At 41.9% G+C, this 117,013-nt stretch overlaps 2 protein-coding genes and 1 long non-coding RNA gene across 7 annotated transcripts; 2 read left to right on the forward strand and 1 right to left on the reverse strand.

Moving 5' to 3' along the window:
• Positions 1 to 13,236: 13,236 nt before the first annotated feature.
• LOC139355900 (uncharacterized) lies at positions 13,237 to 32,028 on the forward strand. The gene is made up of 5 exons (XR_011607167.1): positions 13,237 to 13,475; positions 15,022 to 15,095; positions 15,563 to 15,814; positions 16,111 to 16,233; positions 31,176 to 32,028. It is a non-coding gene; the product is annotated as an uncharacterized lncRNA (long non-coding RNA).
• On the reverse strand, positions 16,796 to 106,296 carry LOC105482095 (exportin 7). 4 transcript variants are annotated; one of them, XM_071068529.1, is made up of 28 exons: positions 106,170 to 106,296; positions 57,338 to 57,484; positions 54,754 to 54,847; positions 54,028 to 54,194; positions 52,394 to 52,459; positions 49,546 to 49,650; positions 47,801 to 47,966; positions 46,192 to 46,265; positions 43,825 to 43,944; positions 41,829 to 41,975; positions 40,888 to 41,060; positions 38,852 to 39,045; positions 37,999 to 38,104; positions 36,364 to 36,499; positions 35,787 to 35,860; positions 34,568 to 34,648; positions 33,589 to 33,652; positions 33,074 to 33,182; positions 32,022 to 32,128; positions 29,515 to 29,603; positions 28,368 to 28,475; positions 24,553 to 24,635; positions 24,087 to 24,301; positions 23,718 to 23,856; positions 21,131 to 21,291; positions 20,087 to 20,185; positions 19,363 to 19,490; positions 16,796 to 18,395 (listed from the first exon to the last, which is right to left on the reverse strand). In XM_071068529.1, exons 1-28 carry the CDS (start codon positions 106,185 to 106,187, stop codon positions 18,302 to 18,304), a joined length of 3,264 nt encoding a protein of 1,087 aa, XP_070924630.1. In that variant the 5' UTR covers positions 106,188 to 106,296; the 3' UTR covers positions 16,796 to 18,301. The 4 variants fall into 4 exon arrangements, with proteins under 4 accessions (XP_070924630.1, XP_070924629.1, XP_070924628.1 ...); XM_071068528.1 differs by having other exon boundaries at positions 52,367 to 52,459; XM_071068527.1 differs by lacking the exon at positions 106,170 to 106,296 and adding an exon at positions 58,029 to 60,573 and having other exon boundaries at positions 52,367 to 52,459.
• Positions 106,297 to 111,712: 5,416 nt separating this feature from the next.
• Positions 111,713 to 116,738, forward strand: LOC105482099 (docking protein 2). 2 transcript variants are annotated; one of them, XM_011742049.3, is made up of 5 exons: positions 111,713 to 112,378; positions 113,422 to 113,703; positions 113,938 to 114,025; positions 115,070 to 115,254; positions 115,678 to 116,738. In XM_011742049.3, the coding sequence occupies exons 1-5, from the start codon at positions 112,316 to 112,318 to the stop codon at positions 116,296 to 116,298; spliced, it is 1,239 nt and encodes a 412-aa protein (XP_011740351.1). In that variant the 5' UTR covers positions 111,713 to 112,315; the 3' UTR covers positions 116,299 to 116,738. The 2 variants fall into 2 exon arrangements, with proteins under 2 accessions (XP_011740351.1, XP_024648702.1); XM_024792934.2 differs by lacking the exon at positions 113,938 to 114,025 and having other exon boundaries at positions 111,715 to 112,378.
• The last annotated feature ends 275 nt before the right edge of the window (positions 116,739 to 117,013 follow it).

The raw sequence follows: 117,013 nt of genomic DNA on the forward strand, positions 1-117,013 counted from the left end.
CCGCCAGCCGGGCGGGGTCTGTGCATCCCGCAGTGAATACGAAACAGCCCCTCAAAGGGCTTCCAGCCTCATTGGAGAGTAGGGCTCAAAGCAAACCGGTCTTCAGTGGCCCCAGGCCACCCTCCCCGTGAATAATCACACTGATGTGAGGCTGCAGCTGGGGTTCACAGTGAAGGCTAAATGGAGGCAGGGGAGGGGGATGACCCTGAGGTCATGACCTAGAGCTGGGAGACTGGAACTGGACAGTCTGGGTTCAAGTCTGGACTCTGTGATTTCAGGTGTGTTAATTCATGTCTCAGTGCCTCAGTTTCTTCATCTGCTAAATGAGGCTATAATACTGGTACCATCCTCATTAACTTTTTTTTAACTGATACATAGTAATTGTACATATTTACGGGGTACATATGATATTTTGATACTTGCACACAATGCATAATGAGCAAATCAGTGTAACTGGGGTATCCATCACCTTCAACATTATTTCTTTTTTTTTTTTGGAGACAGAGTTTCACTCTCATCACCAAGGCTGGAGTGCAGTGGTGTGATCTCAGCTCACTGCAACCTCTGCCTCCCGGGTTCAGGCGATTCTCCTGCCTCAGCCTCCCGAGTAGCTGGGTTTACAGGTGCCCACAACCATGCCCAGCTAATTTTCATATTTTTAATAGAGATGGGGTTTCACCATGTTGGCCAGGTTGGTCTTGAACTCCTGACCTCAGTGATCCTCCTGCCTCAGACTCCCAAAGTGCTGGGATTACAGGCGTGAGCCACTGGGCCTGGCTAAATGTTTATCATTTCTTTGTGTTGGAAACATTTCAAGTCTTCTCTTCTAGCTATTTTGAAATATACAGTAAATTATTGTTAACTATAGTCACCATACTGTACTATCAACTTATTTATTATTATTTCTTATTTCAACTTATTTCTATCAAATAGTATGTTTGTACCCATTGATCTCTCTCCATCCCTCCACCCCTTCCCAGCCTCTAGTATTCCATCATTCTACTCTCTAATTTCAATTTTTTTTTTTTTTTAGCTCCCACATGAATGAGAGCATGTGAAATTTGTCTTTTTGTGTCTGGCTTGCTTCACGTAACATAATGACCTCCAGTTCCACCTATATTGCTGCAAATAAGAGGGCTTCCATATTTTTTTATGGCTGGATATATTCCATTGTGTAGAGGTACCACATTTTCTTTTTCCATTCATCTGTTGATGGACACTTAGGTTGATCCCGTATCTTGGCTCTTGGAATAGTGCTGCAATAAACAAGGGGGTGCAGATATCCCTCCTTTCCTTTGGATACTGATTTGCATTATGGAAAGCAGTATGGGGACTTCACAAAAAACTAAAAATAGGACTACCATATGATCCAGCAATCCCACTACTGGGTTATTTATCCAAAGGAAAGGAAATCAGATACTGATTTCCTAGGAATCAGTATTTCTAGGGTTATTTATCCCAGTAATGGAACTGTTGAATCATGTGGTAGTTGTATTTTTAGTTTTTTGAGAAATCTCCGTACTGCTTTCCATAATGGCTGTACTAACTTACATTCCCACCAACAGTGTATAAGAGTTCCCTTTTCTGCATATCCTCGCCAGCATTTGTCTTTTTGATAACAGCCATTCTAACTGAGGTGAGATGATATCTCATTGTGGTTTTAATTTGCATTTCCCTAATGATTAGTGATGTCGAGCTTTTCTTTTCTTTTCTTTTCTTTTTTTGAGACAGAGTCCTGCTCTGTCGCCTGGCTGGAGTGCAGTGGTATGATCTTGGCTCTCTGCAACCTCTGCCTCCTGGGTTCAAGCAATTCTCCTGCCTCAGCCTCCCGAGTAGCTGGGACTACAGGTGCGTGCCACCATGCCCAGCTAATTTTTGTATTTTTAGTAGAGACAGGGTTTCACCATGTTGGCCAGGATGGCCTCATTCTCTTGACCTTGTGATCCTCCTTCCTTGGCCTCCCAAAGTGTTGGGACTACAGGTGTGAGCCACTGCGCCCAGCTGAGCATTTTTTCATATGCCTATTGGCCATTTGTTTGTTTTCTTTTGAGAAATGTCTATTCATGTCCTTTGCCCACTTAATATTATTATTTGTTTTTTGCGGTTGAGTCATTTGTATTCCTTGTATATTCTGGATATTAGTCCCTTGTTAGATGAATAATTTGCAAATATTTTCTCCTATTCTGCAGGTTGTCTCTTCACTCTGTTGACTGTTTCTTTGCAGTGCAGACGTTTTTGGTTTCATATAGTCTTATTTGTCTATTTTTGTTTTTGTTGCCTGTGCTTTTGCAGTCTTAAGCCATAAAATCTTTGCCTAGACCCATGTCCTGAAGCATTTCCCCTAGGTTTTCTCCTAGTAGTAGTATAGTTTCAGGCCTTACGTTTAAGTCTTTAATCCATTTTGAATTGATTTTTGTATGTGATGACAGATGGAGTCTACTTTTCTTCTTATTATCAATATCCAGTTTTCCCAGCACCATTTATTAAAGAAGATGTCCTTTCCCCAATGTAAGTTCTTGGTGCCTTTGTCAAAAAATCAGTTTGTGATAAGTACAGAGATTGATTTCTGGGTTCTCCATTTTTTTCCGTTGGTCTGTGTCTGTTTTTATACCAATACCATGCTGCTTGGTTACTATAGCTTTGTAGTGTATAATATTTATATTTATATTTGAGACAGGGTCTTGCTCTATCTCCCAGGAGTGCAGGAGCAATTTCAGCTCACTGCAGCCTCCACCTCCTAGACGCAAGTGATCCTCCCACCTCAGCCTCTGGAGTAGCTGGGACTATAGGTGTGTGCCACAATGCCTGGCTACTATTTTTTTTTTTTTTTTGGTAGAGATGGGGTTTCTCCATGTTGTCCAGGCTGGTCTCAAACTCCTCTGCTTAAGTGATCCACACACGTTGGCCTCCAAAAGTGTTGGGATTACAGGCATGAGCTTGCCCACCCTGTAGTATGTTTCGAAGTCAGGTAGGGTCATGCCTCTACCTCTATTCTTTTTGCTCAGTATTGCTTTGGCTATTTGGAGTCTTTTGTGGTTCTATACAAATTTTAGGATTGTCTTTTCTGTTTTTGTGAAGAATGTCATGGTATTTTCACAGGGATTGCACTGAATCTGTAGATTGCTTTGGGTAGTATAGCCTTTTAAATTTAATTTTATTTCTTATTTTTAAATTTTATTTATTTTCTATTTTTGAGGCAGAGTCTTGCTCTGTTGCCCAGGCCGGAGTGCAGGGGTACGGTCATAGCTCACTGTAACCTTGAACTCCTGGGCTCAAGCAATCCTCCTGCCTCAGCCTCCTGAGTAGCTTGGACTATAAGGTGTGTACCACCACGCCTGTCTAATTTGTAAAATTTTTTTGTTGTGTCTCACTATGTTGCTCAGGCTTGTCTTGAACTCCTAGGCTCAAGTGATCCTCCCTCCTAGGCCTCCCAAAGCACTGGGATTATAGGCATGAATCATTGTGCCTAGCCCTAGTATGGCCATTTTAACCATATTAATTTTTCCAGTTCATGAGCATGGGATGTCTTTCCATTTTGTTGTGTCCTTTCCAATTTCCTTCATCAGTGTTTTGTAGTTTTTGTTATAGAGGTCCTTCACTTCCTTAGTTAACTTTTATTCCTTGGGACTTTATTTTTTGTAGCTCTTGTAAATGGGATCACTTTCTTGATTTCTTTTCTATTTTATTATTGGTGTATAGAAACACTGCTGATTTTCATATGTTGATTTTGGTGTCTTGCAACTTCACTGAATTTGTCTATCAGTTCTAGGAGTTTTTTAGTGGATTGTTTAGGCTTTTCTATACATAAGATCATGTCTGCAAAGAGAGACAATTTGACTTCTTTTCCAATTTCTTTTTATTGTTTTATTTAATAATTAATTTTATTTTTTGAGACGGAGTCTCACTCTGTTGCCCAGGCTGGAGTGCAGTGACGCGATCAATGCTCACTGCAAGCTCCACCTCTGGGGTTCACGCCATTCTCCTGCCTCAGCCTCTCGAGTAGCTGGGACTACAGGTGTCCCCCACTGCTCCCAGCCAATTTTTTTGTACTTTTAGCAGAGACGGGGTTTCACCGTGTTAGCCAGGATAGTCTTGATCTCCTGACCTCGTGATCCACCTGCCTTGGCCTCCCAAAGTGCTGGGATTACAGGTGTGAGCCACTGTGCCCCGCCTATTGTTTTATTTTATTTTGAGACAGAGTCTTGCTCTGATGGCCAGGCTGGAGTGCAGGGGTGTGATCTTGGCTCGCTGCAATCTTTGCCTTCTGGGCTCAAGTGAATCTCCTTCCTCAGCCTCCTAAATAGCTGGGAATACAGGTGCCCGCCACCATGCCTGGCTAATATTTGTATTTTTAATAGAGATGGGGTTTCACCATGTTGGCCAGGCCGGTCTTTAACTCCTGACTTTAAGTGATTGGCCACCTTGGGCTCCCAAAGTGCTGGGATTACAAGCGTGAGCTATTGCGTCCGGCCCCTTCTTTTCCAATTTAGAAGCCTTTTATTTCTCTCTTACCTGGTTGTTCTGGTTAGTACTTATAGAACTGTGTCGAATACGACTGGTGAAGGCCGGCATCCTTGTCTTGTTCCAGTTCTTAGAGTAAAGGCTTTCAGCTTTCTCCCATTCAGTATGATGTTAGCTGTGGGTTGTCATATATGGCCTTTATTATGTTAAGGTATATTGCTTGTATGCATAACTTGTTGAGAGTTTTTATCATGAAGGGATGTAGACTTTTATCAGATGCTTTTTCTGCATTTATTGAGACGATTATATGGTTTTTGTCTCTCCTGGTATTCTTACCCTGCAATTCCACCTAGGAAACTTCTCATCCATATATAAAGTTCATTGATTTTTTTTTTTAAGAAACCACCTTAATGAGGTATGATTGACATGCAAAAGGCTGTACATATTTAAGGTATACATCTTGTTGAGTTTGGGGATAAATATACACCTATGAAACCTTCAACACCATCATGGCCATGAACATATCCATCACCTCCCGAAGTTTTCTCTTGCCTTCTTTATTATTATTATTATTTTTGTTTGTTTTGTTTTGTTTTGAGATGGAGTCTCACTCTGTTACCCAGGCTGGAGTGCAGTGGCGTGATCTCAGCTCACTGCAACCTCTGCTTCCCAGATTCAAGCCATTCTTCTGTCTCAGCCTCCCGAGTAGCTGGGACTACAGGCACCCGCCACCACACCCAGCTAATTTTTATACTTTTAGTAGAGACAGGGTTTCACCATGTTGGTCAGGCTGGTCTTGAATTCCTGACCTCAGGTAATCCACCTGCCTCAGCCTCCCAAAGTGCTGGGATTACAGGTGTGAACCACCACGGCCGGCCTGTGTTTTTTCATTAAGAACACTTAATGTAAGATCTATTATTTTAGCAGATAGTAAGTATACTACTGTACTTACTGTACTTAGTATTGTTAGTTCTAGACACTGGGTTGCATAGTGGACTCCAGATTTATCTTGAGTAACTGAAACTTTGTACCCTTTGACCATCACCTCCCTGTTTCCCTCTCCTCCCAGGGCATGGCAACCATTCCTATACTCCTTGCTTTTGTTATTTTGACTATTTTAGATCCCACATGAGTGAGATCATGCATATTTGTCTTTCTGTGTCTGGTTTATTTCATTAAACATAATGCCCTCCAGGTCCAGCCATGTTGTCCTAGATGACAGAATTGCCTTCTTTTTCAAGGCTAAATAATATACCATTGTATGTATGTACTATTTTCTATATCCTGCATCCATCAGTGGGCATTTAAGCTGTTTTCATATTTTGGCTATTGTGAATGATGCTGTCATGAACACAAAAGTGCAGATATCCCTTTGAGATTCTGATTTCAGTTCCTTTGAATATATGGTCAGGAGTGGGATTCCTAGAACATAGGTAGTTCGATTTTTTTTTTTTTTTTTTGAGACAGAGTCTTGCTCTGTTGCCCAGGCTGGAGTGCAGTGGCCAGATCTCAGCTCACTGCAAGCTCCGCCTCCTGAGTTTATGCCATTCTCCTGCCTCAGCCTCTCGAGTAGCTGGGACTACAGGCGCCTGCCACCTCGCCCGGCTAGTTTTTTGTATTTTTTTTAGTAGAGACGGGGTTTCACCGTGTTAGCCAGGATGGTCTCGATCTCCTGACCTCGTGGTCCGCCTGTCTTGGCCTCCCAAAGTGCTGGGATTACAGGCTTGAGCCACCACGCCCGGCGGTAGTTCGATTTTTAATTTTCTTGCTGACAGGTTTCACTCTGTCACTCAGGCTGGAGTGCAATGTGATCATAGCTCACTGCTGCCTTGAACTGCTAGGCTGAAGCGATCCTCCCACCTCAGCCTCCCATGTAGCTGGGACTACAGGTGTGCACCACCATGTCTGGTTAATTTTTTTTTTTTTTGGAGAGACAGGGTCTTGCTATGTTGTTCAGGCTGCTCTTGAATTCCTAGCCTCAAGCAATCCTCCCATCTTGGCCTCCCAAAGCACTAGGATTACAGGCATGAGCCACCATGCCTGGCCTCTATTTCTAACTTTTTGAGGAACCTCCATACTCTTTTCCTTAGCAGCTTTTACATTCCCACCAAGCATGTACAAATGTTCCTGTTTCTCCACATCCTCAACAATTGTTTTCTTTTGTTTTTTTGAGACAGGGTCTCCCTCTGGAGTCCAGGCTGGAGTGTAGTGGCATGATCATGACTCTCTGCCACCTTGACCTCCTGGGCTCAAGCGATTCTCCTGCCTCAACTTTCTGAGTAGCTGAGACTATAAGTGTGCACCACTAGGCCAACACATTTCTTGATTTTTTTTTCTTTCTTTTTTTGTAGAGTTGGGGTCTCACTATGTTGCCCAGGTTGGTCTTGAACTCCTGAGCTCAAGTGATCCTCTTGCCTCGGCCTCTCAACATGCTGGGATTACAGGCGTGAGCCACCTTTTTTTTTTTTTTTTTTTTTTTTTGGAGACGGAGTCATGCTGTCGCCCAGGGTGGAGTGCAGTGGCGCGATCTCGGCTCACTGCAAGCTTTGCCTCCCGGGTTCACACCATTCTCCTGCCTCAGCCTCCTGAGTAGGGGGGACTACAGGCGCCCGCCACCACGACTGGCTAATTTTTTTGTATTTTTTAGTAGAGACGGGGTTTCACCATGTTAGCCAGGATGGTCTCGATCTCCTGACCTCGTGATCTGCCCGTCTCAGCCTCCCAAAGTGCTGGGACTGCAGGCATGTGCCACCACACAGGCCTGGGTGGTCTTTTCTAAAATGGTGCCAGAAGAACTGGATCTATCTCTTTGGCATGAGCCAGGCTTCTGCTGTGCAGGAATTAGCTTTCTCTTTTTAAATTAACTTTATTGAAAAATAATTTATATACAAAAACCTGCACTTGAACGGGCACAATGGCTCATGCCTGTATTCCCAGAAATTTGGGAGGCTAAGACAGGACGATGGCTTGAGGTCAGGAGTTCAAGACCAGCCTGGGCGACAGACTGAGACTCCGTTTCAAAAAAAAACAAAAAACAAACAAAAAAAAACACTAGCCAGGTGGTATGACACGCTCCTATAGTCCTAGCTACTTGGGAGCTGAGGTGGGAGGATCACTTGAGCTTGGGAGTTTGAGGCTGCAGTGAGCTGTGGTCACACCACTGTGCTCCAGTGACAGAGTGAGACTCTGTCTAAAAAACCCCACAAAACTGCATTCATTTTAACTGCATAGTTTGAGTTGTGACAAATGTATACATCCATGTAGCATCACCACAGTCAAGATATAATTTCCATTGTCGCTTCCTAATTTGTTTCCCTTTGCAGTCAATGCCCCCACCCCACCCCCTGCCATGCCTAATTGGCATTAGGCAAATGCTGATCTGCTTTCTGACATTACAGATTAGTATTGCCTGTTCTAGAACTTGATATAAGTAGAATCCTACAGGGTCTTTTTGTCGACCTTTTTTTGCTAAGCAAAATGTATTTGAGATTTATTTATCTATACTAGTGCTTGTATCAGTAGTTTGTTTCTGGTTTTGGTTGAGGAGTATCCCACAATTGGTCTATCCAGTCATCTGCCTGTTAGAGTTATGTGTCAACATGACTAGGCTATCAACCCAGTTATTCAAGCAAATATTAATCTATGTGTTGCTATCAAGGTAATCTGTAGATGTAATTAATATCTACAATCCATTGACTTTGAGTTAAGGGAATTACCCTTGATGATGAGAGTATGCCTGACCCAATCAGTTGAAAAACCTCAGGAACAGAAGCAAGGTTTTCCTGAAGTCCTTCCTGGGGGTTGCAGCTTCAGCTCCTTGCTCCTCTCAGCTTCCAAGCTGCTCTTCCCGATGGCCTGCCCTACAGATTTCAGACTCTCCTGGTCGGTCCTCATAATCACATGGGCCAATTCCTTGCAGTAAGTCCCTGTCAGATAGAACTGTTGGTGAACATTTGGGAACTTTCCAGTTTTAAACAATTGTGAATAAAATGGCTATGAATATTTGAGAGCAAGCCTTTGGATATATGTTTTAACTTTTCTTGGGTAAATAAGAGCGGAATTGCTGGATATATGGTAAGCATATGTTAAGCTTTATATGAAACTACAAAACTACTTTGACATGCTGTACCCTTTTATTTATTATTTTTATATTTGAGACAGGTTCTTACTCTGTTGCCCAGGCTGGAATGCAGTGGCATGATCATGGTTCACTGTAGCCTTGACCCCCCTGGGCTCAGGTGATCCTTTCACCTCAGCCTCCCATGTAGCTGGGACGACAGGCATGTGTCACCACGTCTGGCTGTGCTGTACCATTTTACATTTCTACATATAATGTATAAGAATTCTTGCGATTCTCCTGCCTCAGCCTCCCGAGTAGCTGGGACTACAGGTGTGTGCCATCACCACCCCCAGCTAATTTTTGTACTTTTTTTTTTTTTTTTTTCCAAGATAGAGTCTTGCTCTATCGCCCAGGATGGAGTGCAGTGGCACAATCTCACCTCACTGCAACTTCTGCCTTCCAGGTTCAAGCAATTCTCCGCCTTAGCCTCCTGAGTAGCTGGCATTACAGGCACCCACACCATGTCCGGCTAATTTTTATATTTTTAGTAGAGACTGGGTTTCACCATCTTGTCCAGGCTGGTCTTGAACTACTGACCTTGTGATCCACCTGCCTTGGCCTCCCAAAATGCTGGGATTTCAGGTGTAAGCCACTGTGCCTGGCCTAATTTTTGTATTTTTAGTAGACATGCGGTTTCACCATGTTGGCCAGGATGCTCTCGATCTCTTGACCTTGTGATCCAGCCACCTCGGCCTCCCAAAGTGCTGAGATTACAGGCGTGAGCCACTGTGCCCGGCCAGTGTATAAGAATTCTAATTATTCTACATCTTTGCCAACAGTTGGCATTCGGTGTTAATTGTAGCCATTCTAGTGGATGTATAGTGGCATTTCATTGTGGTTTTTATTTGCATTTTCTTGATGACAAGTGATTTTGAGCTTCTTTTCAAGGTGATTATTGGTCATTTGTAGATCTTATTTTACAAAATGCATGTTCAACTATTTTGTCCATTTTAAAGTTGTGTTATTCTTAGTGAGTTTTGTGTGTGTATGTTTCTTTTTTCTTCTTTTATTTTTTTTTTAGACAAGGTCTTGCTCTGTTGCCCAGGCTGCAGTGCTGTGGTAACATCATGGCTCACTGCAGGCTCTGCCTCCCTGGCTCAAGTGATCCTCCCACTTCAGCCTCCCAAACAGTTGGAATTACAGGAATGCACCACCATGCTTGGTTAATTAAATTTTTTTTTGTTGTTGTAGAAATGAGGTCTCACTATATTGCCCAGGCTGGTCTTGAACTCCTGAGCTCAAGGAATCCTCCTACCTTGGCCTCCCAAAGTGCTAGATTACAGGTGTGAGCCACTGCACCTGGCCCTTCTTTTTTTTTAATTTACTGGATACCTGTTTTGTGTCAAATATATATGTTCAAAGATTTTTTTCACTCTAATCTGTGGCTTGCTGTTTCATTTTAAAAATAGGGTCTTTTGGGCCAGGTGTGGTTGCTCACGCCTGTAATCCTAGCACTTTGGGAGGCCGAGGTGGGCGGATCACGAGGTCAGGAGATCAAGACCACGGTGAAACCCTCTACTAAAAATACAAAAACTTAGCGGGTGCGGTGACCGGCGCCTGTAGTCCCAGCTACTTGGGAGGCTGAAGCAGGAGAATGGTGTGAACCCGGGAAGGCGGAGCTTGCAGTGAGCCGAGATCACGCCACGGCACTCCAGCCTGGGTGACAAAGTGAGACTCTGTCTCAAAAAAAAAAAACGTGTCTTTTGAAGGGCAGAAAATTTGAAATTTGAAGTTCTTTTTTTTTTTTTTTTTCTTTTATGGCTCATGCTTTTGGTGTCTTAAGACATCTTGGCTTAACCCAAGGTAATGAAAGTTGTTTGTTTTTGTTTTAAGTTCTCTTCTAGAAATATTTTATCTTTTACATCTGTCGTACATTTTGAGTTTTTGTGTATGGTGTTAGATAAGGATCAGAGTTTATTTTTCCCCTCAACTGCATATCCAGTTCCTCCAGTACTATTTTTGGAAGAGATAATGTTTTCCTAGTGAATTACTTCGGCATCTTTGTTGAAAATCAATTCACCACATATGTTGTTCTGTTTTTGGACTTTATTCTGCTTCACTGATCTGCATGTCTATCCTATCCTAGTGTCAATGCCACACTGTCTTGATTACTGTATCTTTATAGTAAACCTTGAAATTAGGTAGCATGAGTTAGGATTCTTTTTCTATTTCAGAATTGTTTTGGTTATTCCAGATTCTTTGCATTTTTATACAAATGTAAGATTCAACTTGTTGCTACAAAAAAAACCTCTTGGGATTTTTATTGGGACTTGACATCACAAATTTTATTCATCCAATTCACAAACATGTTACACCAATTAAAATCTTTAATTTTCCTCAGCAATGGTTTATAGAATTTAGTGTACAGATACGGCACATATATTGCTAAATTTATTATGTATGTCATGTTTTTGGATGCCACAGAAAATGGTATATATTTTGCTAATTAATTAAAAAAAATATTCTCAGCTAAGATTCAGGTACGTATTTTAAAATTTCACCTTGTAATTGTTTCTCGTTGGTAGATAAAATTTTTTGTATGTTGACATTCTATTCTGTGTTGCTAAATTCCCTTGTTACAATAGCTTTTTTTACACCTCAAATCATGACACCTGTGAATAAACAGTTTTACTTTTTCCTTTCTCATCTGTGTGCCTGTCATTTCTTTTTTGTGCCTTTTTGCTCTGGTTAGAACCTCTGGCACAATGCTGAATAGAAGTGTTGAAAATAGGCAACCTTGCCTTATTCATGATCTTAGGGGAATCAGTCAGTTTTTCACTTTTAAGTATGTTGTTAATGGTTGGTTTTTCATAGATGTCTTTTATTGGATTGTTTTCTTTCTATTCCTAGTTTGCTGAGTTTTTATTTTCTAATCATGGATGGATATTAAGTTTTGTCACATCTTTATCTATTGAGATGAGCCATTACTTATCCTTTATTTTATGTGGTTAATTACATTTATTAAAAAAATTCAAACCAACCTTGCATTCCTAGGATCAATCCCATTGGTCATTTTATATGCCTCCCCTTCCCCCTAGTGTTTTTTGGTTTTGAGATAGGGTCTTGCTCTGTCACCCAGGCTGGAGTGCAGTGTTGGGATCATAGCTCACTGCAGCCTTTGCCTCCTGGGCTTAAGTGACCCTCCCACCTCAGCCTCCAGAGTAGCTGGACCACAGGCAAGTGCCAATATGCTCATGAGTCTTGTTCATTTTTTGTAGGGATGGGGTCTTACTATGTTGTCTAGGCTGGTCTCCACCTCCTGAACTCAACTCATCCTTCCACCTCAGCCTCCCAAAGTGCTGGGGTTACAGGTGTGAGCCACTGTGCCCAGCCACTTTTTAAATGTACTGTTGGATTTGACTTGCTTCTCTTTTGTTAAGGAGTTTTACATTTGTGTTCATGAAGGATAGTGGTCTAAAAAGGTTTTTTCTCTTTAATGTCTGTGGTTTTGGTATTTGGAAACTGCTTATATCAAAGTAAGCTGGGAGGTGTTCCCTCTACCACTATTTTTATTTTTGAAAAATCGAGACAAGGTCTCCCCATGTTGCCCAGGCTGGTCTTGAACTCCTGGGCTCCAGAGATCCTCCTGCCTCGGCCTCCCAAAGTGCTGGGATTACAGGCATGAGCCACCATTCGTGGCCCCCTTTATACTATTTTCTGAGCTTTTGTGGGACTGGCATTTTCTTCTGTAGCAATCTCCCCAGTGCTCTGCCTGCAAGAGCAGGGAATTCTCTGGATGGGAGTCCCATTCAGGCTCACCCAGCGCGGTGCCTTCGCTCCTGCACCCTCATCCCCAAAGTGCTACACTCCCTCTTCCTTACTCAGTTGCCGCTCTGTCCTGGAACCTGGAAATCATACTAGAATCCTCTTTACTCCAAATGCAACTGATCACAAAGCCCTCCTCTCCTAACATCGCCCAACTCTCCCTGCAGTCCTTGTCTTGGTCCAAGTCTGTATTCCCCACTAGCTGGTGGGCTAAACAAAGACTGGTCACCAGGCTGCTTTGCCAAGTGGCCTTTGGAAATGCAGAGCGTTCAGGATCAAATACCAAGCTCCTGTGCCAGCCCTCATCCAGACACACACTAGGCTGCACCTTCCCTCCAGCCACGCCATTTGTGCAGCTTGGAGTGCTCTCCCTTGCCTTCTCCGGCGGGCCAAGCCCTGCAGGGGCTGCTCCTGCATGCCCTCCCACGAACCCTAGGGCATCTCGTGTGCGCCATGGCCGTCCCTTTCAGGGTATCCCCGCGCCACCACATTCTTCGGAGCAGGGACCTTGTCCTTAGCAGCTGCACCCAGCCCGGGAACAGCGCCGCTGATTAGCACTGCGGCTGCCTGCTGTGAACTCGAACTTCTGCCAGGCACACGGCGCCGTGGGTACCCAAGGGCCGCAGGAGCCCAGCTTTGGACTTCCCCAAGAACGCTCCCGCAAAGCACCGCAAAGCAATTAAGACCTCGCTCTTCCAGCGGCAACACTAGAAACCCCGGCCAGGACCGAGTCTGGACTGCGCCTGCGCGCGGCAGCGTAAGCTGGGCGAGAGCAGGACCAGAGGGCGCGGACACCTGAGTGCGCAGGCGCCACCTCCCGGTGGAAAAAACTTCTTCCGAAATTACTTCCGGGGCTGCGGCGCTGGCCGGGGAGGGTCAGGCCGGGTGGGGTAGGAACTCGCCCTTTCTTTCGCAGGGTGCAGGCGGGATGGTGTCAACAGCTTTTGCTCTTTTCATTGTCGTAGTGAGCTATGGCAGCGATGTGAGGCTAACCCGCATAAACCAGACAGTCTGGCATCTCTCTGCTGGGGCTTCACCCAAATTAGTTCCACCGCTCCCCTTACTGTACACGCCCCAGAAACTGTACATCCTTGTCACTAGCCATGACACCATGGTCTGGGCGCATCTCGTAAGGAGCACACTTTGGCTACTGGGACAGGCAGGGGTTGAGGTTAGGAACACTCCAAACAGAAGAGCAGGTGGGCTCTAAGGCTCTTAGGAACGGGCACAGTAAGGGGAGACTTGAGAGAGGGACTGGGTCCAATTTGGGGTTTAGAAAACGGTAGGCGAGCAAAGGGTATGTAAATTTAGACTGAGAAGAGAGAGTTCTGCAGACCTGCAAAGGCCAGGCGTAGGATATGGAGGCAGAGATCGTGGTTGTATCCGCATAGTTGAATTTATGAATTCTGGTGCAGCATTCGTAGCTTGGCTGATAAGTTTTTAACTTGTGACACATGCCCTGGACTGCAAAGTGTTAAAGGGTAGATACCTAGTTTCCTAGTGAAATAATGGCCTGCATTCTTCTAAACTTAAAAGTGGTTTTGTTTCCATCATCTTAGTTGGCACTCTCAACCATTTTCCAGTTGAATTTGGCCTTGAGAGGATGCTTTACTGTCTTTACACAGTATAGTCAACTAGGGAGAAGTTTGCATTTTCTGACTTTGAGACCACGGCTCTTATATTCTCCCACCCTTTCACTAGCTGTAGGGAGTGCCCGTTAGACTCTTTATTGTCCCTTCTGAGCTTTACATAAGGCTTGATCCACTGCCCATTAGTTAGTTTCTATCCTGAGTCTGTCCTCCAGACCTTGAATCCAGACGCTCTGACTTGCTAACTTCGTGATTCAATAGCAAGGGTCAGGAGATTCCCCACTTGCCATTCTTTTAGGCCATATGGGTGCTGCTGTATGCTTAATTGTGCATGGTGCTTTTCTAAGTACTGTTTACTATATTTTACAGTCAGTTTGTATTACTAAGTGATCACAAAACAGAAGAATGGAGATAAATTTGCCTTGCAAATGACTTTTTCTGCTTTTGAGTTTCCTTTTCCATTGCTGACCATCAAAAAGATACTTGGCCCATAATAGATGCTGAATAAGTATTTGATGAACAGATGACAAAGGGTAGCAGTCAGGCTGTCCTGAGAACCAGAAGGCTCTTCTGAGGAAGGGGAATGATTTTCCAAACTTAATTTCATCCTCTACCTTGACAGTCTCACGTCCCGTTGTCTGGCACCTGATTCCCTTAGTTGATCTGCTCTTCCTTAAAAGCACCCAAGTGGCAGCCGACCAATGAGTTCAGGATAAAGACACCCAAGATAAATGTAATGGACCCAGAGGACAAGCTACAGAGGCAAGAATCTTTTTAGACATGACCTAGTATCTAATTATGGCTGATGACCACATTTTCATCCTTTCAAATACTTAAAGAACCACCAGGACTTTTAAGTAGTTAGAATCACTTACAGTTTTCAAGGCCTAATCAACAAGCTTGTAGCTTTTACAGGGTCCCTATAACTATCTTTCCTCTCCTTTTTGGCTTTGGCATTTGATAGTTTTGGCAGCATTATATGTCAATTTAGGCTTGTAGATCTAGCCAAAAATCGTGGGCTAGGGTTGGCCTGGACAGGTTTGGCTGGTGGCAAATATGATATAGGGAGTTTCTCTGGCTTTCTAGATTTAATTCATGTTACCCCACAAGCATGGATATTTTGGAAAGTGGTCTGATGTACTTAGCTGAAATTTCAAAAGGTACTAAAACATTATTTCCAGTGGGGGGTTGTGGGGAGGGGAAAAAGTCCCTTAATAAAGCCAATGTTTTAGAGAATGAAAAACTTATTTCTTAGGTTGTCACTTGTCATTAGAAAATGGGCACTTACGCCCAAAGTCATTACTTCTTCAAATTTAAAAACTTAAAATTGCAATCCTGTGCCAAATCCCTTCTTCCTTTATCTGATTTACACGTTAGTGGGAATAGATAACCCTTGGGCTGGGCCAACAAACACGAATACAATTTAATAATCTGTAGTAAAGAAAGTTTTCAATGTAAGGCATAGTTTGTGTCAGGAAACACTATCTAAAGACACTTTACTTGATGAACATAGTGCCTAGGGAATAAACCTAGAAATTCTCAAATACACTTTTGTTTTGACTGAATAAAATCTCATGATTTCTGGCGAAACCAAAATCTAAAGAAAATCAACTTTTACATTTACTAGGTTGAATCATATGAAATCGCTGACCATTTTTGACCAAAAGGTGATTTGGTGCCCCCTCTTTGAATTGTCAGCAAAGGAAGGAACAGCTTTACTGTTTAAAAAGTCTGATGAAGTTGTGGAAAATTTTAACCATGGCAGAGGAGGGAAAAGCTTCACTGTTTAATAAATCTGATGAAGCTGTGGAAGATTTTAATCATGGCTCCTTATGACTGGACTACACTCAGGGCTGAACTGAGGAGACCACCATCCTTGGTGAGTTTCTTGCCCAGGGAAGGGAGAGGTCTGGGGTTTTGCTGATTAATCAGCATCTCAAAACAGTTGGGGAAAGGGGACTCCTCTTCAAGTATCCATGAGAAAGTTATTTTGTGTCACCTAACTATAGAATCAGAATTCCAGGTCCCTAGGTCATGTGTCAGAAGTATATGCATATTAATGAAAACTCACCATTTAATATGTGTTAGGCTTAGAGATGGAATTTAGCTAAGATGAATCAACTCCATTTGCCTTGTAGCCATCAGAATATTTTTTTCGCCTTTGAAATAACTTAGGACTGAGGCAGCTATAGCAGTTCCCAGAAAGCTGAAACTGCAAAGGCAGTAGTACATCTACACAAGGCAGACAAGAATGGCACCCTAGCGCCTGAGAGTCATGGGATGGAAACCTGCATTAAAGTACACACATGTCTGTGTCTTAATACTTTTCTGTGTTTCTGGCAATCAAATTTCCTCATACTCAGGTACTCTGAATACATAGTGCAGGGGTTAGAAGTAGTCTCTGTTAACAAGCGTTCCTCGTTTGACAAATCTGGCCTGTGAGGTCTGCAAAGTATTCCAGGGGATAATATTTGCCCCTGAACTTGTCATAGGCTAATGAATGAAACCCAGTCCACATCAGAGAAGCTGATATCAGAATATTAACACAGTGGGCTTTCTTCAATTACTACTTGTCTGCTAGTAGCCATGTTATTATTTGAAAGCTAATAGAAAAGTAGAATGGCTTCTGCTTCATAGCTGTGGACAATAGCATGTGACTGGTTTTGTTGACAGAGATATATCAATCATATACTTTTGAAAGAAACTGAGTCAGACTTTGTACAATGAGAAACAAGTGAATTTGATCAGGTGGAGGGGCCCCTGTCATTCACGGGCTTTTAAAGAAGGTTTCACACATATTCACGTGTTTTGAGTGAGACATGTCCTTGGACGCACACTGGACATGATTGCTGAAGCCAGGTCAGTAGAAACCATTGAAGTTTATTGGCGGTCACAATGCTTACACTGTATGCAGCAAACACCCTTACAAGTCTATCCGCAACCTGATCACGCAAGAAAGGATTCATCACACAGTCGCCAGAGGAGAAGGGAAAAAAATTAACAGGCTTGTTTCTGGGGGTAGAGGAGAGAAATAAAAATAAAACCTAATTGATGAGTGTCCCGTGGGCAAGAGCTGAACTAGAGATGTGTACAACTAGCAGCAACAGTTGTGGAAAAAGTACAAGGCAAATAGCTTTCTCCATTAATTTTCCTCTGTAGGTTATTTCTTTTTTTAATATTCAAAACATTTATTATGGTTTTCATTTTATAAAAATGTATATTTTTTAAGGGGTGGGAGAATGTTAAATACTTCATGCTAGGTAGACCTTGTTATTAAGAACCCCTCCACTGTAGTAACTTCCTCCAGTTCATACATTCATGAGTGCAGGGTACATATATAAATATCCACACGCATACATCCACACACACTGCCTCGAGGGCTGGGGAAGACTAAAATTTATTGGCCACACACAGCAGGGCCTCTGGTGGACTCACCCACATTGCTCCACAGGAGAGCAGTGGGCTCACTTCCTTCTCTCTGGTCTCTACCTTCACAGAGACCAAGAACCCTACAACACGTCGTTAAATCCAACTTTTAGAAGCAAGAGGCATCTGTCTGAGGATGAGGGTAAGCAAAGTAGGAAAGAGGATGGAGATAAGAACACCAAACACTTTTAGCTGGAGTTATTTATCACTGCAAGGGGCTAGGGACCCAGGGCAGAATCTATATGGTCCAAGGGGAGGGACGGTGTTCTGGCATGGCTTAGAGTTCCTAATAACAAGGGTTAATACAGTAACAGGAAGTGATATTTCTGGGTGAGGATAGGGCAATACGAAAAAATATACATTTGGAATTTTAGCTTTTTTTTTTTTTTTTTTGCCTCTCTACTGTGTCACTAAATATATCTCTGCACTCTCACACATCCTTGTCCAGTAAAGCTTCAGGCCACCAGAATACACATTTTCTTCACTCGCATACACAACCCCTCACATCAGCATTGGTGCACTAGACTCTGTAAAAATTTTTCAGTCACACTTTTTGTTTTTAAACTTGAGTCAATATAAACCTTGTTCAAAATGTTATGAAAAAATGTACATGTTTATACAAGGCAGGTTGTGGCAGGACACTAGGGGTTCTCCCCCCTTGGGTGGCCCCAGGAAGAGAGGCTGGAGTCTCAGTTTGTGTCTCTTATCTCCTCCCACCACCCTTCCCACCCAGTCCCCCAGGAACCAGCAGCGCCCTGCCCCCTAGTGAGTGCACTCACACCCCTATTCCCTGGGGATGTAGCTAGTTGACCTTTGCCATTTTCCCCACACCCCTGGAGAAAAGAGCCAGGATCAGCCAGGCCCTCTCCCTTGCAATTGTTCGCCCCTCTGGGCCAAACCAAAGGGACGCTGCTCTGTACAGGTAGAGTCCAAGGAGGTGTCAGCTCATCATGTCATTGCTATTCACGCCATAAGTGGAATTCTTCATCGAGTCGTTGACTTCTCGACGGAATGCTGACAGGTTCTGGGTGAACCTGCAGAGAGGATGCATGTGGGTTGGGGGAGGAGAGTGGCGGGGGGGGGGGGAGGTATTTGCCTAACAGGTTTTTTTTTTTTAAACCATGGGAAGTAGAATGTATGAATTGATGGGTTCTGTTTCAAAGATCAGTTAATTTCAGTCTTAAGACTCTAAGAGAAAGTTGGCCTAGAGATCTGGTCAAATCTGGGGCCCTGAGGGCTACCATGGGCTCATGGCAGCACAAAAGAAATCTCACTGACAGAGGTAGGAAGTTGCCCTCACACGTGAGGGCAGTAAGCCAATGAAGCCATCTCATTTCTTAATGCAGCAAGACCAGGTGGTGTAGTGCCGTGCTGTCCAATAGGGCAGCTGATAACCGCATACGGCTACCGAGCCCCTAAATTATGGCCAGTGTGACTGAGAAAATGAATCCAAATTAAATACAATTTAACATTCAGCTCCCCAACTGCATCTTAATTTTAAATTAAAATGCCTTATTTTAAATTAATTAAAATTAAATAAAATTTAAAAATTAATTGCAAAGCCCAGATACACAATGCAGTTATTGGAAAATCCCTAGGTATGTCTGAAACAATCTGGGTATTATGGGAACCTACTTTGTCAACTGTAAATTTATGAAATCTAAATACGGATCAAGTATTTCTGATGAAAATATATGAACTGACATATGCTGTTAAATGTAAAGTACACAGGATTGTGAAAATGTAGTACAAAAAGAATGTGAAAACCCACAATTTAAAAATACTGATTACACATTGATACAGTATTTTAGATACAATGGGTTAAATAAAATATATTATTAAAATGAATTTTGCCTGTTTAACATGGCTCACTTTTCTATTGGATAGCACTGCTTTAGATGGCCTCCAAACACAGATGTACAAACACTTTAAAGGAACTGCCTGTTTCGTTGATTTGAAAAATAGCAATTGAGGTTTCTAGGCAGGACGCTCTATACTCACCTGTCTCTGTTTTTCGTAAGAAGATTTCGCTCAATGCCTTCCATCAGGTTCTCAAAACACAGGTGCATGGCCTGCTGCTTCTCTGGTGGCTGGCTGTTCACGATACTGTTCCTTAGGTCAGAAAAATACTGTGGGGCAAGGAGTGGAACAGAAGGTAAGAGAAGCAGGGGAAGGCAGATTAGCCCTCTGTCATCTGCAGGGTTGAAGAATGTTTTTCTCTAAGGAGGAATGGAGTATCTACTAAAATTGGACACTTAAAAAAAAATTTCAGGCAAGCACTTGCGGGATAATATGTCTTCATCCTACTAAGAAAATAAAGAATTTTTAAATTGTAAAGTACTTTAAAGGGTCATCTGATCCAGACCTTTCTTTTATCGGAATCTCAAGACTTGTTTATAGCAGAGCTAGAACTGGAACTTAGGTTTTAGGTCCTCTGATACCCAGGTACATTATTTCCTTGAAAGGTTTCTTTTACTGCCTAGGGGAAACCCTCCTTTATCCTGTGTCTGTGAGCTACCACACATGCTGACTTCTAACAGTTAAGTGATTATGTGATATTGAAAGCACAAATGTGAATTGAAAGGGACATGCTCGGTAAATGACCCATTTTCCCTGTTTCACCACCGTGGGGTGTTTCTATACACATTTCTCCCAGTGCTTGGTGATAGCAAGTGCGTGGTTTTCACTGCTTCTGGGGTTGGCACCAGGGAGCTGGCTCTCTCACCTTTTCATTAAGCAATATCAAGCCAAGTAGTGGTCGGGACATAGACCACTGGTTCCTACAGTCTTCAAAGATGATGATGTTCAGCACCGTGGACAGCATCTGAAAATAGAGAATTTGATGCAGTGACCTAATGTACTGCTACCCAAGATAAAACGACAGATTCCAAATACAGGAGTATATTAGGCTGAAGGCCTTTTCTGTATAGGGTAAATCAGACAAATAGTTTGTGAAGCTTCATCTGAGTCTTATATTTCAAGGTTACCTTTTCTTCTAAGATACTCATTTCCTTTCTTATTCTTAAAATTGGTTTGATTACTTCACTTACAAAAATGGATCTTTCCAGGTCACCTCGACTTGTGGGGAATGGGATGGGGTCACGTAACAAAATTACAGTAAGCAAAACCACATTGCATGATCCCTTCCAGGTACTCAGAGTTGACAGCTTTATGACATTTTGTGAACGTGATGGAGTTCTGAATTATTTCTCTGCTTCTTTAGAGAACAGTGTGGACAAAGGTAATAGTGGCTAAAATCTCAATAGTTACTGATCCCATTTCCTTATCTATTTTCATCTAGCATGTATTTCTGTAAGTTACTTCAAGACACATACAAATAAAATAAAAGCAAGCATATGGTTTGATCTCTCTGTGGCCAGTTATTTCCTTCTGTCTTACATTCTTGTTCCTGTTTTGTAAACAGGAACGCAGGCCTTTAGAAAGCTGGATGCTGCTAACTCTTGCTCTATTTATAGCAGCGGGTGAGCGAAGTAATTTTCACCGATAGAGGATAGTGCTCATGAGATAGGTCCAGGGCACAGGGGTCGCTGTGACACTCAACAATAATAATCCAGAACCTGAGTTTTTTCTACATCCAGTGATTACCTGGCAAACTCAAAATCCACTGCAACTTTAAGACACGGACTTCATCTCAGCAGCAGGAACCTGATGAGATGTTACGTTAATCATGTGTGGGCTCCCCTGTCTTGCAGAGGTCCTTCCTCTGTGGGACACCCCATCACTGCCTCCTATGCCTCCACTTTCTTACCTGCTGGATCATCTCTGGATGCTGCTGCATGATGTGCAGAAAGCGGTCGCTCTCCTGGTTCAGGGGTGTGGTCCTCTTCTTGGTGCTACGTGATAGCTGCTTGAAGAGGTATGTTACAATATGGTCCAGGCAGGAGCAGCAGCCTGTGCACACCATGGTGTCTGTAAGAAAGAAAGGTAGGGGTAGGGCAGAGCTACTGATGGTGGCCTGAGCAAATATGGACTATCTTTGGGTGAGATCCATTAGGGTACTGTGGCCAATTCAGCCAAGGCGGTTGCTCAAGATGACTCGTGTTAACCTCTCACTCTCATTGTATAGCAGGGCTCAATTTCTATGTTTGAAAGTGAGTATGTGGTAATAAAAAATACCGAAATTATTGGCTCAATGTGTTGTGGATGTACATACGTCTTCTGCCTCACACAAAATAACAAACAGTTCGATTCAGCAAGTGCTTCTTTTGTGCCAGATTTTGTTCTAAGTACCTTATAGGTGTTATCTCTAATTTATCCTCTCAAGAATTCAGGAAGTAGGTTTTTTGTTTTACACATGAGGAAACTAGAATTAGGAGAGGTTATGCATCGGCCTAATGATCAACTGCTAGTAACTGCAGGAGCTGTGATTAGAATCCAAGAAGCCTGGCTTATGAGCCTATGCTCTGAGTTACCAGTGGGATGTAATTAAACCCAGATTGATGTAGCCTCTGAATGTTTATTGTTTGTTAGAATAGGGGGTGTGCTGCATCATCTGTTTATCTCCAAAGCATCTCTGGGGGGAGCTGCAGACTCATCTATACATCTTTACAAAGGCAACAGTACAGCACAACCTGTGGACAGAACTCTGATGAGGTGAGGCCAAAGGACTAAGGGGCTGAACCCTTAAAAGAGTAAACAAGTCTCTGATTCCTACGGGACTGACGGTTTATGCAAAGGTCCCTCTACTTTCTTTTTCTTTTCTTTTTTTTCTTTTTGAGACTGAGTCTTGTTCTGTCACCCAGGCTGGAGTGCAGTGGCACGATCTTGGCTCACTGCAACCTCTACCTCCCGGGTTCAAGCGATTCTTCTGCCTCAGCCTCCAGAGTAGCTGGGACTACAGGCACGTGCCACCACGCCCAGCTAATTTCTGTATTTTTAGTAGAGACAGGGTTTCACCATATTGGCCAGGTTGCTCTTGAACTCCTGACCTTGTGATCTGCCTGCCTCAGCCTCCCAAAGTGCTGGGATTACAGGCGTGAGCCACCATGCCCGGCCAGGTCCCTGTATTTTCAGTAAGATATAAAAAAGTCTTCCAAAACAAGGGCTGATACCTTGATTGGACTGTACTAGGTATGGCTACGCACCCTGATAGAATGATGGAAGTCAATGTGTATCAAAGTGGCACAGAGGCATGGGTAATTCACCACAGTTGATAATCCAAAAGTCAGTCTATGTGTATTTGCAATATATCATCACTATTTGGCAGTTGACTTAATCTTCCTACTTATGTTTTGTTCAGCGTAATATAAAAATGTGTTTTATTCCCTGAATACATAAGATTGTTGGGCCAGGCACAGTACCTCATGCCTGTAATCTCAGTACTATGGGAGGCCGAGCCAGGCGGATCACGAGGTCAGGAGATCGAGACCATCCTGGCTAACATGGTGAAACCCCGTCTCTACTAAAAATACAAAAAAATTAGCCAGGTGTGGTGGTGGGTGCCTATAGTCCCAACTACTCAGGAGGCTGAGGCAGGAGAATGGCGTGAACCCGGGAGGCAGAGGTTGCAGTGAGCCGAGATTTCTGCCTGGGCGACAGAGCGACTGTCTCAAAAAAAAAAAAAAAAAAAGATTGTTGGAAGGTAGCCTAGAAACAAAATGGTTGACAGGAGCCATATGGACTAGGATGAAAAAACTTATGGAGCTAGCTGCATGAAACCTTTCCCCAGCCTCCACGGCCCTCAGGACACAATTCAAACGGCCTAATACAGCTTATGGGCGGATCCCCCTCAAGATCTCCAGATTTGCTCCTGCTTATCTCTAAAGCTTCAATTCATTCCTGACTCCTCTGGACTAGTGTGCCAGCCGTCTGGATTTCCTGGTTCCTTCGTCTACAGGTGCAAGTGCTTGCTGTCTCTGCTGCTAGGAACCCTCCCTGGCTAACCAGGGTAACACCTGTCCAGCTTTTAGGTTTATGCTTTGATGCCAAGTCTTCCAGCCAGTCTTCCTTGATCCTGACCTCCTCATAACCAGGAGTCTAGGTATTCTTGAGGGCTTGTGTAGCACTCTGTACTCACCCCTATTGTAATGTTTAAGTGGTTAAGTATGGTAAACAGGCAGTTTGCTCATGTGTCTGTTCTACCCACCAGATAAGCCCCTTAAGGACGGGACTATATGTTGTTAATTACTGTATCCTCAGTGCTTCCACAGTGCCTTGTACTTAGGAGGCGATCAGTGAGTGTCTGCTGGATGAGCATGTGCTGTGCATTATATACTTTATTGTTATGGCCAAACCCCCAAGGCAGTGATCTTTTTGGACACTGGGGCAAGATTCTCTCTTTGTTTAGTTAAGTGGTAAAAAACAAAGCTACCAACTCACTCCACCCAGGTGCTTACCAAGTGCAGTAAGTCCTTCAGAAATGGAAGAGAGAATATACATGATGACACGAGGTTCCAGGCTTGCAATAAAGTTCATATGGTCCTGGGTCAGGACTTCCAGTAGTGAATAATAAGACTGGCTGAGCTTGGGGTAATCCTGTGGGAGAGGAGGAAGAAGAAAATCAGCTTAGGCACTATGCACTCCAGCATGCAGGGGGACGATCTTAAATAGCTTAGCTCCTTTCAGCTGGGAAAACAGAAGACTTAGTTACAGCAAAAGGAGCTAGCTTATATAGTTTCTCAAGAGCAGTGTTTAATCATGGTCTCAGGTGAAAAAGGCTGAATGTGATGAGGAACAAGATTCTGGCAATGCAGCGTAAGGCTTACCAAGAGATCACTGTGGGGAATAGAGAGGAGCAGCTTGATGAAGGTCTGCAGAGCATTGTCCAGGGCATCATCTCCATAGAGACGAAAGACTCCAAAATTGACGTAACTCCCACTGAGAGCAGCCTTCAGCATGGAGAAGCAGATGGAGATGCCCTTGAGCTTCAGAGCATAGACCTGATCCTTTGGGACCTCTCCTAGTGTCAGGATGCGATTGCCTGAGTAGACATGTCATATATGTTATTCAACCACATTAGAAGTGCTCGTTTAGTTCAGCCTTCCTACTCCAAAGGCATACAAGTTCCAGCAGGTCCCTGGTGACAGGTGGCACTCTAATGCACACGTATTAGCATAAATAGGAATGCTGTCCTGGCTCCTGCCAGGGCTGGCTGGAGACCCACATGCTGGTTACAGTGTGGTGACTGAGCTGGAATTAACTTCTAGAGGCATGATTATCTGAAGCACTTACCATACATTGTTATCATCTTGCTGGTTTCTCGGAAGAGTAAGATGCCATTGGGGGAAGAGACATCAAACTGGAGTCGCTGGGATCTGAGCAGAGAGCACAGAAGGAGAAAAAGTCAGAGGTGTTTTCTTGGAAGACTGGGGTACTTGAGGCTCTCATCTGAGTACTTTGGGTGATCCTGTATTTACATTAAGATAAGCAATTGCCTATCCTAATATGAGAATAACCAAGTTATAGACATTTAACCATGAAGTAGCTTCTACCCTGAAGACCAACATGCTAGATTCAGATTCTGCTGCTCAAATTAAAAACATTTATAAGAAAAAAAATGTAGCAGCAGATAAAATTACTATTTGAAAATTCTTATTTGATTAAAGTATATTTTCTTTTTTTTTGAGATGGAGTCTTGCTCTGTCACCCAGGCTAGAGTGCAGTGGTGCGATCTCAGCTCACTGCAAGCTTCGCCTCTTGGGTTCACAACATTCTTCTGCCTCAGCCTCCAAAGTAGCTGGGACTATAGGCACCAGCCACCATGCCCGGCTAATTTTTTGTATTTTTAGTAGAGACGGGGTTTCACCGTGTTAACCAGGATGGTCTCCATCTCCTGACCTTGTGATCCGCCCACCTCAGCCTCCCGAAGTGCTGGGATTACAGGCGTGAGCCACTGCGCCTGGCCTTGATTAAAGTATACTTTCTACCCATCGCCTCTTGATACTAATGCAGAGCCCTTCACCTTTACGGCTTCACTGGCAACTGAGGGAGGGGCCAAAGCATTGTTACCATTTTATATGAAGAAAAGATGCATAGGGACTTGGAATGGTTCAAAAGAAGTCAGACAGAGAAGGCCAAAATTTGTAACCATCTTGGTTTTAAGTTCCTGACTCTTTTGTCTGCTCTATGTTTTGATGAGCTTTATTAGATTCAAGTTGGTAAGACCTGAAAAGCCCAGGAGTCCTTCCTACTTCCTCTTTCCTACACCCCCACACTGAATCCATCAACATCTAACTCTAAAATAACCCCAAATCCACCTTTCCCTTATATTCTCTCTGCTTCTAATCTGCCTTCAGTCCCATTCTTCACATGGTAGCCTTTCAAAAACTTAAATGAGATAATTTTAATCCCTTGTTGAAAACACTCGAGCGGCTTCCCACTGCGACGAGAATCAATGCCACTCCTCATCACTGCTGTGCAAAGGTGCTAGATCATCTGGCTCCGCTTGCTGGTCTGACCCACTCCCACAGACTCCCCCACCAACCAGGCTCCTGCCACAAGTCCCAACAAGCTTGTCCTATCTCAGGACTCCTGCAGCTGTTTTCTGTTTAGAAGACTCCTTATCTTTGCAGGGCTACTGGAATCTTTCTTGTCATTTAGATCCTAGTTAATACTACCTTCTCTGAGAGGTCTTCCCCGACCCTCCTGTCCTTCAATTCCCCTCTATTTTACTGCCTTGTTTTATTTTGTTTCATGGCCCTTAATCACTGGAAAGATCTTTCATACGTGTTTTTATTGTCTGTCTTCCCCACCATTTGTAAAATCAAAGAGGGTAGAGATTTTGTCTGGCATAGTGGCTAAGAAGTTTTGGCAAAGAGGCCGGCCACGGTGGCTCACGCCTGTAATCCCAGCACTTTGGGAGACTGAGGCGGGCGGATCACGAGGTCAGGAGATCGAGACCATCCTGGCTAACATGGTGAAACCCCGTCTCTACTAAAAATACAAAAAAATTAGCCAGGTGTGGTGGTGGGCACTTGTAGTCCCAGTTACTCAGGAGGCTGAGGCAGGAGAATGGTGTGAACCTGAGAGGTGGAGCTTGCAGTGAGCCGAGATCGCACCACTGCACTCCAGTCTGAGCGACAGAGCCACACTCCATCTCAAAAAAAAAAAAAAAAAAAAAAAAGTTTTGGCAAAGAGTAAGTGCTCTCAAGTATCTATTTTATAAATGAGTAACTCTTGAATATAAGTCTCCTGGGAAGTTACAGCCTCTTTAAGTATTACCCACTCCATAAGGCAGTTTTAAAACTTATTAATTCTGCTGGGCATGGTGGCTCACGCCTGTAATCCCAGCACTTTGGGAGGCCAAGGCGGGCAATCACCTCAGGTCGGGAGATCGAGACCAGCCTGACCAACATGGAGAAACCCCGTTTCTACTAAAAACACAAAATTAGCTGGGCGTGGTAGCGCATGCCTATAACCCCAGCTACTTGGGAGGCTGAGGCAGGAGAATTGCTTGAACCCGAGAGGCGTAAGTTGCAGTGAGCCAAGATAGTGCCATTGCACTTCAGCCTGGGCAACAAGAGTGAAACTCCGTCTCAAAATAAATAAATAAATAAATAAATAAATAAATAAATAAAAATAAAGACCTTATTAATTCTCTCAGGACTGCCATGAGAGACCAATGCCCATTCCTGAAATTCTAGGAAAGCTAAGATGCTAGACTTTTCTTTTTCACTATCCTTAATTTGGTGTTTTGAAAATCTTTCTCACTTTTTTTTTTTGAGATGGAGTCTCGCTCTGTCGCCCAGGCTGGAGTGCAGTGGCGCGATCTCGGCTCACTGCAAGCTCCGTCTCCTGGGTTCCCGCCATTCTTCTGCCTCAGCCTCCCGAGTAGCTGGGACTACAGGCACCTGCCACCGCGCCCGGCTAATTTTTTGTATTTTTAGTAGAGACGGGGTTTCACCGTGGTCTCCATCTCCTGACCTTGTGATCCACCCGCCTCGGCCTCCCAAAGTGCTGGGATTACAGGCATGAGCTACCGCGCCCGGCCTTCTTTCTCACTTTTTAAAAGCAAATTTTTATTGATCCTGCCACAACCTCTCTAATAAATACCTTTCTTAAGGAAGGGTATTCCAATACCTATCCTTCTCAATGTCTGTAACCATGAAATGTGATGGACAAGACACCATTACCAGATGTTAACTTTTGTACCTGTGGGCAGGAAATCAGAATCTTGGTTGCCAAATTTACTTCTCCTAAGAATGGACATCTGGAGATTCTTTTTATTTTACTTATTTTGAGACAGGGTCTTGTTCTGTCACCCAGGCTGGAGTGTAATGGCATAATCTTGGCTCACTGCAACTTCTGCCTCCCAGGCTAAAGTGATCTTCCTATCTCAGCCTCCTGAGTAGCTGGGACTACAGTTGTGTGCTACCATGTCCAGCTAATTTTTTGTAGAGGTGAGTTTCACCACGTTGCCCAGGCTGATCCAGAACTACTGCATTCAAGCAATCTGCCCACCTTGGCCTCCCAAAGAGCTAGGATTACAGGCATGAGCCACCGTGCCCCACTGGAGACTTTTTAAAAGTGACTTACTGGCCGGGCGTGGTGGCTCATGCCTGTAATCCCAGCACTTTGGGAGGCCAAGGCAGGCATATCACGAGGTCAGGATATTGAGACCATCCTGACTAACATGGTGAAACTCCGTCTCTACTAAAAATACAAAAATCGGCCGGGCGTGGTGGTGGGCACCTATAGTCCCAGCTACTCGGGAGGCTGACGCAGGAGAATGGAGTGAACCCAGGGGGCGGAGCTTGCAGTGAGCCAAGATTGTGCCACTGCATTCCAGCCTGGGAGACAAAGCAAGACTCCACCTCAAAAAAAAAAAAAAAGAAAAAAAAAAGTGACTTATTTCCTGCAGTTGACTATGGTTTTGTGTAGTTAGGAATACTATTCTTTCAAACAAACAAAAACAGAAAAACTTTTCGAATTTTAAAATGCAGCAACGAATCTTATTATCTCCCACAATCTGCCCAAAGCACTAGATACAGCAAATTCTCTCAGATAACAGGGCAGATGTGCCCTTGCAAGCTCTGCCTCCTGCTTACCTATTATGAACTAACTCAGCCATCAACTTGAGTACAGGTGTAGTACAGGCTGGATCATGGTACCAGAGCTCAATTGCCCGTTGGAGAATTGGCATATAGGATGGATATCTGTAAATGAGAAGCTAAGGAAAGATTTCTGATTCCAGAAAGGTACAGAATTTACAAGTGTTTTTCAGCACTAGCCAAGCACAAACTTGTCAAATTACAGTTCTTTAAGTTCCTGTCTCTTGCTTGCTAATCTTAGGGTCTTTCTAACCAGAAGATACTGAAGTGATTTTGCGTTCTTTAACCTGTAAAAGGCATATAATAATACATTTTAGTTTACATAGTGCCCTTCTTCTGAAGAGTATGATGTATTTCATATTGTTACTTATCCTTTCATCACTTCTATGGTATTACAGGGGATCCGCTCATTTCCTTTACATAACTATTAAAGAGGCAACTGGATTTGAAATAATCTGCATAAGGGTATGAAGTCAGTAAGTCAGACTTCCTAATTTGTAAAAGTTGTTTTTTATCCTTTTTTTTTTATTTTTATGTTTTCTGAGACGGAGTCTCGCTCTGTCACCCAGGCTGGAGTGCAGTGGTGTGATCTCGGCTCACTGCAAGCTCTGCCTCCCAGGTTCACGCCATTCTCCTGCCTCAGCCTCCTGAGTAGCTAGGACTACAGGCACACGCCACCACGCCCAGCTAATTTTTTGTGTTTTTTAGTAGAGACGGGGTTTCACCATCTTAGCCAGGATGGTCTTGATCTCCTGACGTCGTGATCCGCCCACCTCAGCCTCCCTAAGTGCTGGGATTACAGGTGCGAGCCACCGCGCCCGGCCTTTTAATTTTTTTTAGTAGACTGAAACATCTCTCTAAATATAGCAAAACCAACAGGTCTACAGTGGTATATAGTTCCGCAGGCATTTATATTTGAGATCCAAAAGAAAAACTGGGAGACTACCTCATTCATGTTCTAACCTCAGACAACCTTATGTCTGTCATAAGGTGGCTTCCAGGACATATATAGGCCTTCTGGGTAACTCTTCATCTTCTTTGCCTCACTACCCTCCCTTCCCCCCACACCCTCTCTGGACCCCATCACCCAATCACACTCCAGTTAAGGCATGCTGTAGTGTGCTCCTAGTTTGAGTTAGGATACATCCATTCAAAGAGCATCATGAAGCTGGTCTTGGCATTGAAAGCGAAAGCGATCCCTCTCAGGTCTCTTACTAGGCCAACTAGAGTTCGCTGTAGTAGAAGGCAAAAATGTTAAAATAGAAGACAAAACTGCAACAGTCTAATGAGGATTCCACACATGTGTCAAGTTCTTCCTCTCACTGTTCAACAAACACTCCTTCTCAAATATTCTGATTCAATCTCTTCTATGCTAGAATGGCATATTTTCATTATGTTTTGGAAGTTTGAAGTTTGTTAGCTTTGGAAGTTTGTTTTGCCAAGAAAATAGGTTCCTGGTTCATAGCAAAAATAGAGGCTGATAAGGTTTTAAGACATTGAAGTAATACATCACATGTAAAAAGTGAAAAAGCTTTGAGTCCACCCAGGGAGGAAAGGAGGGGAGGGAGGCAGGGAGGAAAGGCGGGGAGGGAGAGAGGGAGGGAGGAAAGGCGGGGAGGGAGGGAGGGAGGAAATGAGGGGAGGGAGGGAAAGAGGGGAGGGAGGGAGGAAGGAAGGGAGAGAGAGACAAAGAGACAGAGACAGAGAAACACATGGCAAAGAAACCCACTCAAAAAGCCAGAAAAAAGCAAAAAAGAAAAACAGAAGTCCCAAAGAAAAAGAGGTAGAAGAGTCATATATACCCTAATGGTTTATACCCTAAAGGAAGTCAGATGCAGGCCCTGCCAAGAGGAAGACAAAGGGGAGTCTACACAGCACCTCTCCCTTTGGGTGGGCCATCTAGATGAGACTATGTTTAATCTGTACTCTCCATTTGCAGAAAAAGAGACTGATGCTTAAAGAGGCCAAAAAACTTCCCCCAGTCATGCTGCCAGGTAGTAGGAGGGCCCAGATCAGGACTCATACATAACACCAAGACTCCAAATCCAATACTCACTCTCTCAATAAAACTTTTACTTGGGACATGAACAGCAATAAAACTACTTTAAAAATCGTACTTTGGGATTTGTCTCCAAACGTGGAGACAGAACAACAACAATATCTGGTCGTCATCAATATGCTCAAGAAGGTTGCACATTTGGGGATCTTGACACATTTGGCAAAAACATCCCTTCTGTTAACAGTCTGCTTGTAAGCAAACAGTTCTCTCCTAAGGTGATACCACAAGCTCAGTTTTCCAGTCTAAGACTGGGTCAGTATCTTAAAAGACTACATGGGACATGACAAAGAAGTGGGTGATAGCTGTAGTCCACTACCAAGGTTGTTCTTTTGGTTAATTTTACTTGCTTTACATGAAACTAATACCATATAATGGGAACAGGGCTGATATTCACTGATATCCCTAAATCCTTGATACTGGTTGATACTCTAGCCTACAGTTGCTAATATGTTCCAGAATAACCCAGGTTTGAATGGTACCTATCTCAGACCCTAAAACACAAGTATAAAGGGGAGAGAGGTCTGGATTAAGTATTGCTTTCTGTCTACCCTGCTGATTTGTAGATGGAAAAAGAAAAGGCTAAAGATGAAAAAGGAGAGCTTTAGAATGTTAGGTAAAGCCTGGCATTTTTTTCTGGCAATACCCTGGCTATCTGGTAGTTCTACCATTCAGCCTTGGTGCCCTGAGGAATACTGTAAAAAGTCCTACCAATACTAACATCCTGGTGTCTTCTGATTTTGACACAGGTCAAGAGAACAGTATGTATGAAGTAAAAAGATGAGGAAAGCAACAATCAAGAAATGACAATTCTAAGAGTTAGAAAACAAGAACTTGGAATTCCATGTATGTGGAAATTCACTGGGCATCGTGTCTCATGCCTATAATCCCAGCCACATGGGAAGCTGGGGCAGGAGGACTCTGCTTGAGCCGAGAGTTCAAGGCTTGCAGTGAGCTAGGATCATGCCACTGTACTCCAGCCTGGGCAACAGAGTCAGACTCTGTCTCTAAAAAAAAAATTAAAAATAAAAACTCATATATGTGGAAATTCTTAAACCTTCTAAATGACTCAAGTATCAAAGAAGAAATCTCAGTGGATATTAGAAATCACAAAAAACTGAATAATGAAAATGTTCCATATTAAAATCATGGATTCTGAAGATCTATTTCACAACAATGTAGAAATACTTGACATCACTGAACTGTACATGTAAAAATGGTAAAGATGGTAAACTTTGTTTTTTACCACAATTTTAAGAAAACCCAACTTGTCACTAATGAGCAGTATTAAAAATGAGAAGGGGATGTAATTAAAGATAAAACTGAGATTAAAAAGGCAGTAAGAAAACTGTAAACAACTTTATGCTAATATATTTGAAAACTCAGATAAAAAAAATCCTAAGAGCTACTTAAGCAAATACATTGTAATATAAAAATAGAAGTTTACAAATCTGGTTCTGCAATTCCAAAACCCTAGAAGTACAAGATATTAAAAAAAGCTAAGGCAGTGGATAGTTTACGGTCAAGCACAATTTTCAATCAGGGACCGCCCTAAACCAGAAGCTGATTAATTACTGGGTAAAAGACTCACTCACCTTTGCCTCCTGCTCGTTGAAACTATTGGTGCTAAACATCTGGGCCACAGCCTCAAACGCTGCTGTGAGTGGCAGCATGAACTGCTCATACTGATCTTCATCCTCTCCTGTAAAGGAAACATCGCAGGGTATAACCCCAATACCAAGAATTCAAAGCTGTGCATACATGGGAAGATGGGATGAAAGATGAGCAGACCCAGGAGAACTCAAGGGGGTCCCTTTATTATCCCAACAGGTATTGGTAGCAATTTAAGAATAACATGTATATATAGAAACAGAATTTTTAAACTAGAAGATGACAGAAATCACCTAGTCTAGGCTAGGTTTGTTGATGCTGAGCCACAGTACCAGAGATTGGTATGTGTATAAGGTACTATGTTATTTATTTATTTTGCCTTGCTGAGAATTAGCAAGTCATTGGAGAAAAGAATGAAGCTGGTGCGTGAGAACTAGATGAGACTCAAACTTCAAATGGGTACAGAGGTTTCATTCACACTCAATTTTTAAAAAAGTCATCTTTCATAAACCTAGAAGGTTTTATGTCATTTTGGTAGGATTAAATTTAAACAGCTGAAAATTAGAGTAATACCACTGAGCTTTAGTTATTAACTGACCTGAAACTGCTAATATCACCACTACTGCTACAAAAGTGATTAAGCCCTTCTGGCTCATCTGTGCTAGAAAACTGGATAATAAAAAGTCATGTTGATTGTTTCAAGTGGGTGTATACCTCCCTGTGGGGTGAAGTTATCTGGCCAACAAGATATATTTAGGAATCTCAATTCCTTTATTTAACACCCGAAGAATATGAAGAAAATTTTAAAGCCACTGCGTATCAGATGAAAACTTCAGGAGCAGACTGTTACTCTCTTTCAGTTACAAGGACCTCGACAGCATGCTCTGTTCTTGGTGAAATCAGACTGTTATTTCAGATAGTTTTGTTACGTTGAAATAACAGAAAAGCCCTCCCCAACATCTAGTTTTCAGTCCTCAAATAAAAATTTAGAATAGTGCCAGATGACTTCATGAGCCACTACGATTTCTTACGGTACCTAAATCCACCATGAGGAGACGCCCCAGTGCTGTGTAGAAGGTAGTTCGACACCGCATGTCTGTCAGGTTGGACTGATTGTTAATACCCAAAAATGAAAAGTGCTCGCTCTATTGAAAAAAAGAAAACAAGTTAAAGGTAAAAACATGAGTTAGAGGCAGAATGCAAGCCAGCAATCAGAGAAGTATGGAGCCCTTTCAAGCCAACGGCTATGTAGTCATTCCTTGAGGATCTGAAGGTCTTTTTTTTTTTTTGAAGGCAGGCTACCGTTGTTACTATTACTAATTTATCTGCAGTATGAGTAGCAGTAGGTGACTTCACCATAACTCAGATCATCTGGATCTCAAAGAGCCATTCTGATGACAGTAAGTGTAATCTGGCAGTGTGGTGGGAATCAGGACCACGGTTTTTGCTGTAGCAATACCCAGGACCTCAATTTAAATATCTCCTTTGTGTGTCAAGAAAGTGTATGTGTGGGTGGTAGGAGGGGCAGGAAAAAAAGCTAAAATCACTCACCGTGTGATTGTTCAGCATGAACTGTACCGCACTAAGCTTCACTAGCTTCCTTACACTACTGTACGTAAAGACAAAGGAAGAAGGTCAAGGAAAGTGTGAAGCAGACCGAGACTCTAAGGCAGATGGAAACTTTCCAGAATAAAGAACAATTTACCCAAATATCTTTAAAAAAAAAAAAAAACTTGAGTATACCACTGCCAAATATGAAAAAATGTGTTCTCTTCTAAACACTATTTAATCAATAAGAAAACACCTATACCAAACTCCTATTTGTAAGAAAATAGATAACCTAGCAGTTTCCCCAAACAATCATGAATATCCTAAAATGGCTTTTCTCAGTGGGTGTTCCAAGGGAGAATTAGGCCCTAAACCCCTGCCTAAGAGGCATATATTGTGTACAATTAATGAACATCTTTCCTGTTTAGAATGGTACTAGCTATATACAGTATTTGGAGAAGCGAGAAGAAAATCACTTCAATAATTTTACAGGGTTTACCCTTCTTGCGGACCCCTGATTATGAAAAGCTGCCCTACAGCAATTCAAACTTTATAGCAGATCTAGTTCAAGTCAAGAGGAAGTATAGTCATTACTTCAATCATAAAGTTTGGAATCAGGATGTTTCTACCAACCAGCTGATGGGACAACTTAAGAAGGAGTTTGTCTCTACTAAGGATACTAAAACCTTGGTCACACAGAGTGTGTACCTATGAGATGGGGCTACTATGCACTTCTGGAACTTAGGAATAGACAGGGATAAATCTGTACTGAACTATCAGGTCGGGTGTCGGCTCATTTTTGGGGTCTGAAATTATTCCTATATTCTGCATGGGCATTGGCGTTTTCGGACTCCTAGGAAAATGGAAGATATGTGAGTACACACTAAAGTTAAACTGAAGTGGAAAGAGCAGGAGGCCATGATTCTAAGACTGCAGCATGCCACTTTCTGTTGTGCACAGAAACTAGCTTAGAAAAGGATATCCAATGGAGAGGTCATTGAGAAGCTGTAGTGTCTTGGAGGTGATTGGTTCACAACGGCCCCAGTACTTCAAGTTGGTGATGCTGGAGGACAAAAAGAAAAAAAAAGCAGGAGACCCCTTTGATTTGCTGGTTTCCTTGAGGGCTGGGAGAAGAGAAAGTCATTCATCAAAAGTCACCACACATCTGCACCACCAATTCACAGACATCACGACCACAAAAAAAGATGGGTAGGAAATCTCTGTACTTACATTTGGTTGACTAGAAAAATTATCCTTCAGATAATCTTCACTACTTGGTTCCAAAGCTACACTGGCCCATACCCAGGCCCTTGGAATTCTGGGGCACTCCAGGGCTGATTTCTGCAGCAAGGGTAAGAGATTTCTGCGGCAGTGATAACATGCAGACGTATGCAATTCTGCACCTGCACCATCCACTGTCAGCTGCAGAATTCTAGTAGCCCTTGCTTCTGGATTCTTGGCTGGCAGAGTCCTTTAGACCCCCTTTGCTTTTTCCATCTTAAATTATTAACCAGCTCATGGATATGAGTGTTTAGGGTTGGGACAGTTGGTAGGAGGCAAAATGTCACTCTGCACACAGCCCTGGGTAATATATTTGGCTCCTAGTGTGTGCTTTGATAAATTGAGCTCCTAAAAAGGGCAAAATGTAACCGAAGGGGTATAACGTAAAAAAATAAAAAAGGGCCAATTAGGAGCTCCAACTCTGAAGACAGTTCAAACAGCAGCACTAGATTTTGGAGACTCAACACTCTTAAAGGGTGTGATGTTTTCTGGGAGGAATAAGCCCATTTTTAAGTGGGGCTTTCCCCTTCGAGGGGATAACTAGAGGAAATCAGCAACAGAAAGTGAATGCCTACGCTGGGCATCCCTGGAGCACGGCAACTGGGTGAGGGGCTGAGCAGCAATTACTGGGGTGGAGGTCTGTTTTGCTAATGACATGACAGGGTTTCACCTGTGATTCCAGAGGCTAAAGAGGAGATTCTGCAAGAACAAAATTAAATCCTTGCCTGTACAAGCCTGGAATGCTCTGGGGCCGGGCCATATCTCTAAGCACAGCTTGTCACACACTCAAATGCACAATTTTCTGACGCAAACGATCAATGCTGGAATACCAGGCACTGGCAGCACAATGCCAAGATCACATTTTACAGTTGCAACAGGATTGCAAAGGACTCTTGCTGGTGGCAAGCTGAAACACTTACATTTTTCCTATGAAGACGCTTAGGACCATCGTCTCATCATTCAAGCCCAGAACTTCTGAGAGTCGGCGGTACAGCTGGTGTTAAGAAGAGAAAGTAACCAGAACACATGAATTAGAACAATCACATCCCGGTACTATTTTTGCCCATACTCGTGGGTAAGATGTGGAAGAAAATGGACAAGACTCCCAGAGAGGACTTTACTGAAGGGATAAGCTAGTTTCTAAGTATTACTGGACAGATGCTGAGCAATCTTACTGGTCCCTTTCAATCCTGAAATTACAAAAAGACAGTCCAAATCTTCTGCTGTTCTGAATATTAATTCATGCATGGAGACTAAGAATTGCCCATTTGTGGGAGAACAACAGATGTTTTGACTGGCCATTTGTTAAGCACTAGAGAAATGGGCCCAATTCTTTGATGAATCTCCCAGAATTTAAAAGCTAAGAGAAAACATTTGCACTGTCCTATTACCTGAAATCTGGAGGTATGTGAACTATCAGCAACTGTTTCCCTCTATCAGCAATCGCACAAGTGAGAAGAAGTGAGAACTAAGGGGAGCCAATTAACAGGCTGTTACCTTAGAGGATTTCTGCACTTGGTCCCCAATGTAGATCTTACGAAACTGTTCAAAAAAGCTCAGCATGGCCAACTCTAGCTTCTCATTACCCGCCTGGGCCAAACGAGAATCTGTTAGGTTCATCAGCTGGAGCACCCTGGAGGAAGAGGAGCAATGATTCTCTCAACAGCAGGACATCCTTGTTACTCTAGACAACCCAAGCTATCTTGACGTGGTCATATATGCCTGTACTTGGGTAGAGCAATCTCCTGCAACCAAGTTCATCTATATAAATGAGGGAGACAGGACTAGACCACGAGTTTTCCATCTTTTTTTCTCACAGAGCCATGAAAGGAATGGTGACACATGAAGGATGATGTTCACAGGTAGGTAACACTTCCACGGATTACTAGCAGAAATGCTACCTGTGACTTCATCCCTTTTCTCTGTACCCTCTCCCCAAAAGAAAGGATACGGGAATGCAAGTGAGTGAATGCAAATACAGATGTCATAATAAGTGAGTCATTTGACATTTGAGTGTGGGAATAGTTAACTATTTGTGACACACCATGAGTGAATGAGACTCCATCATTGTGTTGCTACACTCAAGCTCAGAACCAGTCTGCAAGACATTGTTTGAACTAAAATTATGACACACACAGTACTGAACTGGGCTGCAGAATCAGAAAGCATTAGATTTCATTCTTACTTAAAGCTTTGCTCAACTCTTCAAAAAACGCCAGTGGGAAAATGCTACGGAGACTTTTGTCAGGATTACGGGACCTCTGGGCAAATGGGCATCTGATAAACAAAATGGGGGTGGAAAGAAACAAATGAGGATTTTCAGAAGATAGATATATATATATAGAAGGCCAGGCGCAGTGGCTCATGCCTGTAATCCTAGCAGTCTGGGAGGCCGAGGCAGGTGGATCACCTGAGGTCAGGAGTTCGAGACCAGCCTGGCCAACATGGTGAAACCCCGTCTCACTAAAAATACAAAAATTAGCCAGATGCGATGGCATGTGCTTGTAATCATAGCTACTTGAGAGGCTGAGGCAGGAGAATCGCTTGAACCTGGGAGAATCGCTCAAACCTGGGAGAACCCACGACACGGAGGCAGAGGCTTCAGTGAGCCGAGATAGCGCCACTGCACTCTGGTCTGGGTGACAGAGCGATATTCCATCTCCAAAAAAATTTTTAAAAAGTTTTGATAAAATGAGAACTGCACAGATGCAAAATAACTTGAAATGCATGGCCAAGAGGTTTGAAAGGCTGTAGGAACTCTGTAACTCCATCGCTGGTGAACTTTAAAGAACTACAGTTTCCTTTTAGACTTATTTTGGGATGGCAAAAGCAATCCATATTTTACTAACTCTGAGATATTGTTCTTAAACAGACCTAACAGAGAATCTCTGCTTTAGTTTTCCTAATTCTGTATCCATTATTTCCTTGCTGAATTACTGGGTTTGTTTTTGTTTTTGTTTTTAAAGTAAAGATCATAGGCAGAGTTATCACGGCACTTATAAAAGGCTTGAAAGCTGTGTCTCATGGGCAGTTAGCATGTTAAGATTATGTTCTGTAAGTGGAGAGGACCCTATCGGGGAGTGGAGAAGTGCCAGCGAGGTGGAGTGGAGAGCTTCTGTAGGGAGCACTTACCGACAGACAAGCTCACCATCCATGGCGTCTTGCTCATCAGTGCTGGCAAAAGAAACCCGGCCACCGATCACTGCTCCAATAATGTAAACCAGCCATGTCAGCCTTCCTACAGCAGGAGACAGACCCAGTGTCACCTCCAGTGATAGTTTCTTGAAGACATTCCTCACTCTGAACTTCCTTAATCTTAAGAACACTATGGTGAAACCATAAAGTCTTACTTTTCTTACAGAGAATGGCTACTTCTCTGCTTTGGTTAAGAGCAATGCTAAGGGGGAAATTCGTTAGGTAACCAACGTTCCTGTATCAGACAAGGCCATTATTTTTAGTGTAGTATTTCCTTAGAGTTAAAACACCCAAGCTGGGCACAGTGCTATGTTACAAACACCAGCCAGGCCTGGTGAAAAGAGGAAGCCCAGGTTACTGTCTGTACTTATCTCCCTGTTTCCCCTAGGCCTTTATTTAGTAGTCATAAACCTCTTGGCCTGGTCCCAGCTGTGCTGTGGGGCATTAAAAAGTAGACAGGAGCCAGGTGTGGTGGCACATGCCTGTAGTCCCAGCTACTTTGGGAGGCTGAGGCAGGAGGATCACTTGAGCCAAGAAGTACAAGGCCCGCGTGGGCAACATAGCAAGACTTCATCTCGTAAAACAAAATCCCACTGCAGATGTGATTTCAGTTCTTCTTCCCTAGTCCCCTGAGGGATTTATTCATTCATAAAGATTTTTGTGCATATGGAGGTAACTGATGATGAAAGAATCCTTTTGCAGGGAGGTAGGAAAGAGGTGGCAATGAGTGAAAGGGTACTGGACAATATCTCCTCACAGGTCTTGAGTTCCCAGCATGCTGCACACTCACCCTCCTGCACTGCAATGTCCATTGGGCTTGCGCTGGCGCTCTGTAGCAGCTCCTGGTACGACTGGGCCGACTGGTCAAACAACTGCACGAGGAGTGCACAGGTCTTCTCATACTCACAACGCCCAATGGTGGACAGCTGGTCCAACTGCTGCTGGACCAGCCCCGTATCCTCCAGAGGATCTTCCAGGCCATCTCTATTCCCAAGGGAAGAAGGAAGGCAGCGCTCTTAAAATATGACTACTGATTTCCCCATTATAGCAGCTCTCTGACTTCTTCACTTAGCCACCATTTCCGACTGTAGAGACCTACATCCCAACATTACTTTTTCCCAAGGAAGAATGTTTAATGAGGCAGAAGGCCAATGTCTTCGCCCTAGCATCAGTCTCCCTTAGGTATATTCTGCTTGTTGGTGTCAAATCTTACAATCTGAATTCTCAACTCTTAATGTTTTTCTGCCTTAAACCTCAAAGTCCTGCCCTTCTCACCTCTCTGACCTCTTGACTCTTAGTCTTTCGCTTGTTCCTGACTATAGTAAACTATAGGATAAGTACACAGTCTTGTGTGGGAGGCCATTGTGGCCAGATGTGTCTTGGAATTCAGAACTGTTCAGATTGGAGGAAGGCAGTATGATGCTTCTACCACATCATATAAAACCCTTGATGGGCTTTGTGGCACATCAAACTCAACGTTCCTATAGCAAAACTTATGAATATTATAAATGGTCATACGAAGTAGGATTTAAAAAAAAAAACTATAAATGGTCTCATACCAACTCCTGTCCAGTTTTGTAACAAGTGAATTCTAATGCCAAACTGATGAGGAAATTTCTTTTGTCACATCTTTGACTTCGGAATTGCAAACAAGGCATTGTGGACCTGTACTAGGTCTTGCTTTATCTGCCAGCTCCTAGATTTTAACATCTTGTCCACTGAGGAGCTTTTCTGTTGTTACACTGCAGTATGATAATGCCAGCAGCAGCAGCAGCAGGAGCAGCAGCAGCAGCACTAAAACTAGCTGTGTGCTTACCACGTGCTACACACTGCGCCAGGTCATACTAATTTAATCCTTGTAAGAATCTTATGAGGTAGGCCTATTATTATTTGAATTTTACAAATACAGAAATGGAGCAGCTTGCCCAAGAGTACACAGCTACTAACTGGCTATCTGGCCCCAGAGCCTACAAACATATAACCACTCCCCAACAATGCCTCACTAAAGCCAGCTGAATCCTCAGGAGTGGAAGCTATGGAAATGACAGGAGAAGGCCTGCTGGTGAACTTCATGAATACTCAGATTTTGAACTGATTCAAGTCATAAACAGTTAAGACTATAACTCACGACTATTCAATGCACTTGGGGCTAAGCAAATTAAGAATCCAACTTAAAAAGGCCCCAGACCCTTAGACTCCAAGTAAATTCTCTTGACAAACAGCCAGTGAAAAGAAGAAAGCTATCTAAACAGGGATAATTTCATTTAATATAGGTCATTTTTGAAAGGGCTTGACACTTTTTTAGCTACGGGTTTTTGGTTCAGTTAAGTCAATGTAGACAGAAACCATGTGTGAATGTAATGCAATCAGTGATCAGGGGCTTAGAATTCTTATGTGTTCTAGCTCTGGCATTAGAATTGACAACTAGATTGTGTAATCTTTATCCACTTATTTCTTTAGGAGTTCACATTAAGCACCTATAAGTTACACATTATAATTCTTATCATCTATATCTTATAAATGTTTCTCACATTGAAAGAAAAACAGCGACAAGGACAAACATATGGATATACTCGGTATTCAAAGATATTGCTATGGACAGTGAAAAGGGGGAATATGAATAGAATATAAAGGTTCAAGCAACAAGACCATTCTATCAGGCTTTATGCTCTCAGGCTACTCTGCTGACAAGGAAAAAGAATCATGAACAGCAGCAGCTCCAATGAGACAACCTTCGAGTACCTTTTTGCCAATGGGGTGTCTGATCTCTAGGAAGTGTGACAATAGACCACTGGTGCGGGGATGAATAAGGCTAAGTTTCCTTACCTCAGTATGATGTGCACAGATTCCAACCGGGATGTGATGTAGGCTTTGGTGACCTCAGGAGTGTAAGTTTCCAGCATGTGGGGCTCTGTGGCTTTGACATACGGCACAGAGGCTGCCAGACGCTGCCACAGGCTCAGAAGATAGTGCACACTATTTGGAGCAAATTCCCAGTGCTAAAGAAAAGTAGAAAAGCAGAAGGCACATTTTTCATTTCTGTACACATTAGTCCCATACTATCAACACAGAAGATAAAGACTTTTTTCTTTTTTTAAAAAAGAGGATAGACTTTTGTGGGCTTTGGTCTGTGTATGACAACTAGTTAAATGTGTTTATTAGTATTTCAGAGAGCAAGCATCTAATGAGAAGGGCTGCTCTATGCTGGCTGTGTAAGCCTTACCACAAGGAAAGCCATGTATAAGTGGGTCTCAACCATTAGTATGCATGAGAATCACCTGAAGAAATTGTTAAGACACACCAAGGCTCTACCATTAGGACCTAGTGAACCAGAAATTATGGGGATAAGATTCAAGAATCTATATTTTTTTCATCAGTCCCCTAGATGACTGTGATACAAGCCATAAAATGTGAGACCCATTGTTCTATATTACACAACTAAGAAAGATAGGGCATCAACTCTCTTTTTACTCTTCTGTCTAGCTCCCTGTTCCAACCTTGGCTTTTTTGGGGTGACTATGAGGGAATTCTCTCTGGGATGAATCTAAATATTATCCTAGTAATTCCCACATTTTCCTCTCCCCACACTACTTGCACTTGTGTAAATATAAATCACAGGCCACAATAGTAACTACTCTGCAAGGCCATACTGTATTTATGGTTACCTTTGCCAAGAAAAAAAATATATTCTTACATGGTTAAAACCAACAAGCAAGAGAAGAGATTACAGTATTTAGGAAGGAAGACACACGTAATCAAGGACAAACCTGTAGGCTGGTCACTGTGAAGTTGGCTATCAATCGGATGACCTCAGGGTAGTTTTCTACCTTTACCAGTTCTCCCAGTTGATAGTTACTCTTCAATCGGGCCAGTAGTCTGCAAAACTCATGGTAATTGTTTGGGTCTGATAAACTCTGTCAATAGCAGAGGAGAAAAATAAAAATGTAAAATGTGACAACATACTTCAAGAATGATGTATACTTGAGATGGCATGGGGGAAGGGGTAAAATCTACTTTTTAACTTCTGGGCTGCAGGTCATGATTCAGAATGATACGTCTATATAATGTTCAGAAACAATTTTTTAAAAAGTCACTTTGAAAAGGGACAGTCACATTTATTATTTCATATGTTCACAATAATAATTCCATGAGATGACATTATTAGCCTCAATGGACAGAGTTTGAAACAGAAGCCCAGGAGGATCACACTGAGGCAGTAAAGCTCATTATGGCAGAAGTGGGCACGACTTAAGACGTGACTAGCTTGTCTGCTTACTGATTGCTACCAATAAAAGGAATCTAATGAAATTTTCATTTCCACATCTGTCAAACTGATCTTTAAGCAAAACTAACCAATAGTTAGCAAAGTTATACAAACGTTTCATATATTTATATCACTTACTGTAATTTATTCATATATTGTTTATATGATATAGTTATAACAAATATTACAGATATTTTAAAATCTATTCTACCAGTATATTTAATTGTATGTTTCCTGATATGTCTTCCTCTGTTGGCATATGTGGAATAAGACTTTGTTTTGGGCCGGGCGCGGTGGCTCAAGCCTGTAGTCCCAGCACTTTGGGAGGCCGAGACGGGCGGATCACGAGGTCAGGAGATCGAGACCATCCTGGCTAACACGGTGAAACCCCGTCTCTACTAAAAAAATACAAAAAACTAGCCGGGCGCGGTGGCAGGCGCCTGTAGTCCCAACTGCTCGGGAGGCTGAGGCAGGAGAATGGCGTAAACCCGGGAGGCGGAGCTTGCAGTGAGCTGAGATCCGGCCACTGCACTCCAGCCTGGGCGGTAGAGCGAGACTCCGTCTCAAAAAAAAAAAAAAAAAAAAAAGACTTTGTTTTGTTTACCAGTGTATCCCTGGTACAGAGTAGGTACTCAATATAATTTGTTGAATGAATGAATGAATTTTAAAAAGAGGGACAAAACTGAGTATATTTTAAAATAAACTGCTTTTTAATTTTCTTCTAGTGTAGAGAAGTGATACTTTCAAAAAAATACTGAATCACTGGGACTTCAAAAGACAAAAAGGGCAATCGAGTTATGAAATGAACATTTGAAAGAAGTATATTCCTTCCCACCTAAAAGCAGTCCTATATACTTAGGTTACCAATAAACATTTTTTAAAAATGGTAAACAAAATCAAAAAGCAAATGTTAGATTTTTTTGTTTTTGAGACAGAGTCTCACTGTCACCCAAGCTGGAGTGCAATGGCACGATCTCAGGTCACTGCAACCTCCGCCTCCCGGGTTCAAGCGATTCTCCTGCCTCGGCCTCCCAAGTAGCTAGGATTACAGGCACGTGCCGCCATGGCCGGCTAATTTCTTTTGTAGTTTTAGTAGAGACAGGGTTTCACTATGTTGGCAAGTCTGGTCTTGAGCTCCTGACCTCAAGTGATATGCCCACCTTGGCCTCCCAAAGTGTTGGGATTACAGGTGTGAGCCACTGTGCCTGGCGATGTTAGATTCTTAATTTCTTGGGGGAAAAATGACTAGCTTCTTCCTTATTTCCTTATAGCAAAGTGATTCTTTCCCGTAACTCCTACATTTCTGAAGCTGGAGGATGTAAGCTCCTCTTTTGGGCAAATGCTCTCAGAACTGGCCTACAAATAGAGATTCACATCAGTCTTCCCTGAAGAACAACAGTCTGAATTATTTACTGGACCTTGGGATGGATTTCCTTCTGACTCATAACAGCTGGGTGCACACTAATCCTATACATATGTAAATTCTCAGATAAACTTACTTGTGGGTTTTCCAGTATTCGTTTAACACCATCAACAAGATGAGAGAGAAACTTGGCCCTCTCTGCATTGTTAAACAGGGATCTTCTGACTGAGGCAATCTGTACCAAGCAGGATAATACCTAAACGCAGGGCAGAACCCAAACACAATGATTAAAAAGACTGTACAGTTATTTTCACCAGAAACGTTCCACCTCCTACAATATCCTTCTTTAGGATATCTGAAACAACATTATTTTAAAAAGAGAAAAGAGCATAGATCCAACCAGACCATAGCAGCCCTTTAAATTCAGTTTGGAAATTCCTTTAGGTACAAATTCCTTTGACCACTCCAATGGCATCTTTGTTCTTGCTAAGATATATTACTTCACCCTTAAAAATATCAAGCAATTTATACTTTAAAGTTTTAGATTTAGTTTTCTTGGCTAATCTGAGCTTGACATGTAGATATTATGTGCTTATATCAATACATGCTATAAAGAAATAAGCATATCGGCTGGGCGCGGTGGCTCACACCTGTAATCCCAGCACTTTGGGAGGCTGAGGCAGGTGGATCACAAGGTCAGGAGTTTGAGACTAGCTTAACATAGTGAAATCCTGTCTCTACTAAAAATACAAAAAATTAGCTGGGCATGGTGGCGGGCACCTATAACCCCAGGTACTTGGGAGGCTGAGGCAGGAGAATTGCTTGAAGCCAGGAGGTGGAGGCTCCAGTGAGCTGAGATTGTGCCACTGCACTCCAGCCCGGGCAACAGTGAGAGACTCCATCTCAAAAAAAAAAAAAAAAAAAAAAAAAAAAAAAAAAAAAAAAAAGAAAGAAATAAACATATCTGGGCCCTAAAAAAAAAAAAAAAAAAAAAAAAATCAGCTTTGGCCAGGCGTGGTGGCTCATTCCCGTAATCCCAGCACTTTGGGAGGCTGAAGCAGGCAGATCACCTGAGGTCGGGAGTTTGAGACCAGCCTGACCAACATGGAGAAACCCCGTCTCTACTGAAAATACAAAATGAGCTGGGTATGGTGGCTCATGCCTGTAATTCCAGCTACTCAGGAGGCTGAGGCAGGAGAATCACTTGAACCCATGGATTGTGCCATTCCACTCCAGCATGGGCAACAAGAACAAAACTCTGCCTCAAAGAAACAAACAAAAAAACACAAGCCAGCTTTATCCCTGAAGACATTTCCCCCTGTTCCTGCTGTTAGATATTTATATTCTGTGTTTGCCCCTCTAGATCTGCTTTTGACCCTTCTCTACCCTGCCCTATTCCCTAGGAGGCTGACCTCTGTTGAGGACAGCAGCCAAGCTCCCTTGCCTCTGGCTTCTAGTTGACTTCAACCAATGGAAAGCACCAGCAGGAGATCAGAGGGCAGAGGGAAGATGGTACCCCTTTTCCGACCATCCACCTGGCTATGTGGTGGCAGAGTTTCTCTAGTGATGGCCATGGTTCTTGTTGTCCAGCCCTCCTCTAAGCCACAGCTTCAACTCTCTCCAGATTTCCTTCACTTGCCCTTTGAGGCTCCCCACTACTGCCAGCCCCAGGGGCATGCACCACCACCCCGTGTTGGTGTCCCTTCATTTTAACCACACCTTTGCAAGAAGTACTTTCTTAATTATCCCTCTTGACTGTGCTACTTTTTCTTGCAGTAACCTTAACGATACATCCAACAACACTGAAATCATGTTTCAGCGACCATAAAGGTCTATATTAATTTGGAGAAGTGCTACAATGACCAGAAAAGTCCTCTACTGCACAAACACTACGCATACCACTCATTACTTCACTCTGTTTTCTTTATATATTTTGTGTACAACACCAACCAGTAATTTACACCAACAATCTGAAATACCAGACCAATAGTATTTTAGAACCTGAATGAATTTTGAGGTTTTAGGTTAATTATGGCTTTAAAGGAGAAATACACCATTCCCAATAGCTTTCAAATGTTATTCAGGGTAAGTATGCAAATTAGCCTTCCCATTACAGTTTCCATTTATGACAATCTAACGTACACCTGAGGTGTTTTCTAAGTCAGGACAATCTTAATAGTTCAACTAGACAGTATTAGGTGAATCCCCAGGTGCTAGCCTGTGGCCATTTCAGGAACAGCATAAAGTCAGATACACGGTGAGACCCAAAAGAGCTTGACCATCTGCAGGAATTGGCCTTTAGACAGGAATAATTTAAAAATAATTAAGACTTTATGGCTAGAACCTTTAGGCTACAAGCTTAATCTCAAAAGACTAGATAACTAGCCTAGTATTTCTATGCTTTACTTGTATAATTTTATAAAACAAAATGAATATAAGGCTCATTCACCATTGCTATCTTCTAGAAATAGGTTTGCTTTAAGAAACAGTAGTCCTGACTCACCAGAGGTGAAAATGAAGGAGGGATGGAATGATACAGGTCAAAAAACAGCTGCAGGGTTGAAGAATCTAAGAATGCTGGGGAAGAAAAAGACAAAAGACATCACTTTATTAGGGATGAACACTGCCGCTGGCATACTTCCAGCACTGTACATCAGGGAGCACATCCTTATGCCTACTTATCTTACAGAGCATTTATTTCGTTTGGAAGTGATAAGCAAATAGGGGCTTTTCGGTTTTCCTTTTTCTTTTCTCTTTTTCTTGAGACGGAGTCTCCCTCTGTAGCCCACTGTAACCTCTGCCTCCTGGGTCCTGGTTCAAACGATTCTCCTGCCTCAGCCTCCCGAGTAGCTGGGATTACAGGCACGTGCCACCATGCCCGGCTAATTTTTGTATTTTTAGTAGAGACAGGGTTTCACCATGTTGGCCAGGCTGGTCTTGAACTCCTGAGATCGTGATCTGCCTGCCTAGGCCTCCCAAAGTGCTGAGGTTACAGGTGTGAACCACCACGCCCAGCCTCTTTTCTTTTTTTGAAAGTACTATTTTAGCTTCTCTAAGAAACAGATTCATTCTTTCAATTCTCTGAGAACTTAATCTGAACACCTCTGTCCACAAAAAGAATTCAAAACTTTTATCCTTCTGGAATACAAAGACAAACTAAGAACAAGCTGTTCTGTTTGATTTTGTTTTTAAAGACAGTTATTATCCTAACTAGATTACAGAAGTCTCTGGGCAATTAATGCAAGGTGAAATACGTAACTATTATTAATCAGCAATTTTAAAAGTTCTTTGACACTGGCAGATCTATAAGATCACTCCAACAACCTCCCCTACATTATAAAATAGATGTTACTGGCCGGGCACAGTGGCTCACACCTGTAGTCCCAGCACTCTGGGAGGCCAAGGTAGGAGAATCACTTGAGCCCAGGAGTTCAAGACGACCTTGGGCAACATAGTGAGACCCCACTTCTACAAAACATAAACAAACAAAATTAGCCGGGTGTGGTGGCATGTGCCTGTAGTTCCAGATACTTGGGAGGCTGAGACGGGAAGACTGCTTGAGTCCCGGAGGTTGAGGCTGCAGTGAGCTGTGATCGTGCCACTGCACTCCAGCCTGGGTGACAGAGTGAGACCCTGTCTTTAAAAAACAAACGAACAAAAAAGACGTTCGAATTTTTTCTCAATTCTCCCTCAGAATACACAGGGGTTGGCCGGGTGCGGTGGCTCAAGCCTGTAATCCCAGCACTTTGGGAGGCCGAGACGGGCGGATCACGAGGTCAGGAGATCGAGACCATCCTGGCTAACATGGTGACACCCCGTCTCTACTAAAAAATACGAAAAACTAGCCGGGTGAGGTGGCAGGTGCCTGTAGTACCTGCTACTCGGGAGGCTGAGGCAGGAGAATGGCGTAAACCCGGGGAGGCGGAGCTCGCAGTGAGCCAAGATCGCGCCGCTGCACTCCAGCCTGGGCGACAGAGTGAGACTCTGTCTCAAAAAAAAAAAAAAAAAAAAAAAAAAAAAGAATACACAGGGGTTGCCAGGAGTTCTTTAGATCATCCTACAGACACTCTGTAGGGGAGTGACAGCCTTTGAGGTGGAGGAAGTTCTGTTACCTGATCTCCAGCTGGTGGGAATCTGCACTGTACACAGGTCGTCTGAAGACTCATCAGTGGAAGTGCCGATGAAGTCAAAGTTGAGGCAGTTATGAGTGAGCTTGAGCAGTTGCATGAGCAAGCCATGCTGACTTTCATCATTCAAGTTTAGATTCTTTCCTGAAGCCTGTAAAAATTACCACATAATGAGCCCCCAAAATCACTCCTCTCTTCCCAGCTTGCTACCAGACTCGACAAGGCTGTTAAGTCAGAAAAGGAGGGCTATGTGGGAGCACAGTAAAATGTCCCCTTCTCTCCAAAGATACCGTACTTCTATCACCTGTTACTATGAAAATACCTGGCTCCTTATATACTATTAAAATATATTTACTATAAAAACATGAAGTTGGTATTTAAAGAAAGCCCCGTTTTAACACTTACACTTACTCCTCACACAATGTAGACATAATGGTCACAGAGAATTCTGAAGCAATATGGCTCCTGTGATTATTTTATTGGCATGTGAGATCCTAGTTATTTCTAGACGGGGCAGGGATTAAACTCTGGAGGGAGCTCTGAGAAAGTAGCACCCTGCCCTACTTTCTTTCCTTGTTTTTACAACCACTATTACCAAAAATCTCTCAAACCAGAATTAAAATCATCACTGAATTTTATTTACTCATCTGCAATGTACCTGCAGACTACAGGTGAGGACTGGCCATAGCTACCGTGCCTGTCCCTTCCAAGGTTACACTAGCTGAGCCTTCGTGACTGGCTGGCTAATTATTTGTTCTGATGGTATCAGTAAGGAGGATTCAATCCTTAGTTTTCTTAAAAGCTTTTCCCCTCCAGGGGGTGCAACAGCTTTTGCTAGGCAGCTTTGCTTAACCTGAGGATTATCTGGGAATTCTAAGGTAAAACTAAGTAATTGAGGAAAAAGATGAATATCGTTAACTGGAATAACAGAAAGAATACAAACTGGCTTCTAAAACTAAAATTGGGAAATGTTGGAAAATGAGAACAAAACTACAAAAATGAACAAAAAGCCAGAGGCCAACTCTATTTAGCTTTCTATAGGGACAAAGCATCTGAGCTGTGTTGCAACTGTGTGGAACTCCCAGCTTAACACTTCTTTCTCAGTTCAGCTCTATCAATAAATGAACTGAAACACCAACTTTCAATTTTAACACAGGTAATTTCCTTATGTGATACTGTCTACCCCTCCAGGTTATTAAATCCAAATGGATGTTAAAAATTCAAAATCTACTTTTCCTTACAGATGTTGCTTGTTTATGTGCTGCTTTTAACTCAGCGGGGGACAGGAGAACCAGCCTGATTTCTGTATGCTAACAATGTAGTCTGAACCTACTTTCAGAGCACTAAGAATCCAAACACCATAAAACTAACATGCTTTCACACCATATAGAAATATTTTATGTGGTTATAAAAACAACAACAACAGAACTTCAAACTTTGAGTTAGGTAAACCAGATCCCTTTAAGATAGGAGTATGGGATAAGTGCTCACTTACTTCTCTTTACCTAGAGGAATTGATCTGAAATAGGGAAGTGATAATCATTTCTCCAACCTCAGTGGTCACTCTGACCAGTTCCTTCAACACCTCTATGAGTCTTATGTAAGAGATGATGATTAAAGAGATGCATAAACTCTCATAGGGTCAGTTACAAGCTGACATTTAACAAATTCCCATCTATTCTCATTCTTTCAAAAGAAACTGGGAAACATGACCCAAACTACATGCTCACCTGTTTTAGTAAATTGCAGGAAAGTGTGAAGATATCAAATAATGATGAATCGCGAAAAGAAGAGGCTATTTTTCTGTGCTTGGTTAAAGGATGGGTGGTGTCTGCCTGTGCAGAAAAAGAAGAAACCAATGCAAAGAATTAATTGCAAAAAAAGAATTTTTCATGTAGACTTCAAATAAGCTAGAAGGATTTCCAGTAAGAGCAACATAAACATAAAATACATTTTTAACATTTAAATTATTGTGAAACCATATCTAGTGAAAGGATGTAGGATAGTAAACTGCTAATAGCCAGGGTATCCTTTCTCTCTAGCTTACAGAAGGAAAACAAAAGGATATATAATCTCTGCTGCAAATTCTCATTTTCCTTTGTATTCAGGGAGGTAAAACTTAAATTGTTGGCAGACATTATTGATAATTACTTTCACGTTGTACTGTGGGTTAATGGGCCAGGCGTGGTGACTCACCTCTGTAATTCTAGAACTTTGGGAGGTTGAGGCAGGAGGATCATTTGAGCCCAGGAGCAGACACAGTGAGACCCCCCCCACCACCTCTAAAAATTAAAAAAAAAAAAAAAAGTCGGTGTGGTGGTTCATGCCTGTAAGTCCCAGCTACTCAGGAGGGCCTTCAGTCCAGGCATTCATGGCTGCACTGTACTCCAGCCTGGGCAGCAGAGTGAGATCCTGTCTCTTAAACACCCACAGACAGAGTAACGAGGCTTTGATTTTGGTAAGCAAAACTCAAAACAAAAACAAAAATAAAAACAAAACCTCAACGTGAAGTTACTGCAGAATTTCCAAATGACAACAGCCCATAATATTTGCCTCCTTTTCTAACCTATTTCAACATATTGTCTATACCGCAGAAGTGAAAATTTAATTTAAGTGGTTGTATTGGTCTCTTATTTCGCTGTTCTTGTGTTTTCAGCTAAATTATAAATGTTTTTGTGGCTAAGAACTAAATCTTTTACTTCTTTAGTATGCTCCTAGTCCTAACACACAGTAGGTACTCAACATGTGGAATAAAATAACTTCAAAGTTGTCAAGAGTATTTTCAGTCTAACCACGTACTGAAAGCTTAAATCTCTTCTGTTTACTGATCAATTCATCCAAGAGGAGACTCATTTTGTTTTTGCCACATTAAAGTGTAACACAGCCAAGATTACTGACAAACCAGTCTTCCTAATTTTATTTCTAGGTTCTAAGTAAGAATAGTGGCAGAAATATACTTTCTTTTTTGAATCTGACAATCACTAAACAATGGAAAATTCAAATGATTTAGAGGCTCAAAATATTCTCCAATTTTTGCTTCTGTCATTGTGTTATCATGTGTCTTACATAATAAAGGTCTTGCTAAATTATATATCATATAATCTGTTATACTGATAATACAGAGAATGACTACACACTAAATGGTACACACAATTTCATCATTTTCTTAGAAAAGTAAAATCTTGAAAAGTTTTTTATTATACATATATCAAAATGTATGTACTCTGTGGGGCCAAGCTTCAAAGGGGAAAACATTAAGTCCACAATCTCTATCCTTAGTTAATGCATCTGCTCTTCTGCTGCAAAGGTAAGTGGTTAAACAGCACATTAGTTGTTAAGAACACAGGCTCTAGGATAAGACTATTTGGGTTTGAATCACATTCGTTGCTTGTGAAACCTTAGGCAAATGATTTCATCTTTATGTGCCTCAGTTTCCTGATCCAGAAAATGGGATAAACACAGTACCTACCTCATATGACTGTTTCGAGAATAAAATTAGTTACTATAAAGTGCTTAGAATGGTGGTAACAGTGATCACTCAAAAGTGTAAGCTGTTATTATTTTGGTAATTACTGATCACAATGGGGACTGCATGTGGCAAGAGAACACAACATGGACTCCCAATTTACACAGGCTCTCAGCTAACACATTTGAAATAGGACCAACTCACAGTTAAGATTGCTCAGGGTTAATAAAAATGTCTGCAGAATTATGAGCAATAGCAAAAGTAATGCTAATATCATTAATATGCTTCCAACTTAAGGGTGAGATGTTATAACTAATATTGATACGGGCCTGTTCTATAATCACAAATTTTTAGCTGGATAAAAAAGTAAATGACTAAAATATAGCCAGGGCAAAAGAAAGCCACTGGTGTTTCCTCTGTAGTATTCTGTGACATCAATGACCATTTAAAACTTTCAAGGTATACAGGAGCAGAAGGGGCACACAAAAGGTCGACCTTTATGGTCCCTTTTTTGAAGTCATTCTCTTTCATGGGCAAAGCAGTAGTATTTCACCCTTTTTTTTTTTTTTTTTTGAGATGGAGTTTCACTCTTGTTGCCCAAGCTGGAGTGCAATAGCACGATCTTGGCTCACTGCAACCTTCGCCTCCCGGGTTCAAGTGATTCTCCTGCCTCAGCCTCCCGAGTGGCTGGGACTACAGGTACATGCCACCACGCCCGACTAATTTTTTGTATTTTTAGTAGAAACGGGGTTTCAACATGTTAGCTAGGCTGGTCTGGATCTCCTGACCTCAGGTGATCCACCTGCCTTGGCCTCCCAAAGTGCTGGGATCGCTTTTATCTCTAAAACGAAAATTAGTACCAATTAAAAAAAAAAAAAAAAAGCTAAAATGGAAAAGGGGAAAATAACCTGGAGACAGAAGGGGAACAGGACAAAAAGTGAGTTGCACTTACAGAGGAAAACCCAATGGAACTATTTTGTTTCAAAAGGGCATTAATCACTTACCGCAAAAGCACACAACTGCCAAAAAAGATCATCCCACACACAGCAGAAAACACCAATACTAAGAAAAAATATGGCACTTACTTCAATGAGGAAGGCTGTAGCACTTACTTGATTAATTTCATTGGTTAGCTGAGATAAAATTGTGACACCAATGATGCAGTATTCAACACTATCCTGGTTAAAAAAAAGCATAAGGTAGAAAGAGCTGTCATGGGTGCTCGGTTTTGGCATTTGGCATGCACTCATACTTTTGAATGATGGCCTCCTGTGTCATTAGTAAAACTGCCTAGACAAGGCAACAAGGAATCATAAAACTGTTTTTTTGCTGGACATAAAACCTAACTGTCACCACAAAGGAACACTGAGAAATCTGACTTCATCAAAATTTAAAACTTTTACATTAAAAAAATTCCCATAAACATTATAGCACATACATTTTAAAAAGGTAAATTGCAAAATACATCACTAAAGTAAATGACAAGTAAGCAACACATTTTACAAAGAGACTGTATACAACAATAAGCAAAAGGTAAAGAATGTGAGGAAATGTGCTTAAGATATAAATAGAAGTTCACAGAAAAACAAACATAAGCAATAAATACAAGCATATGAAAATTTGTCTCACTCATAACCCAAACAATAAGATACCAATTTTTTTAACCTATTAAATGGGAAAAAGTAAAAAGTTTAGCTTCCAGGGCTGAGGTAAGCAGGTCCTCTTATCAACTGTTGGTGGAAGTAGATACAGTCATGAGTCACTTAATGATGGCGACACATTCTACGAAATGTGTTATTAGAGGATTTCACTGTTGTGCTAACATCATAGAGTGTACTTACAAAAACCTACGTGGTACAGTCTACTACACACCTAGGCTATATGGTACAGGCTATTGTTCCTAGGCACAAACTTGTATACCACATGACTACACTGTGGGCAACTATAACAATGGTAAGTGTTTGTGTACCTAAACATAGCAAAGATAAAGTAAAAATACAGCATAAAAGATTTTTTTCAAAAAAGCTACACCTGTCTAGGCGCTTACCATGAATGAAGCTTACAGGATTGAAAGTTGTTCTGGGTGAGTCAGTGAGTGAGTGGTGAGTGGATGTGAAGGCCGAGAACATTGCTGTACACCACTACAGACTTTATAAATATGTACACTTAGGCTACACTAAATTTACTTAAAAAATAAATTGTGCCACGACATTAAGACAGTTCAACATCACTAGGCTCCATTATAATTTTATGGGACTGCTGTTGTGTATGTGGTCTACTGTTGACCAAAACATCATTATGAAGTGCATGCTGTATAACTTTTTTGAAGATAACTTGGAAATATCTTTCCTAGGCTAGGAATTGACCCTACAAACACACTTATTCAAAATAAATCTACCGGGCTACTCACTGAAGTATTAATTTAACACTCAAAAAACAAAAAACAAACAAAAAAAAACCCAGGAAATGCCCATCTATAAAATATTAACTAATTAATTAAATTATCATATTTTCGCTTGGGACCATATATAGGGATTTGAAAGACTGAGACAAGGTTTGTTTTTGCCAACATGCAAACACTACCAAGACACACTAAGGGTAAAAAACATGCAGAAGAGAATATATCAAATAATTCTATTTTGTGTCATGTTTAAAAAGTAGATAAGCGCGTAAGCGTGTGTGTGTGTTTATATATATGTATATGCTGGCTCTGTCATTCCCATTACATCAAATATATACACTGTACCTGTAAAAACCTTGTGACATCTGTGATTGCATTTCTGAAGACATAGTCATCCTTCTGACAGTCAAACCAGCCCAGTTTTGTGATTCTGGCATATAACTGAATAAGTGCTTGTGTCACGAAAGTAGCCAACTTTGGCCGAGTGGCAAGGTAGTTGAGCACATAGTTCCCTATTAAAAAAAAAAACAACAAACAAAACCAATCCACATAATAGAAAGCTCTGCCAGAGAAGGGTGTATATCTTTAGACATGCTAAATGGCCAAGAAATTATAAATTTAGACTATTTAACCCAAACTGTCTTAATTCTTTATGCTACTGTTCCAAATTTAAGATTAGTAGGTGTTCTAATTCAGAATTTTATTTTGTCACGTGAAGAATTTGCAGTATAGCCACTATGACTCTACTCCTAGGTAGCTAAAGAATGTGGTCTACACAGAATTCAAAATCGTTAACAATGTTTTTCTTAGTTATTAGTGACAGTAAAGAAAAGATGAATGAAAGAAATCTTCTGATGACAAAAGGGAGGACTTAGGCTTTATTCAGAAGTAATTGCGTTGGGCCCTTCACTTTCATAAGCCCCAAATTCTGGAAACAAGCTGGATTCTAGACATTTTTGTATGGTTAGCAATCTCAGCACATCACTGAACAAACACATACATTTGACTATTACTAGCGCATCACTAAACAAACTATTTTCTTCAAGACAGAACAGAAAATTTTCCACTTACGAATATCTATTCGCTGTTCCAATGGTAAGGGGTTGTTTGTGCGTGATACAAGCTTGGTAAGGCATGTAGCTGCCAGTAACTGGGAGTAAGAGGACTGTGAAAAGAGAGGGAAAAAGGACTTAAAATTGTTTTGAGCAAGCCAGCCACAAGGTTTTTAACTTGGAGATCTGTGCTCAGACTCAAAAAAAGGCAATCAGTTTTGGCAGATTTGATCCTCTGGATTTTAGAGGGTCTACTGCTCTGAGGAAAAATGAACCACATAGCATAAGTTTATTTAGCTGACTTCAACAATGAACAATGGGAAAGATAAAGTAGCAGTATGATCAAACTGAATCTAATACAGATATCTGCTTCACTCTGAGGGACAGACACTAGAGGGCATCTTTTCAGAAAGAGAGAGATTAGAAAAAAAAAATCTCTCCCCTTATTTAAACCAAGAAATCTCCCCTCAGTATCTGTTACAATGATATTTCAAACAGTTTCACCTCAAAATATTTCTATGGCATGATATTAGAGAAAAAAGAAAAGAATTATTAGAGGAAACCACCATACTATGCTGTATAATTAATCTCCAAATTGTATCTTTCCATCAGTGCAGCTATCAATCAGCTATTGTGCTGGGAAATGTATATGATAGTTTAAAAGTAAACTTAAGGTTATTTGTGAGAAATAAAAATTATGCCTTAAGCAATGGAATAGCTTCATCACATTCTCAAATGTGGCTTTAACAAGTATTAACCTTATGGAGACTCAAAGCATTCCATTTGATCAAAATGCCTAAAAAGGAGCCATGGAAGAATTCCTCCATGTGGCTATATTATATACAATGCCATAAAACAGGAACAGGCTCAGAACCATTAAAGTATTTTAATCAAGGGTCAAGGACAATTTTCTATGACACAGAAAGTCCTTAAGATGGTAGTCCTTCAGACTATCCATTTATGTTAGTATTACATAATACCACCAGGTATAAGATTAGTGGTGAGAGAGACTGTACTGTCGCTCCAGCAGGAGTTAGCTGGCAGAGCTAGCTGGGCATCTCCCACAGGACAAATACAAGCGCATCAATCCAAACACCAAGTGATTTAAGAGAAATATATAAAACACTATGTGCATAAAACTCAGAACAGACCACCACACAATCTCTGACCATGACTTTGTATCATTCAGATACTTGGGGAAAAAGTTATATCCCTCAGCTACTAAGGGATAATTTCAACCAATATAATTTGTTCTATTTATTGTATAAACAATATTATGATACTTATAAAAAGTCAAAAATAAAGTCAACTAGAATTCTATCCTTTCAACCAATTAACTTTCATTTTTTCACATTTCATTCCAGTCTTATGGAAACTTTTGGAAAGCAAATTTCGATTAACTAATTCTTTAGGGATTACTGTTGTTCAGAATACCACATGGCATTATCATTTCTTTTTTCACACACACAAGAATGATGGCTAATATATGTGCCTTTTCTTGGTGTCTTCTCTTTCATCTGTGAAAGAGTGTAATATAGGTAAGCATGACTGGGAAGCTGTTTGAGGATTAGGGAAAATATGAGGACTGCACTGTACGTTGCCACTTTATTTAAAGAAGGCCAGTGCTTGCTGCCGAAGTCTAGCTGGGATCTGCCTCTCATGATGCCCTTTCATGGGACCCTGGGGGGATCCTGCCCTTCCCAACACTTCCATCTTGCCAAAGATAGTGATTTTATCAAATTATATCTCATTAGGAACATTATTTTGATCACTGCAATGACATTTTTAAGGTGGAGGAGGTTCTAATTCCATTTAAAATCCTACAATCTCCTGTAATTTCATTGTCAAGGTCACTGTTCCTGGACTTGCAAGGCAATAAACAGCAGCTGTGGCAGAGAGGACACAAAACACAGAGAAGACTGAGGATCTTGTATTAGGACTTCGGATTAAAAATGTCATTTATTGGCTGGGTGCAGAGGCTCACGTCTGTAATCCCAGCACTTTGGGAGGCCGAGGCTGGTGGATCACCTTAGGAGTTCGAGACCAGCCTGACCAACATGGAGAAAGCCCGTCCCTACTAAAAAAAAAAATACAAAATTAGCTAGGCTTGGTGGTGCATGCCTGTGATACCAGCCACTCGGGAGGCTGAGGCAGGAGAATCGCTTGAACCCAGGAGGTGGAGGTTGCAGTGAGCCGAGATTGCGCCATTGCACTCCAGCCTGGGCAACAAGAGTTTTTTTGAAACTCCGTCTCAAAAAAAAAAAAAAAAAACAAACATAATAAAAAGGTCATTTATCTACAGTCCTATCTTATTCTGGAAAGGATAGGATATGGCACTTAAATGTAAAAGCAGAAAACAAGTTCTGGAAATTTAGGATGAAAAATTACAGAACAGAAATGCATGTTCAAAGAGATTTTCTTGATGAGGCTGTATGGCCGTTTTGCCAACCTGGTAGGTATGGTACTTTTTAAAAGTGAAAATAAGTCAGGGACACCTAGAAAAATCAGGAAACAGAAGCTATCCCAAGCCATCCCTACACAGACAACCAGAATAAAGTTTCCTAAGTGCCCGTTATCCTTTAGGATTTTCAGATCTTACGCACACTTCCTCTTTCGAGGAGTAGCTGGCACTTGCTCAGGCAATCGGGGCTGTTGGTAAATTCAACCAAGGCTTTCTCTGCCTGGAGTCGAGTGGTTGTGTCTGTGGTTTCATACAGCTGTTTGCACAGATTCTCTAGTTGGGCCAGGCTCTGGAAAAGATCAGTCAGGAAAGAAATCAGTTCAGCCTACTACAAATGCAAGCAACTGTGCTTAAAATTAACGAACAAAGATAAATAATAATCAGTAAAGAAAGAATTGCTTCTGAACTCTGAGGAGGACCTGGGTAACATTCACCTAATAACCATTTATAGGTCTCTTTATCTGATGCTATAGAAGACAAAATGATAAAATGCTTAAAATACCTATATACTTTTTCATCATTCCCTTGAAGATCAATCATACATGATACATTTTTCCCCTTACAAATACCCAGCCTCCTAAGCCTTCCTAAAAGGCTTTCAAATAAAAATTCAGAATTTACTTATTCTGCTATTAATGTAAAAAGTGTGAAATACTAGAGGCACGGCTACTAAAATTAAGCACATAAACATGACATAAGTGCCACATACATTTTCATATAGCTTTAAATATTCCTTTGAATAGTAGTTATTAGCTTACAATACTGTATATGTGTAAAGATGGTCACCTGTATGAGAAAACCTCTAGAGAAAGCTTCAGGATGTATTTACGTACCTTCCTCCCTGGATCCCTCATGTCTAAAGTTCAGCAGACTCTCTTCTGTTGCACTTTAAACTCTTACTTTGGTTCCAAATTTAAAATGAAAGGATCAAAATAAATTCAACCCTAGCATATGCTCACTTAGAGATAAGACAAGGGAAACACCCACAAGCAAACTCTTCTCTCCAAATCTTGAACCAGTTCCAGGGAGGCAGGAAGGGGTATGGGTGTGTGCTTTGGTCAAAAACCCACAGGGATGCATATATACTTGCACTTAATGTGGTATTTAAAGGCAAAGAGGAAAGTAACTAGTTAAGACTATACTTAAATATCACCTTTCACTGACTGAAGTGGAGAGTAAACATCTGTTAGCCTTTAAAGGAATGGTTTGGACTTTAAGAAAAAACTGGAGCCTATTTTCATCAGCAGCAAGGATAGTCTGAGAGCTCCTACTATTAGAAAGGACAATTCTGACAAGAACAAAAATAATAATAATTAAACCAACCTGTGTAAATTGCCTAAAATACATTACACAGCCAGTCTGCCCAAGGCTTTTCATTATCACTTTATTTCATTACACTGTGTCTTTATAAATCACAGCTTTTCCACTAAGCAGGAAAGCCCTTAGGGCAGGATTCATATTTTACTCAACCTGGTTAATAAATTTCCAACACTAACTGAAAGGAAACAAGAACGATGAATACTGACACCCTAAGAACGATGAATACTGACACCCTAAGATCATCAGTCTCACTTCAGAGAGCCCCCAAAAGAACAAACACAACAACCTTGCCCTTAAAACAAAATAAACCATCTTTCGAATAATCTTGGGACTTTGATTAGGCTTATGTTTAACCTGTTTCTGATTTCCAGGGGTCCCACTTAATATCTTCTTCAATTCAAGAGCATGGAGAAAATTGCAATTGCAAAGTCAGATCTCAAGCAATAAAGTTCTACAAGTAGGACCTGAGTTTATTCACATGGCTTATGAACACAAGTAGAAGATAAGGCTAATTACATACATTCCATAAAATACATGCAAAAGCCATTTTTATGCTTGCCAGTACTGCTCAAGACCTTATTGAAAAAAATTATTTAGGAAAATAGGTAACAAGAAAGACATCAAGAGAAAGACACTGTAACTAAAACGTAAGCTGCTATAAAACCTGGCATCAGGTATCCGGGAGTAGCAGCAGCCTCAGAACCTCCACAGCCATCACACACTGAGCTTTCCAACATCCTGAACAGACACTCCCTAAACAGTCCTGATGCTTACGGTATAATGGCTCTTCTTAAAAGTCTGATCAATCAGTTCCCATGGTTCCCCATGCAACTCTATGTTTATTACAACAAAGTTGTTCACATGACAATGGCTAAGCATCTGTCACAGGTAATTCCTTACTGCTAAAAACCTACATGCAGGTTATGGTGGGCTTTTTGTTGTTGTTTTGTTTTGATTTGCTTTAATTTAGCAGACAAAACATACTGCAGGGTAAGTCTGGTAATGCATTCTCAGCTCAGGAAACAAGACTGTTTAAAAAACAAAAACGCAATTTGACCATTTACACAGTTTGAAGAACGACAGCTCCATTTTTTTTTGTTCCCAGAAGAACAAATGGGAAACAATTATGTTTTCCCAAACAATTAGTGGAAACATCTGAAAAACAGGGTCATTTTCTTTGGGTTGCCCACACTACCAATGAAGGAGAGAGGAATGAGACATTAACATTTATGGTTTTTTAGTTACCAGCGTTTCCCAAACAAAACTAATGGTTAGGTTCTTTAGAATCACCTTCTTTTTGGCCTAGCATAAAATAATTTATCCTACAATTATTTGATTAGCTATTAAAACCAGTACTTCACACTAAGGGTGGCCAAAAACACACCACGGCACTCTCCTTGGCATGATAACATCTATGTCAAATGTTTTCCTATTCGTCAGTTCTTATTAAGGATATCTATTCTGTGATGCCACTTTGGTCAGAGAAAATCCTCCAGAGAAGAATGTCTATTTTCTGTTCCTGAAAAATTGCCTATAATCCACGGAGAAAATTCTGCCTGGTCTCGCTGAAACAGAAAAGCACATTTGGTAAAATGCTTTATAAAAGTGAAAGGTGATCTTCAGCTAGCAAAATACTGCTTTTTAGCATAAGAAACTCAAGAGGATTAATTCCCAAACCTAGAATCAGACCGATTTCACCAACAACAATTACGATGAAGGTATTAAAATAATGCATCTTCTTTAATATCTGGCAACACCAGTATTTTAGTCTATTCAACTTGGATAGAGGATATGCAGCTAAGTTATTCTTATTTCAACATAAGGCGAGATTTGTTGAGATTACAGACCTTAGAATATAGTAATTTGTCTGGCAAGTTGCCTCTAAATTAGGGGAAAATAAAGATTTTGTTTGTACATTAGATGTTATATTACTCCACAAAGCAGAATACCTCAGATTTTACTTTATTTGTATCGAAGTGCTCTTTAAATAGCCCAGTGGTTATACTTTCTTTTTGAGATGGAGTCTCACTCTGTCGCCCAGAGACTGGAGTGCAGTGGTGCAATCTTGGCTCACTGCAACCTCTGCCTCCCAGGTTCAAGCAATTCTCCTGCCTCAGCCTCCCGAGTAGCTGGGACTACAGGCGCGTGCCACCACACCTGGCTAATTTTTTATATTTTTAGTAGAGATGGGGTTTCACCATATTGGTCAGGCTGGTCTTGAACTCCTGCCCTCATGATCTGCCCAGCATGGCCTCCCAAAGTGCTGGGATTATAGGTGTGAGCCACCGTGCCCGGTCTATATTTTAAAATTAGCCTCACTGCTTAAAAAAAATCCACATGGAGAGTTCCAATCAGAGACCAGGATTCTTGCTTTTAGGAAGGAGTTAATGACACTCCCAATAATACTGAGTACTGAACTAGACACAAGCATAATCCTTGGGTGACCAGTCAGATCTGCAGGTGTTCTGAAGAGCACATTCTTAACCTGACTGCCACCCGGCCATCAGAGATGAGCAGAAGCTGCCACCATGTTACAAAATATAGGCTCAATCCAGAGAAGTTCTAGCAAACTTAGAGTAGATTTACCAATTCTGTAGCTGAATTATCATAATTCTAATGCCACAAATATAAAAAGAATGGTCAAAAACCCAAGCCACTTTCACCCTTTTCACAAACCCTTTTAATTTACATCCCCCTTAGTTGCAATTTTTCTGTGTACTGGGAAACACTGTATTGAGTAAATTAAAATATTTATACCGGACCATGCCAGAAAATGAATCATTTTAAGGACCTAGAAGGTTAACTGACATATAAATTACATTTTTATCTATTTAACAAGGCATTCTTTTAGTCAGTAATTGAGTATCCAATTATCATAGATAATAAAAGAAACTTTAAAAATTCAGTAACAACAATTATTGTTAGATTAGAAGACAAATGGCAAAACAGTATGTTGAGTTTATTACCATTTGTGATACATGTTAGTAAATTTATAGAAGAAAACCTGGATGAACACAAACCAAACTTAATTGTCTCTGGGAGGTGAGAATATTCAATTTCTGTAACCTTGGAAATTTTGACCACAACCACGTATTCCTCTGTAAGCAGAAAAAAAATCCTAACAACTGTAAAGATAAGCATTTTTTAAAAGGGCAATTTAAGCTACATTCTTTTCCTAAATTAACTCTTCACATTAGTAACATTTTACTAGTTAACAGCTGATTCTGTTACCAATCAGAATTCATATAACAATTCATAAAACCAAACAGACAAAAAGCTATTCCCAAAGCTAAAAACCAAAAAACTGCATTTGCATTTATTACTAATTTTATTTTCTTTTTTCTTACCAATGCTGGTAGCCTCAGTGGCCTGAAAAGCATATTCAAGGGTTCTTCTTGTTTATAAATTTATACGAAAGGCAATCGTGGTGGCCAAAGTCGTCTTGGTTTACAGATGTATCAGTAGACCTCTCAAAAGTTACTTACTACAATGGAGTTCACAGGGCAAACTAGCTTGCTCTTTGAATGTTTATAAATGTACACTATTTATTTTTTAAACTCACTTTATGGAAAAAGTTTACCAAGTCAGTGCCAAATACTTGTTTACGTACTTTACAAGAGAATAAGCCAAGCAGCCAATAAACAAATGAAAAGGTGTGCAACCTCAATAATCATCAGGGAATGTAAATTCAAACCACGATGAGATAGCCACTAGAATGACTAAAATGAGGCAGGGCGTGGTGGCTCACGCCTGTAATCCCAGCACTTCGGGAGGCTGAGGCAGGCAGATTACATGACATCAGGAGTTTGAGGCCAGCATGGCCGACGTGATGAAACCCCGTCTCTACTAAAAGTACAAAACTTAGCTGAATGTGGTGGCATGTGCCTGTAGTCCCAGCTACTCGGGGTGGCGGCTGCAGTGAGCCAAGATCCTGCCACTGATCCTACCACTGCACTCCAGCCTGGGCGACAGAGTGAGACTCTGTCTCAGAGAAACAAAACGAAATGAAAAAAATGACTAAAATGAAAAAGCCAACATCAAGTGTTAGTTAGCATGTGGAACAACTAGAACTCGTATGTTGCTAATTTAGTCTGAATTGATTCAAATACATTGGAAAACTGGGAGTGTAAAGGTACACATATGGAGGCTGTGCACAGTGGCTCACACCTATAATCCCAGCACTTCAGGAGGCTGAGATGGGAGGACTGCTTGATCCCAGGAGTTCGGGACCAGCCTGGGCAATACAGGGAGACTCTGTCTCTACAAATAATAATAACAAAAAAATTAGCTGGGCATGGCAGTGTGTCCCTGTCATCCCAAGTATTCAAGAGGCTGAGGCAGGAGGATTGCACAAGTCTGGAAGGTCAAGACTGCAGTGAGCTGTGATCATGCCACTGTACTCCAGCTTGGGTGACACAGTAAGACTCTGTCTCAAAAAACAACAACAACAACAACAAAAAACACCCTACAACCCAGCTATTCCGCTCCTAGATATACACTCAATAGAGATGCATACTAAGCTCACTCATGGCAGCACTAAACGTTAACAGTTCCCAAATAGAAAGCCAAATGCCCATCAATAGCAGTATGGATGTTTCATTTCTTAATTTGTGTGCTGGCTACCCAGGCATGTGCAGTTTGTGGAAATTCACTGAGTTTGTGTATTTCTAATTTGCATATTTTAATTATTTGTACATTTATAATTCATGTATTTTTGTATATGTATGGATGAATGCCATAGTTCTGCCCAAATTTTCTAGTTACTTATTGTCATAGATTACTTTTTAATACTAATGGAAAAGAAGTTTTCATCAACAACCTACAGCTGCACTTCAGATTCAGAATGCTTTAGTTTTACAACACTAAATGTTTTTTTTTTTTTTTTTTTTTTGAGACGGAGTCTTGCTCTGCTGCCCAGGCTGGGGTGCAGTGGCCGGATCTCAGCTCACTGCAAGCTCCGCCTCCCAGGTTTACGCCATTCTCCTGCCTCAGCCTCCTGAGTAGCTGGGACTACAGGCGCCCGCCACCTCACCCGGCTAGTTTTTTGTATTTTTTAGTAGAGACGGGGTTTCACCGTGTTAGCCAGGATGGTCTCGATCTCCTGACCTCGTGATCCGCCCGTCTCGGCCTCCCAAAGTGCTGAGATTACAGGCTTGAGCCACCGCGCCCGGCCCACTAAATGTTTTTATAACCATGACTCCCATTCATTTCTCAGGAAGAACTAAGGTAAGACTAAGACAGCGAGTAACACTTTTGGTTGCAGATGCTGTGTATGTCTACTACAGTAAAACAAGATAAAATACGTATTTTCAGCAAGTGATAATACTATGCCAGAGCCTGGCGTGCATGAGATAAGGATGGCAAGTCTGCTACCACATGAGACTGCAAAATTCTACATTTACTTCAAAATACTAATCAATTCTAACTTGTAATAAACACAGATGATCTTTGTGTTATGGGTAATATGTGGCCAAAACACATGTAAACAAATTATTTCATGAAGTAAATAGCCAGAATGCACCTAGTCACTTAAAGGTTTATTGACTTATAAGTTTAACCCAAAAGCATTCACTTAAGTTGTCACTAGAAACTAGCTTGGATTCCTTCTCATTGTCACTAATGGTGCAGAGGAATGAAAGCTGCAGGGCAAGGTGAATCCGCTAAAGAAGAGGTTTCAATCTGGCGCCCTGAAACAGGCCCACAGTCATTTTTGGTTTTTGTCTTGCACTGTGGTTTTAAAGTGACACAGTTGGCAATATTTCACACTATCTGGTTTTCCAGCTTCCTATGAAAAATGAGAAGCTCTGAAAGCACTGGGTCTGCAAAGGGTCACAGAGGGAGTGCTTTCCTGGGCAGGTTCTCTTTAGTTCCCCATGGCTCCTCTGTAGACAGCTGTTTTCTCCTCTTGATCTCCGGCAATTTTGTCTCCTATCAGTGGTTCATTCCTGGATGTCAAATTTAAAAAGCAGCATGCATGATAGAACAACAGATTTGGGCTTACCTTTGGGTACTACTGCTTCACCAAATTTGGTTAAAACACAAGGAACTACATAAAACTTAGGCAAAGAAGAGTTTGGTTGATACTGGATCGTTAGATACTGGTCTTAATGTGTGTGGGTGAGTTAACTTTCAGGAACTTCAGTTTCTCTATAGGTAAAGTAAATGCATTTTATTTTATGATTTTTAAAAGACACTTCCAGTTCTAAAATTCTTTGACTGTAATATACTATCCTTCATATTTTAATTATATTAGTGAATCAGAATTCCAAGTAAACAAATACCAAAGTTAAAATGATCATGAAAATGATGATTAGGACATTTTTTTTTTAAAGTGAGAATGATATTTTAAAAAATAAATTGGGTAACACTCACATCCTTGTGATTGTAGCATAGGATCTTTACCCACAAACAACTTCAGTGACCTAGCAACAGGAACAAGGTTTCTTTTGGAGCTGATTCAATACAGAGTAATGGGTAAGATTTTACATGCCAGACAAATCCCTACCCCTCCATCTACTGTAGGAGCATGATTAAGTTACTCAAATCATTCAAACGTTTTCTCTTTCTTTTACATAGAAATAACACCCACTTTACAAGGTTGTAAAAATCAATGAAGTAATGTGTGTGCACTGCTAATTATTACTGGCTATTATCGATTATACTGGCTATCAAAACCTCTGGAGAAGAGCAGCTTTTTTATTGCTTGCATAAATGCACACAAAATCTGCACTGTTTCTTCTAAGGGGATTATAAACGCCCTTTCCCTGCAGGGCCAGGGGCATCAGGGATAAAATATATAATTGATCCTTGTTATTCGGAGATTCTGTTTTGTGAATTCACCTACTCACTAAAATGTATTTGTAATCATCAAATCGATATTCGCTCAGGGTGCTTCTGCAGTCATTCATGCACATGGACAGAGTGATCAACAATTTGAGTTACCTGACTTACACATTCCCAGCTCAGGCTGAACACTGCCATGCTTTGCCTTCTCTTTTTTTTTTTTTTTTTTTGAGACAGAGTCTTGCTCTGTCACCCAGGCTGGAATGCAGTGGCGTGAACTCGGCTCACTGCAACCTCCACCTCCAGGGTTCAAGTGACTCTGCTGCCTCAGTCTCCCAAGGAGCTGGGATTTCAGGTGTGCGCCACCATGTTCGGCTGGTTTTTGTATTTTCAGTAGAGATGGGGTTTTCCCCATGTTGGCCAGGCTGGTCTCCAACTCCTGACCTCAGGTCATCTGCCCGCCTCAGCCTCCCAAAGCACTGGGATTATAGGCATGTGCGACCATGCCCGGCCTTGCTTTGCCTTCTGTTTCAGCTTTCACAATGTAAAAACTGTAAGGTCCTTTATGGGGTCTTTTTTTTCACTGCTTGTTTCTTGCAGTTTTGTGCTTTTTATTGCTAATTCCACTGCTTAAAATGGCCCACAGAGTGCTAAGGGCTGTCTACATCTAGCTCCTAAGTGCAAGAAGGCTGTGATGTAACTTATGGTGAAATTGTGTGTGTTAAATAAATTTCATTCAGTCATGAGTTACTGTGCTTTTGGCCATTAGTTTAATGTTAATAAATCAACAACATGTGTTAAAGTATCTTTAAACAAAATAACAAATGAAACATGGTTACATATTGCTTGTTTGATGCAAATGTGGTGACCAGGAGCTGGCCTGGATCTAATCCTATACTTCCCCTAGGAGCAATGGGTCAGTATTTGCTAACTGTGTTCTCGGTGACTTTATAGAACATGACAACAAGCAATGAGGATCAGTTCTATTTCTGGCATCACTGGGTGAGATTCAGCACATACTTCCCCATAGAAACTTAATTATATTTATTGCCACTTTTTAAAGGTATTTGTTCAAATAGAAGTATTTGTTAGCCTATGTAATTTCTGTATTAATGTCCGTACAACTGTCTCAAATGTTTGCTTAAATCGCCAGTTGTATTAATTACGCATGAATTATGACTTTAGTGAGCACAGTGCACGCACTGGTATGGAAATGGAAAGTACAAGGGTGTCTGGCACAGAGTAAGAGCTTCCTAAGAATGTCTTAACATTGGGTAAGTCTAACTCTCAAAGCTTTCAAAGGAGCTTCATATTAAAATGGCAGATTGATCACATATCTAATTTTACTCCCTCCCAAAACCCAACTAACACAACACTAACGGTATTAAAAACAAAACAAAACCCCTAAATCCTCACGATCCCACAAAGATAGATAGGGAAGACAGGAACGGGACAATAGCAACATAATTTTGGAATATAGAAAAATCAATGGTAACTGACTTAATGACCTAAGAAAGCCAAATCCCTAGCCAGCAGTGAGGAAAGCTGAAAACAAACCTCATTCACACTACATGCTCAGATGTTTAGGTGAAGTGGGGTGGCCCAAAGAAGGAGAAACAGGGTGAAAGTATCTTTGAGAAGTTAAGATTCCCAGATAGTCCTCCTCACTGTATGCCTCTCAGTAACTGTCCCTCTCTTCGGACTGGGAGACACCAAGCCAGTCAAAATCACATCTGAAGCTATGGGCACCCTGTAACAAATAGGTTGATGAAGTGGGAGTGCCGCTGAGTCTTCCCTCACTGGGTTCCACCGAGAAATTTCAGTGAGCAGACATACTCTTTAGGAAGGAGTTTGGAAGATTTCCCCCTGAGAATCTCATTAGCTACAAAGCAAAAAGTTGCAGATACACTAATATGCAGGTTACCCCACAAATGGCACACCCGATTACTCTGCTGTGATGCCTCAGCAGACACGCCTCGCCACGTTTTCAGGGCTTCCAGTCAATTCTGTATTATCTTAATCTTCATCCTGAGCAAATAATCAAGTATTATCAGAAATCTGAAGAAAGCCTTCAACATAGATGATGGAGAGCTAAACAAGCACACAAAAAGCAATCTGAAACAAGTAAAAACTATAAAGGGAGAAGGAAACTTGACCAAAAAATGAAAGATGAAAACATATAATTAAGCCCAATATTGCAAGTGTGGAATAACAGGCTGTGCTTAAAAAAAAAAAAAAAAAGAAGACATTCAAAGAACATAAAAAGAGATGTTAGAAAATAAACATACAATGACAGAGACAAAATATTCTATTGAAAGGTGGGAAAATAAAGTTAAAATCTCACAGACAACAGAGCAAAATGACCAAGATGGAAAGAGCAAAGTTTAAAAAAATCAGAGACCCAGTTCCACAGGCCTAATATCCAATTAACAGGAGTTACAGAAAGAGAGAACAGAGAATGGTGAAGAAAAGGAAATTATGAACAAAATAATTTGAGATAACTTCCTAGAACTGAAAAACATCAGTTGCCAGAATGAAGTGTCCACCTAATGCCAGCATAATACATGAAAGTCAACCCACACCCAAGGCACACCACTAGGAAACCTCAGAAACCTGATGACAGAGAGAAGATTCTATAAGCTGCTTTTAGCAGAGACAGAAACTTAGAAAACAAAACAAGATCAGGAATCAGATGGCTCTGGACATCACAAAAGGAACACTGGACACAAGAAGCCAACAGAACAATTCCTATGAAATCCTCTAGAGAAAGAGCTCCAGCATACGAGGCTATACTCAGTCAAGGAAGGAATCACGTGTGATTAGAACAAAGCTATCTTTGAGGGTGTAAGGCCACAAAAATCTGTCCTCCATGCTCCCCTTTTTGAAGAGCTACTAAGGAATATACTTCACGCCAAAGTAAAGTGTAGTTCCATAAAAAGGTAAGCACGGGGGCCAGGCGCAGTGGCTCACGCCTGTAATCCCAGCACTTTGGGAGGCTGAGGCGGATGGATCACGAGGTCAAGAGATCAAGACCATCCTGGCCAACATGGTGAAATACCGTCTCTACTAAAAATACAAAATTAGTCAGGCGTGGTGGTGGGCACCTGTAGTCCCAGCTACTCTGGGGGCTGAGGCAGGAAAATCACATAAACCCAGGAAGCGGAGGTTGCAGTGAGCCGAGATCACGCCACTGCACTCCAGCCTGGAGAGAGCGAGACTCCGTCTCAAAAAAAAAAAAAAAAAAAAAAAAAAAAGGTAAGACTACAGGTCATGAGTTATACGGCCATGCTGATCCTATGAAACCCAACAGAGAAGAGGGATGTCAAGGAAACCCCTGGAACGACAGCGAAGGGCACAGGACAACAACTGTGAGTTGGCCATTAAGAGCAACCAGGTCTTATTCAAGCAGTGTGGCTTTAGGGACAAGTCATGTTCACAGAATCATCACCAAGATCCCTGCCACCACTGCCTGCTTTAACCTGAGGACAGAATACCTGGATGAGAATTCTCATTTAAGATTTCACCTTAATCCATGTTGAAGTTTAATGCACAGAAAAGCCCTCGATTGACAAAGTAAACACTGTACTTTAAATTTGGAAAGTTTTTCTACAAAGGTGCGCCACCATTTTTAACTAATGTTCCAAAGACAAAAGACAGTTTGAATTCTGATGAGGAGAAAAAACCAATATACTTGGCTTTTGCCACCTTCACTCCTTCTTTATAAAAAGAAGGTTTTTAATGCCTTTTATGGAACTTGATTCTGCATGGACAATATTAAAAGACCAAAACAACGTACTCCACTATGAAAATGGCTGAGTATGAAAGATTATACAGGCCAGGCAGATTACTTGAAGAAAGGATGCCAATATCCAGCTATTTGAGAACCCAAATTTGCAATGTGAAACAACCACGTATGTAAATAAAACTTTTCTGCTATATTACCATTTCCCTAAAAACTGCATTTTTATAAGCAGGTCTATACTGGGAGAACAATCCTGTAATAGCTCAGTACTCCTAAGAATGTTAACCAACATCTCAAATAACTTAAATTGATGTGATCAATTTAATGTCTTATCAACTTTTTCCTTACAAATAGTGTTTACCATATAGCAAGCAAGGTCAAACAACTGACTTCTGAAGTTCAGAAAATGATAACCTACTGGCTAGATATTAAAGGAGTCAAAATGTGAGAAAGAGTTGTATAAACTCACTTCGTTAAGTTCTGGTTTCCAAGAGCTATTTGTTTTTGAGTTCTTATGTAAGCTATACCGCAGAGGGACACATTTATTATCTATCTATCTATCTATCTATCTATCTATCTATCTATCTATCTATCTATCTATCTATCTTATTTTTTTGAGATGGAGTCTCGCTGTTGCCCAGGCTGGAGTGCAGTGGCAAGATCTCAGCTCACTGCAACCTCCACCTCTCGGGTTCAAGCGATTCTCCTGCCTTAGCCTCCCGAGTAGCTGGGATTATAGATGTGTGCCACCACACCTGGCTAATTTTTGTATTTTTAGTAGAGATGGGGTTTCACCATGTTAGTCAGGGTGGTCACAAACTCCTGACCTCGTGATCCGCCTGTTTCGGCCTCCCAAAATGCTGGGATTACAGGTGTAAGTCACTGCACGCAACCCACATTTATTATTTTAAGTTTATGTTTTTACTATCAATTTGATACAACATTCAAAACGGATTATTGGGTGTATTTTGTACAGAATCCTATTAAAACCTCCATTTAAACACTGCATTATATATAATAGAGCAAAGGAAGCGATCAAAAACACACAATCACCAATTCTCTGAGGCCATCAATCATTAAGCTCTATCATCATGTTTTACAATGACTAGATAAAAAGGATTTTAGATTCAAGCAATTATACTCAGGTTTATTATTAGGTTAGCCAAATACATAAAATGACCCAGAGAATATCTTTCCCAGTGCCCCTTTTCTTTCTATAGTATGTTACTAGTTCTTAAAATTTCCAGGATTGACAGAAATTGCATTTACAAACAGAATCTAATTTGCTTAAGAAAATGAAAAGACTAGTTACCACATGGGAGAAAACATTCGCAAAAATCTGATATAGGACTGATATCCAAAATATACAAAGAACTCTTAAAACTCAACAATAAGAAACCCAATTAAAAAATAGTCAAAAGATCTGACCAGACACCTCGCCAAAGATATACAGATGGCAAATAAGCATATGAAAAGATGGTTAACATCATGTATCATCAAGAAACTGCAAATTAAAGTAACAGTGAAATACTACTACATACCTATTAGAATGGCTAAAACCCAAAACATTTATAACACCAGATGCCGGCAAAGATGTGGAACAACAGGAACTGTTGGTGAGAATGCAAAATGGTACAGCCACTTTACAAGACAGTTTGGCAGTTTCTCACAAAACTAAACATACTCTTACCATATGATCCAGCAATTGCGCTCCTTGGTATTTACCCAAATGACTTGAAAACTTATGTCTACACAAAACCTGTAAACAAATGTTTATAACAGTTTTATTCATAATTACCAAAACTTGGCTACAAAAAGACACAGAGGAATTTAAATGCATATTGCTAAGTTTAAGATGCCAATATGAAAGGCTACATTATTGGATGATTCCGACTACTATATGACATTCTGGAAAAGGCAAAACAATAGAGACAGCAGAAAGAACAGTGGTTGCCAGGAGTTTGCAGCGGGGAGAAATGATGGTGACAGAGGCAGGGAGGGAAGAATGAAGAGGCAGAGCACAGGGGATGTCTAAGGCAGTGAAACTGTTCTTTTTGATACTATGATTGTAGATACATGTCATTGTCTCTTTGTCAAAACCCACAGAGCACAACACTAAGAGTGCCCTTCAGTTGTTAATAATGTATCAATATTGGCTCATCAATTGTTAATATACCATACCAATGCAAGATGTTCGGGGTAACAGGGTATGTAAGAACTCTGTACTTTCTGCTCAATTTTTCTATAAACCTAAAACTGTTCTAAAAAATAAAGTCTAGTAAAAACATCTAATTTGCCAGTTTAAGACGTCCTATTCTTCCTTCCAGAGTTTTATCTTAATACTGGCTGGTTTACTAATCAATATTTAATACTAAAACATGACATTTTATATCCTAGCTTTCACACCCAACTCCCACTCCCTACCACCTGACACGGAAACAGAATGGTTACAATTCTCTAGCTGAAAACACAGGTGTTATAACACTGACATTCACTGTCAAAGCCAATGTAACCGAGCGTGGCTCTCTGCCATCTAAACTAGAATCCATACTGTACCTATCTGGTATAAAATATTTTTCTGCTAGAGGATCTATATAGAAAGTCCTTCAATTAGTTAGATTTATAAAGTCATTTCTAAGTAATGCTCATATTAAATAATCTACTGTTACTTTTCTAAATTATTGCCTGCCACCCATCCAAACATATGTCTCTACAGGTAGGTCAGCAAAGTATACTTTAGTTTGCTGTATGGGTCTTCTATTTTATATAGCGTCTCTGGTGTTCTACCCTCCTTTCAAAACTCTGAATACAATTCTGACATACTTCAACAGTTGAAAATATTTTCTCTGTAAGTTCCTGCAGCTCAATCAAGCATCTGCTTCCATTAAAAAAAAGAAAAAAAAAATTCCAATACTCATTCACCTGAAGAACAGGGTTGATAGTAAATTGTAGCAGATTTGTTGTTACACAGTAGATATGTTACTGTGTAACAAAAACGTCAGTGTGCAGCATACCAATACATTTATTTTTGAATATTCCTAATAGTTTTCATTTAAGAACTTGTTGCAAGAAATGACTACAGGTATTTTACCATCCCTCACATCCTAAAGTGGCATATTTTTTGGGCCAAAGTTTCACAAAGGAAGAAGGCAGGCCATCCTATGAAAGGAGAGAAGTAACACCTGCTGAACATGTTATTAACGCCAAGGAGACATTTTTCCACAATGTGGGGATGATACTGGATTTTTACTGAAATTTGCTGAGACTGGGCTGGTTATCATCAATCCCTCCTATTTTGATTAACTGCTGTGTCTCCATCACTTCTAGGGACTCACACTGTAGAGACAGCATCAGGATCGACAGTCATAAGACACATAATTAATATGACTTAATGTAAATTCCAATACCATACATACTCTTCAGAAAGAATTTTCCAAAATACTGGGTTGAGAACATGAGGTTCTGACAAACCTCAGCAATAGCTGGAGACAATAACAAAAGAGTTGACAACACACTTACATGGCTATTGGTTCTTCTAAGTGTGACCAGATGCTGACAAGCTGCACTAATATTCAAACAAAATGGGCAGAAAAGCAGACTACTGAACATGCAAATCAGAAAAGGCCTTTAACTGGTGGTTTTATGCGCAGCCCTGTCCTAGACTATATGACTCTGAAGTCCCCTAATTCTTGAATGTTTCTATTCCATTACATGGGAAACAGGATCCATACAACAACAAATATCTGAGTACCTTTGTGCCAAGCACAATTCTAAATGGTTGATTAAACATATTATAATAAATTATAGGGTATGTTAGCAGGTGATAAATACTATGAAAAAAACAGACAAGAGTAAGGATGATTAAGAGTATATGTGGGTATATAGAAATGCAGGTTGCAGTATTCAAAAGGGTAATTAAGGTAGGCCTCGCAGGTTTAAAAAAAAAAAAAAAAAAGAAAAGGAGGTACTTAACCAAAGAGGTGAGCACATCTACCTATGTCACCTAACAAGGATTCTCTCTGGATAATGCCCACCAAGTCCTCAAAAGGGAAAGACTGTCAGTTTGCTGAGTACCAACTATGTGCTGATCCCTGTGCTAGGTACTTACTTACTTACTTTATTTACTTATTTATTTATTTTACTCGCTCTGTTGCCCAGGCTGGAGTACGGTGGTATGATCTCGGCTCACCCCAGCCTCTGCTTCCTGGGTAGCTAGGATTACAGGCATGCACTACCACACCCAGCTATTTTTTTTTTTCGTATTTTTTGTAGAGTCGAGGTTTTGTTATGTTGGCCAGGCTGGTCTCAAACTCCTGGCCTCAAGTGATCCGCCCTCCTCAGCCTCCTAAAGTGCTGGGATTATACGCGTGAGCCACCGCGCCAGGCCCTAGGTACTTTATATATACCTCATTTTCTATATAAATTTATGGTAGAATATCAAAATCCCATTGGTATTCTCATTTTCTAAAAAGTAAAAGGCAAATATAAATTTTACACAAATTAATTCAAGGAAAGGCTTCTGAAAAACAAATAGAAATATATATGTATATACTATATGTTTTTAATTCATAGAACTCTTTTAAATTAACAATCATCTGTTGCAAGATACATCAATTTGAATTCATCTAAGGAAAGTCCATGTAATATTATTTGTAGACTAACAAAGATAACTTGAAACTAATTTGACAATCTAGCAACCTAAGTGAAAACACCGCTAATGTTCCCCATAACACACACGATGCAACCTAAACATGTCAACATAACCTCACCAACAAATCTTACTCATTTGATAGAGAGAGTAATTCTCACTTTTGTTCTCTTCAGAAGAACAAAAATTAGATCCTATAGTTTAGGAATATGAAATATTCCATCAATGAATGGCACTAAAGCTAATTAAACCTTCAGGTAAGTGTTTCTTTGAAAATGTCCTTGAACGTCTATGAAACAAGTGAGATTAAAAATGACCTTAAAAATTTATTTTGGAACTTAAATTTCTGATTCTGCTTTGGTGATTAGGTTTAAAGCAAAGTCTTTACAACTACCCACATTTTCTTTAGAAACGTAAAAGATTTCCCAAACTGCAATACATTAAATGTCTACCTGCAAATCTCTACCCAAAATGACCAACAGTGTTCAGTCAAGTTCAGAACTGAACAATACCTGAGAGCAAGAGACTGAAGACACCGAGGTCAAGTGCTTTTTAAAAACACAGCCTAGGGCCGAGTACAGTGGGGCTCACGCCTGCAAACCCAGCACTTTGGGAGGCCAAGGCAGGCAGATCACCTGAGGTCAGGAGTTTAAGACCAGTCTGGCCAACATGGCGAAACTCCGTCTCTACTAAAAATACAAAATTAGCTCGGTGGCATGCCCCTGTAATTCCAGCTACTCGGGAGGCTGAGGCAGCAGAATCACTTGAACTCAGAAGATGGAGGGTACAGTGAGCCGAGATCGTGCTACTGCACTCTAGCCTAGGCGACAAAGTGAGACTCCATTTCAAAAACAACCACCCATCACCACCACCACCACCAGCCTGGGCATGACTGAGCTTCACCTGACTTCCGGCAGAGGGCAGTGGCTGCCATGCCTTTGTTGTTACATGGGGGAAAGAAAGTCATGAACCACATGGCCTTTAACACTATAGGTAACACTCCTATAGTGTTCACTATATTGCTCTTCTAAAATTTCTTCTCCCACCACATTGCTTTTAACTGAATTCTTAAATGCTAACCCTTTCTGTAACTACTCTGACACAATTAATGCATAAAAAAGATGTTCCATCTGAGTGGAAACAATGAGAGAAATATCACACATAGTAAGAATCTAAGAATTATCAGTGCCATGCTATCAGTATGTAGGCTTCAGACAAGGGCAGCTATATGGGCAACTGCCTCTAGGCAGGCAATGGGCTAAGGATGTCTGGGTCAGTATTTTGTATTTTGATGGCTGGCAGAGCAACAACGGAATCCCCATGACTTGTGCTACCCTAGAAACTAAAGTCACTTAATTATAAATGCAGAAATTAAACTTCACAGGGTGAGAATAAACAATTTTATGTATAACGTTAATTTTGGAACTAATGTGTCAGTTCATGAGATTTTTCTGAAAAATGTGATTCAACAGTAAAACAGAAATTAGAAGCAGGGATATCATTTGAACAGAGAGATCAGCAAACCTTTAGAAAACTAAGTTGACTTGTGGAAACTTTCATCTGTTCTCATCTCAGGGCCCATAACTTGCGACTGCTGCCAGAAGCCCACAGACTGAGGGGCATATTTCCTGGTAATGACTCAAGTAACTATGGATGAGTCTACACAATCAGTAGCTATGCTCTTTAGGGTGACTTTTTAAAGGATCCTTGGAGGAACCCAAATGGTTTCTCTGAAAAATAATCCCACATCTATCTAGTCTGAGAATGTGTCATTCCTAAAACCTGTGATGCCTTCTGGTGTGTAAAATGTTAAATGAATTCAGGAAGATTCTGGCATAGATGCTTTTGATAGGATGTTGAATTCTGGCCTCTCAATACTTATTTTTCTGGAGAAGGATGAATTAAAAAAAAAAAAACTAGAAAAGCTCAGTTCCTCATCTTATATTAGGTTGAATCATATGAAAATGCCAAATATCCAAATATTTTTGACTGGTAAAAATGACAATTTTATGTGAGTCAATCTAGTATATAAAAACATTTAAAAACTCCTTTAAAGTATAGTCATGCCTTGCTCATCGACAGGGATACATTCGGAGAAATGCAGCCTTAGGCAATTTCACTGCTGTGTGAACATCAGAGTGTACTTACACAAACCTAGATGGCATACCTGCAATACACCTAAGCTATACGGTATAGCCTACTGCTCCGCGGCTTCAAACCTGTACCATGTCACTATACTGAATACCTTAGGCAACTGTAACACAATGGTCTTCGTGTATCTAAACACATAAGCAGGTATGTTTAAAGTACTATGTTGTGCTATGATAGCTATGTCACTAGGCAACAGGAATTTTTCAGTTACATTATAATCTTACGTGACCACTGTCATATATGTGGTCCATTGTTGACCAAAATGTCGCTATTCAGGGCATGACTGCACTTTGAAATCTGCACTCTGCTTCCAATTAAGGGTTGGGTTTCACTTTTAGGTCAATATATGAGAGTAAGAGTATTACAAATTTGGTAAGTAATCTGACTTTGAATTCATCTATTCTAAACTTACTCTCTCATTACTCTTCAATGAGAATCCTCTGGTCTCTCTGGTTTTCAAATCCACTGTGCTCCTTCTTCCTCTGGGCTTCAGACCTGCTAGTTTTTTGTTTGTTTGTTTTGTAGTTTTATCCTATAGTTCTATCAGTTTTTACTGTATATATTCTGAAGCTATTTCACAAAGCACATACAACTTGAGGAGCTCAATCTTTTGTTATTTAGTGACTCTTGTAATCTGTAAAGGCCTCTGTCAGAATGTGTTATTAATCTTTCCTCCCACTTTGTAGATTGCTTTTTCCCTTGTGTGGTCATCTTTTGATGACCATACATTCTTAATTTTAACACAGCCTAATTTATCATTATCTTCCTTTATGATGAGTCCTTTGCTTGCCCTGTTGGAGAAATCTTTCCCTATCCTAAAGTCATAAACATCTTCTTTTCTATTATCTTCCAAGAGCTGTGTTTCTTTTGTTTTCACCCAAGATCTAAAAGCCTGTTGAGTATTGTGTATGATATGTGTCTACGTTGCAGGGGTAGTGGTGATGGTATTAGTAAGGTTTAATTTCCTTTACAGTATTATTTTCAATTCACGCAACCTGGCTTTTCATTTTGAGGTTACTTAATATTTGTGATTACTGATATACCTCAGACTCCTCTGTCCCTTATTCCTTTGTGCTATATTTGTCCTATTTTTCCTTTTTTAAAGTTTTTGCTTGTTTTTGAATTCCATTTTTCTCCCCAGTACTAGTTATCACATATTCTAAAAAAAAGTCCAAAATTAGGCAGTATCTTATTCCTTCCGTCTTGAGTAACAGTGACCTTAGAAGATAAACTCCAATCAGTTGTCTCCTGTGTTATGCTGTTACTGTCCCTTATTTTGGCTTTGTCTCCACAGCCCTAAAAATTAAACAATACTATTATATCATACAATGTTTAGATTTACCTATGCTTACCAATTTCTTTGGTCACCTTTACTTCTTTCATAACCAAACACTTCTATGGGACTTTCCTTCTTTAAGTATATCCCTTACAGAAGTTCCTTAAGTAAAGATGTGCTGGTGGTAAACTCAGTTTGTGTTTATCTAAAAATGACTTTCAGTGCCCTCATTCTTGAAAGATAATTTTGTTGGGCACACAATGCTAGGCTGACATTCACTTTTCTCTTTTGGCTTCCAGGTTGCTGTTGAGATGTCTTTATCTGCCAGTCTGTTCTCTGCAGGTGATGTTTTCTTTCTGAGAAGATGTTTTGTCTTTAATATTTGTGGCTTTACTATAAAGTGTGTACGTATGAGTTTTAAACATTTATCCTGTTTTGAGAATCACTTGAACCCAGGATGCAGAGGCTGTAGTGAGCCAAGATCACACCACTGCAACTCCAGCCTGGATAACAGAGCGTGACTCCGTCTCAAAAAAAAAAAAAAAAAAAAAAAAAAAAAAAAAATCCTGCTTTGTATATGTGGAACTTCTTTAACTTAGATTCATGCTTTTTTTTTTTTTTTCCATTCTAGAAAAGCCTCTCCTCTAGTCTCTTTCTAGTTATTTCATGGTATCTTACCCTCCATGTCTCTTAACCATTTGTACTTTTCATGTTCTTTGTCACCCTGTGCTGTAATCTGAACAGTATCTTCAGATCTTCTAGTTCTCTTCTACACTATCTAATATGCTAATCCATTCACTGAGTTCTAAATTTCAACTGTTATATTTTAAACTTATATTTGATACTTTTTCAAGTATGCCTTGTTGTTTTTGACGACTTTTTGGTTGCTTATTTCTCCTTTTAAATATTATTTTGTTAAGCATTTAACTTAAATTCTGTATCTGATGATTTTCCAGTATCTGCAGTCAGTATCTGATGTGTGAGCGTGGGAGGATGGGGTAATCTAAACCTGCGACTTGCAGCTTGTGCTGAATCTCTTCTATAGTGGCTTTTCCCATGCAGATGCATGTATGTGTGGTAGTTTTTGTTTATAAGCTCATAATATGTTGACACAAATCTATGGAAATCCCGAGCACCTCCATTTTCCTGTTTCTGTGAGTGGCTATGGAGGGCTAACAACTCCAAGGTGCTTTCTAGGGTCCTGAAGTCTCAGCTTCGGCTTCCTCATCTGGCAGCGGGTGTAAGTGTTTCACTTTGGCATTTGACCCTACAGCAATTTTGACTTCACTATTCCCAACACTCCAGTTTGACGAACAGGTTCATTTAAGTTAATTAATAGGAGTGAGGGTATTGAGATTTCCCTTATTTCTTGCAAGCTTGCCAATGTATTAAAAAAGGAGGCTTATTCAAATTTAAACAGGATCTACTTATAGTACAATGATAAGGCACTTTAGAATAATTGGTTTGCCATACAATAGGAAATGGAATTCTTACTCATTTTTGCTCCCAACGGATTTTCCTTACTTTGAGTAAGGCTGACTATGTATTTAAAAGGATTTGTTTCAATATTTTATTTACTAAGCATTTTTGGATGTTGTATAGTAGGAGGATTTTCAGATAATGTGCCATGCCACACGCTAAAAATTTCATTAGACCTATTTTTTCTCAAACATGTTGTTAAACTATATCTTTCCTGTTTTATACCTATGCAGTTTTTTCATACCTACCTGCAGGATCTTGCATTTGTATGAAATTTTATCTTGTCAGATTTGGAGAACTGTTCCAGTATAATTTAGACATCTTTCTAGCTCTTATCAAATAATCTACCCCCCGTCTATGACCAGCATGTTAAGACTTTTATCCTAGCAGTTTTTCATGTGAGTTTCCTTCGTGAGTAAAGGGTAATTCCTTTGAGATTAAAGGAAAGAACATTCCTTATTTTAAAATTTTATTTTATTATTTCTGAAATGGCATCTCACTCTGTTGCCCAGGCTAGAGTACAGTGGTGTGATCTCAGCTCACTGCAGCCTCTGCCTCCTGGGTTCAAGCGATTCTCCAGTCTCAGCCTCCTGAGTAGCTGGGATTACAGTTGTGCGCCACCACGCCCGGCTAATTTTGTATTTTTAGTAGACGTGGGGTTTCACCATGTTGGCCAGGCTGGTCTCGAACTCCTGACCTCAGGTGACCCAGGCGCCTAGGCCTCCCAAAGTGCAGGGATTATAGGGCCACCGCGTTTGGCCCTTATTTTTTATTTTTGATGGCATGTGGAATGTATAACTCACAGGAGGTATTCAATAAATGCATACTGAATGAATGTCCTTATCTAAGTTACTGATACGGGACAAGCTCATGGTCAGAGTCCTGGGCCTTAGACTTTGTTCCTAGCTGTCAGTGATTCACTGATTACCACTCTTGGATATGGCCATTCAACTAGTTACTCAATGATTCAACGAATATTTGAGACTGCATTAAATTTTACATTTTAGTCAATTACCTAATGTCTATGAGGGTATTCAGAGAGATTTTATCAGATGCTTTGTTAAACTCCAGATACATTTTTGTCTCTAACATTTCCCTTTTCTACGAACATTATTAGCTTGTCTTAAATCCTTCATGAAGCTTTTCTGAATATTCAGACCATATTACTCTCTCCGGCACAACTTTGAATTCAGCAATATACTTTTTAAATACTTTAATCATATGCTGCCTTTTTCTTTGACTATTTAGTAAGATTATAACTTATCTTCCCATGATATTCCACAGTGTTGAACATACAGCAAGCAGTCAATAAATAAATGCTTTTTAATAGCAGGATGCCTTTCAAATGTGTGAAATATTTGGGTGAGAAAACGAGAATTCTCATCTTAGCCTTACCCTCACTAGTGGGAAAATAGGAGGGAAAAAATAGGATTCTGTATTTACTCTCAAGGGAGGGAAATAAGGAACATTTTACGCGTTTAACAAAATGACTCACCCTTTAATAGTATCAATATCTGGTTTTATATCCTTAAATCTAAATTTCTTCAAATAAATTACAGCAAGAAACGCTTGTGAGAAAAATGTATTCAGTTACAGTAATCCAAAGAATAAAAGGGGCTATACATTTCTCACATGATTTGAATTAGAATACTTTAAAACATGCTGTCAATCACCATAGCATTCTAACACTAAAGTCCCAAATATTTTATTTAATTCATGACACTCGAAGGGAACTGCCATAAAATATCAAGTTCTTAATTCTTGACAAGCCAGGGAAAGCTGTACTGTGTGCCAATTCCCTAAAAATCCAAGTAGTTACTTTCATCTTTCGTTTTTTTTTTTTTTTTTTTTTTTGAGACGGAGTCTCGCTCTGTCGCCCAGGCTGGAGTGCAGTGGCCGGATCTCAGCTCACTGCAAGCTCCGCCTCCCGGGTTCACGCCATTCTCCTGCCTCAGCCTCCCGAGTAGCTGGGACTACAGGCGCCCGCCACTTCGCCCGGCTAGTTTTTTGTATTTTTTAGTAGAGACGGGGTTTCACCATGTTAGCCAGGATGGTCTCGATCTCCTGACCTCGTGATCCGCCCATCTCGGCCTCCCAAAGTGCTGGGATTACAGGCTTGAGCCACCGCGCCCGGCCTACTTTCATCTTTCTAAAAAATTAACCTGAGAGTGCTGGATATAACAGCCAGTGAGGATATATGAAGTTCTCCAGTTCACAGGTTCCCAAAATGTGGTCCATGGGCTCCTGGGGGTTACTGAAACTTAGGAGGTCTCTAAGAGCTAAGTTATTTTCATAGCAATACCAAGACATTATTTATATACTTTGCTATACTGACATTTGCACAAACAGTACACCAAAGGTACAAAGGCCATGGTGGATAAAACAGCTGGTACTTTATCACAAACTAAGGCAGTGGCATCAAAGTGGAGTGGGAGCCATTATATTCTTCACTGCCACACACTCATTTAAAACAAAACAAAACAAAAACCGAGCCAGTTTAAAGTAAGATTGCCCTTCATAAAGAAGCAGAAAAAGTATTATTTTTACTAAATCTCAACTTGAGGACACATCTTTGTACTATTCCATGCAACAATATGGGAAGCATAAGTAAATATTTCTGCTGCATACCAAGGGGCTTTCATGTAAGAGTAAGGAAAGTTCAGATATGGTTTCGGATTCCACACTGCAATTAACCTTTACAAAACTATCACTTGTTGAAGAAGTGTTGAAGAATACTCACAATTATCTAAAAGGCTATTAAAATACTCCTCCCCTTTCCAATTACGTATCTGTGTGAGGCTGGATTTTTATCACACACTTCAACCAAAATAATGTATCATAAATAGTCTGAATGCAGAAGTAACTATGAGAATCCAGCTGTACTCTAATAAGATACATATTAAAGAAATTTACAAAAAATTATAAAATGCTACCTTACTAAAATTGTGTGCTTTGGCTTGAAAAAGCTTTTCACAATAATGTCTATAATGGGTTTAAGAAGGTTATTTTAAATGAATCACATATTCTAAAAATTGTTTTAATTTCTACAGCAAATATTTTAGCTGTAAGCCACAAAAAAGCTCTTTGAGGTCCTTGAAAATATTAAAGAGTGTAAAAAGACCCTAAGACCAAAAAATTTGGGAACTGCTGCTACAGATGATGAAAAGCTTCCCCCTGGGGAGTCCCGCGCCAATTTACACACAGTAGGACTTACAAATGATCTACTTTATCTTATTTACCAAGAAATACTTAGGAATACTATTTGCTACCTCTGTATCTTCTCCAATATTGCAACGTACGACCAATGATATTATTATAAGGACATATTATAAGAACATCATTCAAGTCCAGGATCAGAACTTTGCCAACCACCCCCAGAAGCCCTTTCCATGTGCCTTATCCCAAACATAACACCCTCCCCTCCCTGATGTAAGTAACCATTACTGACTCTTTTTTTTTTGAAATGGAGTCTCGCTCTGTCGCCCAGGCTGGAGTGCAGTGGCCGGATCTCAGCTCACTGCAAGCTCCGCCTCCCGGGTTTACGCCATTCTCCTGCCTCAGCCTCCTGAGTAGCTGGGACTACAGGCACCCGCCACCTCGCCCGGCTAGTTTTTTGTATTTTTTAGTAGAGACGGGGTTTCACCGTGTTAGCCAGGATGGTCTCCATCTCCTGACCTCGTGATCCACCCGTCTCGGCCTCCCAAAGTGCTGGGATCACAGGCTTGAGCCACCGCGCCCGGCCCATTACTGACTTTTATAGTAATCACTTCCTTGTCATTTTCTTTTTATGGTTTTAGCATCTATGTGTGCTTCTTTAGACATTATAGTTTATTTATTTTGTCCATCAGAATAAAAAACTGACAGCCTAGGCAACATCCTGAGACGGCAACTCAACAACAACAAAAATTTAGAAAATTCACTACTGGTGTCATAGGCCAGTAGTCCCAGCTAGTACTTGGAAGGCTGAGGCGGGGAGGATCGCTTAAGCCTAGAAGATAGAGTCTGTGAAAAACAAACAAACAAACAAATGAAAATACCTTTTAGGTCTCTTTTAATCCACAGGTTTCTCCGGCATCCCTTTCATTTCCTTATATAGTTGGCCTTCTGTATCTGTGGATTCTGTTACCTATGGACTCAACCAACCATGGATTGAAAATATTTGGAAAACAAAATTTTGTCTGTCTGTACTGAACATGTATAGACTGTTTTTCTTGTCATTATTCCCCCAAAAATACAGTATAACAACTATTTATATAGCATTTACATTGTATTAGCTAGTACAAGTAATCTAGAGATGATTTAAAGTACACGAGTCTGAGTGCAGTGGCTCCTGCCTATAATCCCAGCACTTTGGAAGGCCAAGGCAAGAGGGTTGCTTGAGCCCAGGAGTTTGAGACCAGCCTGGGCAATGGGGCCAGACCCCGTCTCACAAAAAAAATTTTCTTAACTAGTCAGGTGGCACCCCCTGTAGTTCCACCTTCTAGGGAGACCAAGGTAGGAGGATTGCTTGTGTCCAAGGAGTGGGCTGGTGGCGTGGTCGAGGTAGCAGTGAGCCAGGATTGTGCCACTGCACTCCAGCCTGCAAGACAGAGCAAGACCTTGACTCAAAGAAAAAAAAAAAAGCATATAAGAGGATATACTTATTATATGCAAATACTAATCCATTTTCTATCAGGGACTTAAGTATCCTCAAGATTTACATATATGGGGAAGGTCTGGAACCAATCCTCCATAGACACCAAGGCATGACTGTAATTTACCTATTGAAGAACCCAGGCTGTTTGACCTATAGAGTTCCCTAGTTTTAGGTTGTGCTGATTACAGATACTTGGTATAATCCAGCATGTACCTCTGTTTGGGGTATTTCCTGAAAACTAACAGATAGATCCGGAGACTGGATCAGACTGAGGTTCTTCTAATGGCAAGATTACATACAGGTAGTGTTTTGGACAAGACTTATACAGGATGATCAAAATGCCTGACCACTGGCCAGGCACGGTGGCTCATGCCTGTAGTCCCAGCACTTTGGGAGGCCAAGGCAGGTGGATCATCTGAGGTCAGGAGTTCAAGACCAGCCTGGCCAACACAGAGAAACCCTGTCTCTACTAAAAATTCAAAAATTAGGCGGGTGTGGTGGCGCATGCCTATAATTCCAGCTACTCGGGAGGCTAAGACAGGAGAATTGTTTGAACACACGAGATGGAGGTTGCAGTGAGCCAAGATCATGCCACTGCACTCCAGCCTGGGTGACAGAGTAATGACTCCAGTTCCAAAAAAAAAAAAAAAAAAGCCTGACTTTGACTTTGTATCTTTTTGTAATCCCGTAATCCGTGTAATCCCGTGAGCCACTGTTGCTTACTACCCATACTTCCCACGTCTCTCCAGTCAGTGGGGACTACAAAATGGTGATACTTTAATTCCATCATTTCTTTTTCAGTTATTAGTCAGAATACACTTAACAAAACATTTTATTACTCATCTACTATTTGGTTATCTATTGGTTTAGCTCACAAAAGGGCAGGGTAAATACTTGATTCTTTTCCTGTATCAATTTTCAAGATAATGAATTGGTATTGGTATTCTACCATCCTCTGAAGGTGGTGTTATTTTTACTATCACTTTTAAAATATCATTAAGAACTCATGGATTTAAACGTATTTGATCAATCTCTGCCAAATTTTCAAATAGCACATTCTGGCTACTAAGGACTAGATTTAGCTATTTAGATTTAGGAGTGTGAAGATCAACTTCACATTTGAAAAGGTACATTTCCATCAGCAAAGGTATTTCAGTTCTGAAAAGGATAATAACTCATTAGTTCTCAAAAATATGACAGAATTCAGGGAGATTATAAAATATAATGTTCTTAACACATATACAAAGAAAATAAATTCAGATAAAATTTAAAAGACTAGTAAATGTTTGCTAATTACATTTGAAAGTATTCTTCAATGAGTTCCCCTTGGTTTTCAGAATAAAACTAAATCTCATTAGCTTAGCTCATAAAGCATGTTATGATTTGGTCTTTTCAGTCTCATTTCTTGCCACTTTGTCATTTATCCTCTGATCGTTTCAGGTAGTATTAAAAAAAGTTGTCCATTTTGGAGATACTGTTTTCCTGATATGTTTAAAAATTAATCCACAAAAATCTAGAGACAGCTCATATTACAAGTATTCCACAAGAATCGGACTCAATTAATTTTGGCACTAAAAAATCATTACTTGGTTGTTGGAAGTAATTGCCCTAAAGCAACTTTAAAAATCCAAAACAGACCGGGCACGGTGGCTCACGCCTATAATCCCAGCACTTTGGGAGGCCAAGGCAGATGGATCACCTGAGATCGGGAGTTCGAGACCAGCTTGACCAAAACGGAGAAACTCTCGTCTCTACTAAAAATACAAAATTAGCTGGGCATGGTGGCGCCATTGCACTCCAGCCTGAGCAAGAAGAGCAAAACTCCACCTTAAAAAAAAAAAAAAAATCCAAAACCAAGTTACTGCTTGAAAACAATGGGCATATTCCATAGGCAAAACCTACACCTATCTATTTTTAAGATGGAAAGAATATGTAAAGAACAAAATAAGGATACAAGAGCTAAAAACTACATTATTTCATTTTATTATCACCTTGAAATTTCCAAAGGGGAGTATTTTTCATGTTCCCAGTGAAAAAAAATTATGTAAATAAAATCCTGCTGTTACCAAATGAGACATGAATAAGACTTTCCCAAAAAGATAATTTTCAGGCAGAAGGGCAATTATCCTAAACATTTAAAAGTATAATATGAGATTTAAAAGGCCCAGGCTCCTCATTCTCATTAAGCAGCATGCATAAAACCTCAAGAATCATTTATAACGTTTCTCAATCCGGGATCCTGAGATAAGTCTCAGTGCTCCATGAGTTCTCTATGAGTTTTTTTTTTTTTTAATGATGTATTTTCTTTCTTATGACTGTTAAAAAAGTTAATATAAGGGTATTCGGAATCATCTGGCTGATCACCTTCATATCTAGTACTATATCATGTTTGGTTTTCACATTCCTGTTTAGGGGTGACTAGTGTCAAGTAGCTATAATTTTAAACGTCGAGGACTAAATAAAAGGAGCAGAGGTGAACCTAATATGTAAACGATGCATCCTACCAAGTGAAAGCCAAATTACATTATGAATGAGTTTCTCAGTGCCTTGAATGCAGAAAAATGGTGAGAAAACTGAGTCATCACATGGCATACCAGCAGTCTTAATATACTGAACTAAAAAAGAACTTACAGTGACTGCTTGATGGGTATAGGGTTTCTTTGTGGGGTGATGAAAATGTTGTGAATTAGACAGATAGTGCTAATGGTTGTACAATATTGTGAATGTACTGGAAGTCAATGAATTCTCTAACTTTCAAATTTTAAGTTTTATGTTATGTAAATGTTAACAAAAATAGAAAAGAAAAGAAAGTATGGTATACCAGTCAGCATTATAGACATTATCATCTAATATATTAAATATATGTTGCTAATTTGAACGTAATTGGTTTTGTGGTTTGTTTTAAATCTGTAAATCAGTTTATAGTTGCACAAGAAGACAACCCTGAGGAATTTACATCTATTTTTATGTTTGTTAATATCTGTTGCATTAAAACCAAAATAATTTAAATCAATACCAGAGGGCTTGTGAGACACCAATAGCCATTTAAAGGGGGGCTATATATTAAGAAAGTTTGAAAAAAAAACTGATATGAAAGGCTCATAAATATTATCTATATCTTATTTCTCTGAAACTTTAGTAATAAAAGTTTAATGAAAGTGGGAGTTTAATGCAAAATTTATATCTACTTTATAAATTACTCCAAAACCTTTTAAGATTCTCATTTACTCACGTAACATTTCTACTTGCAAAAACTAATGATTAATTTGAACATATCTGCTTAACAAATATATACTGCTTTTATAAAAGAGGAACAAAGATACCAAGAATCGGATACTGACTTCCTTTTTGGTCCAGGGTACTTCAATTTCTGCTTGATCCTCTACAATTAAACAGGGTTACCAATAAATAACTTCTGATGATTTTAGTGAACCTTTTAATAATTAATGAACTAACTCCAAAGAGAAATCTCTTCCCTGTGCTGACAAATGGTAGCTGTTGTAGATGGGGACACTGCAGTGACAGGAGCAGTGACGGGAACAGAGGGAAACAGCCATGAGCTACTTCAGAATCCTAGGAAATTAGACAAGCACAGTTTGAAAAGTACACTAAACTCAGCTCCTGTGGAGTCTGCCAGCAAAACATCAATTAAAAGTCTTCCCTATTATATGAGTACTAAGAGGTTTAATCTTCTTGGTAACTATTACCGTAAGATATTAAAAGTGCTTCAGCCTGAAATGTAACAGATCAAGATGTTTTAAAAAGCAAACAGTTTAATGACCGAACTCAAGTGTGTTTTGGAAATACATTTAACACATCCAAATAAGATTCATTCATTTATTCGACTAATATGAATTTGTGTATGCCCTATGGTGGTCGTTCATAATCTACCAATGATTATATAAATGACACGTTAATCTAAACGTTTTCTAGCCATGCCAAAAATTCCACAAGATAGGCAGTTTTGAAATTTTTAACCTCTTATTGTGCTATGCATTAAAAATAAGGTATAATTTTGGAACTAACAGATTAGTCAAAGTCTGAGTCTGTTAAGAGCGATCTAAAGGTTGATGGCAGAGTGAGTTTTTATTTTGCTAAGGCCAGTATGTAACAGCAAGGCACTTAGGTCAGTAGTCTGTCGCCTTGTTAACCACTCAACAATGCTCTCCCCTAAACTCTCATTTCACCTGCAAAACTACCCCATATGAAGTAAATATTATTCCTCTTTTTCAAATGAAAAAAAAAAGAGAAAAACCCCCAGAAAATTCTACCTATAGAGCAGTCGGTGTTTCACACTGACCACTAATAGGATTACACGATAAAAAAAATTCCAATTTGGGAACTGCCCAGTTAACCAATTTTAAACAGAAGTTAACTCGTTTTTAAACAGAAGAACTCGTAAGAGTCTTCAGTATGCTAATATACGCCAAAAATTTCTAAGAGAAAGATAAAATACATAGTTTCCAACTTTAAGATTAAATAATCCTTGTTGTGGGCAATAGGTGATAGACCAACGAGACACAAAATACTTAGGAAATGCTGCTTTTGTGGCTTCACAAAATTTGAACAGTCATCAAAATTGGGAGATTAATCTTTTGAGACTATCTTTAGAATATGTATCATTTAATACACATAGTAACATTGGTGAAAACAAGCATCAAACATTCTTTACAGAGCAGAAATCTAGTGACCTGCATACTGGGCAAGACGGCAGACTACAATATTCAAATTACATCTATGAAATAAAAGGGCAAAAATTGTTCTGTTGATTGACTGCATATTCTGGACACAGAGACAGAGGCCATGGTAGAAGGAATAATTATCAGTGATCCACAAATGGCTGCTAATCGGAATGACTTGAGGGTGTTGATCCTAAAAAAAATTAACACGCCACAACGAAACCCTGATTCAGTAGGTTCAAATGTGGTCCCAGGCAATTTTAACAGAGGTAGGGTTAGCAGACATTGTCTGATAGGTGACAAGAGTTCAATAAATACTGTTGTTACTGTTGGAGAGAAATAGTCCACAAAAAGGTTTTGAGAAAACAAAACCCCAAGGGACAGAATAGTGGCAACTATCAAAAAATGAGGAAAGCTGATTGAGTCTGTGGGATTTGCAGACAAGAGAGACAGAGAGACAGAGAGAGAGAGAGAGAGAGATCTGGCCCCATACCACCCCTCATGAGGACTCTGCATGGGCATGAGAAGGGCCATGGTTTTAATTAGTAGGAAGCCCAACACCATTTTATATATAAGAAAACTAAAGCTCTGAAGGTTCAAGTTATTTGTCCAAGGTCACGCCACTATTAAATGGATTAAAATTCAGATCTCACATTGGCCAGGCATGGTGGCTCAAGCCTGTAATTCCAGCACTTTGGGAAGCCGAGGCGGGTGGATCGCAAGGTCAGGAGTTCCAGACCAGCCTGGCCAAGATGGTGAAACCCCGTCTCTACTAAAAATACAAAAATTAGCTAGGCGCGGTAGCATGTGCCTGTATTCCCAGCTACTCGGGAGGCTGAGGCAGGAGAATCGCTTGAACCTGGGAGGCAGAGGCTGCAGTGAGCTGAGATCGTGCCACTGCACTCTAGCCTGGGTGACAAAGCAAGACTCCATCTAAAAAAAAAAAAAAAAAATTTAGATCTTGCTTCGAAATCCAATGCTCCCTCCAAATTCGGTCTAATGAAACAAATTCCTCTTAAAGTTCTATCCATGAGAAAGAAGCAAAAGGTCAAGCTAATCAGTGAAAACTAATGGACACGCCAAATATATGAGTTAAGATTATCTGTATTTAATGGAAAGGAGGGAGTACTGGAAAGATACCTGAACGTGAAGCTTAAAACTAGAGTTTTAATCCTGACTCTCACTGTTTGTAGGACTTTAGGCAAAATGTCCAAATTACTTTAATTTCCAATTAGTTTGTTCACCTGAAAGAAGCCTGCACCTTGACATAAAAATCAAAAGAAATAATGCATTTGAAAACTGTGTAAACTAGGTTGAGACTTTTGGTTCCAGCAATATGGCAAACCAGTTAGCATCGAAACTTCCTGCCACAAATATCTACAGCTGCTATTTAAATACAAAAATCCTTTTAGATGCCTGGCTGTATTAACTAAAGAGTAGGCAAAATCAATTAGAGCCCAAACCGAAGACAACTAAAACCCAGAGCAGTAAGCATGAAAGCTCCTTTGTGACTGTCCTGATGCAAACGGGAAGTGTGGATTTTGGTCTTGGTAATGCCTGCATACAATGCAAATGTCCTTAGTTCAGTTTATTATTTCTCATGATCTAATTCCAACAAACAGCCCAGCTGAAAACATATGAAGTTTTTCCTTCATTAATCACACAGATGTCACAACCTGCTTTGTGGCGTACTTTCAGTTTTTTGCTATTATAATCCACCTTGTGCAACTCCCTGCAACTGAAAATCATAGTCAAGATGTTTACACAAGGTTTCACTCTTTGCTTTGTCCTAATTTATGGAATTCGCATTTTAATAAATCACTCAAATCTCTGGAAATCTGACTTGAATGCCTGCATAGCAATCTATCATATTCTAGTTCTTGCTAATCTCTTGAGACCCATTGCCTCCTTAGCTCCTCGAGGTTTAGTCGGGATGTCTCCTTACAGTTCCTCCGGGTCTTTCTCACCTCAGGAACTTTCAACATGTTATTTCTTTTTGTCTGGCACACTGTCCCCTTCTTTCAGTGAATACTGTCACCCCAAAATAAAAATATTTCATTACAACTTTTTTCTTCACAGCACTCATTGCAATTTATAAATATATATTTATTGGTATAATTTACTGAGTATCTATAAACACTATGAAAGCAAGGACATGTCTATTTTGTTTTCCATTTTATCTCTAGTATGTAGCACAGTATTTGCCCCGTAACAATATACAACTGAAAAAAAATTTTCTCGTTTAAACCTTAAGCATCTTTACTTGTATATTTTCTTTCATTATGCTAACAATGAAACAAAATTAAGATTTTGATGGCTGGAAAAGTTAAAAATTCATACATTATCTCTAACAAGCAATATACAGTTAGCTACCCTCTACAAAAATGGCGTATGAATTCTTTTTACTGCATAATCATACTCTAAGATTTTTTTCTAGCTTAAAAACTATGTGATTCTAACATCACTTCATTAACCTGATAACAGTTATTATTCTGAACACCATGGATACACAGTAAAATTTCTGCATTCACAAATGAAACACTACAAATATTCAGCTATGGGCAAACAAAAGGGGTGGACCCGGTAGAGAAATGTTAACTGGCTTAACAATGCTTTCTTAATAGACCCACCACATAAATAAAATATAATATAAAAAATGTTACACTGTTAATAGAATAATGCTGTCTCTGTTTAAAAACAAGAGTCAGGGTAACATTTCAATGTTAAATAGACTTGTGTACATGTGCTCAGGAAAGTAATGATAGATATAGCCTTGAAGCCAAAAATTAGAGAAATTTTCAAACTGTATATTATCTATTAAATAACGGTAACAACAATAACACTGTAAAATCCAGCAAAAGGAGGGGCCAGGTGTGGTGGCTCACGCCTGTAATCCCAGCACTTTGGGAGGCCGTGTGGGCGGGTCACGAGGTCAGGAGATCAAGACCATCCTGACTAACATGGTGAAACCCCGTCTCTACTAAAAATAGAAAAAATTAGCCGGGTGTGGTGGTATGTACCTGTAGTCCCAGCTACTCAGATGGCTGAGACAGGAGAATCGCTTGAACCCAGGAGGCAGAGGTTGCAGTGAGCTGAGATCGTGCCACTGTACTCCAGCCTGGGCAACAGAGCGAGACTCCATCTTAAAAAAAAAAAAAAAAAAAATTCCAGCAAAAGGAGAAGGAAATTTCCATCACGTTCTAAAACCTTAGAATGTGATGTATGCCTATAATCCTGGCAGTAAAATACTACAGTATACCACATGCCAATGAATATTTTCTTGCCTGTAGAAACACACCTTTGATTCTCTAACAGAGGTCAATGTGAATATTAAATATACATTACAGCCAACTTTCCTTGAATGCTCCCATTTTGTATGTTATTTATTCATGTATACGCCTCTATATCACAGGTAAAAACAACGAATAGCCTACAGTTTAGACAGGGATGAACTTTGTATCACAGGTATAAACAACAAATAGCCTAGCTGCTAGACTACATTAACATTTAGCATCCCCTCTGGCCTACTGAACTGCGGTCCAATTATTATATAAACATTTAGGCCAGGCGCGTTGGCTCAAGCCTGTAATCCCAGCACTTTGGGAGGCCGAGACGGGTGGATCACGAGGTCAGGAGATCGAGACCATCCTGGCTAACAAGGTGAAACCCCGTCTCTACTAAAAAAATACAAAAAATCAGCCGGGCGAGGTGGCGGGCGCCTGTAGTCCCAGCTACTCAGGAGGCTGAGGCAGGAGAATGGCGTGAACCTGGGAGGCAGAGCTTGCAGTGAGCCGAGATCGCGCCACTGCACTCCAGCCTGGGCGACAGAGCGAGACTCCGTCTCAAAAAAAAAAAAAAAAAAAAAAAAAAAAAAAAAAAAATTAAAAGTTAGAAATAATAAAAGAAGAGATAAGAAATAAAGGCATAAAGGAAGAAGACAGAGTTTTAACTGGCATAAAAATTCAAAAGAAAGCTTTTCAGCCCTCCTTATCTCTTTTCCCACGAGAAAACCCTAAATACTGTGTGTACTCCTTTAGAAGACTCGGCAAGAAAGAAGCATAAGAAATTCAAAACAGAACATTAAAGGGAAGAAAGATAAAAGCAATCACAATACTTAATCTTGGAACCCTGAACTTTGATTCACAGAAGCAAAGAATTCGGGGTTTCATATTTACCCTCTGACAAAAAAAAAAGCAAAAAAGAATATTAAGTAAATGTTTCTTAGGAAGTTTTGACATACATGCCCCACACATTGCTAGTTTTCTTGTTCTCTGGAATTCTAAATCATTTTTCCCTTAACAGTTTTGTAAAATATCAATTTGCTTTTCAAGTTTACACTGCTGTATGATCTATGGAAAATGCTTTTTATTAATCAAGTCAGCAAACAAGGAAGACCAGGCAAACAGCATATTTAAAAGAAGCTTCTGGCTGGGCGTGGTGGCTCACGCCTGTAATCTCAGCACTTTGGGAGGCGGGCGGATCACCTGAGGTCAGGAGTTCAAGACCAGCCTGGCCAGCATGGTAAAACTCCGTCTCTGTTAAAAATATAAGAATTAGCTGGGCTTGGTGGTAGGTGCTTGTAATCTCAGCTACTCAGGAGGCTGAGGCAGAAGAATCGCTTGAACCCAGGAGGCAGAGGTTGCAATGAGCCAAGATCGTGCCACTGCACTCTAGCCTGGGCAACAAGAGCAAGACTTTGTCTCAAAATAAATAAAATAATCTAACAGAATAGAAGATTTTAAAAAAGAAGTCTTTTTCTAGATAACCTTGAAACAACAGTTGATAAAGGATAAAGAAAATGAACCTGATTTTCTAACAGTTAAAACATGGGATGGAGAAACAAAACAGACCAAGGGTAGGTAAGATAGAATTGGTATAAACCTTTAAGGGGTATTGGCGGCCAGAGTAGTCAGCATTTCATGATTTATTCAAACTCCTGAGACTACGACCTCTTCTTTTTCGCATTAAATGCATGCCTATTTCATTGCTGGTTGTAAAAAACATTTTACTCTTGTCAGTGGTAACAGAATCTGAGGCTGTTCCAGCAAACAAAATAGAATAAAGTATCAGTGTTTCACCCAAGTCTTGCAGTTGCTGTTTAAGTTAATAAGAAATAAGGTAGGCATGGGCCAGGTGCGGTGGCTCATGCCCATAATCCCAGCACTTTGGGAGGCCGAGGTCAAGAGTTCGAGACCAGCCTGACCAACATGGTAAAACCCCACCCCTACTAAAAATACAAAAATTAACTGGGTGTGGTGGTAGGTGCTTGCAGTCCCAGCTACTTGGGAGGCAGAGGCAGGAGAATCGCTTGAACCCGGGAGGCGGAGGTTGCAGTGCGCTGAGATTGCGCCATTGCACTCCAGCCTGGGCAACAGAGCGAGACTCTGTCTAAAAAAACGAGAGAGAGAGAGAGAAATAAGATAGGCATGGGTTGGGCACAGTGGCTCATGGCTGTAATCCCAGCACTTTGGGAAGCAGAGGTAGGCAAATCACTTGAGGTCAGGAGTTTGAGACCAGCCTGGCCAACATGACAAAACCCTGTCTCTACCAAAAAATACAAAAATTAGCTGGGTGTGACGGTGTGTGCCTGTGGTCCCAGCTACTTGGGAGGCTAAGGTGGGAGAAATGCTTGAACCCAGAAGTGAGTGGATATCACACCACTGCACTCCAGCTTGGGCAACAAAGCAGCTGACATCTGAGATATTTACAACATCTAAAGACTACTGAAATGGAATTTCACTATCAAAAAAATGTGACTTCTAATTCAACTTGATAACAGATAAACAATTTCCTATACCACTGTTGCAGTAATTATTCTGTCACTCTACTTAAAAACCTTCAACTATACACCTACAGTACAAACTCCTTATTATGCTACAACAGGCACTTCATGTTCTGGTCTCTTCCTACCATTACATTGATTTCCTCTATAGAAGCCATATTTGCTCTCCTGGAATGTTACGCGAACATATATATAGCTTTATCTATGGTACTTTGCTTGTTGTGCTCTTATCAATCCGGAGAACACCAGGCCTTTTCAGATCTGGCTTAATGATTCACCACTTTAAGAAGGCTTTCCTGGATCTCCAAGGGAGGACTGACACTTGTGTCTTATGTTCTATGCATAAAAGTGTCCTATCACTGATCTCACTCTATAACCCTTATTGGTGTACATTTCTATGTATTCAGGTCCTTGAACAAGGACACTGTATTTTATTCACATTTATATTCCCATTGCCTAACAATCTGGCACACAATACATGACCAAACAATACTAGCCAAATGAGGGAATGTTTACTGATGTGTGTATCTCACCAAATAACCAGGAGGATAATAGTATTCTAAACAATACTATTCTATTAAATAGGTGAACATTTAGGGTACACATAAAATATATCTGGTCAATTAGAGAATGTGACAGAAACCATGTTTGAAACCAGAAATGGTAGAAGTTGTTTTAAAACGTATCTTTCTGGATGCCTCTAAAACATTTACTCATTACACATTTCCTCCACTTTCTCAATGTTAGCTGGTGCATTTATATTCCCACTTCAGCAAAACATTTATTTCTAGGATGGATTAGGAAGTTATTGACATGAGTGATGAATCACCAAAAACTTACAAACATCTCTATGTTAAGAACAAAATAATGCATAATTACATAATATTTTTGCCAAAGAGAATGACTATGTAATCATAGATTTACTGACTTTCACTTCACTCTTTAGAGTCAGTTATGCCTGCCCCTCAGCACAGTCACACAAAACAGTTTTCAGGGGGAAAAAAAAAAAAAAACCCTTTAAATTCAATCTTAAAATAGGCTATCTTAGCCATTTCAACTTAGAATATTTCTGCATTATTTTCTTTTTTTTTTTTTTTTTTTGAGACGGAGTCTCACGCTGTTGCCCAGGCTGGAGTGCAGTGGCGCGATCTCGGCTCACTGCAAGCTCTGCCTCCCGGGTTCCTGCCATTCTCCTGCCTCAGCCTCCTGAGTAGCTGGGACTACAGGCGCCCGCCACCGCGCCCGGCTAATTTTTTGTATTTTTAGTAGAGACGGGGTTTCACTGTGGTCTCGATCTCCTGACCTTGTGATCCGCCCGCCTCGGCCTCCCAAAGTGCTGGGATTACAGGCTTGAGCCACCGCGCCCGGCCTTCTGCATTATTTTCAAAGCTCATGCTATTATGAAAAACTTTATGGTAAATAATATTTTAAAATTAGAAGCTGAAGAGAACTAGGATTGCTAGTATATCAGGACTTAGCCCCAGGAAAAAGTGATTTCATGGTTTAATATTTCCCTCCATATCCTCCATGTCATCTGTAAAATAGTTACAAATACATAGGAATTTTAGAAGGTTTGTTCTTTGCAAAATGCTTTGGGAGATAATATATTAACACTTGTTTTTTTCTTCTTAAAATTATTTCCTATCAGTAAAATTCTGAATTTCTTTTATGAGTTAACTGCTTTCTCTCATCACTTGGCCAAGAGAACAGGACATACATGGATAACAAAATATATCCATTTGCATTCACACACATCTGAGAGGACGAGGATCTAGCTTATTTTTACTGATATCTAGGAAAGCAATCCTATAACCTATGTTCCACTTTGCTGCTAATCCCTTTGGTTCAGTGGCAAGTTTATTCTAGAGTAGCACTGTCCAATAGAAATTTCCATGATAGTGCAAATATTTTATATCTGCACTATGCAATATGGTAACCACTAGCCTTATGTTGCTACTGAGCACTTGAAACGTGGTTGGCACGACTGAAGAACTTGATGCAGTTCCTGTCAAACTGGGCTTGGATTAGAAACATACCGGGCTGGTACCTCCTCCACCCAAAAGTCAGGCAAAAGATTTGAAGGGATCCATCACCAAAGAAGATCTACCAGGAGTCTGCAAATGTTTTCTCTAAAGGGCCAGAGAGTAAATGTTTTAGGCCAAAATGTCTGTCAAGACTATTTAACTCTGCCACTGTGGTACAAAAACAGCCAGAGAGGATACAGAGACGAATGCATGTTTCAATAAAACTTATTTATGAACAGTGAAATCAGAATTTCATATAATTATCATGCAACATGGAGTATTATTCTTTTAGATTTTTTTCAACCATTTAAAACGTAAAAGCTATTCTCAGGGTGCAGGCCATACAAAAATAGGCTGTCAGGCCAAAACACCAGCCTGGTTTGCAAGTCTGAGATATACAAATGTCAGTAAGCACGTGAAGAGATGCTTAACATGTCAGTCATCAAAGAAGTACAAACTAAAAACACGAGATCCTACTAGAATGGCAAAAGAGTGACATACTAAATATTGGTGAAGTTATGAAATAACTTGAGGTACAGTCATTTTGGAAAATTGCCTGTTTCTTTAAAAATGTAAACATACATGGCAGGGCGCAGTGGCTCATGCCTGTAATCCCAGCACTTTGGGAGGCCGAGGCAGGCGGATCACGAGGTCAGGAGATCGAGACCATCCTGGCTAACAAGGTGAAACCCCATCTCTACTAAAAAAATACAAAAAATTAGCCGGGCGTGGTGGTGGGTGCCTATAGTCCCAGCTACTCGGGAGGCTGAGGCAGGAGAATGGTGTGAACCCAGGAGGCGGAGCTTGCAGTGAGCCGAGATTGCGCCACTGCACTCCAGCCTGGGCAACTGAGTGAGACTCCATCTCAAAAAAAAAAAAGTAAACATACACCATAGGACTCAGCCATTCTCCTCCCAGGTACTCAAGAAAAATAAAAATGTACATCCATACACGGACTGGTATATGAATATTCACAGCACCTTTATTCACAATGACTAAAAACTGGGAACAACCTGAATGTCTCCCAAAGAGTGAATAGATACATCCAGTGTGATATATTCATACAATGGAATACTTGTCAACAATGAAAAGTAACCAAGCACTCCTATTATGCAACAATGAGAATGAATCTCAGAGTCACCTTGCTGAGTGAAAGAAGTCAGAAAACAAGAGTACACAGTAAGTCCATTATATAAAATTCCAGCAAATGCAAACTAATTTATAGTGACAGAAAGCAGAACAGGGTTGTGTGGGGCTGAGGGCTGAGGGAGGGACAGACTGCAAAATGGAAATGTTCCATATTTTGATCCCAGAGTCACAGGTATATGTATCTGTCAATTTGTACATTTTAAATGGATGTCGTTTACTGTACACATAAAATGTGAGTAAAAAGGAAAGATTTTATTCCACTGGCATCAGATTTACCCAAAAGTCATCTTTTTATGAACCACATATCTACTTTCGTGAGTGCTGTTTACATTAGAGGTGACAGGTATGGGAGGAATAGATACAAAGTTGGGTCAGCTGGGCGTGGTGGCTCACACCTGTCATCCCAGCACTTTGGGAGGCCAAGGCGGGAGGATCACCTGAGGTCAGGAGCTCAAGACCAGCTGGACCAACATGTAGAAACCCCATCTCTACTAAAAATACAAAATTAGCCGGGCGTGGTGGTGCATGCCTGTAATCCCAGATACTCGGGAGGTTGAGGCAGGAGAACTGCTTGAACCCAGGAGGCAGAGGTTGCGGTGAGCCGAGATCACGCCACTGCACTCCAGCCTGGGCAACAAGAGCAAAACTCCATCTGAAAAAAAAAAAGAAGCTGGTTTTTAAGTCTCACTCTATCAATGTTATCAATATTGACAGGAAATGTGCCTCTGGGAACCTCTAAGGTACATTAATAGTAACCTAAACCAAACAGCTCTGAATGGACAGGTTTTAGGAATTATATGAAATTAAAACGTCTTGCTCACAACATTCTGCTCTCCCTATTTGGAGTGTGTCTAATTGCAGAGTTCCAAGAACTAGCAAATAATCTTTTACATTACAACAAATTTTCATTTGTAACACCTGTGGGATAATGTCCTTATTTTATTTGAATTTTATTTTATTTTATTTTATTTTTTAAGACTTGGGGTCTTGCTATGTTACCCAGGCTGGACTTGAACTTCTGTACCCAAGTGATCCTCCCAGCTCAGCCTCCCCAGTAGCTGGGACTATAAGCATGTGTGCCCCTGCCTGGCTTATCCTTACATACTCCCTGTTGCTCAGGTTCAATTTGCCTAAAAACAATTTAATACTGGTTTTATGAAAGCCTGAAGAAAGGTGGTCAGTTCTGGAACATTACCAGTTCAATAAGACTAAGGAAAACAAGGTCACATTTTCCAGTAAGTTTTATTTAATCTTTAAAATTCTTGGGTATGCCCCAGACTAGTTTTTGACAAGACCTTGCAGGGATCCTTAGATGGGTCAATGACAAGCTGAAGATAAAAATATCACCTACTGACACAAAACATTATATTCTAAATAATTTGTGGCTATATACTGGGTAAAATTTAGATTTTTTTTCAACTGAGTACAGATGTATAGATATGAGAAATATACATCGGGTTTCCCAGATGTTTTTCAGAGCAAACTTTATGTTACAGGTTCTTAGAGTTAAGTTAAATTTCATGACTGATTTTAGATGTCTTTTTGGAAGACAGAAATAAAGCACTGAAGTTCAGGAGTTAGTGGAGGTGAATGAGGTTAAAAAAAAAAAACAAACAAGCTTTGAAATAATTTTTGCCAAACTCATGACATATGCTTTCAAAACTTTGCAAACTAAGTAGAATTGGAAAAAATCCTAAAAAATCCTAAAAAAACGCTTCATTTCCCTTTTCTAGCCTTAAATACACCCCTTTAAACCATAAATTGACTAAAACTTTGGGGCAAATGTCTAGCAAAACTCTCAATTCTTTCTGAGACTGCACACTTTAAATATTATTCTTATGCAAATACCAACGAGATCAGCATGTGTCCAACACAAGTTCATATACTTAAAAGCTAAGAGGCCACCACAGCTATAACATTACAATTTCCTGAAGTAGTATAAGGGATATTTTAATAATCTGCTTGTTTTCAGAGGAACCTTATTTTCCAGAGAAAATTATTTTGATTTTTTTTTTCATCTAACTAATGTTTTTCTAAGAGAGGTTTAAAACCCAGGGGTTTTAAGTGAGAATCATTTCTCAGCCTACGGGTATCAACATTTGAGTAATAATGTTAATTTCTTGTCCCATAAGAAATATCTTTCACTGCTTATTGTCCAACTAAGCGACCTCTTTTGTTACTGTTTGGGGCATAAGAGAGCTCAATTTGTGAGAAGTGCTACAGATGACTAGATCTTACAGAAAAAAACTCTGGGAGTTTAAGAAATTGGACATAAAGAAGAGAAAGAGATATTTAAGTTAGATGAAATGGAAATGTTAGTTTGAGCATAAATATTTTAAGAAATTTTACAAACATGTACATAAGAATTGGCCGGGTGCGGTGGCTCAAGCCTGTAATCCCAGCACTTTGGGAGGCCGAGACGGGCGGATCACGAGGTCAGGAGATCAAGACCATCCTGGCTAACACGGTGAAACCCCGTCTCTACAAAAAAATACAAAAAACTAGCCGGGTGAGGTGGTGGGCACCTGTAGTCCCAGCTACACGGGAGGCTGAGGCAGGAGAATGGTGTGAACCCGGGAGGCGGAGCTTGCAGTGAGCCGAGATCCAGTCTGGGCGACAGAGCGAGACTCCGTCTCAAAAAAAAAAAAAAAAAAAAGAAGAAGAATTGAGAACACAGTGGTATACTGGGGAGAGAATACAAGGATAACAACTGGAAATCCCATCTGGAATGCTTGAACTACAAGGGACTTCAGAGATCACTTAATCCAGGCTCAGAGACCAAATGAGTTTCCCAATTAAATGGCATAACACTATAAAAGGCTTAGAATGGTGCCTGGCATATAACAGACACTCAGTTAATATTGGTATTCCCCTTTCCCTATGCCCAACCAAGTCACACTCCAGTAAGTCTTACAATAACCACCACCACGAACATCATCTAAATCTTCCAACAGCGAGTTCTCCGGTCTTCCAGAGATACGAGGTCTTTCAATCAGCTTATTTCAAGGAAAATTCTATTACTATTAGCTCTATACCGATGTTACAGTGCTGCGGTGAGCATTAAATTAGATCAATTAATGCTGGCATGAAGTTTCCAATTCTGCCTTCTCTTAAATACATCCTTCCCATTTTATGGCAGTAGGAGTGTGTGTGTCCCTGTGTGTATGCACACATGTGTGAAGGGGTGAACAGCCATCGAAACAAATATCAGAAATACTTAGGATCTAGGTTTTTACAACTGTCCTTCCTCCCCCAAGATTTTGATATGCCTCCCGGGTACCAATCCCATTCCATTGAGAATTTCCTAGTAATGAGTCACTATAAATGTTAGGAATGAAGGTATTCCTCAGATGTATTGGAATGGGGGAAAAATATAACGGGGTAGTAACTGCCCCCTCAATCAGGGACATGTCGACAAAACCAGTCTCATTACAAATTCACAACTCAATGACCAGGCTTGTTATGATGCTCAATTCAATGTAAGGCCCTGAAAGTAGAATATCACATCTTATATTTCCTTCTATGTGTCTGCACAGTAACAAAAATGGGATATTAGTAGATGCTTAAGTGGTCACCATTAATCATCCTCAAGAATTTAATTCAGTATTTAAAAATTCAGCTTGCATGTAACTCTCCAGGAACATCTATCGTGGTCCTGAACTAGGTTTCAAATAAGTCAAAAGAGAAATACTTGTAAATCAGTTTCTTAATAAAATATTGTAAGCATTTTCATCTAAAAAGGCACCTATCTTTAAACTCTAACAAGGTTCATGAATGGCCTAAAATTGTAGGTAAAATTTTGTGTAGGCACACTCTCCCCACCCCTACCAGAGAGCACTAACATAGCTTCCATCACATTCTGAAATAAATCCCCCCAAAGCTGTATAATCACTGCTCTGTACTGCTTCTCCCCCTGGCTTTGAAGCTAAAACTCTCAAGTTACTCAGCTTAAGTTCTAAAAGCAGATTTAAAACTCAAATGACAGGATAGTAGTTAGTGGCAGGGTGTCGGGGGCTACAGGTAGCTGTTGAGAGGGTATCAGGGGACTTCTGGGGCACCGATAATATTGACTTGATTTGGGTGCTGGTTACAAAGGAGTATTCACTTTGTGAAAATTCATCAAGCTGAACACTTATGATTTCTGTACCTGTCTGCAGGTATATATTTCAATAAAAAGTTTTTGAAACAAATAACAAGATGGGTCACTTATACACAGCATATATCATTGCAGAATTTAATGAAGTCCTTAAAAATGATGCACTAGGAGAGGTCCATTGGTAACGAACTGCAGTCTCCAGACAACAGCCAGTGAGGAACTGAGGCCTGACCAGGCCCACTGTGAGTAAACCTAGAAGAAAATTATCTATCCTCAAGTCAAACCCTGAGGTTGAATGCAGCCTGGAGCCCCAGATAAGAGTTTGACTGCAAATGAGACCCCTAACCAAAACTATCTAGTTAAGCCACTCCCAGATTCCTAACTCTGAGAAAATGTGAGATAATGTTAGGTGTTTAAAAAAAAAGATGCAGTTTCAAAACACTATCTTCCTTGAACATAGTGAAGCGGGGAAAGTAGCCTCAGTAGTTGTACCTACAGAGAGACATTAGCTTATTGGTTTAAACTGGCAACTTTCCCACCTTGAAAGGCTGTGGTACAATATTGCTTTCAAAACTCAACGAAGAAAAAAGAAAATACAGCTGGTGGTTATGAACATCAATTTCTGGGTCAAATGGAAGCTAATTTCTCTGTAAGATATATAACAGGGATCTTCCTGATACTTCTTTCTATACCTTCATCTAAATTAGAGATTCTTCCATCACTGTACTGTATTTTTTTACATGTATGTTAAGTGTTTGAATGATCCCACATGTACATATACATCCCTTAATTTTTCCCAAGGCTTTCAGAGGAAATATACTAAAATCAGAGTAATCAAGTAAATAGATATATGTTTTAAATACAGACATTTCCGGCCGGGCGCGGTGGCTCAAGCCTGTAATCCCAGCACTTTGGGAGGCCGAGGCGGGTGGATCACGAGGTCAGGAGATCGAGACCATCCTGGCTAACATGGTGAAACCCCATCTCTACTAAAAATACAAAAAACTAGCCGGGCGTGGTGGCGGGCGCCTGTAGTCCCAGCTACTCGGAGGCTGAGGCGGGAGAATGGCGTGAACCCGGGAGGCGGAGCTTGCAGTGAGCCGAGATCGCGCCACTGCACTCCAGCCTGGGCGACACAGCGAGACTCCGTCTCAAAAAAAAAAAAAAAAAAAAAAAAAAAAAAAAAAAAAAATACAGACATTTCCAGTGTGAATGGAAGTAAAATAATGAAATAAAACACACACGTATTATTTGTATAAACCCACGAAAGAGGTATATCAGGGTGGGAGTGGGTAATGGGACATAGTTATTGCTTATCACCCAACACAGATGTAGTATGTTTTGAAATCAATGTATTCTTTCTGTTTTGTTTTTTTTTTTTTTTTTTTTTTGAGATGGAGTCTCGCTCTCTCACCCAGGCTGGAGTGCAGTGGCGCGACCTCCGCTCACTGCAAGCTCCGCCTCCCGGGTTCACGCCATTCTCCTGCCTCAGCCTCCCAAGTAGCTGGGATTACAGGCGCCCGCCACCACGCCCGGCTAATTTTTTTGTATTTTTAGTAGAGACGGGGTTTCACTGTGTTAGCCAGGATGGTCTCGATCTCCTGACCTCTTGATCGCCTGCCTCGGCCTCCCAAAGTGCTGGGATTTGAAATCAACGTATTCTTTCTTGTATCTACGTGTGTGCTCCTGAAGCCTGCCAAAAGAGCAACAGAATTGAACATTTCAGCAGCCTGGCTCCAGGGTCTTTCTCATTCTGAATCCTCTGCAGTGCCCAGCACAGAAAGGGCCTTGCACACACTAAGAATTCTGGTATTAGCTGAACTGGAAAAAAGTTAGAAAAGTTATTGTTTTTCACATTTAAAACTCTCAAAAGTTATACGGAACTCCCTTCTCAAAATGGACTACCCATAGCACTTATCATTTCCTTGCGTATTGTTAAAATCTGAAAAAACAACCATCACTTTTGCTATAATCAGGCCGAATTTTTGCACCCTGCTAAAATTTAACCTGACAAGTTGTAATGATTCTTCACAACTCCCTAGAGTTACACTGGCAGTCAATATTTAATTACTGTGCCTGGAATTTAAAACAAACTATGACTACTTTGCAAATAGTACATTCTGCTAGTATAGTCATAATGCAGAGCCCACTAAATAATACTTCAGGATTTGGGATAAGACCCAATAAAACAAAGTAGTAATTCCAACAAAATCCTAAAATCAGTCTTCATTTCCATTATTTATAGTATAGCTAATTCATATTAAATAGCATATTCGACATATAAATCATATTCTTTCCTTTTCCTCTCGAGCTCCCGAACACCAGCTAGCACTATTAAAACATATGATTCTTCTTAATCTTTTTCATAACCGCTGTTCACTGAGCATTGTCTTCATCTCTTTGCAATAACTTGCCAGCTTTAGATATGTTAAAAAAAAAAAAAAAGCATGAAAGGAATGGCAACTAAAGATTATTAAACACAAAACACAAGTTTGATTTTTTTTTCTCCCAGGCAAAGCTTTGTAACCACCCTCTCTTCAGGGTGAAAGTTAGATAAGGTTATCTGAGACCAAGAGTAAGAAACCCATCACATCGAGGAGCTGCTTAAGGGCACTCTTCTACAGACACTTGCCTATAACATCAAGAGCTAAAAAGCAAATCAAATATTGTAATTTCCCCATTACTAAAGTTTTATAGCACTTAAAATCGTCCATAAAACACATATCCTTAGAAGAGAGATATCCAAGACATAAGCCTGAGAGAACCCGAGAATCATATGACACTCAGCCTGAATTATGAAAAAACTGCTCACCCTGGTGGTTCAGAAAAGCACTAGATATATAATGACTCGACTATTTAGTTCTACAAATGCAACTCTCAAATAATCAGTTATGAATCTGTAACAGACACCTATATAAACTTCACGTTTGATCAGTGTTATGAGAAAAATATCCCTGCCACCCTCCCCACAATTCATTGCAGACAGGTCTTTAATGAATCCTTCAATTACTCATTCTACCTAGGGAAGGGTGTATCTTTTTCATAGGAAGGTTTTCTGCCACAATAAAGTACCACCTTAAAGTCTATGAGTGCCCAATACTATTAACACTTACTGGTCTAACAAAGAAAAGCAGTATGTCCCATTCTCTCCAAAGAGAAAAAAATTCACTCACAAACTTACCCCGGTGATATGAAGACCACTAAGCACTAATTTAGACCAACAGATTGCAGCTCTTTAAAGTAAATAAAGGCTACAAATAAAACATTGACCAAGATGCTCCCCTTTGTTTTGAAAAGTTAATAAATTCTTACTTCCGTAGATTTCTGAGTGGTGAGTGGGAGAACAACATCTTACTAAAAATAAAACAGACCTTCCTTGGAGCGACAAATGCCGTGAAGATTGCTTTGATGCATCCTGACTTTCACGGGAATGACAACCTTTTCGGCTCAAAAACGTGGGAGATCACATTAAGATAGATTTCTTTACGGGAAACAGCAAATAGCACGATGTGTATTCATAAAAGTACTGACCCCCTCTGCATTCCAAAGCACGGTTCAGAAATGCTATCTACTCAAAGTCTGTTCTAGAATGCTCATAGACACCCCCCATCCCCCAGTAAGGAAGCGCACTAGATCCAACCTCCAAAGACTTTGGGACACTTAGCCTTATCTTAAGCAAATCTCATTATCATTCTTGTGCTTTGGTTTTTGTTCCTTTAAATGACAGAAGTAATTCCTGCCTACTGAGCCTTCTAAGATGCAAGAATTTTTAAAAATCACATAAAATCTTTCACGCTTCTTAGAAAAGGCTGCTATAAAACTCAAGGTGCTACACTATTATTATTATTATCATCATCTTGTATCAACTTTTACTGCCACTTCTGAATTAAGCCAAGGTACTGACTTTGAAACACAAATCCCGTGGTTTTCCATCTGTGGTTAGGTTTCTTGCTATAATTCTGTCCTGACTACTTGTCCCGCACACTCTGAAGATCTACTTTACTGATCTCTGGCCCGAAAATTAAGTATTTTATTTAGTCACTTCTCTACAAAGAAAGGGGCAGAAGTCACATCACTCCAGATTCTTGCAGACGTATTAAGAATGACATCATTCTTTTCACTTGAGGAATGATGCCATAGAGTATAAAGGCGACACTTCTTGCCCTCTAATCTTTCCTTCCCACAACACAAAACCTGTGCAGTTGGTTACCTAGAAAATTGGAAGGTTCCCCACAATGGACGTGCATCAATAACTGTCATAAAAATATCAGATCTCAGGCACGGACAGGAAAAACTTTATCTAGTTTGCAAGAAATTAAACCCTGCAGTCCTCCAGCTGCTACTGGGTTTGATGTGGGCTGTCCCTTTCTAGGGCCTGTGCCTGTCTTTGAGGAGAGTGGCCTGGTCCCACAGCACCCTCGGGGCAGCTCTTGAGCCGGATCAAGACCCTTCCGAGCAACGTCTGCACCCAACCCTTCATCTCTCCTTTCAGACACACCCCCCTCCACCCAGTGTTTCATGGTAGGTGTGGGCGCTCAACTCCTTCACTGTGGCTAGGAGGACGCGAGGAGAGGCGGGCCGAGGCCTGAGCACCCATTTTGGAGGACCGGGGAGCTCGGCCCTCCGGGTTGTGCGATTTGGAGTGTCGGAGCGAAGGGCGCATCCGTGGGAGGGGGAAGGAGGCCGGGGTTGCTGGGGGGTCTCCCATATTCCAGGGCGTGAGAGGAAGGCGGCGGGAAAGACTCCGGCGAGCGAGGTTTATCAGCGCGAGGTTTCCTTTTTGTTATCTGTTGAGGGATGGCGGGCGTAATGGGGGCGTCCCCCTCAGGAGAGAGTCAGCAAGGGGGTCCCCCCTCGCTTCACCGTGGGGCGGGGGGGGGCCCCCCGAGGACTTGACGGAGGCCTCCCCTGGGCACGAAGACAGTGACTGACGAGCGTTGTGGGCTGCGCGCGCCGGGACGCCCGTTCCTGCTCCTGCAGCCCCGCGAGCGAGGCGTGGGACCGGGTGGGAGGGGACGAAGGAGGCCCCCGGCCCGGGAGGCGGGAAAGGCCCCGGGGCTCCGGGACGGGCGGCGGCTCCAGAGCCCCGAGTGGCGGCGGCGTGGGCCTGGCGAACCCCGAGCCGGCTGGCGCCCTGTGGGCCGCGTGCGCCCCCCACTCCACTCGCCGCTCTCCGTGGCCGCCCCCTCCCCCCCGCGGCTCCTCTCACCTGCACATGATCCGCCATTTTGCTCCATTCATGCTCCTCTCCGGCCCCCCCTCCCCCCCAGCGCGCACCTCGGCCGGGGCCGCTGCCGCCGCCGCCGCCGACGCCGTCGCCGCTGCGCCTGCGCGCTGGGGGCTCGTCGCGCTACGCTCGTGGCGTAGCGCCGCTCAGCTGCGCAGGCCCCGGCGGCTCGGGCCGTGGTTGGAGAATGCGCAGCACCGCTGGGACGGCGTAAAGGCGCGGGCAACGTCAGCGGCACGGAGACGCCGGGTGGGAGGAAGGAGCGGGCCCGGGGAGCGCGAAGGAGGGGCGGCTGGGGGAACAAAGCTTTGTTTACATGGTTTTTAAAGGGGCCGCGCTCGCTCCGGCTGGCGGGCGCTGGAGTGGGAGTTGGCGCTGCCTTCTGCTCGTCTGCGTGGTGAGGGCTCCTGAATGGGGGCCGGGATCTGTCGCCGCCCCGGGACTCCTGCACGCAGTGGCTTCCTCTCTTCCCAACCGTCTTCCCCCTTGTCTCACCCCTGGACGTCTCCCACCCCCACCCCACCGTGCAGCTAAGGTGACCCCCACACCCGGGAGGAGCCTTCCGGGGCGCCCGCGCCCACACCCCACCTAGGCTACCTGCGAGATTCCTTATTTTCCAGTGCCCTCTTCTCAACGGGGGCCGATTCTGTGCTTGTGTCTGTCTAGCTTTTGTACCAGGGCCATTGCTCTCTGGTCTGGATTTCACCAGCAACCCCGGTGGTTGATCTCGTGTTTTTCATTTCTGTCCTTTCGTCCTTGATAAACATTCACGGAAATAACCACCGAATAGTGGTGATGATCAAAACATACGAAGGCAAAGTTCTATCTTCCCAAAGACATTGTTATCGTCACCAGTACTCTAGACTGCCTCCCGAGAGGGATTAGATGCTGGAAGAGGCAGCGGGGCTGGTGGTTAGGACCACTAGGCTCGGTCTTGTGGAGGTATGAGTGGGAAAGCCATCTCTCTGGGTCAGATAAGGTCAGCCCCTGCATGCTGAGGCCAATTCCAGTCTTCCTCACTAGGAATTATCTGTTAGATAATGCCGGTTCCTGTTTTCCATTGGATTCCACTGTGGCTTCCATTCAAGGCCCCCAGATTAGATCATAGCTGGATTCTGAGAACACTGATTGTTTGAAGTTTGTATTTACAGAGGGCTACCATCATATGCAAACGATGGTGGTAGTGAATTACACACCCTTGGTGGATATAGTGGACCTGTGCTCAGCATTCATTTCAACTTACGTCCTCCTAGTTGAGATCTCGGCTTCCTGGTTTGCAGAGGTAGGGCACCTGGAAACTACATTACCCAAACTTCCTTGCAGCTAGGGTTCTGTATGCAAGTTAGGCTCTGCCAATTAGGCTGACTCAGAGATTTAAGAGGCAGAAGATTTAAGTGGCATAGCTTTTGACTGTTACTTCTAGCAAGCATAGAGCTTTTGAGATGTTGGGTTTTTGTTTTTCCCCAAAACCTCCCAGTGTCCAATCATTAGCTCCAAGAGTATAAAGAGGCAGGGTGGTGGCGTCAGTGGCTTTCTGAACCTGGCATCGGGCAATGATATACTCTCAGAGTCACAATTGCAATGGAAATTCTTTTGGATTAGCTACTGGACTTAATAGAGGCAACAGTTTCACAGTGAGCCAAGCCCAAATTTCTGTCCGCCCTCCCATCTCCCACCCCCGTACCCCAATCTCCCTGTGTTTCTCCCTGTGTCTTCCCTTTCTCAGTAAATGGTACCACGATTCATCCAGTTGCTCCTAATAAACACTCAGGAGTTGATTCTTCAAGTCTTATCAGTCCCCAACATGCAAGTCACCTGCAAGTCCTGTTGAATCTGTATCTAATATATACCCAGTGTGACCACTTCTCCATCCCATCTCCACTGTTAACACCTTGGTCCAAGCCACCATTACATTTCTCCTGTGCTCTGGTAATAGATTCCTAATTAGTTTCCCTACTTCCTGTCTTGCCCCTTGATAACCCATTTTCCATGTAGCTGGCTGCAGAACATTCCTTTATTTTATTTATTTATTTGTTTATTTATTTATTTATTTTTAAGACAGAGTCTTGCTCTGTCACCCAGGCTGGAGTGCAATGGCACGATCTCGGCTTATTGCGACTTCCGTCTCCCTGGTTCAGGCGGTACTCCTGCCTCAGCCTCCCGAGTAGCTGAGATTACATGTGCCCACCACCATACCTGGCTAATTTTTGGATTTTTAGTAGAGACAGAGTTTCACCATGTTGGCCAGGCTGGTCTGGAACTGCTGACCTCAGGTTATCTGCTCGTCTCTGCCTCCCAAAGTGCTGGGATTACAGGCGTGAGCCACTGTGCCTGCCCAGAACATTCCTTTAAAATCATAATTCAGGTAATTTACACTCCTACTTAAAATCCTTAAGTGGCCTCATGTTGCATTTAGAATCCGAATCTTTGCTGTGCCTCAAGAGGTCATATGAGCTGACCTTATCTCTACCATGCCCCCTCTGGCTCAATGCTCTGTGGTCATTCTGGCCTTGCAGTTCTGCAAAGCCAGGGTCTCCTGCTGCCTGGATTGGTTTCCCTTCAGATCTTGCAGTGGCTGGCTCACTCTCCTCATGGACTTTTCAGCTCACTTGTCACCTCCTCAGAGAGGCTTTTCTCATTACCCTCTTGAAAGTTGCCCCCGTGCCTATCACTATCATAGCATTGATCACTGTCCAAAACTACGTATTATTACTCACTCATTGTCAGTCTCTCCAACTAGAGGCAGACATAGTATAAACAAGGATTCTGTCTATGTTGTATCCCTAGTACCTCTGCACAGAGTAGATGCTCAGTAAATAATTGTTGAGGCTGGGCATGGTGGCTCATGCCTTTAATCCCAGCACTTTGGGAGGCTGAGGCAGGTGGATCACTTGAGGTCAGGAGTTTGAGAGCAGCCTGGCCAACGTGGTGAAACCCCGTCTCCACTAAAAATTAAAAAAAAAATTAGCCAGGCATGGTGGTGTGCGCCTGTAATCCCAGCTACTCAGGAGGCTGAGGCAGGAGAATGGCTGGAACCCAGGAGGTGGAGGTTGCAGTGAGCCGAGATCGTGCCACTGCAGTCCAACCTGGACAACAGAGTGAGACTCCATCTCAAAAAATAAATAAAAATAAATTTTAAAAATTGTTGAAGTATTAACTTCTTTATGTCTCATTCTAGGGTGCATGTGGGTTTCATATGAAGACAAAGCATTCTAAATATTATGTCACTGTTAGGTGACATATGTTATGTTATGTTATAGGCCCTTCCTCTCAGCAGGTTTCTAGAACTGGGTTCTCTCTCAGTACTGAGAAAAGTGATAAACTTAATGGAGAAAGGGTGGGGGCTACAAATGAAGCTCAAGAGATTGGCATTGTCCCCCTCCCACCCCCCACAGTCAGGGACCACTTGGGGTGGAAGGGCCAGGGATGGGATCCTTCAGAATACACGCTTACTGATTTCTTCACTTGGTCCTTCACCTCTCTCAGACCCATGTCAGTTCTCTGCCCATCCTATATGTACTTAACCTATTGTGTGGCCAGAGCTACCCCTTAGCTAGCTTCCCTACCTCCACATCATTTGAGGGTTACCTAATCCCCGAGCCTGCCCAAGGAGTCAGACAAAGTCTCCTCTTCTTCCTTTGTTGCCCCAAAGACAAGGTCCCAAGCCCTCTTATGTTAGGATTGGGTTGCTAATCACTGCAGCAGAATAGTAACAAAGTTCTTGGAGCTGTGGTTCCTGACTCCTGCTGAGAGAAACCATTGTAAAGGGCAGGATCCCAGTGGTTTAGAATGAGCCACAGGTGGGGTTTGGAGTGCCTCTTCCTGAAAGCCAAGAGGCACGCTAAACTCCTTTACGGTGCTTTTTCTACACATCATTGGTGACTACGGACCTTAAGGGCCTCTCATTCTCCGTGCTTCTGCTGTGTCTTGGAGCAATGTCTCTGGGCTCCTCCTTACAGGGTTTCCCCATGGCTAGGAAGAAGGTACTGGGGTGAGTGTTTCTACATCAGGGTCGCCACAAATCCTGCTAGGGACAGTTGAAGGAGCCTAGAAGGATTGCAAGGGTATTACTCTGCCGCCCTATCTTCTGCAGACAACGGCTACTGGAGAACTCCTCCAGCTTCCATAAGCAACGGATGACTTGGGAGTGTCTGGGTTGCCTGGGGTTCAGGCCTCCGGTTTTAAACAGCTTTCAAGTAATCTGGTAAACTTGGGTGCCCCCCTGTGGTTCTGAGTGGAACGTGTCTGTTTTACCTTCAGGGAAGGCGAGCAGGGTAGCAGGAGACATCCTCTGTCACCTTGCTACTCAGTGTGGTTTGGCCCAGCCGCCACCAGCAGGATCTCAGGGCTCATTCCAGACCTGCTTTATTGGAATCTACTCTGAACAAGATCTACATGTTACAGTTTGGAAGGCACTGCTCTGGAAGCCCCCAGGATGGCCCTAAAGCTCTCCTCTTCTCACTCACTGAGCCGAAGACCATGCAGCTCCCAGGCAGAGTTGACTCTCCCTAAGGACTAAAGAGGAAGATTAGGCCACATCCCATTTCCATACCCCTAACCACTTCCCAAGGTGTGCTTTTCCCAAAGCAGTATCCTTGGTTCTCCCTGGAGCTTTGGATCAACCTTTTCAAACCCAGGCATCAGGGCTGAGGGCAGTCAGCTTGAAGTGACTCAGCCCTGTCCTCACAGAGCTCGTGACATTCATTTTTTCAAGCTGATTTGGTCCAGTCCATGGCATGTACAGCAGAAGGCCTGAGCTGTGCACAGTGCTGCTTGCTCCTTGCCAGGGTAACTGAACCCCTGTTGTAGAGGAAACGGGCCTGTTTATATAAGCACCTGTTATGGGATTAACCCTAAGAGTGTTGGTCTGAGTCTCAAGTTTTTTCCAACACTTCTGCACTGTGCCTCCATACAGATTGCTTCTCTAAACCATCTGGCTTTAAGTTAAACTTCTCTGAGCAGCTTGGATTTCTCCACAGCAATGGATCTTTTTGCATGGATCTGGATTCCATTTAGGGGCCCTGCAAAATGTCGAATTACAGATCAGGAGCCCTGGTCTCTACTTCTTCCTCTGTCCACAACTACCTCTGTGACCTCAGGCAAGTTGCAAATAAATGTGTTCACACCAGCCCTGCCTTTGTCAAGGGACAGTGTGGCTGATGAAAAGTGGGTACCTAGAAGCTTTGTGAGCTGCAAAGCACTTTCGGTAACTATGAAGCATTTTCAAAATGTATATGAAAGTGATTGCTATTGAAACAAGATAATTTGCAGATGAAACCTAAGTATCTTTCTAATGCTCAGGAACGCCTGAAAGAAGGCAAAAATCCAACAGTTGAAATGTACTTGGGGAGTCAGTCCCTTCTCCTGATCTCCATCCAGAGGGGATGATCATGTTTCTAGAATCTTTACAGGGTTGGTGTGAGTGTGTGTTGTTGGCAGGCAGGGAGTGGTCCCATGTAGTTCAACGGTTGCCTCTCTCTTTCTCTGTGTGTGTGTGTGTGTGTGTGTGTGTGTGTGTGTGTGTGCATATGTGAAAGTGGTATCTGGTTAGGCCCACATGAGCTGTCTTATATTTCTCTCCGTGCAATGCCATGTGTATGGTTCTAGCTGTTAAGAGTTGAGAGGGCTGGGTTCTGGTTTGGTGGCCTCAAATAAATTCCTCAGACTTTCCAAGCCTCAGGTAACTTAGTGGTTTGTCCCTTCCAACTTGTGTACAGCTTAAGGTGGGGCCCTTCTGCTACTGATTTCACTGTCTAGTTTGGTTTCTGGGTCTCTTTTCCAGCCGGTCAGCCACTCTTTGCTGGTGCCTCCCTGTGCCAACTTCTGTACCTGAACTGTTGCTCACTGAAGAGCTGGCATTTGGCTTTTTGGCAATTGTCTCTAACTCACTGAAAATGCAGGAAGCTTGAGTATAAAACTCACTCAGAAAAAAAAAAAAAAGAACACACACTCAGAAGAAACCACAGGGCCTATCGGCCTGTCGTCATCAAGCAGACTAGAATAGTGTAGAAAACCCTAGGCAGAGAGGAAATGAACTTCAGAGAAGGGGAACACACGGCTGAGAAGAGAGAGGCAAGGGCAGGAGAGAAGGAGATTGCTGAAGCCTGGGGCCCGGAGATGGTCAGAGGATGGGAGACGGGGCAGTGAAACAAGGCTTCCTGTATCTTCAGCAGCAACAGACGTTTGGAAAGGTAGGAGTGAGGCTGGGCTGGGGTTGGACAGGAGGCCTGGGGGGCTGCTAGAATTCCTGGGGTGGAGAGGGAGTTTCATACTCAAAACCCTTATAGGTCTGACTGTGCACCCACCAAGTTAGACCCAGAGCTCAACTTTGGGAGGGCTCTTTTCCTACCAGACTCTGTCTCCTGAACCAGGCCCCAACCAGGTCCCAAACTGTGCTCTTTACTGAGGGCTGTTTGCCCTGGGTGGGGGTAGGGTGCTGTGCTGGCTTCATCTCTTGCCTCTTTTGCTCTCTTGCTCTGTGTTGACTTATTTTCACCGAACACCTTGGAAGGGAATGGAATGGGCAGCTGGAGGGATAGTTTAGGATGACAGTAGAGGTTCCTTCCCCACCCCAGTGGGATGCATGTGGCTGGTATTCAGCTTGGGCTGGGGCCTCTAGGGGCCTGGACCCCAGCTGGCTGTCCATCCTCTTTCTCCTTCCCTGGCCTCCTTGAACCAGGAAGTCCTCGTCTCCCAACCAATACTGGCGGGAATACCTGTCTCTCTCTCATGGCCCAACCTATCAAGCAGTGAGGCAGCAAGGTTCAGGAGGGTGGAGAGAAGTTCCTGGAGAACAGGGCTGCCATTAGGATTTTGTACGGAAGGAAAATAAATTGTCAGCCCGGGTCACATGCCGCCCTCCTCACTCCCTCCTCTGGGCCTCGGCCACTGCCCGGCTTTCCTCTCCGGGACTGGAGTCCGCTGCGGTGGGCCTGTTTGGCCTTCTTGCAGCCTGCTTTGGGCGCATCCCTGTGTTGCTTTCTGCCTGGGCAGTCTCTGCTCCTGGTCGTGGCCCTCTTTCTCGGGGCTGGCGGCTGATCTCCGATTTTCTAATTCCTGCAGTCACTGTCCTCTTCTCTGCCTCCCTGGGTCTCCTGTGATCTTCACCTCTCTCTCCCCATCTCCAAGTGGCTGCCCCAGTCCCCCTTCCACGGTTCCTCTTCTCCCCTTGGCTCACCATCTCCCATCTCTGGGTGGCTCCCTCCCGCCCCCGCCTCCCACGCCTCTGGCACAGAAATGGCGCCGCTTCGGGGCCTCACTGTATGGAGAATCGGACTGCGCCTTGGCCCGGCTGGAGCTGCAGGAGGGCCCGGAGAAGCCACGTCGGGGTGAGGCTGCCCGGAAGGTCATCCGCCTCAGTGACTGCCTGCGGGTGGCCGAGGCCGGCGGAGAGGCCAGCAGCCCCCGGGACACCAGTGCCTTCTTACTGGAGACCAAGGAGCGCCTGTACCTGCTGGCGGCCCCTGCTGCAGAGCGCGGCGACTGGGTGCAGGCCATCTGCCTCCTGGCCTTCCCCGTGAGTTGCCCGGGGTGCCGAAAGGGCAAGGGGGCGTGCAGACCGAGGGTGTTAGATGCTTCCTGTGGGCAAGTGTTAGAGGATGACGTCAGGGTAATGGGGTGCTTCCTCGATGGCGGGGACCCGAACCCAGTGTGCAGACAAAGCCAGCAGGCTGAGGTGGCCTGAAAGAAGGCCTGGGCCAGAGCGGGGCCTGGTCGGGGAAGGTGGTGAGACCTGGGGCCTCCTCCCTAGGGGCAGAGGAAGGAGCTCTCGGGGCCAGAGGGAAAACAGAGCCGGCCCTGCATGGAGGAAAATGAATTGTACAGCAGCGCGGCCACAGGTGAGGGGGCGGGGGCTGCCCTGCTCTCCCCCAGGGGCTCCCCCCAGGGTGAGGTGGAGAGGAGGTGTGGGCTGGCTAGCTGCTGGCCCCGAGTCTTCCTGCCTTGTGGTTACTCCCAGCCTGGGCCAGCCCCCTTATCAGCCTCTCCTTTTCGCTTCCGGGTGCAGCCCAACCTAGGGGAGCCTGCCCTGCCCTGAGTCTCTCCCTGGGTTCACCTCATCTTACCTAGGGCCTGCTGGTGGGAGAGGGGAAGGCAGGGGGCCCAGGTGAGGGTGCTGCTTTTTTCTTTTTTCGAGACGGAGTTTTGCTTTTGTCGCAGAGGTTGGAGTGCAATGGCACAATCTTGGCTCACTGCAACCTCCGCCTCCCAGGTTCAAGCAATTCTCCTGCCTCAGCCTCCTGAGCAGCTGGGATTACAGGTGCCTGCCACCACGCCTGGCTGATTTTTTGTATTTTTAGTAGAGACAGGGTTTCACCATGTTGGCCAGGCTGGTCTCGCACTCCTGACATCAGGTGATCCACCTGCCTCAGCCTCCCAAAGTGTTGGGATTACAGGCGTGAGCCACCATACCCGGCCCTGGGTGCTGCTTTTGGGGAGCTGGTGGAGGAAGGAGAAGCTTTCATCTGTCTTCCATCTAAGCTCCACCCCCAGGGCCCCAGCAGTGGGAGGGCAGGGCCAAGGCTTCACCTGCAGCTGTGACCATAGGGACTGGGGTGGTGGCTGGTTTGGGGTGAGAGATGGGGTGGGGAAGACAAGACTGGCTCTGGCGACAGGGGCAGGAAGGATGTGGGCATGAGGTTGGGGTGGATGTGGGTAGGGGCCTGATGCCTACTAGGGTAGGTGGTGGAGGTACCTGACCTTTTGGAGAGTATGACCTGGTACAGAGCAGCTCAGCCTCCAAGGCCCAGGTAGGGGGCCATGAGTGCGTGGATAATACTCTTTCTAGAAAACTTCTGGTACACTCATTTAGAACTGGGCAGTGGTGAGGCAGGCCAGTTGTTTCCCATTAACTGCCTTCGCCTTCTCTCTCTTCTTCTCCCCAGTTGCCCCCCACAAGGAATTTGCTGTGACCATGAGACCTACAGAAGCCAGCGAGAGGTGCCACCTGCGGGGGTCCTATACCCTCCGGGCTGGGGAGAGTGCCCTGGAGCTGTGGGGTGGGCCCGAACCAGGGACCCAGCTGTACAACTGGCCCTACAGGTTTCTGCGGCGCTTTGGGCGGGACAAGGTGAGTGGGAAGGTGCACCAGGGCAGGCTGAGGGAAAGGATAAGCTACAAACAAAGAGGGGTGATCAGGGAGAGGCAGAGGTGGACATCCAAGGCAGAGAGGATGGCGGGAGGAGGAGGCAGGAGGTGATCATGAGGTCAAGAGATTGAGACCATCCTGGCCAACATGGTGAAACCCTGTCTCTACAAAAAATAAAAAAATTAGCTGGGCGTGGTGGCACGTGCCTATAGTCCCAGCTATTCAGGAGGCTGAGGCAGGAGAATCACTTGAACCCGGGAGGCGGAGGTTGCAGTGAGCTGAGATCGTGCCACTGCACTCCAGCCTGGAGACAGAGTGAGACTCTGTCTCAAAAAAAAAAAAAAAAAAAAAAAAGGCATCCTTGCCCTGTGGCCTGGCCGATAACCTCCTTTCTCCTTGGCCCAGGTAACCTTTTCCTTTGAGGCAGGCCGGCGCTGCATTTCTGGAGAGGGCAACTTTGAGTTCGAAACTCGGCAAGGCAATGAGATCTTCTTGGCCCTGGAAGAGGCCATCTCTGCCCAGAAGAATGCTGCACCCCCTACACTGCAACCCCAGCCAGCCACAATCCCCGCCTCGCTGCCCCGGCCTGAGAGCCCCTACTCCCGGCCCCATGACTCACTGCCACCGCCTTCACCCACCACACCGGTGCCTGCTCCACGGCCTCGGGGCCCGGAGGGGGAGTATGCCGTGCCCTTCGATGCGGTGGCCCGTTCCTTGGGGAAGAACTTCAGGGGCATCTTGGCAGTCCCTCTTCAGCTCCCGGCCGACCCTCTGTACGACAGCATTGAGGAGCCCCCTCCTCCTCGACATGACCACATATACGATGAGCCCGAAGGAGTGGCTGCCCTGTCCCTGTATGACAGCCTGCAGGAGCCCCGGGGTGAGGCATGGAGGAGGCAGGCAACAGCTGACAGGGACCCTGCTGGCCTCCAGCATATCCACCCAGCTGGGCAGGATTTCTCTGCCTCTGGCTGGCAGCCAGGAACTGAGTATGACAATGTTGTACTTAAGAAAGGCCCGAAGTAACAGAGGCAGCAGAGGGATGGTCCACCGCCCCCTGGCTTCTGCTGGTGACTCCTCCTGACCACTGCATCAGAAGAACCTCCTCTGCCCCTTCTGGAGCCCGAGGCCTGGCCTGCCTTCGTTGGGGCTGATAAATTGCCTCTCCCAGGGCCTGCTGGGTGAGTCACCATCCCAAAGCAGGAAGGGTGCCCTGGAGAGAACCACCCTCCTCCTACTCTTTTTCCACTTCCTCCTCTTTCTTTCCCCAGCTGAGGGGGAACCTGGGGCATTTAGGGCAGAGGGCAAAGGATGTCAGCAATTGCCTGGGCTGCTTGGCTATTCAAGCCTCCTGCCTGCTCATGGCCACTTCAGGGACAGCCCGGGCCCAGGCACCCAGGTGGATGGTGGCAGCGTCCTGTACCTTTCAGATTTCTCGGTGGCATTAAAGCATTTTTGGAACGTTTTATGTGGCATGAATGCTGTGTGAGAGAAGGCTCCAGCTGACAACCCTTGATCACATCCTCTCCCAGCTGCAAGGTCCCCTTGGGGCCTAGGCTGGGCCTCAAGCATCTACTCACAGACGCCCATAGAAGTCAGGGCACCCTGGGAATAGTGTTCAAGCATGTCTCCCTTTTGCTGGGATAAGGTCAATGTCAGAAAAATGGTGGGGGAAGCACTGGGGAGCGGGGGAAAGCTGAACTGCAAGGAAGGAAATAATTGGATTGATGGAGCCTTTTAC

The sequence above is a fragment of the Macaca nemestrina genome, chromosome 8, assembly GCF_043159975.1.
Source record: "Macaca nemestrina isolate mMacNem1 chromosome 8, mMacNem.hap1, whole genome shotgun sequence".
NCBI lineage: Eukaryota > Metazoa > Chordata > Mammalia > Primates > Cercopithecidae > Macaca > Macaca nemestrina.

What these genes read in the sequence shown, in the direction of transcription:
- LOC105482095 (XM_071068527.1), bottom strand. Translation starts at nt 58,049, where the DNA reads ATGAGGGATCCAGGGAGGAAG. An exon ending in ATGTCACAAGGTTTTTACAG is followed by an intron (nt 52,460 to 54,027) that starts GTACAGTGTATA and finishes TTTTTTAACCAG; the next exon opens with GATAGTGTTGAATACTGCAT. An exon ending in TCTCCTCATGGTGGATTTAG is followed by an intron (nt 32,129 to 33,073) that starts GTACCGTAAGAA and finishes TTTCCTTTACAG; the next exon opens with GAGAGGATGAAGATCAGTAT.
- LOC105482099 (XM_011742049.3), top strand. Translation starts at nt 112,316, where the DNA reads ATGGGAGACGGGGCAGTGAAACAAGGCTTCCTGTATCTTCAGCAGCAA. An exon ending in GTACAGCAGCGCGGCCACAG is followed by an intron (nt 114,026 to 115,069) that starts GTGAGGGGGCGG and finishes TCTTCTCCCCAG; the next exon opens with TTGCCCCCCACAAGGAATTT. An exon ending in GGCGCTTTGGGCGGGACAAG is followed by an intron (nt 115,255 to 115,677) that starts GTGAGTGGGAAG and finishes TCCTTGGCCCAG; the next exon opens with GTAACCTTTTCCTTTGAGGC.